General features: G+C 35.5%; 2 protein-coding genes across 6 annotated transcripts; both read left to right on the forward strand.

Moving 5' to 3' along the window:
• The first annotated feature begins 6,676 nt into the window (after nucleotides 1-6,676).
• Nucleotides 6,677-99,671, forward strand: Trappc8 (trafficking protein particle complex subunit 8). Of its 5 annotated transcripts, none has more exons than XM_027935682.3 (30): nucleotides 6,677-7,218; nucleotides 14,073-14,267; nucleotides 18,906-18,989; nucleotides 21,996-22,085; nucleotides 24,206-24,380; nucleotides 27,069-27,222; nucleotides 29,681-29,774; nucleotides 30,457-30,716; nucleotides 31,150-31,265; nucleotides 32,027-32,177; nucleotides 33,360-33,460; nucleotides 37,027-37,132; nucleotides 44,551-44,682; nucleotides 56,546-56,770; nucleotides 57,842-57,950; nucleotides 60,744-60,938; nucleotides 61,337-61,467; nucleotides 64,560-64,634; nucleotides 65,130-65,256; nucleotides 67,746-67,900; nucleotides 71,630-72,072; nucleotides 73,320-73,467; nucleotides 74,799-74,895; nucleotides 76,062-76,130; nucleotides 76,221-76,279; nucleotides 78,854-79,027; nucleotides 83,249-83,350; nucleotides 91,825-91,970; nucleotides 98,007-98,096; nucleotides 98,544-99,671. In XM_027935682.3, exons 1-30 carry the CDS (start codon nucleotides 7,062-7,064, stop codon nucleotides 98,776-98,778), a joined length of 4,395 nt encoding a protein of 1,464 aa, XP_027791483.1. In that variant the 5' UTR covers nucleotides 6,677-7,061; the 3' UTR covers nucleotides 98,779-99,671. The 5 variants fall into 5 exon arrangements, with proteins under 5 accessions (XP_027791483.1, XP_071458925.1, XP_027791484.1 ...); XM_071602824.1 differs by having other exon boundaries at nucleotides 6,678-7,218; nucleotides 30,460-30,716; XM_027935683.2 differs by lacking the exon at nucleotides 18,906-18,989 and having other exon boundaries at nucleotides 6,678-7,218.
• A 35,637-nt stretch (nucleotides 99,672-135,308) lies between these two features.
• LOC114092993 (cyclin-dependent kinase inhibitor 3-like) lies at nucleotides 135,309-136,099 on the forward strand. Its single transcript, XM_027935674.2, has one exon. It carries the CDS (start codon nucleotides 135,330-135,332, stop codon nucleotides 135,966-135,968), a length of 639 nt encoding a protein of 212 aa, XP_027791475.2. The 5' UTR covers nucleotides 135,309-135,329; the 3' UTR covers nucleotides 135,969-136,099.
• The last annotated feature ends 8,080 nt before the right edge of the window (nucleotides 136,100-144,179 follow it).

Here is a 144,179-nt window from a genome sequence, read left to right on the forward strand (position 1 = left end):
ATTCCAGCTACTTGGGAGTCTTAGGCAGGAGGATCACAAGTTTGAGGCCAGCTTGGCCAACTTAGTAAGATATTATCTCAAAATAAAAATAAATAAATACATAAAATTTTAAAAGGGCTGGGGATTTGGCTTAACAGTAGAGCTACCACTGGTATCACATATATACTCACTGCCCCCCAGAGTTTTCTGCTAAACATAGTATGCTATATTATGCTTATAGCCACCTCACATATCTTGTGTTTACCCTGTCTCTCTCTGAGCCATATCCCCAGCCCTATTTTGTATTTTATTTAGAGACAGGGTCTCACTAGCCTCCTGAGCCACTGGGATTACAGGTGTGAGCCACTGCACCTGGCTACCCTGTCTCTTGATTGCATCATATTTTGGATGTGCTTCATTTGATCTTGTTATTTTGTTCATCATGTCCCTGGGAGCAGAAGGCTATTGCATGTGTCTGTGTGTGTATATTTATTTCATGTATATGTATATAGATATATATACACACACATATATATATATATTTATATTTATATATATATATATATTTATATATTTATATTTATATATTTATATTTATATATATATATATATATTTCATATATCATATATCCTAGTAATCTAGCAGGCTGTAGCACTGAGGTTTGTTTAAGAACATTCCATCATGTTTACACATGATGAAGCTGCCCAATAATGCAGTTCTCAAAATGTGTCCCTATTAAGTATGACTATGTTTTGTCCATCAATCTTCCTCTCATTTAGTGACAGAACCTGTTCTCTTGACCTTGAATGCAGGCACATGACCAAGCTTGGGCAATAGTAGCACCTCAATTTTGTGGACACAGTGAATTGTCCAGAAGATATGTGATGTAAGTAGGGTCAAAGTCCAGAGGAGACCTAGAAACAGAGAAGTAGCTGTGATAAGCTACATCCCATGCAAATATGTCCTGCAGAGTCCTGCATTCCTAATAGAGTGTGGTGGAGACCTTTAATTGTTATCTCATATTCATTCTCTTCTTTCATTTGTTCTCTTCATTTACCAATAGAATCCTAGACTTAAATTTTCTGGCCTCCTTTGGAGATATGGGTGACCATGAGACTTCCTGGGGCTATTGGGATGTGAAATTGTTGAATGGCAGTTTTATGATTTGACTTTAAAACATTGGAAATGTGCTTTTCCATTCTCTTTTCCTAATTCCCCCACACTAGAAAGTAGATGTGGCAGTGACTTGGATTTAATACTGCAGATGAAGCTGTGTGAAATGGCATATGTAATCCCAGCAATTTGGGAGGCATAGGCAGGAGGATCACAAGTTCTAGGCCAGATTAAGCAAATTAGTGAGACCCTGTCTTAAATTAAGAGGATCATGAATTCAGAGCCAGCCTCAGCAATGGCAAGGCGCTAAATAACTCAGTGAGACCCTGTCTCTAAATAAAATACAGAATAGGGCTGGGGATGTGGTCAAGTGCCCCTGAGTTCAATCCCCAGTACCAAAAAGAAAAAGGGAAAAAGGGTTGGAGGTGTAGCTCAGTGGTAATGCAACCCTGGGGTCACTCCCTAGTACAAAAAAGGGGGGGGTGGTGGTGAGAGAGAGAGAGAGAGAGAAACTATAAATGAGTTATCTCAGATGATAGTATACAATCTGGAAAGGACATGTGTGTCCCTTACTGGTTTTGTGCCCTAGAAAACCTTCTGAGATAATCCCTAAATCTTAATTTTTAAAAATGAGAAGTGGGTACAGATTTCAAGGTATTATTTTTTCCCCTACTTTGCTCATTTCTCTCAGAAATGGCTGAGAGGGTATATATGGATGCTGAGAAGACAATATGTATTTTGTGGTGTATAATGGGTATTGTTTTTGTTTAGCAATAAATTTTCCCATCCCAATTTTTCTAGACATAGATCCTATCTCCTGACCTAAAAGAACAGAAATATGACCTATGCCCAGCTAGTGATACCCATCCCCCCTGAGAATTGCTAGGTTCAGGGAAAAGCATATGGTACAAGTGGAGCAGATCAGAAACTTTTTCTGGGATTGATATATGGATGCTGGGAATTAAAAAAAAAAAAAATCCATTTTTGCTTAATTTGTTAAGCTGAGAAGATATGATCTGGTAATGTAGGCAGACCCTTCCATGTGGAGAGATTCTTCCTGAAGAAGGAAACCAGAGAGAATTAGAGATGAGAGATAGCGTACACAGATGTTGAGTCCTGGGTTTTGTTTCCTAAAGCCAGTATTCTTGCAGCTTTTCTCTTTTTCCTGAGAGCTTTAGTCCACTTTTACTCAAAGTTACATGAGTCATAACATTCCCCACTTTGCTTAAATTAGTATAAATTTAATTTGTTTTGATGTTGAAAGCATCTTGACAAAAGGTTTGCCACTGTGACCACTGTAAATATCTGTTTTCAGGGGTATTCACAGTTCAAACAGTACCTGCCAAAAGTTAAAAACAATAAAAGAGACCAGGATATACTAGGATTATAGATTTTAATAAATTCTTACAGTGAAGTTTTTTTTTAACCAGAAACCAAGCAAGTTGTTGTTGTTATGTCCCTTTCATCTCCCATCCCCTTCCCCTGTGCTGGGGATTGAACCCAGGGCCAGTGAAATTACTCACTGGAAACACACCAGGTGTATGGATGTGATGTTAGATTGCAAAGTCAGCCTGTTAGACAAAACTTATTTAGGCTCCACAATGAAAAGGGATGATTTCTGCTACATGAATGAACGTTGGAAACATTTTATGAAAACTAAGAAGTCAGACACAATAGGCTTCATATTGTATGCTTTCATTTATATGAAATGTCCAGAATAGGGAAATTATAGAGACAGAAAATAGATTGGTATTGCCAGAGATTGGAGGTATGGGAGGGTGGAATAACTGGTAGTGCCAGGATTCTTTTGGAAATGATGAAATGTTCTGGAATTAGTAGTACTGATTGTGCACTTCAAAGGGTAAATTTTATGGTTTGTGAAATGTATCTCAAAAATCCACATAGGCTAAATTATCATTGAAAGTCCTTTTCCTAGAGTTCAACACAACACGCACATGGGCTGCACAACATCAGCCCAGCACCCCTGCACCTGGTCCCATGTGGCCACACCTTGACCAGCGAGGACCTGCGAGACTAACACTTACACACCAGAGACTCTGGAATGGTTAACAGCCCTCCAGGCAGTTGTTGTTCCTTCCACCAAAGTGAGGGAAGGATCTACTGGAATTTTGTTGTTGGAAAAGAAATAAGAAACAAACGACTATCACTATTAAGATGACCAACTTTAGAAGCACCTCTGCCATTCTTTTTTTCTTTTTTTTTTAAAGAGAGAGGAGAGAGAGAGAGAGAGAGAATTTTGATATTTATTTTTTAGTTATCGGCGGATACAACATCTTTGTTTTGTATGTGGTGCTGAGGATCGAACCCGGGCCGCACACGCATGCCAGGCGAGCGCGCTACCACTTGAGCCACATCCCCAGCCCCACCTCTGCCATTCTTTACAAAATAAAGCTATCCCCTGAATGAGAATGAAAAGCAGAAATCTCTTTTACTTCTAAAATGCATGAGAAATGATACTCTAGTTACCATTGCAATCCAAGAAGTGAGCTGTCACAAGCAGAATTCCTGACGAGGCTAACTCTGGGCATACTGGTCTTGTGGACATTTCTGGGACACCTTCAGCTTCCTCCAGCTTGTCACTCCTGGTGGGCTCCCCCCCCCCCCCCCCAATCATATAGACATTCCCTCCATCAACTCTTTCTCTTAGGGAAGGCTCTGGATGTCATCTTCAATGGGACAAAAGCTGGATCACAGTAACAGCCTTGTTTCATGCTGATTCTCGCCCCCCCCCCCCTCAACAAAAGCTGAAAGCCTTAAGCTAGGCGGGTGGGTGTTGGGTGTTGGCCGGGTGGGTATTGGCCAAAGGTCAGGCATTAGCCAGCAGGTAAAGGAGGAAAATATTTAGGTAGGAAAACACTCCCAGTGTCTCTGGAATTACAGAGACAGGTGTGCATGTACCTGTGAGTGTGCACCTGTCCGTGAGCAATGCCCCAAGTAAGAGAACTCCTGTGGAATACAAGCCTTGTCCACCCCATAAAATCTGCAGGTTTATGGCGGTGTTTAAGCCCCGCTAAACATCAGTAGTGCAAGGCCCAAAAGAATTCTCTTCCTTGTTTTCTTTGAGGGAGCAAATTTTACTTAAACAATAACACAAGAAGCAAACTCTTCAACACAAAGATGCCTTTTGAAACCTTGTTTTGGAAATAACCCAATCAATAAATGGGCAAGGGAACTGAATTGTTCACGCTAGAAATACAATCGGTCAATAAATATATAAAAAAAAGTTCAAATATATAAAAAATGTTCAACATCACAAGTAATTAGAAAAATGCAAATTAAAACTACATTGAGATATCATCTCATTCCAGTCAATATGGCAATTAACAAGAATACAAATAAATGTTGGTGAGGATGTGGGGAAGAAGGTACATTCATACATTGCTGGTGGGACTGCAAATTGGTGCAACCACTCTGGAAAGCAGTATGGAGATGCCTCAGAAAACTTGAAATGGTAACCACCACTTGACCCAGTTATCCCACTCCTCAGCATATACCCAAAGGACTTAAAATCAGTATACTACATTGATGCAGCCACATCAATGTTTATAGCAACTCAATTCACAATAGCTAAGCTATGGAACCAATCTAGGTGCCCTTCAACAAGAAAATGTGGTACATATACACAATGGAATGTTACTCAGCCATAAAGAAGAATGAAATTATAGCATTTGCCAGTGAATGGATGAAACTGGAAACTGTCATGCTAAGTGAAATAAGCCAATTCCAAAACACTAAAGGCCTAATGTTCTGATATGTGGATGTTGACTCACATTAGGTGTGGGGGGGTAGTGGAGGTTCACTGGTTTGGGGGAGAGAGGGTGTTGGGAATGGGAAAGACAGCAGAATGAATCAGGCATAAGTTTCCTAGGTTCATATATGAATACACGGCCAGTGTAACTCCATATCATACACAAGAATGGGAAGTTATACTCCATGTATGTATTATAAGTCAAAATATATTCTACTGTCATGTATAACTAAAAAGAACAAATAAAAAATAAAAAGAGTCCAACACAGCTAGTTTTATCTTCTACATAAAAGGAAATTGTCTTTTTAATTAAAAAAAAAAAAACAGCTAATAAAACTGCTTTTCTTCTTTTAGTGCTATGGATGGAATCCTGAGCCTTGTGCATGCTAGGCAAGTGCTCTACCACTGAGTTATACCCTATCATTTTAACTTTTCTTTCTTTCTTTTTATGTGGTGCTAAGGATCCCTTGCACATGCTAGGCAAGCGCTCTACTGCTGAGCCCCAACCCCAGCCCCCTTAACTTTTCTTTTTCATTGAGTATTACAGAAAGCAATATATTTGCATGTAGGAGTTCTGTTACAAAACTGTATCATAACTTGTCTCTCTCAGTTGTAGAAGATTCTCACATTATAAAATGCAAGGGATTGAAATTAGATACATTCAAAAGGGATTATGTATATATAAGACTTTCTAAATTGTACAGGTACAGGTAATTATAAGGAAATTAATTTTTAGACCTTAACTTGCAAGTGGTTTTCTTACTCTAAATTGATCTCTGACCAAGTTGTCATTTAATTTTAATCTATTGTTCTTCCTTACTTCCCGATTCTCAATTTATAGAAAAAATCCTTCACCTATCATAAATTTTTGCCATAGTAAAAACCTGAGTGTTCAAAAGTAGGGCAATTTAAGATACTAATGTTCGGGAAGCCTCATTTAATGAAGGCTCCACAAACCCAGAACACAACTTTGCATTTTTCCTTGCCTTATGTTTTTGGCACGTAATTCAGAGGGATTTCAAAAAACTCAGAGAGAAAATGGTAAAATTCATTTCATTCACTTCAGTTTATAGGAACACTATAAAAATGAAAATTAAGAATGGAAACCAGTTCAGGATTCTACACAGTAAACACTGGTTTCCTGCACTTCTACCACTACGAAGTAAACACACTAATAGAGGCTAAAGGAAGAGGCAGAAGAAGAAAAACTCGGCCGCTTGCAGACACACCCTTTTCCAGAGATTCACAAAAATGCAGTAAGTAGTTCAAGAGTTTCCCCTTACACTTGTGTTAATTGCAAGCACATTTTCTGTTCAGTGGCTGGGGCCACATACATGGCAGTCCATTTCTATAAGTATGGTTGTGTTCAAAGGATACACAGTCTGTCCTAAGCAGCACCAGACAAACTCCTCAAGCACCCCGTGGGCAGCGCACCCTCTGGCAAAGTGAGAGGGCAGGATGCAGCGCGAAGGACACATCAGTTGCTCACTGCAGCAGCCCTTTGGGAAGTCAAAGAGGATAAGCCTGAGAAGGTGAGCCGGGGTCTTCATCACTGTGACTGCACCCAATTAGGAGAGAACTTGATAGCTTGCCCGCAATACCTGGCTGGGCTCTGTCAAATACTAGCGCTAGGAACACCTCCTAAAGCCGCGTACCTGCCCCGCCCGGCTCCGCCCTTTTCGCTCGTAGCCCCGCCCACTGAGACTCATCCGTCACACCACTTCCGGTTCAACTTCCCTACCGGCCTCCGTCGCTTCTCAGTTCCTTTACCTCAGCTCTTTTCCCCGCCCCTACCGCCTTCTTTGACAGTCACGTGAGGGGCGACCGCAGGGATTGCCGGGAGTAGTACTGCCGGCGGGTCAGGGTTCGGCCTCAACATGGCGGTTCCGGTCGGGCAGTGACCAAGGTTTTGCTCTCGGGAGGACTGAGTGGCGATTGTTGGAATCTCCACCTATCAGGGTGGAATGTGAGGACGCCGGGGAGAGCGCTGAGGGGCGGCGGTGACGGGGAGGGGCTCTGTGGTGTTTGCCCTGAGAGCAGAGGCGGCGTCGTCTGTTCCTTCTACTTGTCTCCAGGCTCCAGTGTGGGGCCCCGCCCGGCCGGGCAGGCCGGCGGGCGGCGGCGGTAGCTGCTGCAGCCAGAGGATCTGCTCTGAGGGTGGGCCGGAGGGCGGGCGCCACCGCTGCGTCTGCCGCGGCTATGGCCCAGTGCGTACAGTCAGTGCAGGAGCTAATCCCGGACTCCTTCGTTCCTTGTGTCGCCGCACTGTGCAGCGACGAAGCAGAGCGGCTTACTCGTCTCAATCATCTCAGCTTCGCGGAGCTGCTTAAGCCTTTTTCTCGCCTCACTTCCGAGGGTATGTGGTGTCCTCCCTGTTTCTCTGGGAGAAGGAAGTTGGGGGCGGGTAGGGGAGAGAAGGGCGGTGTTTATGTCCCGGAGCCGGTAGAGTGGTGGCTGCGGCTGTGGTCCCGCGGTGCCCCGGGTGGCGGCCGGAGGAGGGGCCTTGCATGAGATTGTCAAGACAGAGCGCTCCTAACCTCCAGCTTTTCTAAGCATTTGCTTCCTCTAACAAGCCGCGTCGTTAAGTAATTAATATTAAACGAAAACCTGAGTTTCAAGAAGGGCACTGGGACTGTTCGCACGGGCTATAGGGAAGGAATCAGACACATTTGCAAGGCAGCAGTTTAGCAAGATGTTGCCTATTAAGTCGTCAAGGTGTAAAGAACAAGAAAGATTTGTCATCCTCCCCTGAGTGTTGAACTGGAGTTTTCAAAGTTATTTTGATTATTATCTAACGTTGAGGCTTATCTGTCTTAACTTCTGATTAGCTATTTTTTTTCTTTGAACATTTAAATATTAGGTATATAGTATAACCTCTCGAGAAAACACATGTGTTATATGAATAATAAAACTTGTAACAACTTTTTGCCTGAAAGATGAGGAAGTTAAGGACAATCGTGATTCATTTAGATATTTGAAGTTTTTTAGATTTGTAGCAATAGAAAAGTCCTAAGTTTTGGTTTTCCAATAGTCGTTTAATCATAGAAACATGTGTTTTCATTGAGGAGTTATCTATTTTCTCTAGCTTTAGATTCTTCATTAAGGTAAAAGATATTGGTTAAACCATTCATAATTTTATTTGATCGGGTAATAAGTGTGGTTTAAACCAGTATCTTGCAAACAGACCATTGCAAAAAGTACAAGTTCTTTGTTAAGGTTTATATAGATGAAGGGTTCTATAATAAACCTTTTGTCAAGTGAATGACTGATGTTGATTTGGTTAGGGTGACTTCTCCACCCAAAACAGTGCTTCACCATAAATTTCATGTATTTACATGCTACAGGTGTTCCTCAGAATGATAGCTCCAATTTTGCTCTGTATTTAAAGAGGGACCTGTCTCAAAAAAGAAAGAAAGAAACAATACAAAAGCCTCAAAGTTTGGAAACTCTTGGATTTTCTTCTGTTTCTACCTTAGCCATTAGTCTCAGCTCCTCTGATGTTGAACTAGGTCAACAAGAACAACAAAATGCCCTACATTTTTACAAATTCTTAAAAAACACACGAGTGTCAGTTTGACTTTGATGTGTGTACTCTTTCCTATGTTGTTAATAAAAACAATAATGCTAATACCTGATACCTGGTTTTTGTGGCTTTTCTCTCTTAATATTCATTGAATCCTTCATTATTATTGCCATTTAAAATTTGAGGACATTGAGGCACAGTGGTCTTGTCCACAGTCTTACATTTGGGAAAAATTTAAAAAAATATGCAGCATAACTCAAAACATTGTGTTTCCAATCATCACATCTCCTGTCAATGTCGAGAATTACTTATTTATATTGAAGTACAGTCCTGGCCAATAGAAATATAATCCCAGGAATTGGGGATGTAGCTCAGTGGTAGAGCACTTGCCTGGCATGCAGGAGGCACTGACTTTGATCCCTAGCACCAGCTCCCCTAAGATAATATGAGTCATGAATATAATTAAAATGTTTTAGTAACTACATTAAACAGCTAAAAGAGAAATGGTGAGGGTTTTTTTTTGTGTGTGTGTGTGTGTATGTATGTTTGTGTTGGTGATTGAATGCAAGGCTTCTTGAATACTGAACAACCTCTCTGCCACTTTAGCTACACCCCAGCCAGGTGAGATTAGTTTAAATAGTATATCTTATTTAAGCCTTACTTTACCATTTCAATAGACATTCAGTGTAAGATATTAATAGGATATTTTACATTCATTTTTATTGCTAGATCTTTGAACCTTGGCATGTTTTACACTTAAATTTCTACTTGGTGTAGAAGTATTTCAAGGGCTCAGTAAGCCACAGGTGCCTTCTGTATTAACTGTGCAGTGATATTCAGTATCAGTACACTTCTGGTTTTACAGACTGAAAAGATTTAGGGAGCGAACATAATGAAGTATATGTTAATGATAGTTGGAGAGGTGGTGGATAGGAAAGGGCAATCATTCCCTATGGGGGAGAGGATTTTGGGGTCAGAATGGTAAGGGCAAAAGGTATAAATAATGATTGAGAGGTTGAGGAACAGTGGGGAAACTGTTTCTGTTGGGGATAGTAAGGCAGAATGCCAAGATAAGGAGGACCTTGGATTCTAGGAAGAGGATTTTTAGATTTCATATCTAATGGTAAATGTGAGGCAAGGCAGTGAAATTTTGGGAGGTAAATGAGTGGTGTGGTTTACAAGGATGATAAGAGTTGATATAAATTTTAACATTTAACATGATTAAGATGTGGACTGTGGTGGTGGCATTAGAAATTTGGTGAAAAGTATTTAATTTTTCTGCGGTTTAGTTTTTTTTTTTTTCTGGTAAATATGTTTCGGGATTTTTTTTTGGCGGGGGGTACTAGGGAGTGAACTCAGGGGTGCTCAACCACTGATCCACATCCCCAGCCCTATTTCATATTTTTTACTTAGAGACAGGGTTTCACTGAGTTGCTAGGCTGGCTTTGAACTTTTGATCCTCCAGTCTAAACCTCTGTGCCACTGGGATTACAGGCATGCACCACCACGCCCAGCATGTTTTGGGATTTTTAACAATTGGAACAGGCACCTTTTATGTTACCGGTGGTGATTCCTCAAAGATAGCTTTTGTTTAGGCAGCAAGGCATGAAAATATCACTTCAGCAATATTATTTAAGAATATATCTATAATAAGTTAATACTTTCTTACAAAGAGAAAGGAATGTTAAAAAAAAAAAAAAAAAGATTCCGTTGCTGGCCTGCAGGTATGCTGTTACTTATGGTAAAAATTTGCTTTGAATGCCAACATCAGGTATTGTCAATCCAGTGCCAAGTATTTTTGTGAGACTTATTTTTAGGTTTCAGTGGGAAAATGTAGTTTAAAGTTATACTTGAGAGAGGGTTGTTAGAACAAATTTGAGTACCATTCATGTGTATGACCTTAATAATGTTTAGGCTTGAAGTCTTAGTCAATGGAGAGCCATTTTAGGTTTTTTATATACACTTTTAAAAACTGAAGTGTATTTCTTACATTATATTAAAAATGGTTCTTTGGGTTGGGGCTGTGGCTCAGCAGTAAAGTGCTCACCTAGCTCGTGTGAGGTGCTGGGTTTGATCCTCAACACCACATAAAAATAAATAAAGGTATTGGTATTATGTCTTGTGTCCAACTACAAATAAAAATATATTTAAAAAGTGGTTCTTTTTAAAAAGTTTTTTTTTGTTTTTGTTTTTTGGTACTGGGAATTGAACCCAGGGGCACTCAAGCACTGAGCCACATCACCAGCTCTTTTTTTGTATTTTATTTAGAGATAGGGTCTCAGAATTGTTTAGTGCCTTGCTAAGTTGCTGAGACTGGCTTTGAACTCATGATCCTCCTACTTCAGCCTACCGAGCCTCTGGGATTAGAGGTATGCACCACTGTACCCAGCTATTTTTTTATATTAAATGTTGGAGACTTACTGTTCAGTACAAATGTTGTGATCGTAATACCTTTTTTCCCCACCTGTGGTGTTAAGGATCAAGCTCAGGGCCTTGTGTATGCACTCCATCACTGAGCTGCATATCCCCTTAACATTTTTTGAAGAATCTCTACTGGCCATTTGTTTTGAAGAGTGGTAATGTTAGTATTAATTAGCCAAGCCTTGTTGTTTTTGCTTACCAATAGTTCTTTGATAATTCTAAGCAGTGGTTCAACATATCATTTAGAAAGTTTATAAGTTTTAAGAAACTTTCACTTAAACACTAGCTTTTGAAATATATGGCTTTCATTTTTTTTAATATTTATTTTTTAGTTTTAGGTGGACAAATATCTTTATTTTTATGTGGTGCTGAGGATTGAACCCAGCGCCTCATGCATGGTGGGTGAGCATGTACCACTGAGCCACAACCCCAGTCCCTGGCTTTCATTTTTGATAGGTGTTATTATTTCAAAATTGATTAGACTTATTTAAAGAATGAAAAAGATTGGAATGAATTTTTTTTCATAAATCTTGAGTAGTTTCTGTATGAACTAGGAAAACTGGCGATTAAAGTAGGAAATAATCTTTGCAAGATACTCTGTGCCTCTTGTTTTCTCAAATATTGTTAGGAACATTTCATCTTAACTATTAACTACCATGTTGTTGTAACTAGGTAATTAATCTCCAAGGTTTTCAAGTATCAAACTCGGTAAAATTCAAGTCAACTTCTGTGTGTGTGTGTGTGTGTGTGTGTATGTGTTTTGATGGTATAGGGGATTGAATTTAAGAATACAACTAAATTGAACAATTCTGAACCAATGTTTATAAATCTCATAGACTGAAGCAAGGACTATAGCAGGGTGGAGGTACTGGAGTGAGAAAAGGGATTTGGGCACTGATTATTTTAAAGAAGACATTTTATTTTTTATACCAGTGGAGTGCTAGGCAAGCATTCCACTGTAGAGCTACATCCCTATCCCCCAAAGGAAGGTTTAATACATACATGGCTACTTAGGTTGTTTGATAATTATGGTCCAAATTTAAGGAAAGTACTTTTTCAGTATGTTTCTAAAGATATCAGAAGTGTATCACAGTACTCTTAGGGTTGGTTGGTTTGTTTCTGTTACATAATTAGACCAGCTGGGAAGTTTAATTGGGGAGAGAGGCATGTATGTGTTTATTTAAACTAGGAAACGTAACAATTACAGAAGAATGTAGAGAATTCAAGAAGCATCCAGCTCTCCATTTAATAAATATTAACCCTCTGTCATATTTGCTTTTTATCTTTACTTTTCCTTTAAAAGGAAAGCAAATATCATTAGAGATGAGGGTGAAGTCCCCTTTCTGCATCACATTGGTCTCATTTCATCCTTCCATAACCATAGGTAACCACTCTGAATGGATTTGTGTGTATACTTGTGTGTACATATATTTACAGTATAGGTGCATATTCATGACTTATTTAGTATTTTAAAATTTTTAGTCTTGTTTTTGACTAAAAAGTTTTAGAAATCAGTGGAGAGATCACAGGATATTTATAAAGACTTGAAATACAGGTAAGTCTGACCTTTAAAAAGCTTGTTTGGTATAAAGCATTTTCTACTCAGGAAAAAGAAAATATTTTTGTGTGGGTAGGTACCCCAAACCAGTTATCCCAGTGTACTGCTGAGCTACATCTGCAACCCTTTCTACTTTTATTTTGAAGCAGGTCTTGCTAAATTGTCTCTTCGTATAGGATAATCCATGATGCAGTCAGAATAGATGATGATGGACCTCCTGCTGTTTATATGCTTTTGTCACTAGTCACTAGGCATGGTGCTCAGTGCTTTACACTTACTTTCTGAAATAAATCCTTAAAATAACCCCTTGAAGTAGATAGTAATCACTTGTAACAGATGAGGAAATTGAAACACAGAAAAGGAAGTTTTCAGTATAATCCAGATAATAAGTGATGTGTTGGGATTTAAATTAAGGTGTGGCTCCACAAGCTAGTTCTTTAATCTTTATAATGGACTGCTCCTAATATTACTCTGGAAACTAACCATCTTGTTTGATTATGTGAAAAAGATATGCTTATATTTTTCAACTGTGTACTTTGAGTACTGTGTTGCTACAATCATTTCAGAATCTATTTCTTGTCCTGCAACTCTGAACCACTGTTTATAAATCTTAGAGACTGAAGCAAGAATGTAGCAGAGTGGAGGTATTGGAGTGAGAGAAGGAATTTCAGTGTTGATTATTTTAAAGAAGATACTTTATTTATTTATTTTTTGCTGGGGATCGAACCAGCAAAAAAAAAAAATGTTATAAAATATGTACAAATGCATAATCTTTTATGAGTGCTTCTTAATCTGATTTAAATGGTAAACTTTTTCATAACAAGACTGATAAGTGAAATAATATATTGATTTGTATAATAAGTTAGCTGCATTTGTCATATAAGGTGAGCATTCTACCAACGGAGCTGTATCCTCAGCCACAGGAGATGTTTTATTTTTTCTGCCAGTTTTAGGGTTACAGCACAATTGTGCAGGAAGTAGAGTTCCCACATATACCTGTTACTATAGATGCCCAGTCTCCCTCACTATCAATCTTTTATGCCACAGTAAGAATTGATTTTTTTTTGTTTTTGTTTTGATACTGGAGATTGAATCCAGAGGCACTTTACCACTGAGCTACATTTGCAACCTTTTCTGTTTTTATTTTGAGGCAGGGTCTTGCTAAGTTGTCCAGCTTCCCTCCCGAGTCACTGGAATTATAGGTATGAACTACCTCATCAGGCTGGGCACTGACTTTTATGATAGTAAATTAAAATGAAGACGGAAGACTAGGAAAAGAATAGCGAAGTTCATTTACAGCATTTAACTTCCTTTTATTGATTACCTGTACTGCAATTTGCAATGAGACATAGAGACCACCATAGACCTTACTCTGCCTGGACCATTCTTAGGGTGAGGTCAAATTAGAGATTTGAATGGATGGTGGTTAGTTTCCAGCAACTCTAAATATAGAAGAAAGGAAAGTACCTACTGTAGGGAAATTATGAGCAGCAGCATAATGTGAGAGGAAGTAATCTTATGGTTAATAGACTGTCTATCTAGCTCTTTTGATATGGAATATTGTAAACCACTTGTATTTCTGAAAGTGTTCCACTTGGAATTCCTAGTTTCTGATTTGAGTAGGCTTTTTGTTTGAAAGCCATTAAACCAGTTTTGATTTATTGTGCATTATAGAATTAATTTTGCGTTTTTTTCCTCTCTTTTAAAGTTCATATGAGAGATCCTAATAATCAGCTTCACATAATTAAAAATTTGAAGATAGCAGTGAGCAACATTATTACCCAACCACCTCAGCCTGGAGCCATTCGGAAGCTTTTGAATGATGTTGTTTCTGGCAGTCAGCCTGCAGAAGGATTAGTAGCTAATGTGATTACAGCAGGAGATTATGACCTTAACATCAGCGGTATGTAATAAGGTTTATTATTATTTTTGAAATGAAAATCACTTTTGTTAGAAAAAGTAATTCTGTGAAATCATTGAAGATCATTCAATAAATATTTAAGTATATGAAGTGCTGGAGCCTGGTCCTATAGGACAATATTTAGAAACAATCCCAGGAATTTTGGCTCTTTATTTTATTCTGGTACCTAATACCCAGAACATGTATTTAATAAATATTTAATCAATGAAAAACAGTAGATAACATTTTTTTGGTGACATAGTAATATTATAATTAAATAAAAATATTGTTATTTTAATCTTGTTTGGTGATAAGTGGAGGAAATGTTTATAAAATATGAACAAATGCATAATCTTTTGTGAATGCTTCTTATCTGATTTAAATGGTAAACTTTTTCATAACAAGACTGATAAGTGAAATAATATTGATTTGTATAATAAGTTAGCTGCATTTGATGTGACTCTTTTCCATTATTAAAGTCTTAAGTTTACTGAAAGAGGATGGGACAGGTTTTTAGAGGAAAAGGATCAGAAGTACATCACCTAGTTACAATCTTTCAACAACCTTATAAAGTAATCTTTTTAGGCCAATATAATTTATCTAATACTTTAATGTCTCCTAATAACATATTAAAAATTTTTCTGCACCTGTAGAAAATTTACGTAGCATGTTTTAGGTCACAAAGTTAGTTGCGTTTGCATGGTTAGCAATATTTGTAAAATTATTTTGTTTAAATGTCCTGTAATTTCTTCTTTCTTTGCCATTAGTTTTAATTTCAGTAGCTTAGGTTAATTTGGTAATTTAATTTTCTTATATTTGGTGTGGGGGATAGACTCAGCGCCTTATACATGGTAAGGCCACACTCTACTACTGAGAGAGATTCAGTTTGATTTGGAATATTATGATTATCTTTACTAGTCAAAAAAATCTGAATTTCAGGGTACATATTTGATAAGTGCCCAGCATTTATTTTATTTTATTTTTTGTGCTTTTGAGTATTGAACCCAGTGTTGCTCTACCACTGAGCTACACACAAGCTCTTTTTAATTTTTATTTTGAGACAGGATCTCACTAAATTGCCCAAGTGGCCTTAAATTTGTGATTCTCCTCTCCTCAGCCTCTGGAATAGCTGGGGTTACAAGTGTGTAAGTGGGCCACTAGGCCCACCTGAATACTGTTTTAAACATGATGTGGAAACTTGAATATTTCCCAGAGAAAGTCGTGAAGTTTGAATTTTGTCTGCCATAGTTTGTAGTGTGAATGATAATGAATCAAATGCTAAAGTGTCTTTTAAGTTTTTATACTACAATATCCTTAGTTGGTTAGATGACTTGAATAAATCACTTAGTGTTTCTAGACTTTATTTCAATCTTTGAAAACAAAAGTTTCACTAATTGTTTCTTTAGACCTTTCTCAGACCTTTAATCTGGTGATTCCATTTTATGGGGTCTTAACATATTTGTTATTCATTCAGCAAATATTTATTGATTTCCTACTTTATGCTTTACATTGTGATATAGAGATTTTTTTTTTTTTTTTTTACATTGAGAGATATGACATGTTTTATCAGTTCTTAATCTAGTAGGGAGACAATCAGTAATCATAATACATCTATTTGATAATACATTATAATCACAATATGTTGTAAATACAGATATGGAATATCTGATATGCTAAAGTGCTGAGGGGACACAGTTATTACCTATCATATTAAAAATAAAAGTATCGATTTTATAATATAAATATTTCCCTGACCTCCAAAGCCCCTCTCCTCTTTTCTTTTAAAACATGTTTGTCAAAATGATGTATACACATAGGCATAATGCTAAAAAGACCTATATGGAAAAAATAGCAATGCTCTGCTTTCTGCTGTCTGTCATACAATTTCCCTTAGTGTTTTCCTCTAGTATTATATGTTCTAAGTAATATTTTTATAGTGTTATCTATGTCTTAATTTTAAATTTTATTTATTAACTTCTAATTATGTTTAAGGAGTTCTTAGCTTTATCACTTCTCTTCCTTTTTTCTTCATGTTCCATATACAGTTTCCATGATTTCTGCTTAATATTCACTGTGGTCTCTCAAAATTCCTCAGGAGAATTTTAAAATTTGATTAATTTGTAAAATAATCTGTTTATTCTCCTTGTAGAAGTCTTCCTATTTCATGTGTTTTTAGTAAGATGATATTATCTGCAAGTGAACTGAAACTTGCTTTTTGGAGGGGTCAGAAATTTTTGGATATTATAATAGTTTTGGTTCTCCAAAGGCTTATGTTCCATGTATTTTTTTAAAAAATTTGGGGGCTGCGTTTGGTGGTACAACATGTAATGCCAGCTACTCAGGGGACTGAGGAAGGAGGAATGCAAGTTTGAGGCTAATCTGGGTAATTTATTGAGACCCTATCTGAAAACCAAAGAAAAAGCTCAGTGATAGAGCGCTTGCCTGCCTGATAATTTGTAAGGCCCTAAGTCAATCTCAAGTAATGTTTTTTTTTAAAAAAAGTATATTGGCAGGTAGGGACTGGGATGTAGCTTAGTGGTAAAGCATGAGCTTAACATATTGAAGCCTGGTTTGGATCTTTAGCACTGCAAAAAAAAAAAGAAAGAAAAAAAGGAAAAAAATAGTTGGGGAGAGGGAGTGATTAGGAAAAACACTGAAAATCACTCATTGGGGAAAGATAATGAAAAAAAAGTTGATAAACACTGCTCTGCTCTCTTTGGGACTGTTTATTCTCCAAAGCTCACTCCATAGCTGTCATCCTGGGGATTTCTTTCCCTTTTTACGTCACTGTATTTCATTCATACCTTTGTGTGCATTTCATTGATTTGGTGAAGGGGATGTCTCCAATAACTGCCTGAGAAGAAAGGCAAATTTTTAAGACAGTTAAAAATTTTGAAGCCAGGCGTGGTGATGCACAATTGTAATCCCAGTGGTTTGGGAGGCTGAGACAGGAGGATTGTGAATTCAAAATTAGCCTTAGCAAAGTGAGGAACTAAGCTACTCAGTGAGACCATGTCTCTAAATAAAATACAAAATAGGGCTGGGGATGTGGCTCAGTCGTTGAGAGCCGCTGAGTTCAATCCCCAGTGCTCTGCCCCCCCTCCCAAAAAAAAAAATTGAGAATTGAATATCTGAGAAAATATTTTTATTTCATATAGTTTATTGATTGTTTGAATGTATACAGTATTAGTTAGAAATCTTTCCCTCAGAATTCATTCTCTTTTTTTCTAGCTTCTAGTTTTGCTCTTAAGAAGCTAGAACTATTATGGTACATATTCTCTCTATCCCTTCAACTTTTAGAAGATTTTAGAAATTTATTATCCCTGCCGTTTTGAAATTCCATGTTGGGCCTGTTATGACTCGTCCTTCACTTGTACTTTGAGCCCACTCCTTTTGGCAGTCTGGCTATTTACACTCTTTGGTCTAAAGAAATTGTGCTCTTAGAAATTCTTCATTGCTTGCTTCCTGGTTGTTTTGTGCTGTTCTTCCTGGAACCACTGTTAGTTGACTGTAGAACTTCTTTAAGGGTCTTATCTTTTTTTTTTTTTTTTAACATCTATTTTCTGAATTTTTCTTTTTTTGTGCCATCTTGTTCTTGGTATCTTAACCCTGAGGATGTTAATAAATTTTTATTATTTTTTTATTGTTAAGTTTTTTTTCCTATTTTTTTCCGTTCTCTTACTCTTGTTTTTCAAGTTTGTTTTGATCTCTTTCATTTTGGAGACTTTCCTCAAACATTTAGTAAAAGCCCTTAGTGTTATTTTCTATTTCAGATTGAAACATTAAAACCCTGACTGGGCATAAGAAAAGCTTTATCAGTTAGTGGACTTCCTTATTGGGTGATGAGGCTGGGAATAAGCTTGAGCATTGCCCAGTTTTTATTATTTATAGCTCTTTTCCTTGGGGCCATTTAGTTTCTCCAGGGAAGGATTCTCAGATCTGTCGTCTGGCTATCTGTGTACAAGGGGCCTTGTTTCTTTTAGTAGTTTATAAAGTGGGTTAGTAGTTGATAGGAAGAATGTAGTCATTATTTGATTGTGAGAAATTATTTTATCTAATTATGTTATCTGCATTCTCAGGGTCCTGCCAACATCTCTACACAAAGGATGATTGAGTATTATTTGCCTTTAAAAGCAGGTGGAGGCACTATTATAGCTGAACTCTTTAAGAAGATTTTTAAAAGAATTCCAAGTGTTGAGGATAAATAGCAAAAGAAAACTATTCTTTTTGCTTTTTCCCTGATACTTTATGGCACCTTCTTTCAGCTTTATTTATGTATTTATTTTCATACTGGGGATTGAACCTAGCATCCTGAGCATGCTAAGCACATGCCCTCTACTACTGAGCCACAAACCCAGCCCACAGATTTATTTTTGTGGCTTTGAAAACGGGGAATGAAATATGATACGGTATTTAATTCATTTGAATAAAATTCCATTATACAGAATAATGCTCTTTGGAGATTATTAAAAGGAATTTAGTCTATTTTAATAAGGTGTTAATTATATGTCCAGAAGTATGCTTCTGATTTTTACTTAATGTAAGTCAGCATCCTCTTCATCCATTCTGTTTAAGAAATAAATAGATGTTAGATATTTACCTCACAAGCCTAGCTTAACAGTGCCATATTTTCTTCATCAGATCGGTCAATTAAAGCTAGTGTTCCTTGGTACAGTAATTGGAAAGACACATTGATGGAATTGAAAGAATCCTCGTTATATACAGGTATTTCTTGTGGTGGTCTCAGTTTTCCAGATTGTTTTCTCTTTGCTCCTTGTCTATTGTCTCTTTTCCCACTCAGCTACTACTTTTCATGTTCATCCCAATTAAGGTCTAATTTTTCTAAAGTGAAGGAGGTCTGATGGTATCTGTTCATCTTTTGTTAAATATCCTATTACTTATTGTGTTTACTCTTGATTTACAACATATTTACTAAATCCAGGTTTTGTCCTTGAATAGTGATTTTGAACTGTGTCTTATTTTTGAAAAGGAAAAATATACTACCCTTCTTTACCAAGACAAAGTACTTTCTGCACAGAGAAACTTTAGTAGGATAACAGGGTTGCTCTTTCAGTTTCTAATAAAGAACATACAGAGATGGAAAGGGTATGCAAAATAGTGATTTTTATCTCCAAATAAATACTAGAGAATTTTTTTTTTTTTTAAGGAGAAGAAATTGGCACTAAGTATTACAGTCTCCTGTTAACATGAACAGTTTTTAAGGTATCACCCCCCCCCCCCACTTTCTGCAAAACAAACAGACAAACAAACAAACAAAAAAATAAAACGTCATTTGAACAATTATAAAAACAGAATGATGCCCTTGATTTATTAGCATTTAGCAAAATTAAAGGAGGACAAAAGAACCACAGTGTATACATCTTCACAGCCCTTTAGGGGGATATATGGCTGAAAGAAAAATTTGCCTTATTAACCTGACTGTGGCCTATCTTAAGGATGAAAGCTCATTTCTGCCGTATATAATTTTAAATTATTCCTTTGCTTCTCACATCCTTAGTTGAGTACCCAGTATCTTTTTGCATCAGTATATAGAAAATTATTGATTCAAGAACTTGTATCTGTGCTTGGTTTTTCTTTTTGATTTAACTTTAAATTCTATATACATTTCCATGGTTTCAAAGTCAAAGCTATAAAACAGTGTATAGGAGGTCTAGTCTATGTTCTTTTCCCTTTCTCATCTTCTCCTTTCTTTTTCTTCTTCCTGTCCTGTACAGATAATTAATTGTATTAGTTTTTTTTTGTTTGTTTGTTTTGTTTTGTTGGCTTTGGTGGTACTGAGGGTTGAACTCAGGGCTTCATGAATGCTAGGCAAGCACTCTACCACTGAGTTACAACCTTAGCACATATGTATTAGATTTATTCTTCTGTTATTTTTTAAATGTAAATAAATACATGTATTGCTCTTTGTTTTCTTCCTTTTCTTACACAAAAGTGCATACTTTTCTCTTATTTTTTTAATTTAAAACTTAATATATTTAAGTGAGCACTTAGTTGCAGCACAGAGAGACCTTCCACTTTTCCCACAGTTGCTTAAGTGTGCTTTTTAATGGTTGTACCATAGTTTATATAACCTCTCTCCTCCTGATGACATGAGGGTTTTCTAGTATTTTTGTTATTACAGGTAATGTTATGATGAATAGCTGTTTTGAAAGATCTATTTTGTTTATTTAGAACTCTCAATCCCCACTATAAAATGTATTCCTTCTCATGACAGTGTGTCTATAATTTAAGTTTAAGCAACAATGATGCAAGAAGGTAAAGAGAATGATAATTAAAATATATACAAATCTGTAGTCACTTAACCATATTTGTGGAGAAACCTTCTTATTTAACCAGTTTTATTGTCTCTTTTTCTTGCTATTGGTACTAAATGAAAATATAATGTTAATTTTGAGGCAGAAACTATTTTTGACTTATTGACAGGATATGTTATTAGTGAGAACATTGGTTTTCTATTGTGAATAGATACTAGTCTGTCACTCATTCTCCATTTTTTTGTCATTTTTTGGGTATAGATATACTATTTGTAGGGATATTTTTCCTCTTTTATAGTAGAGAACATGAAATTGTTATAATAATATGCCTCCTAATCAGACTACAATATATGTGTTGTTCTCACATTGTATTTGTTGGAATTAAATTTTTGTATATTTGGCACCAGGTACACTGTTTGGTCAAAATGTATGGCTTTTTTCTTCAACCCTCCAGTCATTTAACTTTTTTCTTTAACCCTCCAGTCATTGGTATTATAAGCTGAAAACATATTTGCTGTGTTTCAAAAGTTAAGATGAAAACAAAGAGAATGCGAGGTTTGTTATTCAGCACATGTAGTAAAAATAGAATTTCTTTTTAGTGAAACTGTGATTCAGGTAATCTGCTTTAGCCTCATAAAGCCAAATAAGTTCAAATGAAAAAAGACTAGATGTAATATAAAGTGATTAGAATGGAACAAGAAAGAGTTGGCACTCCAAGAATCATGTTATATACAATTATACAAAAAATGAAAATACTCAGCTTTGTATTTGATAAGGTAAGTATCCTTTGAAATTCCCTTTGAAGAAGCTTTATTGTAATCTTTCTCAAAGAATCAAATTCTAGAGTTTATCTACCACACCAATATTGACATTTTGAGCCAGATAATTCTTTGTCGGGGGATAACCTTGTCCTGTGCATTGTAAAATGTTTTCATTTTCCTTACTTCTTTCTGTAGAGGCCAGTAGGCACCACCCCGCCCCCCCCCCCTCCAGTTGTAACAACCAGAAATACCTCCAGACTCTGCCAGATGTTTTCTCAGGGGTTAAAATCAATTGAGAACCAGTGCTCTAAAGTATTGTTTATGAGTAGGATCTGCTTATGACAGTGTGATTAGTAACACTGAACTTTGGTTCTGAAATATTTTTATTCACATAAGTTATATTAGAGCATTAATAGGTAAGTGGGTAGTGGGAACATTGTGGAGGTTTGAGAATAACTCGATTTTATTTTTGCAAATACATATACTCTAATGTATGAATATATTAGGGTGAATGACTCAATATGTGTGTGTGTGTATATGTATACGTGATATGTATTTTAAGGGACAGATGAAAATGCTTGCTTAATGATAAAATTATCATTTTTAAATATCTTTTAAGAATATGGAATTGAAATTTCATTTGTTGTGAACTGATTTTACTGAGGAATTCTAACTTTATATATTGTTAATTTTAGCTACTACTCCATGGTTTGAGTCTTATAGAGAAACCTTTCTTCAGTCGATGCCAGCATCAGATCATGAATTTCTGAACCACTATTTAGCATGTATCCTTTACTTCAATTCTCTTAAAATCAAATATTATGGAAGTTATTACTCTCAGAAATAATTGAATGAAGGCAAAATTATTGAAAGGTTATATGGAGTACAGAAATTATTATTATTTTTGGCAGTACTGGGTACTGAACTCAGGGCCTGGAGCATGCTAGGCAGGCATTCTACTACTGCGGTGTATTCCCAGGCTGATAAATAGTAATTAGTATTAACATTTATAAAAATAATAATTATTATTTTTGGTACTGGGCCTCAAACCCAGGGATATTTACCACTGAGCTACATCTCTAGTTCTTTAAAATTTTTTTGTAACAGAGTCTCCTAAGTTGCTGAGGGTCTTACTAAGTTGTTCAGACTGGCCTTGAACTTGCAGTCCTTCTGCCTCAATCTTCCAAGTCGCTAGGATTATAGGTGTGTATCACTGTGTCCAGTGATAAATTATTTTTTATTGATGATATATCAAGTTTTTGTTATTGTTATTTTGTTAAATGGCATACTTGATGTATAATTGCTATAATAAATTAGTTTTTGATTTATTTTGATTATAAGACATATTGCTTATTATTTTTCTAACTTGTGTATATTGTGCTTAATTAAATTTTTTAAAAATTTTAATTTGTTATATAAGACAATAGCATGCATTACAATTCATATTACACATATAGAGCACAATTTTTTGTATCTCTGGTTTTACACAAAGTAGAGTCACATCCTTCGTGTCTTCATACATGTACTTAGGGTAATGATGACCATCGCATTCCACCATCTTTCCTACCCCTATGGCTCCTCCCTTCCCCTCCCGCCCATTTTCCCCTTTGCCCTATCTAGAGTTCATTTAATCCTCCCATCCCCCTCTATCTCCCCAGTGTATTATGAATCAGCATCCTTAAATCTGTGAAATCATTCAGGACTTGTTTTTTGGGGATTGGCTAATTTCACTTAGCATTATATTCTCCAGATCCATCCATTTACCTGCAAATGCCATGATTTCATTCTTTTATTGCTCAGTAACATTCCATTGTGTATATATACTACAATTTCTTTATCTTCATATACTGAAGGGCATCTAGGTTGGTTCCACAGTTTAGCTATTGTGAATTGTGCTGCTAAAAACATTGATGTGGCTGTGTCCCTGTAGTTTGCTGTTTTTAAGTCCTTTGGATATAGACCTAGGAGTGGGATAGCTGGGTCAAATGGTGGTTCCATTCCAGGTTTTCCAAGGATTCTCCATACTGCTTTCCATATTGGCTGCACCATCAATGTATGAGTGTGCCTTTTCCCCCACATCCTCGCCAACACTTATTGTTGTTTATATTCCTAATAGCTGCCATTTTGACTGGAGTGAGATGATTGGAGTATTTTTGATTTGCATTTCTCTAATTGCTAGAGATGTTGAACATGTTTTCATATATTTATTTATTGATTGTATATCATATTCTGAGAAGTGTCTGTTCAGTTCCATGGCCCATTTATTGATTGCGTTATTTGGTTTTTTCGTGTTAAGATTTTTGATTCTTTATGTATTCTAGAGATTAGTGCTCTGACGTGCATGTGGTAAGAATTTGTTCCCAATTAGTAGGCTCTCTGTTCACCTCACTGATTGTTTCTTTTGCTGAGAAGAAGCTTTTTAGTTTGAATCCATCTCATTTATTGATTCTTGATATTAATTCTTGTGCTATAGGATTCTTATTAAGGAAGTTGGGGCCTAATCCGACATGATGGAGATTTAGGCCTACTTTTTCTTCTAATAGACGCAGTATCTCTGGTTTAATTCCTAGGTCCTTGATCCACTTTGAGTGGATGAAATTGCACTGAGGCAGAATGGAGATAAGCATGATGTACAAGAATCTGTCATTATGTTGATAGTTACATAATTTTGATATTGTCTATTTTAGGAATTTCCTATTGAACATGTAAATAACCTAAAAACTCTGAACAAAAAATCTTTAAGATTTAGAACTTTGAAGACTTGGAGAAATTATTTTGTGCTTGCAGTGAAAATCTATGAAATCATATTTTTTTCTGGTTGGGAAATATCTCCTTAAAGTTTATCTTAATAAGATGATCATATTGTGCAATAAGTGATAATTACCTTAATAATATGGTTTACAAGGTATGTTGGTAGCATCATCTAATGAAGTTGAACCTATGGAACAGTTTTCAAAATTGTCACAAGAGCAGCATCGGATTCAGCACAACAATGATTATTCCTACCCTAAGTGGTTTATACCAAATACACTCAAATATTATGTACTTTTACATGATGTAAGCGCAGGAGATGAACAGAGGTAAGTTTTATTTTTAATTTTTTTCTTATTTAATGATTTAACATTAATTTGGACATGGCTTGTTTAAGTTTTGGATTTATTTTTTACATAAAAAGTAAAAATTTGTTGTAGTATAAATTTATTAATAATAGAATTAGTTTTATCTTTTTTCTGGAGTTAACATCCAACAACTGAATCATTTAATGTAGCTTTCATATATTTACCCAAACTCTCTTCAATAGCTATCTCTTACATAGTCTTTGTATATAAAACACTTGAGGTTCTATACCAGTAGACCGTAATTGTTATTTCTTACATTATGTAAAATTATTTCTCATTTCTTTTCCCTGTCCCAGTTTTGCCTTTAACTTTTCACTGCCTGCTATTATAGGCACCTCGGTTTTCACTGTTTCCTCTCTTGTCCAGCCTTGGTTTTCTTCACATTCTCAAAAACATCCAAACAGCCAGGTGTGGTGGCGCACGCCTGTAATCTCAGTGACTTGGGAGGGTGAGATAGGAGGATCACAAGTTCGAGGCCAGCCTCAGCAATTTAGTGAGACCCTCAACATCTTGTGGAGACTGTGTCTCAAAATAAAACATTAAAAGGACTGGGAATGTAGCTCATTGATAAAGTGCCTCTGGGTTCAGTCCTCAATACCAAAAAACAAAACAACAACAAAAATTCAAGCATTTTTTTTAAGTTTCCTTTAATATTCATTATTAGCGATTTGCAGTAATACTTCTACCTCTGGGATTCATGAATCAGTTGTATTAAAAAAATAAATTCTTGAAAAATAAATATTAAAAGCAGTTTATTTATTATTTTATTTGTAGTTTATTTTGGTCTTTTTTTCAAGGTGTGGATCAAATTAATCTGTTGTTTTATTATTCCAGTGTAAGTGCTGTACCACTAAGCCATGACCCCAGCCCCTGTTATTTTGATACTTCGGTACCATTTAGGATATCTAATTTTATAATAATTTCTTACCACAAACCATTATTCATTGAGTGTTGGGTATTGAACCTAGGATCTTTGGTATGCTAAGCACATGTTTTACACTGGGCTACATCCTTTGCCTCATTTTTAAAATAAATTAAACTCAATAGAACCACAGAATTACTTTGAGGATTGTCTTTAGAATTTTTGGAAATGTCTGTAGCCTTATTGGATAAAGAATATTATTTACATAGTAATAATTTGAACTTTCTATTAAAATTAGTTTCTATGAGTTCTGTAGGGTTTATATCTTATATATTAAATGGTGGTTATAAGGATATTTAAGTAGTCATTGAAGTAATTAGATCAGTGGTTTTATTTTTAGTGGTATCATTGGTACAGTGAGCTGGAGTTTGATTTATTGAACTTGAGTATGTATATACATATATTTATATAAATTTTAATTAATTTTATTAATTTAGACTTTATAGAGTATGATATGATTTAGTTGTTTGCTCGGCTTGTTTTGTGTAATATCAGCATTTGCAATTGAATAATTCAGGTTTTTTTTTTTTTTGGTTCCACTCCCAGGATAGCTGATTGACTGAAAAACACCCATTTTAACTGGTTTAGCCTTGTGGACCCAAAAGTTCATTTCCCATAGTTTGTACTATTTGCTGCTGCTTTTTTTTAGAGAGAGAGAGAGAGAGAGAGAGGGAGGAGAGAGAGAATTTTAATATTTATTTTTCAGTTTTTGGCAGACACAACATCATTGTTTGTATGTGGTGCTGAGGATCGAACCCGGGCCGCACGCGTGCCAGGCGAGCGCGCTACCGCTTGAGCCACATCCCCAGCCCTACTATTTGCTTCTTAGGCCATTTTATAATTTGACTTGAATTATCTTACCTGCGAGAGCAACCTAGTACACTAGTATATTTAGTTTTTTTAAGGTATGTAATCAGAATTTATTTTGTCGCATCTGAGAAACAGCTCATGGATTCATCAGCTATAAATTTTGTAAGAAAAATAGGTGGATTTTATGTAATAAATGCCTTGTTTTCTTCTACTTCTTCTGAACTGTGTCCTGTTTTGTAAGATTTTGGAGGTCGATCCCCCCCCATCGCTACTGCCCCTGCTGGATTGAACCCGGGCAGTTCACCTCTGAACTCCATCCCCAATCCTTTTAATTCTTTATTTTGAGGTAGGATCTTGCTAAATTGCTGAGGTTGGCCTCAAATTTGCGATCTTCCTGATGTAGCCTCCCTGAAGTAGTGGAGATTATAGGCATGTGCCACTGTGCCCAGCTAATTTTCTATGTTAGCACTTTGGTTTGTTGAAAAATGTTCTCAGAGAATTCCTTCAGGTTCTATTCCCTGAAGACTAGTCCCCTCATTGAAAGGAAGCACTGCTGGTTTATGAGTTTAAGCTGGGTTGGTAAATGATAGCGTGTATTGTCTCATAGAAAGCTCAGAGGTGGATTCTTGTAAGGAAATTCTTTTTTTTTTTTTTTTTTTTTTATAGTTTCCCCAAACTAGTTTGATCACCTAGATTTTCTTTTGAGTAACAGGAATATATTTCTTTTGAATAACAGACTTTTTACTCCATGGAACCTACTTTGGTAACTCCACTTTACTATTTAATCCTAATTTTGTTTTGCCTTTTTTTGAGTATTATTTTTATATTAAGATCTTTTATCTAAAGTCTGCTCCCTAGTTACTATGATGCTTTTTCTTTTTTCTTAAATTTTTTCTTTTTTTTTTTTTTAATTTCAGAGCTGAATCAATTTATGAAGAAATGAAACAGAAATATGGAACTCAGGGTTGCTATTTGCTTAAAATTAATTCTCGAACGTCAAATCGAGCATCAGATGAACAGATACCAGATCCTTGGAGTCAGTATCTCCAGAAAAGTAGTATTCAAAACCAGGTATATGTAAAACAACAACAACAACAATAATAATAATGAAGCAAACCACAAAAGTTGTATTTCAGTTTTATGACATAATAGTATAAATGTAGGATTTTTTATGTTTTTTTTTTAAACTGGTACAGTTACTAATATTTATTTCGTGGAATCTGGCTATCCGCTGTGAGCTTTTAAATCAGATTCAAAAGCTGTTTTTAACCAACTGCAACTCTTCTCAGGTGTATAATAGTGTTAATTGCTCTTTTTTCTTAAAAGATTAAAAATGAATTATACAATGAAAACTGAATTAGATTGGCTAGACATGAATATAATAGAATTTTTTACTTGTCCATTAAATTTATTGTAAATACTCACAGTTATCATCCACATGCTCTGGGGTTGCTGTCTACATTTTCAACATGATGTTCTTTTGGATTTCGGAGCTCATGCCTTTTAGTTGGGTGGGCTTTTCCTTCTGAGCTTTCCTTTGGTTTCATTTTCTTCTGAATTTTTAGGAAGTGTTATTTTTCTTCCCTCACTCCTTTCTTAATCTATAGTCCTGGACTTAATTAATTGTCTTTTGACCAAAGTGGATAGGAGTAAGGTTTTAAGTGTTTTCAAACATCTAAGTTTACAGTTGTATGCCCTTGGTAATAGGGAAATGCAAGTTCCTTTGCTTAGGTAGATAATAAAATTTTTTTTGTTGTTGTTTAGAAGGAAAATAAGCTGTATTTTGTGCTCTTTATGTGACATTATTTTAAAGACATCAATTATAAAATGAAGTATTGATCTTCTAATTGAGTATTGATCTTCTAATTGAATATTGTTTAAAGATTTATTTAAGTTGTTTATATAATATGAAATTTTTAGTCTAGACATTGTGCTATTCCAATATTTTACTCATTTAAATATTGAAATGATTGCTAACCTTCTTTGAGATATGTTGGGGAAAATTCTTTAGGCAAAAAAGAACCAGTTGTATGTTAACAAGTTTTGAGTTTTAAAAATAGCCTTTCAGGGCCATCCTCAGAATAGAAACAATACTGAAAGTTTTGATTTAGAGTTTAGCCATGTAAAGGGAAATGTAAATCAAGTTGTCCTGTTTGAGAACTTTTAATGGAAGACAGAGGTATCAATCTCCGATCCATGTTATAATTTCCTTTAAATCTATGAAGTACTGATAGCACTTCCTATCTCCTTAAGTAACCAGTTGTATTTCAGAACAGCTTGAAGTTGAGGGTCAACCTAACATTTTCACTGTTTGTTCACATTGGTCCTTTTGTGGGGGGCATATCAGTTTTTCATTGTAAGCTTTCAAAATGTAGAAGGATAGCTCTCTGTCCCCTTTTATATTTTTCTAGACTAACTATACCCAGTTTTTTGGTCTTTCTCAAGAGGTTGTTTCAGATAGTTTCCTTAAGAAATTATAGTTTACATATTTTCCTCAAAGTGTGGCACTCAGAATAATTTCATATTTACTGTTCTCATGGAGTAGCTTGTGTATTTTAATTTTTCTTTGTTGACTGAGAAAGCAGTGCCTTTGTACCAGTGAATTTTGTACCAGTGTACTTTGCATTTGATATTTTTTCAAAACACTTGAATATATTCATAATCCACTCAAACATGCTAGCATTGTGAACATGACTTAGGAGATTTTATACTCCTTTGTCTTTTTGCCCCCTGACTCTAGTAGTCCATTCCTTGCCATCATTCCTTTAGATTCATAGACATTCGTATATACCTATATAAATATCTGTGTATATTCAAATGTGTATATATGTATATATCACATATAAATAAATTGAGATAGAGGTCATTTAAATTCAGAAGAATTAGACTAGTAAATTGAGTGGTGAAGAATTTAAAACTTTATCAGAAATGCCTTTATGGCTATCACATCCCAACTACCTTTCTTTCAAATTCTACTCATCAGATATTCCAAGAAACCTCTCACCACTTCTGGGCTTGTTCATAATCTCCTTATAGGGGGTTAATTCTAATAGTACTGTGTATTCAAAATACTTTTTATCTCCACCATCCACCCCCACCCCATCCTGGACTGTTACTTAATTCTTAATTAAGGAGTTAAGTGGATTAGAGTGTTAGAATAAAATACATAAGGCTGGGTATGGTGGTGCATGCCTGTAATCACAGCTACTTGAGGGGATCACAAGTTCAAGGCCAGCCTGGGCAACTATTTCAAAATAAAATAAAAATAGAGTTGAGGAATGTAGCTCAGTCGTAAGATAGTTGTCCAGCTTGATTGAGGTCCTGGGATCAGTTCCCAGTCCTGCAAAAACAAACAAACAATAACAACAAAAGAACATGGAAGAAGGTAGAAATTTAGAGGACTAGAAGAAAAGACAAATAGTTCATATGAAGCCAGTGGTTAGCAGAGTAATCATACTTGTTGATGGATTTGGTGGTATCTTAAACATGATAAAATGATTGTTAATGCTGTTTTATTTTATTTTGCTAGGAATCATATGAAGATGGCCCTTGTACTATAACTTCAAATAAGAATTCTGATAGTAACTTGCTTTCATTGGATGGATTAGATAACGAAGTCAAAGGTCTTGATATACTTCTTGATATACTCTTTTGATAGAAAACATATTGTTGTCAAAGCATGCTAACCTTTATAGATAAAAGATGGGGAAATTTTTGTAAAACAAAAAGATAATGATCAGGTTAGCTTTTCTTCTGAAGTGTTTATTGAATCCTTTGAGTTTGATTTTTGACCTTTAAAGTTTGTTTTATAAGAATAATATATCAGTTTTTTTAAAAACAATATTCGTGGAAAGCAAGGGAAGATGTGATGTACGACATTAATTATTTCCCCAATTTAAATGATTTTGAGAGCTGTATTTCTGTATTTTTAATTACAGTTTTGGTAATAATAGCTCTAAATATTTTTTGTTGTAATTTTTCTTATGGCTTAGTTGTGATATTTTAAAATAATTCTTTATATTAATTTAAAACTATTTTTCTTTATTTCCCAATTTACCTGAATTCTTAAATTTCTATTACATGTAGCAAGTATAAGCTCAAACCCTTTAAATGTAGGGGTGAAAATGTTAACGATTAACCATTAAATGTTAATCTTAGACGTCTAAGGTGTATGGAGAGATTGTAGGGTTCCATTTTTCTGGTTTTTTTTTTTTCTTTTTTAAATTTAGCAGAGTGGGGTAGTAGTTTTCCCATTTTCTCTTGCATTCTGAGAGTAAAAGAAAGATTTTTTTTTTTTTTTTTCAGTAGATGGCTTACCAAATAACTTTAGAGCTCACCCACTTCAATTGGACCAATCCAGTGACCCTTCTAACAGCATTGATGGCCCAGATCATGTAAAATCTGCTTCATCATTACATGAAACAAAGAAAGCAAATACTGGAATAATTCATGGTGCATGTTTAACACTTACCGATCATGATAGAATTCGACAATTTATACAAGAGTTTACATTTCGGGGCCTTTTGCCACATATAGAGAAAACAATTCGGCAATTAAATGATCAGGTAACACTTAACTTTTTGGATTTTATTTTTCAAATTTAAGTAAATACTAAAGAATGTAATATAAATTATTTAAAGAATTTTAAGATTTTTGTTTTGCAGTAGGCCATTGTTAGTACTTACTGAAATTCCTATCAGTGATGAAACTCTATTCAGTCCTAGAAGAAACTTATTCATTTTCAGTTTTTTACCATCATATTAGTTTGTGTGTGTGGTCCTGAGAACTGGACCCAGGGCCTCATTTGTGCTAGGCAAATGCTCTACCACTGAGCTACATTCCTAGCTCTTTAGGTAGTTTAAAGAAAAAAATCAGTGTTATTATAATCATTATTTACCCACTACTAAAGCTTTTTAAAGGTTATTTAAAAATTTTTTTGTATGTAAACAAAAAAATATTAAATCCTTATTTGTCAACATATTTAATCTTTTTTCTTAGCTAATATCAAGAAAAGGTTTGAGTCGATCTCTATTTTCTGCAACTAAAAAATGGTTTAGTGGCAGTAAAGTTCCAGAAAAGAGCATTAATGAGCTGAAAAATACATCTGGGTTGCTGTGAGTAAAATATTGCTGTTTTAGTCTTTCCTGTTTTTTGTTTTAACTTTGTCTAGTGTTTGATTATGTGTTGTCATGCAAACAATAACTACCTTCATAGTTTCTTAGTTTCACAGTGTCAAACATTCAGGTAGATAAGAGCAGTGACTGTAAGTTAGTTATTTAATTTTAAAAAATATGTAATTTGGACATCTAAAAATAAACTCTAAAGATAACTGGGAAAGTCACTTTGTTTTGAGACTGTTTCCTTCCCTATTTGCATGAAGATGGAATTAGATTACATATTCATTAATAACCCTTTTGTATCTTAAAGGTTGTAGTCTATGATTCTAACACATGGCACATATTTAGCAAATTTTGTTTTATAAAAAATCTTGTTTTAAGGGAGAATAAAATTAATCCATTTGGATTTTAATTATTTTTCCTGATGTAATTCCTGGAATTAACCATTTTATTCACTTCATAACTTTATCATGGAGAAAATACTTGCCTGCTGTTAAGAAGTTCCCACAGTTATAAATTAAATAAAGTAACTTTTTGTTTCCAGGTAGTTCTGAAACTTGACACTCTTCTTTGGGAAAGAATTCTTGTTAAAGAGAATCAGTTTTCTTCATATTCTGGATAGTCGAATAGCTTGTTATACATTTTATATTTAATGGAGTTGAGCGTAATAAATAAATAATATAATAAATTATACATATATATATATATATATATATATATATATATATATACATTTTTTTTTTTTATTGTATATGCAGGTATCCACCTGAAGCACCAGAACTTCAAATCAGAAAAATGGCTGACTTATGTTTTTTGGTGCAACATTATGATTTGGCTTACAGTTGCTATCATACTGCAAAGAAGGATTTTCTTAATGATCAAGCAATGCTTTATGCAGCTGGTGCCTTGGTTGGTATTTATTTTTTTATTTTTGCTTTGTGGGGAATTTAACCCAGGGCCTCATACATTTTAGACAAGCGCTTTACCACTGAGCTACGTCCCCAGCCCTTGTTTGCATTTTAAGAAAATAAAAACTAAATGCCTATATTTTGATGTATACAGACTTCCTCTCCAGAGAAGTACACCTCTAGCCTTGCATAGCATTGGGCTCAGTGCAGACTACACTTTTTCCCATGTTCACCCTACATAGTAGTTTTGCCTGTTAGGAGGTCCTTTTCTTTGTCTCCATCTCTGCCAGGATTTACATGTTGGTATTTTTTATATTCCCCAAGATGACCTCCAGTCATGCTAAGCTGCCTTTCTAGATTATGTAGGTCACCCTCCAACATGCCATTAAACAATTTTGCTAGTGCTTTGATTACACAGATGAATAGGCCTCAGAAGGACTGTCCTAACCATATTTTTCTGAGGTTTATTACTCTTAGGGCCGCTTGTACAACCCCAGTTATTTTCAGGTATGCATATATCATGTTATAGTAGACATGCCTTTATTTTTTACTGCTAATCTATTTCTTTCATATAGCTGCTATCTCTATTTAAATAGCTTAGAGGTAATATTTATCAGATAATAGATAAAATTGGAAAAAAGATACAGTCATACGTTGCACAACAAGGTTTAAGTGTACTATGTTGGTGTCATATAAGCATATTGCTTTAAAAAATTATACCACCTAGTAGTATTGTAAACCCATTATGCTGCCCATAGTATAAGGAAACACGTGAGTGCAATTTCTCAAAACGTATCCTTGCCATTAAATGATGCATGACTATATTGTCTTTGTATAATTCCATCATTGGTCTGTTCTGTGCTCTTGGAAAAACTGGGAGGAGGTGTACCTGAAATCTTAAGCTAAGTTCACTTGTTGTTTTATTTACACCAAAAACCAAAGTTAACTAGGTCTTCTTGGAAATCTCATTTAAATATTTAATTAAAGACTTGAATTTGACTGGAGAATTTTAAGATGAAAGCATATAAATATATTTTTTGAGTCTGCTTTAAGCTATGCAATTTATTTATATGTACAATAAGAAATTCTAATAAATTTCATTCTAATTTTTGAGCTTCCTGAATGCTAAATTATAAGACTTTTTCTCCTTTTGAAATGGTATACATTTTGTCTTCTCCCTTAGGAAATGGCAGCAGTGTCAGCTTTTCTTCAACCAGGAGCGCCCAGGCCATACCCTGCTCATTACATGGATACAGCAATTCAAACATATAGGGATATCTGCAGGTAGGTGACTATAATATTTATATTTTGCCCATTTAGAGGTAAATGTAATAGTTTTTTAAAAAATTTATATTTTGACATTTATATTTTTAATTATAAATAGTTCTTTTTGTTTTTCATGCTTTAGACTCTCAAGTTAATGTAGTGAGACAAATTGAGGTGAAAAAAATTAATATTTTATTACTACGTCTTTCCTATTTGGTTTTGATTAAGAATGTTTAGCTTATGTTATATTGAGGGTGCATTATATTGTAGGGACATTTCTGAACATACCTATTTTGAATTTTCCTTATTAATTAAGAGTTAAGTAACAGTCCATGGTAGGGTAGAGGTGGGTGGTGGAGATGAAAAGTATTTTGAATGCACAGTACTATTTAAAGTATTTTGAATACACAGTATTATTAGAAGGAGATTATGAACAAGCCCAAAAGTGGTGAGAGGAGGTTTCTTGGGATATTTGATGAGTAGAATTTGAAAGAAAGGTAGTTGGGATGTGATAGCCATAAAGGCATGTCTGGAATTGTGATTTTTAGAAATAATGTTGTGGTTGCATCATTATTAGTGAAAGGATATAGAGCTCTGTCTAGGTCAAAGCAATTATATATTTGGAAAGTGTTGACTGATAAATTTGGAAAAAGGGTTTGATATAAATTAGTGTGAGGAGGGTTTATCATTTATTATGATTATTCTTAAGCTGTAATTAAGATGTATATAGTAGTAAATGGGAGATTATTGAGTAGAGCCTTGACATTATAAAAGTTATTTTTCAGAATGATCAATCTGACATTTCTTTTCCTTGTAGTGCTGGGGATCAAACCCAGGGCCTTGCTTGCTCATTTTAGGCAAACATTCTACAACTGAGCTACACCCTAGCTCCTTTATTTTTCTGTTGTAGAATGGATGCATTGGGGAAGAGAGAGATATGAAAGCCATTTTGAGTCCTATAATGTTTATCAAGTAGAAGTAGTAATTGTAATAGCAATATGTGTACAATATAGCAACATTCCTATTTTTTTAAAAGTTAATGTTTAATTGAGTGTTTGGTACCTCAACTCACTATGTCCAAGTAATTTACACTTCATTTAATCATTAAAACAAACCTATGGTGTTATTTCTGCTTTATAAACAAGGAAATGGAAACTTCAAAAATTTAATTTACCCAAGGGTATAAAGCTAATTAGTGGTAGAACCACTATCAAATCCTACCTTTTATACATTATAATCTATTCAATAACATATTTATAGATTTTAGCAGAAGATATTGTAGCCCTGTGAAAAAGGAACTACTAAAAGGGATTGAGAGGAGAGATTCTAAAGGCAGAACTAGTACAGTGAACTACCAGAGAAACCAGAATAGTGAAAGTTTCAAGAAGGTTGAATATTTGTTCTCTGAAAAGATCTTCCTTGTCTTTATGAAGTATAGAACTTGTGGAGATACGCATGTAGAATTCCGCAAAAGAAAAGACTGTGTAGTGACCTAGATAAATGTTGGCAATCCTTTCCACAGCAGTCTATATGTGTTTCTGAATCCCTATTTACTGTTATGCATTATTTACCTTATAATCCTCATTCTAAATTGTCATAATTGATAAGATTTGTCAGCAGTTTAGTAGTTGGGATAAATTAGAAACATTGTATCAATTACATGTAGCAATTTTAAGAAGCTCCCTGATCTTGGAAATATTAAAATGTAAATAAATTTTCTTCAAATACAGTCAGCACAATATTTAGCATTGCAGTGCCCTCTTAGAATTCTGTGTTCCACTTTTGAATTGATGAGATTCTATTTCTCTTATAAGACTTTTCTTGAATTTTTTTCTTTTGGCTACTGGGGATTAAACCCAGGGTAAAAGCATGTGCTGGTGCACACCTATAATCCCAGTGTTTCGGTATGTTGAGGCAGTAGGATTGCTAGTTCAAAGCCAGCCTCAGCAACAGCAAGGTGCTAAGCAACTAAAACCCTGTCTCTATAAATAAAATACAAAATAGGGCTGGGGACATGGGCTCAGTGGTCGAGTTCCCCTAGTTCAATCCTCAGTACCTTCCTCCCCCCAAAAAAGGCATGTGCTGTATTACTGAGGTATACCCCCTACCCTTAATTTTTTTCTTTCATGAAGCCATCCTTCTCTCTCCTCAAAACACAATAAAAATCAGTTATTGTCTGTTTATTCTCTTTTGTATCAGTTTCTACTTTTAATATAGAATTGTGTCCTAGAAATATTTGAATTCTCAGCACTTCACTCTGCTGATACAATGTTTTGTTTTGCTTTTTTTTGTGTGTGTGCAAATTAAAAAAAATTGCTTGAATTGACAGATTATTTTAATAAAGTCCTGGACTTGTAGCCATTGGCAAAATGGGTAAGAAATAAAAAATAAATAAAAATAATAGTGTTAAGACCTGAGAGATTTTATAAAATTTATTTAAGAAAACTAAGTATTATATATGAGCAATACTGGTAAATAGAAATTAAGTCTTTTTTTTTTTTTTTTTTTTAAAGAGAGAGGTGAGAGAGAGAGAATTTTTAATATTTATTTTTTAGTTTTTGGCGGACACAACATCTTTGTTTGTACATGGTGCTGAGGATCGAACCTGGGCCGCACGCATGCCAGGCGAGCGCGCTACCGCTTGAGCCACATCCCCAGCCCTAAGTCTTTTTTACTTATTAATAATCTTAGGTATTTATAAATTCTAACCCTATATATAAAAAATTATATTTTGTAGAAAGTTTGACAGATCACCACAAATAATTTGAGACTAGTAAATTTTATTCTAAAAATATTGTTCACAGTGGCATTCCATAGTGGGTTTGAGTTAATAATCTTTGGTTGTTATTTTAAAGTCAAGTAAAATTCTGATATAAGGAATAGAAGTTAAAAGAAAAATCTTTTGCTGTTATTTTCCAAAGAAGTACTCAGCCTTGTCATTTCACAGAAAAAATGTTTTCATTTAGTTTATTGTTTTTGAAAATGAATAATCTAATTCTAGATTTCTGATATAGAAGTCCACAAAGAAAAACCAACTGATGAGGTATTTTTACCAAAAAAAAAAAAAAAAAAAGTTTGACTCGGATCACTCAGGCAACTCTGGTCCTTCGCTGTCTCCAGTTTAAACACATTATGGTGGTACTACCATAAGGAAAATGTCTAAATAGTCCTATAAGTAGCCAGAAAATGAAACAGAAGTAACTAGAGTTTGCAGTGAGAACCAAAAAAACCAAAAACAACAACAACAACAAAAAATATTGTTGACATGCTTATATTCTTTTGTGTTCAAATCAGTTTTTGTTAACTGGCTATTCATTCATAGTTACCAAGTAAATTCTAGCTTTTTTACCCACAGGAATGGTAATTTTGCATTGTATTCTTACTACAAAAATTTGTGATTAATAAAAGTTAGATGAGTTATGGGAATTTTCTGTATTTTTTTTAACACTTTTTTGATATGTGGGTAATAAGGATGTAGACTGTTTTTACTCAAAGTTTATAATTGTAATATTTTGCTGAATATGTTAACTTTGATGTGCTAAGGTATTGTTATTGCTGATTATATTTTTCTCATTTTTCTTTAGGAATATGGTATTGGCTGAAAGATGTGTATTGCTTAGTGCCGAAATTCTAAAAAGCCAAAGCAAATATTCAGAAGCTGCAGCTCTCCTAATACGGTTGACTAGTGAGGTACTGAAACTGTGTAACATTTGATTTAATATACATTATTTTGTAAGCATGTATCTTTTTTCATGAGAAGGTGTACAAAACATAAAATTAGGAGCAGCATCCTTTTGGGATTTATAACATAGCTTTTTAAGTTATTTGTTGAATTAATTTTAAGTATAATTTTTATAAATTGAATTTATTTTATTTAGACATTTTAACTCCACACTATATTATTATTAACCACAAATATGTATTGGGCATCTCCTATGACTTAGGTTCTATCTTATATGTAATGGTTTTTAAAACAACATGTATGTGCATCATTCTTCAACTTTAAAACAATAGCCACTGAAGAATTTTCAATCTTGTTTACAATTAGTATGAATTTTTTTTTGGTTCTGGGGATTGAACCCAGGGGCGTTTCACTACGGAACCACATTCCCAGGCCTTTTTATTTTTTATTTTGAAACAGGGTCTCACTGAGTTGCTTAGGGCCTCACTAAGTTGCCGAGGCTGGCTTGGAACTTGTGATTCTCCTACCTCAGCCTCTTGAATCGCTGGGATTATAGGCATGTGCCACCGCACCCGGCTAGTATGAACTTTTAAAGAAAATCATCTTAATCGTTTATAAAATTTTATTATGAATATTTCAAAACTGAGAAATGTAACCCATTTATAGTTGCTATTGAAGGTTATACAATAGAATTATTGAATTGCTTTCACCATAGATGTGTAAAGAACGGTAGTATTCTTTTGTAGGTATGGTTAAAGACATTTTGTAGAATACTCAAGAACAAAGGAACATAATCAAATATGTATTTTACCCCTTAAATTATCACTGTTCTGTTTTCACTCTATACAGTTTTAGGACAATCTTATTCACAGTTGTGATTTTCACGCTCAACCTATTCCAAATCCTGACTTCTTGAATTTTAGATTATTTTGGCCACTTTAAAAATGACATATCTACTTAAATGTTTTCAAGACATCTTAAGTTAAAATATCAAGAAATTCAAAAATTTTTTTTGTGTGTTTGTGTGTGTGTGTGTGTTTCTGTGTGTGTGTTTTGATGCAGAACTGGGAACAGAACCCAGGGCCTCTTGTAGGCTTGCAGTCTAGGTCAATACTTTACCAGTGAACTGTCATCTCAGCCCTAAATTTGAAATTTCATATCTGATGTTATCACCAGCAAACTCTGTTTGTTCTAGCAGAAACTGCTTGAAGTACTCCTGTATTCATGCTTCCTGTTAGTAACACAGTGGTGTGTGTGGGTGGGTGGGGGGATGTTTCATTTTCTTAAATATATTTTTGATTTTATCTCAAAATGGTTTACTAATCTCCTACTCCTCCAAGTCCTAGTTCTCATCCTTAATATCTTTTATCTGGACTAGGACTTTTTTCCTTTTGCTTTACTAAATTTACTTGTTCTTCATTAGTCCTTTATTAGTCATGTCTTTCAGATAGTCTTTCCCACTACCATAGGTCTCCTTTCTGCTCTCTCACATAGTGCTATAAAACTTGGCTTGTTCTGTTGTATTATATTGGAAGTTATATCTAAGCTGTTAGCTGCTTGACGGCAGGGAATTGGGCTGCCCTCTATATTTTTATCCCTGGTAACTAACACTTGTCTTGGCACATGGTACTCTACAAATGTTTGCTCACCTGAATTAGTAAGTCCTTTCTAAGAAGAGGGGTTTGAATGTGTTGCTGTGTTTTTCACACTAGGGATATCAGTGAATATAAAAATTAATGGTCCAGGAGCTTGAATAGAATTTTTTTTCTTGCTTAAATGTTTTTAATTGCCTTTCTACCTGCATATGTAAATAAAATTTCTTTTTTTGGTACCGGGGGGTTGAACTCAGTCAGGGGTACTTGACCACTGAGCCATGCCCCCAGTCCTTTTTTGTATTTTATTTAGAGACAGAGTCTTACTGAGTTGCTTATTAATGCCTCTCCATTGCTGAAGCTGGCTTTGAACTCACGATTCTCCTATCTCAGCCTCTTGAGCCTCTGGGATTATAGGCGTGCTCCACTGTGCCCTGCTAAATAAAATTTCTTTAGAGTAAATTCTTCTGCCTGCATTTTAGCCTTGTTATTTTCTGTTGTTCTCTTCAACTCTTGTTTTCAATTTTTTTTCTCAACCATTTGATTTATTTTGTCATGAAAGTCTAGAAAATGTATCACTGTCATTTACTGCTGTAGGGTAGTGGGTGGGAGCAGGTACTTTGATGCATTTTGCCAGAAGTTGTGATTTACAGTGGCTTGTTCTGCTATAGTTCTCATATTTTTTTTGTGACAAAAATAAAGATTACTAGGCATAATGTGTATAAAATTAATATTAAATCTTAACTAGTAATTTATGTAATGGCACACTTTGCTATCTGTGTGTATTTTATTAACTAGAAAGGCTATATTATATCTTGAAAAACATACTTGTCTCAAGAATAGAGAATATAATCATATACTGTTGATATAATTGAATTGTGTTCCCTAAATTTTTGCCAGTACCAAATGACAGCTATAAGACTGGGTGAAAAAGTTATGCTTTGAGTTGATTTTTTTAGAACTGCAAATTTATGGACAGATTATTGTTTTATGCTTTGGGATTCTCAGAATGGCAGTGCACAGCCTAGTCTAATGGGGAAAAAAAAAATCACGTTTACCACCATGTAGCATAATATATCCAAATTTGGTATTTTGAGACATTCCTACTATTTGTCACTACATTTAAATATCTTACTTTTTTTGTGTTTGTGTGGCACTGGGGATTGAACCCAAGGCTTCACACGTGCCAGGGAAGTGCTTACTACTGAACTATATATTCCGAACTACATTTAAATATGATAAACCAGTTTTAGACATAGTAATGAAAGTTTTTTGGGAGGGTGCCGAGGATTGAACTCGGGGGTGCTTGGCCACTGAGTCACATTCCCAGCCCTATTTTGTATTTTATTTAGAGACTGGGTCTCACTGAGTTGCTTAGCACCCCACCATTGCTGAGGCTGGCTTTGAACTAGTGATTCTCATGTCTCAGCGTCAGGAGACATGGGATTACAGGCATGTGCCACCATGCCTGGCAGAAGTTTTTTTTAAATAAGTTTTTTTCATCTTGGAAGCAACTGTTCCTGTTGGAAATTGATCAGCTGATAGTACCTTCCCAGTAACTTCACAATTATGTGAAGAAAAAAAAACTTAAAATATTAGATCCATTATGTGTTTGAAATTTGATTCTATGCAGTAGCTGCAACAGATGCCTTTATCAACTTTTTTTTAATATATTTTTTAGTTGTAGTTGGACACAATACCTTTATTTTTTGTTTTTATTTTTATGTGGTGCTGAGGATTAAACCCCAGCACCCTCGCACGTGCTAGGTGAGCGCTCTACTACTGAGCCACAGCTTTAGCCCTCAACTGGTTTTATGGAAATATTTATTGAGGTCTTTTTTTTAGTCTCTTTTAAAGTTGCTATAATAATACCATAGACTAGGTAATTTATAAACAGTATGAGTTTATTTGGCTTATGGTTCTGGAAAAAGGGAAGTTTGTGGCACTGGTACCTGGTGAGGGTCTTCCTGCTGCCTCATTCCAAGGTGAAAAGCAGAAAGGCAAGGGAGTATGGGAGCAAGAGGAAAAGAGAGGGCTGAATTCACTTTTATGACGAATCTAATTTCCCAGTCACCCATACCTGTGATAATGACATTAATTCATTTATAGGGCCTCTTGTGACTGAATGACCATTTTTATTAGGTTCCACATCATATCACTGTTGTAGCAAGTATTAAATTTTCAACATGTGAACTTAAGGAGATGGGGGATACATTCCAACTATAATAAAGTCTATGCTTCAGATTTTTTTTTTCAATACATATCCTCATATTTTAAGTTACTGTTGCCTTTTCAGATTTTGTTAAAATTATCTCTTGACTGTGGCAAAATTTTCCTACGCTGAAATTCTTGCCAAAATGATATCACAGGTTTCTTTTTCTTAGTTCCTTATATTGCACATATGCTAGTCTTACAGATATGAACTATTTTAAAACTTTATTTTTCAATTCATTCAAAGCCTCCACTTTCTAGATAAAATCATCCTTTGTAAAAATCCTTTGATTTCTCATCCATCAATATCAACGACAGACTTTTTTTTAGGCCCATTTTATCTTTTCAGAACAATGTTTTTACTGTTTTGGGTGTCACTATAAGAGAAGCTAATGAAGACTAGAGCTAAAGTGAGATATGAAAGTAGGGTATTCAGCATTGCAAACTGATTCTTTCTTAGTCAATAGTCTGTTGAATGTAAGAGTCAAAATTTTGTTTCAGCTAAATTAATATCTGATGTGGACTTGCAGGTCTGTCTTGAATTGGTTAGTTTTTGAGTGTTAAATTTGAGAATTCTTGGGTTTATTATTGCTAGTTCTCAACTGGATTATATATTAGAATCATCTAAAAACCATCACGGACACCTAGGGCATATTCCTTATTTATTTATAATGAACAGGATTCTTGTCTGTCCTACTTTTGCAAATGAGGCTTTATAGGAAATTAAAAATAGGTATATATATTTATGCTTTCTGTGCACATATTCATATGTTAAGAATAAACATATAGAACTTAAAGAAAAACTGTGAAACTGTTGAAACCTAAACAAAGTTCTGAAATAAAAATGTTAATTAGAGGGAATTACATCTTCTAGATATTAGAATGTATTAATGAGGCTACAGAAGTTAAAACTGTTTACATTTGATAGGAATAGACACATTATGGTATAGGATTGGAATTTCGTACTGCATATGATTTAAGATATCATTTAAAAATCAGTGGAGAAAGCTAGGTTATTTATAAATGGTATTGTGACATCAGACAAGCTATTTTGGTTGGATTCCTATTTGTTTTTTATATGATAACATATAAAAAAGAAACCAGTATAATACAAAAGATACACAACACACATGTTATTTATCTTGAAGAAAATACTAAGAGAACATTTTTAAAAATCTGGTAGTGATAATATCCTTTCTTAGTTTGATGCAATATCTTGAAACTATAAAAAGCAGAAATAGTGCACTTTACTACAAAAGAGTAAACTCTTTCTTGTTAAAACTGGGAAATAATATTTGTAAAATGTATGATAAAAGACTAAAATTGATAAGTATCCAAAGGGCTGTGACAAATATGAAAATCCATTTACAAAAAGATATTAACAGGCAATGCACAGGAAAAATACCAAGGCTCCCTAAATGTATAAAATGATTAATAGCCTTACTATTATAGGAATATATGTTAAGGAGCAGAGGTGTCATTTTTCTTTTATTAGACAAAAATTTTTAGAAAGAGTTTTTGACTTAGTGAAGTGAAAATGTGAACTCTTGTTGATGAGAGTATATAATGGTACACTTTTTTTGGTAGCAGTTTGGCTGCATTGGTCCAAATTTGAAATATATGCATGGCTTTCATAAACTTAGTGGTTCTACTTCCAGAAATCGATCTAGTAAAAATGTTTGAATAATTAATCAAAATGTTTTTATAAAGATACTTATTAATTATTTTTTAGTAACAAAATGAAATAATAATTGGGGCTATATTAAGTTATGGCACATTTATATAATAGAATACAGTGTAGATTTAAAAGACATGAGAGATGTAGATGTTTTGGAAAGATGTCCATGATATTAAGTGAATGAACCCAAATATGTATTAAAAATGTGTAGTTTTAAAAATATATATATTAGGCATATACATATACATATACATATATGGAGAAAGATACACACACACTAAAGCTATGAATAGTTGTTATCTCTGGCAAATGAGATAAAGCATGGGATGGGAAAGAAAGACATTCACTGTTTTCTTTAAACATTCTTTAGCCGGGCATGGTGGTGCACGCCTGTAATCCCAGCTACTTGGGAGGCTGAGGCAGGAGGATCACAAGTTCCAGGCCAGCCTCAGCAACTTAGTGAGGCCTTAAGCAACTTAGCGAGGCCTTAAGCAACTTAGTGAGACCCTGTCTCAAAATAAAAATAAATAGATAGATAAATAAATAAATAAAAGGACTGGGCATATGGCTCAGTGGTTAAGTGCCACTGGGTTAAATCCCCAGTAGCACCCTCACCCCCCTAAAAAAAAAAAATCTTTGAAAAAATATATTTTAATAATTCTTTTAAAGTAATGATTTTCCTTAAAATAAAATTTATTCCCAAGATACCCCAAGTCATTCTGATGCAAATTTTTTGTTAAGAATCATTCCTGATTAAGAATCAATTTCTGATTTTTCTACTTAATAGATTGGATATTAATTTCTTAGAGAAAACATCTGATTGTTTAGTTTTTTTGATGAGGGGTTTGAAGTAATAATAGCTGCCAGTTATTGAATACAATCTAGGTGGATTCCTTAAATGTGTTTAAACTCTAATATTTTAGGATTGCTACAGAGCTAGTTTATAATAATGGTCTGTGAACACTTTTTGATGTAACTATAATTTGTTTAAATTATTGCATTTAAAGTCAATGTTTTCTGTTTTCAACTTTCCCTGGGGAAAATAATGGCAGCAGAACACATGGAAGGGCATGGTAAGTTCAGCTTGAGACTAGCTGAAAACCTAGAGAAAGTTTCGGTGAAAACGTTGTTGATACTGAATCAGCAACCTTCAGCACTTTCTCAATTCTTTATAAAGTGATGACTTATTTAAAAGGTTGTTTTTATATAGTGATTATGTTAATATAGTGTGCAGTTTTTGTAGTCATTGTGTTTGTAAGGGTCAGTTGAAGCAGAAACTGATTTGAGTTGTACTATTTGCTAATGTATGTTTGGTAGGTGAAGAGAGACTATTTGAAGATCTTCATGACTTTTTAATGAAAAGCAGTCATTTAACCCTCTCAAATTATAGCAAAAATTGAGGATTCCTTTAAATACAAGAAAACTACAGAGAATAAAATAGTAGATAAGATTATTTTGTAATCTGTGTACATTCATTTGTATCTTTTTTTATCTTGGATAGATAGAAATATGCCATGTCACAGACTAATTTCTGGAAGAAATTAGAGTGGTCTAAGTCCATTTTTTCTATGCTTTTGTTATTTTACTTTATATTTAACCAGTATAGCTGTATAAGATTCCCAGTTTCTGCCCCTTTTTTGGGGGCATTTGGGAAGAGATTACAGTTCTTCAGAGATTTGTTACATGGTACATATTATTATCAGGCATCTGCTTACGCAAAGCAAAATAATTCATGGTGAAAGTTTTGGGTTTTGGCTTTTTAAGTGAAATTTGTGCTTTTTGGAAGAAAACAAACAAAATTGATTTGCCCCTTTATCTCAGTCCTCATATATTCTTAAGTTAAACTTTGGATATGCTATTTGCTAAGAGCGTAAATGTTTGTTTTTTAACCAGTTATCTTTTAATTTTGTGAAACTAACCATTGTTTCTTCTAAACATTCAATAGGATTCTGATCTTCGAAGTGCACTTCTTTTGGAACAGGCAGCACATTGCTTTATAAACATGAAGAGTCCCATGGTTAGAAAATATGCATTTCATATGATATTGGCAGGCCATCGGTTTAGTAAAGCAGGACAGGTGAGTGTATTTTCTTTAAAACGAAAAGGTTCTATTTATTTATTTTAAAACATGTCATTTGTCAATTTTTTATGATTTAAAATTAATCATAAAAGCTGAAATAAAACTTTGTTCTGAATTACTCTGTTGGTAAAAGTATAGCATTTGGGGCTGGAGCTACAGTTCAGTGGTAGAACACTTGCCTCGAAGGTGTGAGGCCTGGGTTCGATCCTCAGCACCACATAAAAATAAACAAATAAATAAATAAAGATATCATGTCCATCTACAACTTAAAAAAAAAAGTATGGGTTTGGATTTAGACAAATATGGGCTTAGATCTTATTCTGTTCACAGTTTGACTTTGGCCAAGTTGCTTATCTTCTCTGAACCTGTTATTTTATTTATAAAATTTTGCAATTTTACCCAAATTTTTAATGAGGCTAAATGAAATTGTATATGTTAAGGGCCAGATACACTGTGCATTCAAGAAGGGCTGAATGTTCCCTACTTGAACCTCTGGTCTTCTTTTGTACTTGAGAATGCTTTATAATGGTTATTGACTAAATTTCTAATGTGTAGAGTTCTGTTTCTTGTCTCTCAAAGCATTTGAGTTGGAGGGATCTTTATTTATACTGAGAGATTTCTATATCCCTAGTTGGAGAGAGCTTTGCTGGAGGGTGAGTAGCATTGAGATAATGGTTTACTGTAAGTATAAATAGAGATGCGTATTGAATAATAATCTCTATATTACAGGAACCAGTAATTGAACATATACCCATAAAATCAACATGGTGTTGCCTTTTAAGGAGTTTTCTATCTAGTAGAGGGGAATAGGATTTTTAAAAATTTAGTTAATACTGTAAGTTTTTGGTGGTACTGGGGATTGCATTCAGGGACTCACATGTGTTAGGTAAATGCTCTACCACTGAGTTACATTCTCAGTCTTAATATGTTTTAATGAACATACTTAACATTTTTACAAGTCTTTGTTAACAAAACTTGCCAGTGCTGTAAATGTTATTTCAAAGGTACAAAGAGGGCTGGGATTGTGGCTCAGTGGTAGAATACTTGCCTAGCATATATGAGGCCCTGAGTTCAATCCTCAGCATCACATAAAAATAAACAAATAAAATAAAGGTATTTTGTCAATGTACAATTAAAAAAAAAAAAAAAAAATATATATATATATATATATATATATATATATATATATATTTTAAAAAGGTGCGAAGAAAGATATTTAAAAATTCCTCTCAATTTTATGTGAAAGTTTTCTCTCTCTTTTTTTTTTTTTTTACTTTGTACTAGGGATTGAACCAGGTCACTTCACCACTGACCTATATACTCAGTCCTTTTTATTTTAAGATGGTCTTACTAAGTTGCTGAGACTCTCACTATGTTGTGGAGGCTGGTCTTGAAATTGGAATCATCCCTCCTCAGCCTCCCAAGTTGCTAGAACTACAGGTGTACACAAAAAACTTGGCAAATTTTTCTAATTTTTAGTAAGCAACAGGTTTTTTTTTTTTTTTGGTACCAGGGATTGAACCAGAGATACTTAACCATTGAATCACATCCTCATCCCTGCTTTTTAAAAAATATTTATTTTTTAGTTGTAATTGGATACAATACCTTTATTTTATTTATTTATTTTTATGTGGTACTGAGGATCAAACCCAGGTCCTTGCACCTGCTATGCGAGTGCTCTACCATTGAGCCATCATCCTAGCACATCAGCCCTTTTTTATATTTATTTAGAGACGGATCTCACTGAGTTGCTTAGGCCCTCGCTGAATTGCTGAGGTTGGCTTTGAACTTGCATTGCTCCTGCCTCAGCTTCCTGAGGTGCTGGGATTACAGGCATGTGCTACCACGCCCAGCAATAAACAACATTTTTATATTGGGTTCCTCCTCTATTTTTGGAGCCTGTGAAAAAGTAGGAAATATGTGGACTTATTGTATTTAAATAAAAAAACCTTTAAAATGTTTGCATAAAATTAATTTTATAAAAATTGATATACTTCATCAATTAGAATTTCTCAGACTCTAAAGTGGGGAAAAAACATTAAAAACAAACTTATTTTTCATGATCCTACTTCTATAGTAAGTGAAAATGCCTCTGAAATACATAGTAAGTGAAAATGCTTCTGAAACACATTCTACTGTTTGTCTTTGAAAGTTTTGTATTTTAAAAATGATGAATTAATAATATTAAGCATGTAATCTTTGTTTAGGAAAAAATATGTCTTTTTCTATGTATGTGTCCACTTTTGTGAATATTTTTATTTGTGAGAATGGTAGTGTCATTGGAACAGTTGCTTGTTTTTATCTTCTCAAATTATAGGGTTTGTTGCTTCTAGGAAATGCCTAGCAAGTTAAAATGCTAGATTTGTGTAGGTTGAGATATTTTGCTATGTGACTTTATAATATCTAACTGTAGTTACCTTACCCTGTGGAGTTAATGATTCCAAGTTGTCTGGGTTTGTTGTTTTATGCCACACTGTATACTCCAAACCCAGAAAAACTCTTTCAAACACAGTCTGTGGAACCTGAGAGTATGACTAGGAATAAGGATCTGCTGGATTAGCCAATGTGTGCCCTATTGAAGTTAGTCAAGAACATTATTTTCCTTAGAAGACAGAGCACATGGATTACATAATTTTGACTAAGACCATCTTATTTCTGAGAAACACTAACTTTTCATATTTCCGCTGAAAACCCAGGGTGTGTAGGTAGGCATAAGTGAGGAGGAGAGAAGAGATTACCTAGTAATGCCATTTCTCTTAGTCCTGTCTCTGCTTGAATGTTCTTCCTGAATTCTTTGTCTTGCTCAAGGACTGTTTATTCTGAGTATTAGCAAGTCCGGGTGTTTAAAAAAAAGAACTGGCATTATGAAAGTTTAGTCAGTGAAAAATGTTTAGGAAAGTGCTGAGGAAGGTGGATATGATTTTTAAGTATAACCTGGACTATTTTACTTTCTGTTTTTACTTTAAAAGATAGATTTTAAGACCGGTGCTGTGGTGCACACCTGTAATCCCAGTGGCTTGCAAGGCTGAGGCAGGAGGATCCTGAGTTCAAAGCCAGCCTCAGCAAAAGTGAGGTGCTAATGAACTCAGTGAAACCCTGTCTCTAAATAAAATGCAAAATAGGGCTGGGGATATGGCTCAGTGGTTGAGTTCCCCTGAGTTCAATCCCCAGTAAACTCCCTGCCTCCTACCAAAAAATAAAGACAGATTTTAAATCTTTTTTTTTTTTTAATATTTATTCTTAAGTTTTAGGTGGACACAGTATCTTTATTTTACATTTATATGGTGCTAAGGATTGAGCCCAGTGCCTCCTGCATGCTAGGCGGGCACTCTACTACAACCCCAGCTCCAGATTTTAAATCTTTATTTAAAAATTTTAAATGTTTTTAGATACTTTTCCAAGAAATTTTAAAAAATGCACTTGAACTGGACACTTACGCATTTTCAGTTGTTTTCTATATCAGTGTTTACAATTGTGTTGCTTTACCAAATGCTCATGGAGATTAGCTTGTTTTTTTCTTCCAAGAAATATTATTTAAAAATTAGTTTGAAACAATTTCAAACTTAGAAAAAAATTGCAAGTTCAGTTCAGAAATTGTTTATCTGCACCAAATCAAGAAATTGGCAATGATACGGTGCTCATATCTAATCCTCAGACCCCATTTATGGTTTTTTTAAAATATGTTTTTTAGTTGTAGATGAACACAATACCTTTATTTTATTTATTTTTATGTGGTGCTGAGGATCAAACCCAGTGCCCCACTCATGCTAGGCAAACACTCTACCACTGAGCTACAGCCCTGGCTCCCCCATTCATGTTTTGATCATTGTACCCCAAGTATCCTTTACTAAAAGACACAGGATCTTTTGTCCTTTTTTACTCAAAGAATTCCTTAACTTCATGAACTTGTCACTTTTGAAGATCATAGGCCAATTTTGTAGCATGTCCATCAAATTAGGTTTTCCTGGTATTTTTTTTTCATTAGATTCATTTCAAGTGGGTATCTTTATGGAAATGTCACAAAAGAGACACTATTTTGAATGCTATCAGGTGGCAGGTGATTTGGCTTTTATTTCATTAACAATCCAGTCAGTATTTCTTAAAAAGCCCACAAAGACATCTCTGACTATAATTAGTACAAAGTTTATAATTCCAGTTTTGAAAAGCAGTAAATACAAGAGTGTGCTGTGAGCCAGATACAGTGGCACACACCTATAATCTCAACTTGGGAGGCTGAGGCAGGAGGATGGCAAGTTTGAGGCTAACCTTGGTGATGTCTCAAAATTTTAAAAGATGAAAAGGACTGGGGATGTAGCTCAGTGGTACAGTATCACTGGGGTTCAATCCTCAGTACCACCTCCCTCCCTCTTAAAAAAAAAAAAACTTATACACATACACACACTCTGAAACAAAGATTTAGTGGACAGAAAAGCCTCTTTTGTTACCAAATCTCATTTGATATGAAGTCTTGTTGTGTTGCCTAGGCTGGCCTCAAACTCATGATCCTTCTGTCTCAGCCTTCCAAGTAGGTGGGATCATATAGGTATGCACCACTGTGCCAGACTTCCATTGTTTTAAGCGAAGGTTCTCTCAATTCAAAGGGTAGCAGTAATGGATAATTAATACCAAATATTTTCTCTTGGTTGTTATGGGGTGCAGTGATAGGCCAAAGAAAAGAATACCAAAGTGTCACTACCAAACACTAAAACAATAGTGTAAAAGTGTGTGTGTGTGTGTGTGTATACACACACACACATTTACACTGTATACTTGTAGTTGTAGCACAGACTAGGTATTTCTACTAAGCCTAATGCAGTGATATGAAGAGGGATAGTCATAGTAGAATTAGATTTCATAGGTAATAGTTACAAGCTGGCAACCCTGACCCTAATCTATGATTCTATATGCTTCTGCTTTGGAGATTTCTGGAGTTTTCCACAAAGTTTGTATCATGCCTGACATCTTAGATTTCTTGTCTTCAGTCAGACAAAGCAGGTGCTTCCTTGCTTTAGGACTTCTGTGTTTTTAGGCTACACTTGTTTCCTTCTTCTCTCTCTCCTTTGCTTTGGTTCTGACAAAGTGGGCTGCTCTGGGCCGAGCAGGCTGGCACTCAGGTACCTTTCTCTTTGGTTGCTTCTTTTTCTGATCACTTTTCTTCATGTGTTTCAGGAAGCTATCTTGGCTTTAAGAGTGCTTAATATGCTCTCTATATACGTTTTCTTGGCAATAATCTTGCCTTTAGTTTACTTGTTTACAACAATTTCTGCTTCATGTTGGATGTCATTGTAGATGTTTCCAGTTTTGCCTTGGTATCATTTGTGGGACATTCAGTTTTGAATAGCTTTCATTCCCTTGGTGTCTACAATATCACCTTTCTTTTTTTAAAAAAAAAAAAAAACAACAAAACTTTTATTTATTTATTTATTTTTAGAATTTTAATATTTATTATTTTTTTTAGTTTTCGGCAGACACAACATCTTTGTTTGTATGTGGTGCTGAGGATCGAACCCGGGCTGCACGCATGCCAGGCGAGCGCGCTACCTACTGCTTGAGCCACATCCCCAGCCCAAAACTTTTCTTTTTTAAAAAAATTTGTTTTAGTTACACATGACAGTACAATGATCTTGACATATCATACATTTGAATCAGATGGGGTATAATTTCTCAATTTTCTGAGTGTACAGGTTGCAGAATTACATTGGTCATGAGGTCACGTATATACCCACAGCAATAATAATGTCTATTGTATTCTGCTGTCCTTCCCTTCCCTACTTCCCCTCCCCTCCCCCCCATCACTTCTCTCTACCCAACCTAATGTGACCCACTTCTTTTTTTTCCCCCTCACATCTTCATACCTGTATTCTGTGTAATGAAGGGGGTCTCCTTCCCTCTTCCATGCAATTCCCATTCTTCCTTCCTTTCCCTCCCACCTCTCTTCCCTACCTAGAGGTAATTTTCTTCTCATGCTCTTCCTCCTTACCCCATTTTGAGTCACCTCCCTTAAATCAGAGAAGACATTCGGCATTTGTTTTTTTTGGGATTGGCTAACTTCACTTAGCATAATCTGCTCTAATGCCATCCATTTCCCTGCAAATGCCATGATCTTGTTACTTTTTAGTGCTGAGTAATATTCCATTGTGTATAAACGCCACATTTTTTAATCCATTCATCCATTGAAGGGCCTCTAGGTTGGCTCCACAGTCTAGCTATTGTGAATTGTGCTGCTATAAAATTGATGTGGCTGTGTCCCTGTAGAATGCCGTTTTTAGGTCCGAGAAGAGGAATAGCTGGGTCAAATGGTGGTTCTATTCCCAGTTTTCCAAGGAATCTCCATACTGCTTTTCAAATTGGCTGCACCAATTTGCAGTCACAACAGCAATGTATGAGTGTACCTTTTCCCCCCATCCTCGCCAGCACTTGTTGTTTGACTTCATAATGGCTGCCATTCTTACTGGAGTGAGATGGTATCTTAGAGTAGTTTTAATTTGCATTTCTCTGATTGCTAGAGATGGTGAGCATTTTTTTGTGTATTTGTTGATTAATTGTATATCCTCTTCTGAGAAGTGTCTGTTAAGGTCCTTGGCCCATTTGTTGATTGGGTTATTTGTTTTTTTGTTGTTTAACTTTTTGAGTTCTTTGTATATCCTAGAGATTAGAGCTCTATCTGATGTGTGAGGGGTAAAAATATGTTCCCAGGATGTAGGCTCCCTATTCACTTCACATATTATTTCTCTTGCTGAGAAAAAACTTTTTCATTTGAATTTATCCCCTTTGTTGATTCTTGGTTTTAATTCTTGTGCTGTAGGTGTCTTATTAAGGAACTTGGGGCCTAACCCCACGTGATAGAGATTGGGGCATACTTTTTCTTCTGTTAGACGCAGAGTCTCTGATTTGATTCCTAGATCCTTGATCCATTTTGAATTAACTTTTGTGCATGGTGAGAGATAGGGATTCAATTTCATTTTGTTGCATATGGATTTCCAGTTCTCCCAGCACCATTTGTTGAAGATGCTATCCTTTCTCCAATGCATGCTTTTAGCATCTTTGTCTAATATAAGGTAATTGTAATTTTGTGGATTGGTCTCTGTGTCCTCTATTCTATACCGTTGGTCTACCAGCCTATTTAGGTGCCAGTACCATGCTGTTTTTGTTACTATTGCTCTGTAGTACAGTTTAAGATCTGGAATAGCGATACCACCTGTTTCACTCTTCCTGCTTAGAATTGCTTTAGCTATTCTGGGTCTCTTATTCCAGATGAATTTCATAATTGCTTTTTCTATTTCTGTGAGGAATGCTGTTGGGATTTTGATCGTAATCATGTTAAATCTGTAGAATGCTTTTGGTAATATGGCCATTTTAATAATATTCATTCTGCCTATCCATGAGCAAGGTATATCTTTCCATCTTCTAAGGTCTTCTTCTATTTCTCTCTTTAGGGTTTTATAATTTTCATTGTATAGATCTTTCACCTCTTTTGTTAAGTTGATTCCCAAGTATTTTATTATTTTTTTTGAGGATATTGTGAATGGGGTAGTTTTCCTCATTTCCATTTCAGAGGACTTGTCACTGAACAATATCACCTTTCTTGTAGATTCATATGTATGTGGCCAAAGAAATAAGTCCATGTTTTCTAAAAGGCCTAGAGAATGTATTTCAGGTACCTCTTTCTTTTTGTGTTTATCCTTTTGGTGAGTTACTGAAAGATGGTGGTTCTGGTTAAAAGGTTCTTTAGAGTTGTTCACACCCCCACCCCACCCCTTAATTTTGATTTTCATCTGAGATTCCTGATATTGAAAACCAGCCTTCAGCTTTGTAATCCCCTTTCCTTTTTCTAAAATCACAAGATTCTTTTGCTGAAGCATCTTTTTCAAAGTGGCCACTTTATTCATTCACTGGGTGGTGATGGCACGGTGGTTGGTACCTGATGAGTCCAGAGCCAGATCTGGAGAAAAGCTCTCCATTGTCACTGATGAAACTTGGGTTTTTTTTCTTTGAGATTTTATTTTTTATGTAAAGATATGGCAAGTCTTTTCTGATTTTCTGTTAAAATGACTGCTATACTCTATTAAAATCTTTTCTTGATGCTTTACCTGCTTTTCAAGCTTGCTTGCTTTTTTTTTTTTTTCCCCCCAGGTATTGAGGATTGAACCCAGGGGTGCTTTACTATTGAGACACATCCCCAGCTCTCATTAAGTTATTGGAGGGGGGGTCTCGATAAGTTGCTGAGGGTGTCCTTGAATTTGCTATCATCCTACTTCAACTCCCAAGTATCTGTGATTATAGGTGTGCACCATTGTGTCCAGTGCTTTCTAAAAGTTCTCTGTAGTATATATGGTCAATGCAAATTTTCACCTCCTGATTTTTTATTATCTTTTCTATGAAGCATACTGTTGTACTCCTGTAAGAATGTGGTGATATGTACCTCTCTTGTGTGTATGGTGACATTTATTGCCATAAATGTTGCAGTTTTACTGTAATACTTACAGATTTTGGCATTCTGCACTATTTCTGTTCTGAGCACATTTCTTGTGTAGCATATAGTCAGTTTTAATTCCTTGCTGTTCTCAGCATTGCAGTAGGTGTGCTGAACAGCAGGTTGTACACATTAATCCTTGTAGAGACCACCTTGAATAGGAACCTGTGCTGTCATCTGATGCTGGCAGAAAACCCTGCCATGTCATGCCTAGGCAGTGTTCACTGTGCTGCTGTCCTAGTCCACTATTTGGAAGGTACAGTGCACTACTTCATGGTTGTCAGGGCACTGGCCAGTGAGTTATGGTTGGCAGGCTGGTGAGGGTCAGCATGTCTGGGCTGATATGTGAATTTTAATATAAAAAAGTAAGGTTTACTTATATTTCATGTAAATCTCTATGTGACATGGCATATGTGGCCACATAAATTAAATGCATATTTTTGGTTTAGCCAAGGGGGGAAAGTTTAGCATTTTTCAGTTGATAGAAAAGAAAGTTCTTTGAAAATATAGTACACTATGAGAACTGATTTTCACATAATACTAACAAAATCTACCCATCTTAGATGTTGAAAACTGTTAGTTTGTATAGGCCCTGCCTTCCAGAAAGAATTTGAAATAAATAAAGCAAAATTGAGAACTGAGCATTTTCTTCTAAAGTTTACCTTTTTGTTTGTTTGTTTTTTTGTGGTGATGGGGATTAAACCTAGGGCCTTGTGCATGCAAGGCCCAATTGAGCTATATCCCCAACCCTAAAGTTGACCTTTTAAGATGCCGCTCAGAGAAGTAGTGAGTAGAGATCAGACTGGTCTTCCATTCTCTTTCTTCATCTCTACACCTCTGCACCATAAATATACCCACACACACACCCTTCGGATGACTGAGGAATCTTTATATTCCATATGTGATTGTGTAATTTTGAAGAGGTTATATAAATACTAGTTTTATTTTCTTTTTTTTTTTTTTAATTTTTTATTGTTGGTTGTTCAAAACATTACAAATTTCTTGATATATCATATTTCACACTTTGATTCAAGTGGGTTATGAACTCCCATTTTTACCCCATATACAGATTGAGAATTACATCAGTTACACATCCATTGATTTACATATTGCCATACTAGTGTCTGTTGTGTTCTGCTGCCTTTCCTATCCTCTACTATCCCCCCTCCCCTCCCCTCCCCTCCCCTCTTCTCTCTCTACCCCCTCTACTGTCATTCATTTCTCCCCCTTGTATTATTTTTCCCTTTCCCCTCACTTCCTCTTGTATGTACTTTTGTATAACCCTGAGGGTCTCCTTCCATTTCCATGCAATTTCCCCTTCTCTCTCCCTTTCCCTCCCACCTCTCATCCCTGTTTAATGTTAATCTTTTTCTCATGCTCTTCTTCCCTGCTCTGTTTTTAGTTGCTCTCCTTATATCAAAGAAGACATTTGGCATTTGTTTTTTAGGGATTGGCTAACTTCACTTAGCATAATCTGCTCTAATGCCATCCATTTCCCTGCAAATTCTATGATTTTGTCATTTTTTAATGCAGAGTAATACTCCATTGTGTATAAATGCCACATTTTTTTTTTATCCATTCGTCTATTGAAGGGCATCTAGGTTGGTTCCACAGTCTTGCTATTGTGAATTGTGCTGCTATGAACATCAATGTAGCAGTGTCCCTGTAGCATGCTCTTTTTAGGTCTTTAGGGAATAGACCGAGAAGGGGAATAGCTGGGTCAAATGGTGGCTCCATTCCCAGCTTTCCAAGAAATCTCCATACTGCTTTCCAAATTGGCTGCACCAATTTGCAGTCCCACCAGCAATGTACAAGTGTACCCTTTTCCCCACATCCTCGCCAGCACTTGTTGTTATTTGACATCATAATGGCTGCCAATCTTACTGGAGTGAGATGGTATCTTAGGGTGGTTTTGATTTGCATTTCTCTGACTGCTAGAGATGGTGAGCATTTTTTCATGTACTTGTTGATTGACTGTATGTCCTCCTCTGAGAAGTGTCTGTTCAGGTCCTTGGCCCATTTGTTGATTGGGTTATTTGTTTTCTTATTGTCTAATTTTTTGAGTTCTTTGTATACTCTGGATATTAGGGCTCTATCTGAAGTGTGAGGAGTAAAGATTTGTTCCCAGGGTGTAGGCTCCCTATTTACCTCTCTTATTGTTTCTTTTGCTGAGAAAAAACTTTTTAGTTTGAGTAAGTCCCATTTGTTGATTCTAGTTATTAACTTTTGTGCTATGGGTGTCCTATTGAGGAATTTGGAGCCCGACCCCACTGTATGTAGATCGTAGCCAACTTTTTCTTCTATCAGACGGCGTGTCTCTGATTTGATATCAAGCTCCTTGATCCATTTTGAATTAACTTTTGTGCATGGCGAGAGAAAGGGATTCAGTTTCATTTTGTTGCATATGGATTTCCAGTTTTCCCAGCACCATTTGTTGAAGATGCTATCCTTCCTCCATTGCATGCTTTTAGCCCCTTTATCAAATATAAGATAGTTGTAGTTTTGTGGATTGGTTTCTGTGTCCTCTATTCTGTACCATTGGTCCACCCGCCTGTTTTGGTACCAGTACCATGCTGTTTTTGTTACTATTGCTCTGTAGTATAGTTTGACGTCTGGTATCGCTATACCGCCTGATTCACACTTCCTGCTTAGCATTGTTTTTGCTATTCTGGGTCTTTTATTTTTCCATATGAATTTCATGATTGCTTTCTCTATTTCTACAAGAAATGCCGTTGGGATTTTGATTGGCATTGCATTAAACCTATAGAGAACTTTTGGTAATATCGCCATTTTGATGATGTTAGTTCTGCCTATCCATGAACAGGGTATATTTTTCCATCTTCTAAGATCTTCTTCTATTTCTCTCTTTAGGGTTCTGTAGTTTTCATTGTATAAGTCTTTCACCTCTTTTGTTAGGTTGATTCCCAAGTATTTTATTTTTTTTGAAGATATTGTGAATGGAGTGGTTGTCCTCATTTCCATTTCAGAGGATTTGTCGCTGATATACAGGAATGCCTTTGATTTATGCGTGTTGATTTTATATCCTGCCACTTTGCTGAATTCATTTATTAGCTCTAATAGTTTCTTTGTAGAGCCTTTTGGGTCTGCTAGGTATAGAATCATGTCATCTGCAAATAGTGATAATTTAAGTTCTTCTTTTCCTATTTTGATGCCTTTAATTTCTTTCGTCTGTCTAATTGCTCTGGCCAGTGTTTCGAGAACTATGTTGAACAGAAGTGGAGAGGTTATATAAATACTAGTTTTATTTTCTCTAACATCCTATTCTCGATTAGAGAAAGAACCACTTACTTAATTTTGTATATATGTGTGTGAGATTTATTTTATCCAGTCCAAGACAAATATGGATTGTACTTTGTTTTCTTACAGAAGAAGCATGCTTTACGCTGCTATTGTCAAGCCATGCAAGTTTACAAAGGAAAAGGCTGGTCTCTTGCAGAGGATCACATTAACTTCACTATTGGGCGCCAGTCATATACACTTAGGCAACTGGACAATGCTGTGTCTGCTTTCAGGCATATTTTAATCAATGAGAGTAAACAATCTGCTGCTCAACAAGGGGCCTTCCTTAGAGAATATCTTTATGTTTACAAGGTAAATACCGTTTCAGGAATAGATATTAAAATTATATTGAAGTTGTTTTCAGCAAAAAAGCACATTCAGCTGTCTTCTAGAAGTATAATACAATGGTCTTGTTAGAGTATATATAATTATCCATCTTAATAAAGTTATGGCAGGCTATGTTTCTTGTTCAGACATCAGTTCAGTGTCCCTTTCAGAGTTTTTAAGAGAGAATTTTATATTTCTGTAAATATTCGATTTGTGACTATTCTTGAAATATTTAAACAGAAAAGATGCCACAAGCCTTCTTGACTGTTTCTTCATCCTGTTTTTATAGAACCACAATCAATTTTACAAAAGTGGATTCTCTTAAAATCCTTTGAAAATACACTTTTCTTTCGTTTCCTTATGAAAGATGAGGAGGTATGGATCTGTGAGAAGTAAACTAGCTATTATGGCATAACCTAGAAAAATTAATAGGAAGAAAAAATATTTCACTGAGGCAAGAGCATAGAACATATAAATATAAAGCATTGTTTTATGGAAGAATACGAAGTTTTAATTTCCCCCCCTAAATAATTATTTATCCGATATAAAATGACTACTCTGTTAGACTTTATTAATTTGAAATCATTTATATTGGAATTTTGGCAGATAGAATGCTAAAATGAGTCATAAGAAGTAAAATACATACCAAAATAACATTTGAAAGTGTAATATCAAGAGGGAACTAGCTAGCTAAGTAACCTTAGGAAGATCTTTGAAGGCAGAATAAGTGATATTTGAAGTTATTCTCAGTTATAAAATGTATGACTCGGGGCTGGGGATGTGGCTCAAGTGGTAGCGCGCTCGCCTGGCATGCGTGCAGCCCGGGTTCCATCCTCAGCACCACATACAAACAAAGATGTTGTGTCTGCCAATAACTAAAAAAAAAATAAATAAATATTTAAAAAAAAGTATGACTCTTACATTAAAACTAGTAATTATATGTCTTAATATTTTGCTTACATGTTTTTAATATCTAACATATTAAAAAATGAAACGTGAAGAAAGTATAGTTTTATTAAAAACTATTCTTTTTGCCTTATTTTATATTTCTCCCAGAATGTAAGTCAACTATCACCAGATGGTCCTTTACCACAACTTCCTTTACCATATATTAACAGTTCAGCAACACGGGTTTTCTTTGGCCATGACAGACGACCAGCAGATGGTAAGTAAAATTTTATTTGGTCTAAGTTACCTAATGGATATTTTTCTAAAGTTTCCTTTCTTCTTTTAAAAAAATGTTATGTAGTTGAATATTTTAAAATAAATAACTTTATACAACTTCATCAGTTGTCCTGTCTTCTGACAATAACAACTACTTCATTGCTATTTTTTAACTTTAAAAACTAAAAACAATTAAAAAAATTATAATTACAACAATTTCTCTCACATGGAAAGTACTTATGTTATATAATCTTGGTAAGCATTTTTGGTGTGAGATATTTCATTCAGTGTATATAAAGATTTAAAGTACTTTAACATTGTCTAGTTATATAGATTATTTCCATCTTTTTGCTTATATAAAATTGTGTTGTGATGAGCATCTTTGTATAAAACTTGTTTAACTGTTCATTGTGAAAAATTTCAAATGTACACAGAAGTATGTAACATTTCTTGTTTTAAGACTTTAAAAAATATATAGGATTATATTATTTCCTAGGATTGAGCCTTGGAGTGGCACTCCTAGACCAAAAGTGTAAAACATTACTATTAAGGTTCTTGATGTACATTGACATAAACTTTGTAATAGTAATAGTAAACCTTACTATTAAGGTTCTTGATGTACATTGACATAAACTTTGTAATCCTAAATATTTTTATATTGAGCTTAATGTTTCTCCTTGAAATCTAATTTAGTGTTCTTAAAAAATATTTTTTGTGTTTATAGCCACTTTTTAAAATTTATTTATTTATTTATTTTTGGTACTAGGGATTGATCTTAGTAGTGCTTTACTATTGAGCTACATCCCCAGGCCTTTTTATTTTTAATTTTGAGACAAGGTCTTCCTAAATTGCTTAGAACCTCACTAAGTTGCTGAGACTGGCATTGAACTTGAAAGCCTCCTGCCTCAGCCTCCCAAGTCACTGGGATTATAGGTTTGTGCTACTGTGCCTGGCTTTATTGTTTTTATTTTTTATTTTAATTGGTTATATATGACAGCAGAATGCATTACAATTCATATTACACATATAGAGCACAATTTTTCATATCTCTGGTTGTATACAGACTATATTCACACCATCCATGTCTTCATACGTGTACTTAAGGTAATGATATCCATCTCATTCCACCGTCTTTTCTACCCCTCCCCTTTGCTCTATCTAGAGTTCATCTAATCCTCCCATGCTCCCCCTCCCAACCCCACTATGAATCAGCCTCCTTGTATCAGAGAAAACATTCAGCATTTGGTTTTTGGGATTGGCTAACTTCGCTCAGCATTATATTCTCCAACTGCAAATGCCATGATTTTATTCTCTTTTATTGCTGAGTAATATTCCATTGTGTATATATACCACTTTTTTTTTTTTTTAATCCATTCATCTACTAAAGAGTATCTAGGTTAGTTCCACAGTTTAGCTATTGTGAATTGTATTGCAATAAACATTCATGTGGCTGTGTCCCTATAGTGTGCTGTTTTTAAGTCCTTTGGGTATAGACCAAAGAGTGGGATAGCTGGTTCAAATGATGATTCCATTCCAAGTTTTCCAAGGAATCTCCATACTGCTTTCCAGATTGTCTGCACCATTTTGCAGTCCCACCCTCAATATATGTGTGTGTCTTTTCCCCCACATCCTTGCTAACACTTATTGTTGTTTGTCTTTATAATAGCTACTATTCTGACTGGAATGAGCTGAAATCTTGGTTTTGATTTGCATTTCTCTAATTGCTAGAGATGTTGAACGTGTTTTCATATATTTATTGATTGATTGTATATCATATTCTGAGAAGTGTCTGTTCAGTTCCTTGGCCCATTTATTGATTGGGTTGTTTTTTTTTTTTTTTTTTTTTTTGGTGTTTAGCTTTTTGAGTTCTTTATATACCCTAGAAGCTAGTTCTCTGTCTGTTGTGCAAGTGGTAAAAATTTGGTCCCATTCTGTAGGCTCTCTATTCACCTCACAGATTGTTTTTTTTTTTTTTTTTGCTTAGAAGAAGCTTGGCTTTATTGTTTTTAATAGCAAAAAAGTGAAACTAAAATTCCTAATAGCAGAGAACAAATCAATATATTTTGGTATTTTTACATAATGGATTTATGCTTCAGGACGAGAGTGAACTAATTGTATATGTTTCAATGTGGATATGAAAAGTTTATTTATAAATGTCAATATGTGTATGAAAAAATTTATAAATTTGGGTATGAAAAAATTCATTTACTGTAAATTTTAAATATGCAAACCAATTCTATTCATTGTTTATATTTAGCCTCATGTGAGAATAATAGATTTTAACTTCAGAATAGCTCTGGGAAGAAGTTATGCCAGTGGGAGTGAGGAAGAGTAATTGGATTTGGGGGGATTGCAGAAAGGACATCAGCTATATCTTCAATGTTCATTTTATAAAAAAATATTAGGATAATGTGACAAAAGTTGACATTTGTTACATTTCAGAATGTAAGTATTTGCCACATTATTTTTCATTCCTTTTCTATATTGTTTGAAATATTTCATAAAGAAATTGTTCATGGTAGACAAGGAAAATACTTTCAGAGTCAAGAGAAAAATAATGTTGTCAACAAAGTTCCAGTTAAGTTATAGTTAATAAGAGAATATTTTATTTGCTTAGAGAAATAGAAATAGGCAAGAGTGAATGCATACATATTTATTTGGATACCCTTGATTTTTATTTGAAGTGTTTTTTTGTTTGAGGACATTCACAAACATATACTTCATTAATTTGCATTTCATGAACATATTTAATGGTGACTTTTTTCTTTCTTTCTTTTTTTTTTTTTTTTTTTAGGTGAAAAGCAAGCAGCTACTCATGTAAGTCTTGATCAAGAATATGACTCTGAATCCTCTCAGCAGTGGCGAGAACTTGAAGAGCAAGTTGTGGCTGTGGTTAACAAAGGAATAATTCCATCCAGTTTCTATCCCACACAATATTGTTTGAACAGTTATTCGGATAACTCCAGATTTCCACTTGCAGTTGTGGAAGGTGATATGCTTCAATTTCATTTTTTGTTTGTTTGTTTTACTTAAAGCGGATTCAAGATAATTTGCTGTATGCCATACATTTCCAGAGGCTGAGGGTGCAAAGATAAATTAAAAACCAGTAATTTACTGAGTTGCATTTATAAAACCAGTGAGGGCTCTAATATAGGTATATGCAATGTGATGCTAGGATATAGAAGAGGAAATGACATCCTTTAGTAGAGAGAAATTGGAAAACTCTTTTAGAAGAGGTAATTTAAAAACTGAATCCTGAATAAATGGAGCTTTATAAACTAGAGGACAGTCTAGGCAGAAATGAAAGCAAGGTCTGTTTAGAACTTTAAAGCTTAGGGTGAGGGGCGAGATTTATCAAAGTTATTAATGTAGGTCTTTCTTTCATAGAACCAATTACAGTGGAAGTGGCTTTTAGAAACCCTTTGAAGGTTCCACTTTTGTTGACTGATTTGTCATTACTTTGGAAGTTTCAGCCTAAAGATTTCAGTGGAAAGGATAATGAAGAAGTTAAAGAACTAGTAAGTTATTAAAAGGTATTTGTAATAAGTACATTTCAGTTATAGTCTGACAGATGCCATAATAATATTTCTGCTTCTTCTGTTCTGTGAGCTATGCACAATCTTTTTTTGCTTATTTTTCCTTTGTTTTAAAAATTTGTATGTGCTAGTGTTGAAAACTGAGAATACAGAACTACATAAAATATAAAAGTAAAACTGTATATTCTTAATATTTAGAAATAACCAACTTTTAACATTTTGCTGTCATTTCAGTCATTTCCATTTGTATCTTTTTGGCTTGGATTTGGAATTTCCTTATGTGTTGCTTTTTTCATTCTATGTTGTTTAATATGCATTTTCTGATATTCAAACATCTGAATATTTTATTTTTACGTAATTATTCAATATGTGTATGAAAAAATTTATACTATAAATTTAAATATGGGTATGAAAAAATTCATTTACTGTAAATTTCAAATATACAAACCAATTCTATTCATTGTTTATATTTAGTCTCATGTGAGAATGATAGATTTTAACTTCAGAATAGCTCTGGGAAGAGCTGTACCTATGAATCATCCATCGTGTATGGATGATTCATAGTATCCTCCTGTTATCTGTAGTTGTTTTGGAGGTTTCTGTTTGTATATTATCACAATAGTTCAGTGGTTATTTTTTATTTTTTTAATGGGGTGCTGGGATTAAACCCAGGACCTCTTGTATGCTAGGCAAGCTATCACTGAACTACACCCCTACCCCCTGTGATGAATATTTTTGTGCATAACTTCTTAGCCTTCAGAATATTTCTGTAAAAAAGATTCCTAGGTGCAAAGTTATAAGAGTTTTAGGAAATAAATATTTTAATTCTCGATTTTGCAAAAGGTCATACCAACAAGCTTCTCATTTGCAGCATGTGGCGATGGGTGTCTCATTTTTGCAGCACTGATTATTATTATTTACAAAAAAAACTTGGTTGATCTGATAAAAATATCTTCTTACTAATTTATTATCCATTTCATTGCTTTCCAGTGAAGTCAGTTATTGTATTTGTATTTCCTATTTTGTGCATTGTCCATTTAATAAGCTTCATATATATATTTATCTTTTTATTTTTATATTCATGTCTATGATAAACCTTTTGTATATATTGTACTAATTATTAGACTCAGGGACGCTCGGCTACTGAGTCACATCCCTAGCCCTATTTTGTATTTCATTTAGAGACAGGGTCTTACTGAGAGTTTTAATTTCTGAGGCTGGCTTTGAATTCAGAATCCTCCTGTTTCGGCCTTCCAAGCCTTTTTAATGCAGGAATGATTTGAACAAATGATTTTTGTTACCAGCTGATTGTAACAAATAACTTAGACAAGTGTGTGTGTGTGTGTGTGTGTGTATTTTTCTTTTGAGACAGAGTCTCACTAAGTCATCTGAGGCTGACTTTTGATCCTCTGCCTTAGCCTCTCTAGTTTAAGCTGTGTTTATAGGCATGCACCCCCTGGGCCTGTTTCCAAATATATTTTTTTAGCTAATAATTTATTAGGTTATTCACTAATATCTTTTATACAAATTTTCACTGTTTTGTACTCCCCCCAACTCCCATATATGTATGTGTGTGTATATATTTTTTCAACATATAGACATTTATTTTTTATCCCCACAAAGTACCTTACAGGTGTAGGAACTTCAGAAGAGCTGGCCTCCATGCAGGGACTCGGCATTACTGATGGTTTTGATCTCGTGGCTCCTCTAACTATATATGTGGTTTCATGATTGAGGCAGGAAAGGAACACTAGAACACTAGAATCTTGCACCAGAAAATAAATGCTTTAACCCAGACTATATTTTGAGTCTGGGAAATATCCTAGCATTTTGGTTCTGATCTGTGAAGGGAGAACTAGAAAGATATCTATTTGAATTTTTAATTTGAATTTTAATTATTTAGACTGTTTTTGTTCTTGAACTATTTTGATTTTTTTTCTAAAGATTACATTATTTAAAATGGTTAAATAGTTAAATTCATTGATGCTATTTTGTGATTATGAGAGTATGAACTATTGAAATTTGGAAAGGTTTTAAGAAAGATCTATTAGTTTTATAAATATATTAATCTGTTTAGCATTTCTTATTTTAAAGGAAGTTTATTAAGTTATATTAAAATATACAGTACTCTTAAACAGTTGCACTTTTTCCTGTAAATTTCAAATAAGATTTCTTTTTGGGGGGTGGGGGTGGTGGGTAGTTTGCTAGTGATTGAACTCAGGACTTTCCATATGCTAAGTATGTGTTTTGCCATAGAGCTAAGGTCCACAAATCCCAAAATCTAGATTTATTTAATGGGCTTCTTCTGGTGATGGATACAGATGCTGAACTGGAATTTAGGGAGATGTAATTTTTATATTTTGTGTCAAATAATTAGTTTGATGGTAAAAGTAAAATAAGGTTTATGAGAATCAAATTTACCTTCAGTGTGAGCTAATTAGCTCTGCTTTGCCATCTGACCATAGATATTTTCTCTTACTAATGTCAGTGGTTTGGAGGAAGCAGGTCTGCCTTTCTCCCACTGCTTTTGTTGTCCACCTATCTTTTCTGCATCATGCCTATTCTAAGTATAATCTTCCTTTTCTAAATATAATTGGCCAATTTGGAAAAAGATGTGGTTGGACAAAAAATGGAGAGATTTGTTCTTATGACAATATTAAATACCATTGCGGCCATTATTGACTATGAGCAGTTCAACTTTTTCTCTTAGTGTTTTATCCTCTTGGTGGTTGTATCTTCTTCAGTTGAGTTGGTAGAACAAAATGAAATGTACATATCAAGTACCCACTACAGCATGACCCCACTTTAGGGGTGGAAATAAACACTTTTCATGGAGCTTAGGAAATAGTAAGTACCTGGAAATGGTGGCACAGTGTAAAGCACTTGCCTAGAAGGTGTGAGGACCTGGGTTTGATCCCCAGCACTACACGCACTTACAAAGAGTCTAGTAATTATAACTTTAATTAGTTATTATTTCTTAGTATTGGTATATAAGAATGTTAATAATTCATTAATATTAAGTATTAATAATATTTTATTAGAATGTATATTTAAAAAAATAACTTATTTTTTAGATTACAGGTGAACCTGAAATGATTGGAACTGAAGTTATTTCAGAATTCTTAATTAATAGTGAAGAATCTAAAGTGGTAATTGTTTTTATCATTTTTCTGTTTTTTGCTTTGCTAAATAAGTAAACTGAAAACATTTTAAAATAAATTTAATGTATCTCAATGAAATTGTTTTATATCCTAGTATTTTTAAGAACTAAAATTTAGATGATCAGGAAACTGAAATTACTCAGGAAGAAATTGGTGGGAAAGTAGGTTTCTAGTGGTTTTTGATTAATTTCCTAGGAAACCTGGTGAAAAGTTTTCACTTCCTTATTAGTTTCAGTGTGGTAATTTCACATGATATTTATTTGAACAGCATATTTAGATTTTTATTAAAAGTATTATTGACGCTCTTGTATAATTGTTGAACTTAGAGATTTCCTTTGAAAAAGTTGCTTTTCAATAAGAAATAATTGATATTTGAAAAGTTTAGGTCATGAGTTTTTATTTCTGCAACATTACAGAATTTAGGTATTGCACTATTTAAGATATTATGAAAACATAATAAGAGTGACTTAAATATCTCCACAGGCAAGACTAAAGCTCTTTCCCCATCACATAGGGGAGCTGCATATTTTGGGAGTTGTTTATAATCTTGGCACTATTCAGGGCTCCATGACAGTAGATGGCATTGGTGCTCTTCCTGGATGTCATACAGGTAAAGTTATAGCATTGCTAAACAATTAGAAACTAATACCTAAATCATTCCATAGAATAAAATGGACGAAAATGAGGTATTTTCTAAATAGGGCAAATGTACCTTTAGATAAAGCATTTAGGCAGATGTAAGAATGACTAATTTATTTTAACCTCTACCATAGCTTTAAAAAATAAACAATTTTTTTCCCTTCTATTTTCTTTTGATAATTCTTTTGTTATTATCCAAATGTAGTAAATTCTTAGCAAATAAATTCTAACCATTTATTAAGATGTCTGCTGCCAATACAAAAACCACTTTATTGTATTCCATTTTTGAATATATCCTTTTTAAAAAGCATTGAACAAATTAAAAACCTTTTTTTTTTTCACTTCATTGAATATTAAACCCTTGAAATTCTGTTTTCTGTCCTGATAAAGACTGGGGTTTTAGTGTTAAATTGATATTTTTGATGCCCTATAATAGAATGTTTTACAATTTTTTGAATATTATAATATATACAAACTTTATTATCTTTTTTTTTAAAATTCAGGAGTCTTTCAGGATCTAATATTACCTGATAATTCAGATATGTGATTACATGAGTTTAGGTTGAAAAGATGCTAGGAAGGGAGTTCACTATAAAACTCTCTATCCCAGCCCTTTATTTGAGTGGATCTATCTTATAACAAATTAAAGTGACTAGTTATTGATAGATGTGAATTTAGCACTTATAAAAGTTTTTATTTCTGCAACATTACAGAATTTAAGTATTGCCCTATTTAAGATATTATGAAAACATAATAAGAGTCACTTAAATATAAATATTGGGAAGTTCTTCTGGAACATTTGGAAAACTTGATCCTTTTAACCTCCTGTTGAATATTTCTGTTGCCTTAATATGTATGATAAATTCAATACAAAATTAGAAAATAAGTGGAATGAACTCATGACTAAAAAGCTATAAACAAAAAAAATACACTAAAATTGAGCATTTTTATACTATATTTATATTTATATTTCTTGTTTGACAAGTACCAGACAAATTGTTGTAAATAATTTTGCTGTTTTATTACATTCTTAAAGCAAGATAAGTGGGTGTTAAAACTTTTTTGGCGGCGGGGGTGGGTGACTTCCCAGGGATTGAATTCGGGGGCACTCAACCACTGAGCCACATCTCCAGCCCTTTTTTGTGTTTTGTTTAGAGAGAGGATCTCACTGAGTTACTTAGCACCTCACCATTGCTAAGGCTGGCTCTGAACTCTCGATCCTCCTGCCTCACCCTCCCAAGCTGCTGGAATTATAGGCATGCACCACTCTGCCCAGCAAGAACTTTTTGAAGCTCTTTTCCCACTTGTGCAATCTGACATCTTGACCCAGTACCACAGAGTTATGGTTGTCAGTAAAATATAGCTAATTGTTTCATTTAAAGGCCAAACATAGGCATTAATATAATTTATATGTAATTGTATGGCATTAGTAGGAGGAAATTATGAATTAACTATTAAAATAAGTCCTATCTTAAAAACTGAGTTTTCATGATGTGGTTTTTTTTTTTTTTTTTTTGGTACTGGGGATTAAACTCAGGGGTACTGGACCACTGAGCCACATCCCCAGACCTATTTTATATTTTATTTAGAGACAGGGTCTCACTGAGTTGCTTAGCGCTTTGCAGTTGCTGAGGCTCACGATTCTTCTGTCTCATCCTCTCAAGCTGCTGGGATTTCAGACATATGCCACTGCGCCCAGCTTCATGATGTTTTAGTGTAGTTTAGTATTATGTAAAATGCTAGTAGGGAACCAAGTCAAATGTAGTGTGGGAAATGCTACATTATACATCTGGCCTTGAACCCTTTAGAGTAACTTTCAGCACATTAAAGGCTTTGAGTAGTCCTGCAGGAAAGAGAGTTGTGTACCCTTTTTCTTTTCTTTTCTTGTTTTTTTGTTAAATACATACATGTACTGTATGGAAGTCTTTGGGGAAAATCTCACATGAATTATTAAGAAAGTTAAAGCTGTCTATGCTTATGCTATATTTAATTTTCTTTGTTCAGTCTCTTGGGAAGATATGTTTATTTATAGTCCTGAAATTATTCAGGTTACTATATATTCAAATATGAGGAAGTGAAAAATTGACCTGTTCTGTGTTTTCAATTTTTTTTCATTTGAATATCTATCTTGTGATAGGCCAATTAACTATTGGACCCAAGGTATTCTCAGAATTTTTTTGATTAATAAGCATTATGCTTTAGAAAATACAGGTTTTAAAGGACTTCTCTTCAGTGATTTGTAGTCTTTATGCAACATAAGTAAATCCAAAAGAAATGAGAAATTCAGCAGCATAATATAGGTGGTATAAAACATGGAATTAAAATATACTTAATTCTTTGATTAATCATGTTAATCAGTAATTGAATTATCTGAAATTTAAGTATTCATATATTCAAGTTAAATTCTTGTCAGTTAACATATCAGATTATTTTAGGGCATTTGGTTGTTTTTTATTTCAGGAAAACATTCCTTGAGTATGTCAGTCCGAGGGAGACAGGATTTAGAAATTCAAGGTCCTCGACTTAACAACACAAAAGAAGAAAAAACATCTATTAAATATGGTCCTGATCGACGTTTAGACCCTATAATCACTGAAGAAATGCCACTATTGGAGGTATTTCACTTCTTAAAATGTAATGGACTCAGTAATTGACATAGCTGGAAGATACTTTAAATAAATTAATTTTAGACTTTGAAGTTGTTAATATTACATTGAACTATACTTTTAAAGTCTTGTTAGGCAAATTTTAAAGAAATTTAATTTACAAAATAAGGTAATTATATAAATTCATATTAAGTCACAGCCAGGTTATAAATTTATAAACTTTAAAATAATAGAAATTGGGAATACATTTCTAGCAAACATTTTGGTTATTAAACTCATTGGCTTTTTTGTAATTTGTCAAAATATTATGTGAATTAATGCTTGTAAAGTATTTAAGCAAAATAGAAGTATTTTGGGAAAAAAAGCAGTATTTCCTTCACCCTCTTATCTCACCCTATCTTATTTTCATATAGTATCAAAGGAATTTTAGTTACAAAATATGTCAGAGTAACAAGAGAAGGAAAAACATATTATTTAGTTGAAAGACATTTTAATATCAGGGAAATTAAAGTATTATGGGACAGGAAGTCTCAAAGAAGGGGGATTCAACTGCTCCAGAGAATTTAGGAGCAAACATTTTAAGCATCTAGAAGGATTTGCTTTTGGAGGTGGAGTGTAATGGGGATTGAACCCAGGGGCACTTAATCACTTGGACATTCCCTAGCCCCTTTTAAGTTTTTATTTTGAGACAAGCCTTGCTAAGTTGCTTAGGGCCTCACAAGTGCTGAGGCTGACCTTGAACTTGAGATCCTTCTGCCTCAGCCTCCCAAGTCACTGGGATTACAGGTGTGTGCTACCACACCTGGCAGAGAATTGCTTTTGATATGACTGTAGTTCATCAACTTCTAGTCTTTATGCCATTTTAATATTTCAAGTTTCTGGAAGAGAAAAACAGCCCACCTTGGATCAAATTTCTTACCTGAGTGCAGATCAAAAGTAGGGTTGTGTCATAGAAGTGTATAAATGTGAACACTGGAAGGAGACCCTTCTTCCTGCATCTTCAGGTTTCCCTAGTGGAGGTGTTTTTTATCTTTTTATGCCTTTCTTGTGCACTTAATTATAGTTTTAATAATTATAAGTAGAGTCATACTACACATGAAAATGGTGATGAGTGATATGTGTGTTTGTGTGTGTACATGTGTGCATATATGCAGTGTATGTATTCTACCCAGATTTGACACTTACTCAATTATGTTGCATTTAAATGTAAATAAAAGGCATATGGAGTAGAGCATCATTTTCTGGTTGAAAAATATTTTGTACATGTTTAATCTTTGATCTGCTGTCTTTGACCATGTTGAGGTTTTTAACTTACATGAAATCATATTGGATAGTTTTTTACTTTGTTGGATATAAGCTTTATATTTAACAATAGGCTTCCTTAGTCAAATTACAGATTAATTTATTTTTTTTTTCACCCTGCTGGGGGGTCAAACCCAGGGCCTCTTTTATGATAGGCAAGTGCTCTATCATTGAGTTATATCCCCATCCCCAGTTTTATTTATTTATTTTTAATATCTGCGAGTTTTAAATCTGGAGAGTGTATTTCTTTTCTTCTTTTTTTTTTTTTTTGTACCAGAGTTGAACTCAGGAGCACTCGAGTACAGTGCCACATCCCCAGCCCTACTTTGTATTTTATTTAGAGACAAGGTCTCACTGAGTTGCTTAGTGCCTTGTTTTTGCTGAGGCTGGCTTTGAATTCACGTTTCTCCTGTCTCAGCCTCCTGAGCCACTGAGATTACGGGTATGGACCACCATACCTGGCAAGAATGTATTCTGGATAGCAAGGGGACAGAGATCAAACTTTGTTTCTAGTCCCAATACCATTAATAGGGTATGGGCAACCCATTGTGTTATCTTTTTATTTACCAATATCCCTAAAGTACCCTTTCCTGTTGGATTGTTTTTGTATGCCTCCTATTCTGTTTAGTAATTATTACCTCATTTCTTTCTGTGTCAGTACTATACTGTTTAATAATTTTTTTTAATCTGACAAGACAAATTTATTTCATAATCTTTAATTTTTTTTCATGCATTTTGTCCAAGCTTGTTAAGTTTCCACAGTAATAATTTTGATTAGTATTGCATGGCTATAACTAGAAGTTAAGAGACTGAAGAATAATTTAAATGACTTAGAATTTAAATGCTGCTTTAGGGCTATTCAGCATTATAGTTGTAAACATTTGTTTGGGATTGTATAGGTAAGAATTTTTGAGATCTTTACTTTTGGAAGAGAATATTCTGATCAGTGTAGTTGAAGTTGTCAAAATAAATTATTCCTTTTTAAGTGAGTCTTCTAGTTTGTAATTTTCATTAAGCTAGATCACTTAAATGTTCTTCAGTTATTAAGACTGTTAATGTACAAGTAGTTTTTAAAAGCAGTGCTTCTCTGATAACATTGGCATGGATAGAGCTTTACTTTTTTAAATATGTGGCCTTACTGTGTCGCCCAGGCTGGTTTCATATTCTTGGGTTTAAGCAATCCTTTGACCATAAGCTCTTGAGTAGCTGAGACTACAGGAGCACACCACCATGCCTGGGTTTACTTTTAGACTTAGTTTTGTCCCTAATTATCTGTCCTTTGAAAGTTTCTTTAATTATAAAATGATGAAAGTTGAACCAGATGAAATGATTTTAACCTCTGTTGAGCCTGGCACTGTGGCATATGCCTGTAATCCCCACATGACTCCAGAGGCTGAGGAAGGAGGCCATCCTCATCAATTTCAAGGCCAGAATCAATTTAGTGAGACCTTCAGCAACTTTGTAAGACCCTGTCTTAATAAACAAGTAGAGGGCTGAGGTATAGCTCAGTGATAGGTACCTCTGGGTTTAGTCCTCAGTACACAACTTTCTTAATTTACATTCATCTTGTTTTTGACAACACTTGTTCTTTATTTAATCTTGCATATGATAGTTTAAAAAAATTGTTACAAAAATGGTGTTAAAAATGCAGATCTTTCAGTAGATCAACTTTCTACACATTGTTCCTTAAATTTAAAACATACATTTATATACCATTTTTGGAGGTGTGGAATTAGGATGAGTGACCTTTTCTGGGAGTACTGGGATGGATTTTCCAGTCTAAGTTTGATTCGGTCTTTCATGTATTAAACTGCATTCAGAAGTTGTTACCTTAAGTTTTCAGTTTTGGTTTCTTCCAAGTGAGAACCTAATGATAATTGTCATGTAATCTAAGAACAGTATATATCTAGTTTTTAGCAGCAGATAAAAAAAACGTTATTAGTGATGCCACGTTTTGGCCCCATGTCAGTTATTAATTAAAAGCCTGAGGTTGTTTGGAGTACTGTGGGTTTTATAATTATGTATATGTTATCAGATGCTCTTCATTAAGATCCATGGTATATGGTTTTATTTTAAGGATGTATATTTAAGCTTTTTAATCTGACAGTGATAAGGATTATAAGAATGATTGTTATTTTATAGTCATGTTAAATTATTTATAGTTTTTCTTGTTCATAAGCTACAAAGTTGTAGAATTTTTATAGCTTTGTTTTGTATTTTACCTTTAATAGCTCAAAATCGTGGCTGAGTAATATTGGTCTCTTTGTCTTCCTGTGTTTTCTAAAATGGAGCTGTTTATTTTTAAACAGCTATCAGAGAATTAATGAAATAGTTGTAAACCTTTAGTAAAGACATACAGCATCTTAAAAACATTACTCATTAGAAGTTCAAAATTTTTAACAGAAAATATAATAATGTTTTTTCCCTCCAATGCAGGTGTTCTTTATACATTTTCCTACAGGACTTCTCTGTGGAGAAATTCGAAAAGCATATGTAGAATTTGTCAATGTCAGCAAATGTCCTCTTACTGCATTGAAGGTTGTTTCTAAACGTCCAGAGTTCTTTACTTTTGGTGGTAATACTGCTGTTTTAACACCACTGAGCCCTTCAGCTTCTGAAAATTGTAGTGCTTACAAGACTGTTGTGACAGACTCTACCTCTGTGTGTACAGCACTCATATCATCAGCTTCTTCTGTAGACTTTGGAATTGGCATAGGGAGTCAGCCAGAAGTGATTCCTGTTCCCCTTCCTGACACTGTTCTTCTGCCTGGAGCTTCGGTCCAGCTACCAATGTGGTTACGTGGGCCAGATGAAGAAGGTGTCCATGAAATTAACTTTTTGTTTTACTATGAAAGTGTTAAAAAGCAGCCTAAAATACGGTAAGTATGATAAAATTTTAAAAATTTTACCACTATGTTTAATATAGGTATACATATTTGAATCAGTGTTTGATATTTGTTTAATATGTATTTTTTATTGAGAAATATTCTCTTCAAAAATGCATATTTTTATATGAAGTCATCCCAAATATATCTTAATTCTAGATAACCAAAAGTAGAAACTATTTAATTACATTGATCTTTTGTCCATAAACTGCATGATTCTTCTAAGTGTGACTAAGTTGTCACAATAATGAAACTAACAAATAACAATGTATTAAAATATCATGTCATTTGTATATGAAGCAACCTAACTACAGTCATTTGTTTTTAAGAAAATTACTTTGTTTTCCTTAGTGCCTCCCTCCAATGTATGAACAAAATGTCATTATGGTGTATTCAGAACAGATGATTAGAGTGGAATTAAAGTGGGTAATCACTGAAGAAATCATACCTAACTGACTTACCAGAACCTGTCGCCTGTATATTGCACAGCAGAACATTTTATATGTGATAATTCCCTTCTCATTTTTACAAAATTAACTAGGAATAATTATGCTACATTTATTTTATTCAATGGAATGTCTAAATATCTTGTAAAACTTTGAGGGTAAAAATGAGGTATTTATAAGTATGGGTACATTTTAAGTCCTCAGTAAATGGTAATTTTCCACAAGATAATGGAAGGGGAGTATTCTGGGCAAGGCAATCAAGGAAGGCTTTCTGGAATGTGGTAGTGGTGAAAAGAGCTTCCAAGGACAGTAAAGATGTCAGGATTTGCATATCAAGGGGGTAGGCAAGAGAGTAGTGGGATGTTCCAGGGAGTGACCATATCTATGAAAAAAAGATTTGTAACTTAGAAAATATAAATTGAATATAGTTTGTTCAGCCACAGTCTGAACTTAGTGTGAAAGAAGTAAAGGGAACAGTCTTTGAAATGTAAAACTGTATGGTGAAGAGCTCAGTAGTTGTACAGTAACATTGGAAACACTATCAGAGAAGAGGCATAATTGAGATATTACTATATGAAGCAAGTTAATAAGCCTAGAGTCAGGGAGGTTAATAGTTTCCTTCCAAATTGAGTAGAATTAAACTAAAGATGGGCTAACTAGTAATTTTAATTTATTGTATCGTCTTTGTTTTTCTCAAATATGAATGGTCCTGAATTATCAAGTTTTAAAATCTTTATTTGTAATTAGAGAATGATTTTTAATTTTTAATTAATTTGCATGTATTTACTTCTTCAGACACAGAATCTTAAGGCACACTGCAGTTATTTGTACCAGCCGATCTTTGAACGTGCGAGCTACTGTCTGCAGAAGTAATTCTCTAGAAGATGAAGAAGGCAGAGGAGGGAATATGCTAGTTTTTGTGGATGTGGAAAATACCAATACTGTAAGTTAGTTTAGAGCTGAATTTTGTTTGTAACAAAACATTTGAATTGTTTGCCCTTTTTAAAGTATAAGTTCTTTTTTTACTTCACAGGACAATATAAGCTAGGAATTTGGGAATGTTCATATAGAATATTGGGAAAACATCTTAATTATCTATTAACTCTATAATCTTATCCCTTAGAGTCTCTTCAAATGAAAGGGTCTGCTGATATTAATATAATACATATTTACATGATATATAGACCCTTATGCTAGTGATGTAATCTAAAAGAAATCTCTTAAAGTGCTTTCTAGTCTCATCATTGAGGTATATTCCATTGACATAATTAAATTAATGAAATTCTATAAGATTTCATACACAGTATTAACTTAGTAATCCTTTAGTTATATATTTCTAATAGTACTGTTCCTTTAATATAAGGCATTTCCAAAGTTTCACCATTTTTATGCACTCTAAATAACTGAATGAATGTTCTTGAAGAAGGAAATGTGATCTCATACAACTTTAGACTCAGATTAATTCGGTAGTACAGATACTACTTGAATTGTTAGTATTCTCTTGCTTTTAGCATTCATAAATTTGCAAGGTCGCTTTTTTTTAGAATATTTAATGTTAATATGCTAGTACTTTGATCTTCAAAAATATTAGTATGTTTATTAGTTGAACAAGAAAGTTTTTAGGGGCTGGGGCTCTAGCTCAGTGACAGAGTGCTTGCCTCGCATGTGAAGGGCACTGGGTTCGATCCTTAGCAGCACATGAAAAAAATGAAAACATAAAATAAAGGCATGCTGTCTATATTCAACTACAAAAAAAAATTAAAAAGTTTTAATCATTTCAAATATTAAAATAGCTCTTATTTAGGAGAATAAAAAAATTATGTACTGTTTAAATTGCTTCATGTACACATAGGCTACGTATTAAGGCTGTATTTTGTTTTTGTTGCTTATTTTTTTCCTTGCCTTAATTGAATGAGATCTCAGAAATATTAAAAGAAATAAAAAGTCCATGTTTTAATTAAAAATTGACAACAAATAATTTTTGACCTATTAAATATTGTCAGTACACTTATTGTGCTAGATTTTAATAATGCAGTGCCTTTCAGTATTTTTAAATTTACCACTGGATGTGCATTCTAGTTAAAAATACTCAGATAAAATGTTTATTTTTCTGTTTAAGAAAAGAATTTAAATAACTTCAACTTTCTGAAATGTGCACAATTACTTTAAGATTAGAAAAATCTCATCTGGTGTTAATTGGTATGGACTTGGGTAACGTCTGAATTTTGTTCTTATTGGAATAGTTTAATTTAGTGCTCCTTCTCTTTTTCATAGAGTGAAGCAGGTGTTAAGGAATTCCACATAGTACAAGTATCAAGCAGTAGCAAGCTCTGGAAGTTACAGAACTCTGTAAATCTCGCTGAAAATAAAGGTTTGTGCCTTTATCCCTCTTCAAAATAAATTCTGACAACATTGCTTGATTTTTCAAAGTAGTACCATAATATCATAAGGTTATTGGTGCCATCCTTAAAATTATCTTTTTTAAGCATTAAATTGTGCTTTCCTTCATTGATGTGATTGTAAACCAAATTACCCGTTTTGATCCAGTCTTTTCCATCTTTTTATTTCTTTCCACATTTTTCTACTTTTATTTTTCTTTCTGTTCCATTTTTCCCCCATTTGTAAAATCAGTACCTGAGTATGTAATCACTATGAAAAATTTAAGAGTTTAGTAATGTATGTACTAGAATATGGATATTTCTGTTTTCTTCATTGCTGATAGACTGGTGAATAGCTATACCTATATTTCTACTACTTTTTGTGTATTTTCATATCTGTAACATTCAAACAAAAGAATATGCATACTGTGTCATATGCATTGACAGTTGCCCAGAATATTCCTATCAACTTGTCATCTTATGAATAATATAAGAGTGTCTTATGGTTGTAAGATTGATATGAAGCTGAAAATGATATTGACTTTTACTGGAAAAGAACTGAATGATGTATTTCAAAAGACATAAAAATGTTCATATCCTTAGCCTCACATTAATTCTCATATAATCCTTATAATCTTTATATAAAAGAATTAATTTAAAATCTGGAAAAATTCATGTGTTCAGAGTAGTTTATTATGTTATTATGTTTAATGGGGAAAATTTTTTTGTGGCTTCAATGCAAATTATGCTACATTTCTAACTTTGGTCATTAAAACGTACTCATTGGCATTTTAAAAGTGTCTGCAATAGTGGGAAAACACACCCACATAGCAAAGTATGTGCATTAGATTAGTGTCATATATATGAGAAAATACTGAAAGGAAATGAAGAAATAATAGAGTGGTGGGATTGCCACCTTCCAGTTATGATCTTTTAAACTTGTTTATTTGGAACATCTCTCACATACATGTATTTTGAGAAAACTGAATTTTATCCTAAGAAGTTAATGAAGAGTGACTTCATTGAAACGAAAACAAAAATGTTTCTAAAGTATTAATTATAATTACAAATTGTTTGACTGAAAAAGTCTGAATAATTAATTAGATTTTACCTTGTCATAATCTGAGGAATATAGTAAACTTTTCCCTTTTCTTCCTAGAGGCCAAACTTGCCAGTAGGGAGAAGGGAAAGTTTTGCTTCAAGGCAGTAAGATGTAAGGAAAAAGAAGGTAAATGCATTTTACTTTTATACTTTCTTAAATGTTCATTTTATATTTTGTGGCAATGATATGATTAGTTTGTTTCCCCCTCTTTTTTAGCTGCTATGCAGTCCTCAGAAAGGTATACCTTTGCAGATATCATCTTTGGAAATGAACAGGTATGCATATGAACACAATGGTATTTGATTTAAAAATTAAAAAAATTCTGGGATATTTGACTATTTTAGCAAAACTGTTGCTTTAGTAGTCCCCACACTCTGTGGAAGGTGAACATTTCAACTGTTGAGTTTTACAACCTGTGCTCAGTCCCTAAACAAACCAAAACTATAATATAAACCATACCATTTTAGTTATTTAGAATTATTTCTCTTTTGAAAATTTTATATGAGGTAAACATAATTCTTGGAATTTAAAAAAAGCCGAATTATATAAGGGAACTTCTTTGTTAGGAGAAATGGTTCCAGTACAATATATAGATATTAACCCCAGGATATTGGGATATCATTTTATGGTTCTGATATTCAAATAATAAGCTAGACACATTAAGGCTATCTTGTAATTTTAAAGGTATTACTGTTGAGGGCAATAATACTCCATTATAATTGTGTATAAGAATCATCTTCAGGGTCTGGAGTTGTAGCTCAGTGGTAGAGTGCTTGCCCCTCATGTGTGAAGCCTTGGGTTTGATCCTCAGTACCACATAAAAAAAGAAATAAACAAAAATATTAAAAAATATTTAAAAAGTATTGAATATTATTATCTATCTATCTATCTATCTATCTATCTATCTATCTATATATAAAAGAATCATCTTGAGCTGTAGTTTTTAAGCTTTCAAAAAATGTTCACTGTAGATCTTATTAGATGCAGATTCTGATTCAGTAGAATGGGGGTAAGAACCTAAGGTTCTAAATAGTTATACTAGGTAATGTTGAGGTTATTAGTTTATAGACCCTAGTTTTGAATGTCAAGATTCTAGATGATTTTGTTAAAGTATAGGCTTTGCCTCCTCACCTCTAAAGCTATGGTTCATTGCATCTTGAGTAGTGGTTGGGAATTTCCATTTTTAACCAACCCTGCAGATAATGTGAACAGATTATTTGGGGACCTACTTTGAAAAACACTGGACACACATTATACAATTTTGTGTAATTGTATATTATTAATGGGATGATTTTTTGCTTTGTGTTCTCTTTGATAATTCCAAATAACTTTATAATTTTGTACTTCTTATCCTTGGCTTTCATTTGATACACCTCTGTGACAATCTTTGACAATTTAAGGAAGCAGCTGGAAATATTTCATGGCTATAAAAGCCCAATGGAGATAATATGCTTTGAATGGTTGAGTTTAGTTTTGGGGTCTTCAGTTGTTTGTTTTGTTCATTTCTTTAAAAAATCTAAAAATTCCAGGGCTGGGGCTGGGGCTGAGCGGTAGAGTGCACACCTGGTGTGTGCCGGATGCCCGGTTCGATCCTCAGTACTACATAAAAATGAATAAATAAAGTAAAGGTATTGTGTCCAACTACAACTAAAAAAAATATTTAAAGAAAAATCTCTAGAAACATCAGTATGGCTCTTAAATTATATTAAGGTTGTAATTGTTTATTGTATTTATAGTTAAATAACTTTGTATAAGACTACTGTAGAAGGCAGAAACAAAGACACCTCCCTTTTTTTCTTTTTAAAAAATTTGTTTGTTTAGGGGCTGGGATTGTGGCTCAGTGGTAGAGTGCTCACCTAGCATGCTCAGGGCCCTGAGTTCAATCCTTAGCACCGCATAAAAATAAATGAATGAAATAAAGGTATTGGGTCCAACTACAACTAAAAAAAAAAAAAAATTGTTTGTTTAGATATACATGACAGTAGAATGTATTTTGACATACATACAGGGAGTATAACTTCCCATTTTTGTGGTCGTACACGATGTGGAGTTACACTGGTTGTGTATTCATATATGAACATAGGAAAGTTTTATGTGATAACATTTCCCCTTTTGACACATCTGGTTGAATAAGTAAAACTTATCAAGTACTACAGATTCAGGAGAAAACTGTGGGACAGTGTTTTATCAGAAAGTTTCACTCATAAGGGAAAAATATATTTATTTATTAATATTTATTTATTTATTCTAATCAGTCAAATATTTATTTTCTATCTTATAGCTTAAGTCTACATGATATATACATAGCCTGTAATTCATGAAACCATAAGTGCAGAGATTTTACTGTGAAGCATAGTATTCTATTAAGGGAAGTACTATAGTTCTGAGTTCATTTAAAATTCTTTTCTCATGTTCTTTCATGTCAAGTGTAAAAGCCAAGTTAATGCCAACAACTGTTTGTATTCTGTTTCACTGGATATTGTCTTATGTTCTATGTATTCGAATGAGAAACACTTTGCTATTTTAACAGTAAAATATTTATTTTCAACATTTTATTGTTTTATTCATCCTCCCTAGATATTTGGAAGTCCCTGAGAGTATAGATTGATTATTTTGGAGTGACATCTTTTAAGGTGTTGAGTAATTTGTACCATATCTTTTAAGTGATCCAATAACCATCCTGTATTGAACCAAATTGATAGGAAGTTACTGAATAAGCCTTTTGGGTATATGTAAATTATAAAATTGTAAATTTTGGCAGGGTATCTTTAAATGAATGATATAGAATAAGTTCTGACAAGACATTTAATTAAAAGAATTTACATACAGATATGATTTTCTTTTAACAGATAATAAGTTCAGCAAGTCCATGTGCAGATTTCTTTTATCGAAGTTTATCTTCTGAATTGAAAAAACCCCAAGCTCAGTTGTCTCTGCATACAGAAAAACATTCCATAGAGGATGCTGTGAGATTGATTCAGAAATGCAGTGAGGTGGATTTGAATATTATCATATTATGGAAGGTATGTGCTACTAAATTATTTCAGCAAGCCTCAGTTTTTTCCCCAATGTGAAGTACAGTTTTATTTAAGACATTGCATTTCCCATTTATAATACAGAGCTTACAAAGTGTCATGTTATTTCCTTTCCCTATGTGCATGTTCCATATTCAAGTATTGAGAATGTCCAGTAATTTAATACAGCAACTCTACTTAAAAACTGCCACAGAAAGATGGTGTATGATGGCCTCACAGATATTTGGTTCTCAAGCTGAAGAATAAATGTGTACTACTGTTCATATATTTTCTGCTTAAATTTTTCAGATTCAATATTCCAGTTGTTTTATAACTTACTTTTTTTTAACAGTTCTATAAAACTTTTAAAACTTTTTGCCTAAAGAATTAATTCAAATTAGATGACTCTTTTCCTGTGTTATTCTTATCTCTGTGACTGAGAATATTGTGGATATGGTAAGCATGTTAAGAGCAGGGGTTATTAAACTTTTGATATTCTTTATTCTGGAAATTTCCATATACTTTTATAACAAAGGAAACATAACATCATGAGCCCTTGGGTACCATTATTACGGTTTCAAGAGCCATTAATTTCTTGTTATTCGTGTCATCCATTTCCTTTGCCCCCTCCCTCCTTTTTTTCATATTTACCTTTATTTTTTTGTTTTTTATTTTTGTTACTAGGGATCGAACCCAAGGCCTCACACCACTTGTTCTACCACTAAGCTATACTCCTAGCCGTGTTGTATTTTTTGGTTTGATTTGGTTTTTTCAGTGCTGAGGATGGAACCCAGAGCCTTTCACATGCTAGGCATGTATTTTTTATGTATTTTTAAAATGATGTATTTCATCTATAAATATTTCTGTATGTACTTCTAATAGATTTAAGACGTTTTTAGCAGATGAAGACTTTTCTTTTCATTGCTAGGGATTGAACCTTGGGTCTTGTACTTGTTAGGTAAACACTTTACCTCTGAGCTGTACCTCAAGTCCAACATTTTTGTTTTAATATAATTTTTGTTTAATATGATATATTTTTGTTTAATCCCATAATATTGTTATCTCTCCCAACCAAATCATTTATAATTCCTTAATAATTTTCTAATTGTTCCTCTGTTTAGTTTCCTCAGGTTATTTGAAAATACTATTGAATTTTAAAATACCGGTGTTTTAAAAATTCAGATTCAAGTAGAGTCCACATGTGGTCAACCAGAATTAGTATTTAGGCAGTAGTTTCCCTTAAAATGAACAGCAGTAATATAAAATCATTTTTTTTAATAGCACACCCTTTTGTATCATGCATATATTATTTTATTTAAAAAAAATAATACTATTGTGAAATTAAGGATGTTCTTGGACAACATCCTTACCTCAATTCTGTGACAAAGCTGTGATTTTGTGTCACCTACTACAAGAACTAGCGTAGATAGTCCCATTGTAGGTCATTAAATTGATTAAAATTTTGTAGATTGTTATTTTTATTAAACCAGGTGTTTTTAAATGGACCATTTTTGTTGTTGTTGTTGGGAGTATAGCTTTGTGGTAGAGTATTTGCCTAGCATGTTCCAGTCCCTGGGTTTGATGCCTAGCACTGCACAAATTCTTTAGGTATTTATTCTAAAGAATAAAAATCAGAGCATTCTAAAGAAATTTTTGCATATCCATGTAGCACAGTTCACAATAGCCAAACTATGGAACTAGCCTAAATGTCCATCAGTGGATGAATGAATAAAGAACATGTGATATATATATACACCATTGAGTTTTATTCAGCCATAAAGAATGAAACTATGTCATTTATAGTTGATTATGTTGAGCAAAGTAAGCCAGTCTAAGGGAGTCAAGGATCATATTTTTTCTCTCATATAGAAGCCAGAGAGGATAATGGAAAATAAAGGTATGGGGGGATGGTGAAGGGAGACCAGTAAAGAGACTGGGAGGTGGTGGGGAGGAAGACAGGGAAAGGGAAAACACTGCAAAATGATCTTGACCAAATTATATTGTTAATATGTGCATGTACAAATATGCAAAAACAAATTCCATTGTTATGTATAATTATATGCATCAATAAAAATTTGAAAACAGCAAAGAGAAGGTTTATAATGGGGGAGATTTTTTATTAATAAAAATAAACTGTTTTTGAAACCAAGCTTCATAAGAGTGAACAACAGGTGAACTGTTGCTTAAGTAATCTGATAACTGTCATTGATTATAAAAAGTGTTTTATGTTAAAAAGATTAGTTACATCCTATTAGCTTGAAATTAAATGCTTTTAAAGCTGAAAATCAAGATTATCCTGTTTTTAGGTTCAACAGTATTGCCCCTTAAAGTAAACCACCATTCATTAAGTAAATGTATAACAGACCCTTGGCATTCATGGCTGTCACTCCATAGGCTCATGCCATGTAACAATCTGTAATATTTTTGAGACAGGATTTTGAGTAATGTATGCTATATTCTGTTCTCATTTTGAAATCCACAATAACTTTGGCTGGGAGGAAAGTTTGACTTTTTTGAAAAATGGCCCTGAACAAAAGCCCACTACTAGTGTCACTGACAACATGAGGAAGAAAGCTACCTAAAAGTGTGATTATCCTCTATTGGAAAGTGGAAGTTTGAATGGGATATGAAGTTTGATAGTAGCTGGTACTTATAAATGTATTGCTACTCAGTTGACAAGTGGCTGGTAGATTGTTTTTTGAGTGAGAACTCTAGAGAATGCAGAAATGACACATTAAATTAAAGAAGTCTTGAAAAGTCATTTTAAATGTGGAATAAGATACACAGAAAGAATAGGACTCTTGAAGAAAATATGATTCAAGAGAAAACTAAGAACTTAAAAAGTTTTATGAAAAAGGAAGTTGGAAAAAGAAGATAAAACTCTTAACCAGTCTTTGCCAGAAATAAGTTTGTTTAAAAAATTTAAGCTTTTATGCAGAGAGGAGAATGCATGATGGGTGATTGTTGTTCAATTTCATGGGACTGTTAGAAAACATGTCTGACATTGTTTCAAAACCTTATTCATCAACCATTCACTCTTGAATTAAAGGTCACCTCCCTATATAACTCCTGGGTTTCTGGGTTCTGCACATAAGGATGCTGAAAAGGTTCTGGGATATTCTATGCCTTAATGCAATACAATTCAAAAAGTATATACCGTTGGGAGATTGGGTTTTAGCTCAGTGGTAGAGTGCTAGCCTAGCATGTATGAAGCCCTGGGTTTTATCCCTAGTAAGATAAGTTCAGAAATTGGAAGTAAACACACATTTAGAAACTTTTTTTTGATGTTGGGGGGGTACTAGGGATTGAACTCAGGGGCACTTGACCACTGAGCCACACCCCCAGCCCTATTTTGTATTTTATTTAGAGACAGCGTCTCGCTGAGTTGCTTCGCAGTTGCTGAGTTGCTTAACAGTTGCTGAGGCTGGCTTTGAACTCAGGATCCTCCTGCCTCAACTTCCCGAGCCACTGGAATTCAGGCGTGCACCACTGTGCCTGGCTGGAAACTTTTTATAGCATTTTGACTGAGTAAATTTTTGTTTATTGAATCTAATAGGCTTAATTTTTTAAAGCCAGTTTTTTTTAACTATGTTTACATGATGTGACAATAACAGTATATCAGAGCCATTTAAAGATATGTTCTTTGAAACAAGCAGTTAAAGAGGGAGATTTATAAACTGGAACAATTACTTAATATAGATGAAATCGGCTTACTGTCTTTAGAAGGAAAAAAAAGCCTATTAAAGCAAATGTATTTATATTTAAGGTGTTCCAAGGACATCAAATTTCCACTGATAGGATTTATGATTACACTCACTAATTTTTCTCTGCTATGAGATGAACCCTGGGGCATTTTTATAAGCAAGAATGTAAAAGGAAACCTTTTCCCTATATATTGGCAGTTCAGTAAGGATAGAGGGGCAAAACCATGTGTTATGACATAATTCTTTTGAAGAAGTTTCTTAAGTAGAAAATTAGGAACGATTTCAAGATTTATCTCTTTAAAACACCCAGGCCAGATAAATTATATTGAATCAAAAGAGGTTTTGGGGGCACAGTCTTTATTGATTGAATGAATAAATAAAAGTTGAAATACTGACACAGCCATCCAAGGTTATTGATAATTTATACATATTAGCCAAAGTATTTCTGCCTTCCATCAAATGTTTAGTTACTTACTTTTGCAGTTATTGCCAAAGAGGGTAACATTTTTTGCTTTGTATTTTTAAGGCATATGTTGTGGAAGACAGTAAGCAGCTTATTTTGGAAGGTCAGCATCATGTTATTCTTCGCACTATAGGAAAAGAAGCCTTTTCTTATCCTCAGAAACAGGTAATAATGTAGTTTGCTCTGGGGTTTTCCTGTGAACTTGTGGGAGTTTTTAGTTTGATTGGTTTTTGTATTTTGAAGAGATCTGATTTGTTCAGGATTTTATATTGGGATTTGGGTTGGTTTGGTAGCAGACAACTTACTAAAATTAGAATTGATGGCTGGTGATGTGGATCAGTGGTAGAGCACTTCCCTAGAGTGCTGAGGCCTTGGGTTCATTCCTCAGTACCTCAAGAAAATAAAATTTAAAATGAACAGATATTAATTTTAAAGTTGATAAGCACCTATAAGAATATTAAAATGCATTTATAAACTTGAGTTTTCCTAAGATATATTCTATATTAAATCTAGAATTCCTAACTATGTAAAGAAGTGATTTGCTTGAGAGGAAGGGAAGCGTATTCTCTATATTTTATTTGTTATAACAGCACCACACCATTGTAGAACTCTAGAGGACATTATAACATGTAAAGGGTGGCCTCTGGAGTTGTGCAGCAATAGTGTTTAATATGATTTCTTTCTTTTTCTAAAATACCATTTAATCATGCTAAAAATTTCTTTTAGAAAATTTAGTCACTAATAAATAATTTTGTCCAGTTATTTAAGTGGTGGTTCTAATGTTGTGTTCATAAATAATTTGCATGGTGTGCCCCTATTATTTTTTATTATTTTTATTTTAAAATAGTTCCCAAATTTACAGAAAAAGTTGCAAGAATAATATATAGATCTCTCTCACACTTTTCACTCAGAATCACCAGTGGTTAACATATGTCTTACTTGCTTTATCCTTTTTTAAAATTTACATGTATATTAATTGTTTTCTTAATCCTTCTCAAGTAGTTATTGTAAACTGCAGACCTATAGCTCTCTGTCCCTAAATGCTACATTGTATATTCCTAAGAATAAAGACAGTAACATAATCAGAAATGACTGTCAAGATAGTCAGGAAGTTCAAAATTGATGCATAACTTGTCCGTGTTCAGGTATCACCAGAGATTTTGGTTATTATATCCTTGTAACTATTTGGTTTTTCCTATCCAGGATCACACATTGCATTTAGTTGTCCTGTCTCTTTAGTCTGTTTTAATCTGGAATAGTTTCTTACCCTTTTGTTGTTGTTGTTGTTGATTTTTACTTTGACATTTTTGAAGAGCCTGGGCAGGTAATTTTGTAGCATAGTATCTTGTTTGGGTTCTTCTCATGTTTCCTTATGATTTCCTTATGGTAGTGTCTACCATATTTCTCCACAAGTTGTTTTTTTACTTTTCCTAATAGTAAATAATGTATGTGGAGTTCATTTGAAAATGTAAATGTCTGGTTTCTTTACTAATTTTAGCATCTGTTGGTAAGTCTATAACTTGAATCAGTTTTTACTCTGTTGATATTATATAATAGTAATTTTCCATTAGTTTTCTTTTAAGATTTTTTTTTTTTTTAAAGAGAGAGAGAGAATTTTAATATTTATTTTTTAGTTTTTGGCAGACACAACATCTTTGTTTGTATGTGGTGCTGAGGATCGAACCTGGGCCGCTCGCATGCCAGGCTGGCGCGCTACCGCTTGAGCCACATCCCCAGCCCTCCATTTGTTTTAATGGAGATACTAAATTTAATCTCAAATCTGTTGCTTATTTTAAGGAAATTGGTTTTCTTACTTCAGTTAATATAAAAATTCCAAGTTTTAGTTCTAAATGTCATAAACTTTTGATATTTTGGAGTGTCTAAGACAACATCAAGACAGCATTTAGAAAATGAAGTTGTATGTTTCTATAAACTTTACTCTAGTTTTATTCTCATTTTACATAGTATATATTGGCATAGCCCTTTTATTTCTCTGTATATCACCATTTCACATATTATTAAAATAGTTTATATTTCCCCTCCTCTCTTTCTCTCATATATATGTAAAAAAAAAACTTGGTAATGATAGTAAATGTTATATATATTTTATACATATATATATACATTATATGTTTATATATATATCATATATATATATAAAGAAAATTTAAACTTGGAAGACAAGGCAATTTCTTTTTTTCATAGCTTTATTGAGGTAAAAATTGAAGTACAATAAAATGCACATATTTAAAGTATGCAGTTTGATCAGTTTTGACATGTATGAAAACAATCAATATAAAAAGCACTTCCATTACTTTTTTTAAAAATTGAAATCATGCAGACTATGGTTGATGCTGAGTAATGTTCCATTGTGTGTATGTATATCAAAGTTTCCCTATCCATTCATCTACTGAAGGGCATCTGGGTTGGTTCCACAATTTAGCTATTGTGAATTGTGCTGCTATAAACATTGGTATGGCTGTGTCCCGGTAATATTCTGTTTTTAAGTCTTTTGGTTATAAACTGAGGAGTGGGATAGCTGGGTCAAATGGTGATTCCATTCCAAGTTTTCCAAGGAATCTCCATACTGCTTTCCAGATTGTCTGCACCATTTTGCAGTCCCACCATCAATGTATGCGTCTGCCTTTTTCCCCACATCCTTGGCAATACTTATTATTGTTTGTATTCTTGATAGCTGCCATCCTGACTGGAATGAGATGAAATCTTAGAGTAGTTTTGATTTGCATTTCTTGAATTGCTAGATAGAGATGTTGAACATTTTTTCATGTTTGTTGATTGATTGTATATCCTCTTCTGAGAAGTGTCTGTTCAGTTCCTTGGCCCATTTATTGATTGGGTAATTTGGTGTTTTGGTATTAAGGTTTTTGAGTGCTTTATATATTCTAGAGATATTGCTCTGTCTGATGTACTTGAGGTAAACATTTGCTCCCATCTGTAGGCTCTCTATTCACCTTACAGATTGTTTCTTTTGCTGAGAAGAAGCTTTTGAGTTTGAATCCATCCCATTTATTGATTGTTGGTTTTAATTCTTGCGCTATAGGAGTCTTATTAAGAAAGTTGAGGCCTGATCCGACATGATGGAGATTTGGGCCTACTTTTTCTTCTGTTAGGTGCAAGTAAATGGATGGAGTTGGAGAATATAATGCTGAGTGAAGTAAGCCAATCCCATAAAAACAAAGACCAAATGTTTTCTTTGATATGAGAATGCTAACTCATAATGGTGATGGGAGCAATCAAGGAACTTTAGATAGGGCAAAGGGGAGTAGGGGCAATGGGGTAGAAGTGATGGTGGAATGAGTTAGACATCATTACCCTAAATACATGTATGAAGACATGAATGGTGTGAAAATACTTTCTATACAATCAGTAACTTGAAAAATTGTGCTCTATATGTGTAAAATGAAATGAATTGCATTCAGCCATTATATATAACAAATTAGAATAAATAAATAATTTAAAAAATCAAAGAAGCCTAATCAAGAAAAAAGCAAGAACACAAAAAATTAATATCAATGGAAAGGGAGCTATCAAAATAGCCTTTCAGATGCTAAAAATATATTATGGTAATATTGCAATTGTATGTCAACATATTTGGTCTATATTAGAGAAGGATCTGTGTGCTACTGAGTAGAAAGTGTATTCAGTCATTGATGGATGAAATATTCTATATATGTCTGTTAAGTCTAAGTTTTTGATTATATTATGTAGTTGTAGAGTTTCTTTGTTTAGTTTTTATTTGGAAGATCTATCCTGTAGTGAGAGAGGTGTGTTAAAGTCACCCAGTACTATTGTGTTGTGGTCTGTTTGAGTATTGAAGTTGAGAAGGGTTGGTTTAATATACACAAATACTCCATTGTTCGGGACATAAATATTTATGATTGTTATATTCCACTTCTCTTAAGCAGTATGAAGTGTCCTTCTTTGTCCCTTCTGATTAACTTTGGCTTGAAGTCCACTTTATCTGATACAAGGATAGAAACCCGTTTGTTTATCTGATCCATATGAGTGATGCTTTTTTTCCCCATCCTTTCACCTTCAGTCTGTGGATGTCTTTGCCTATGAGGTGAGTCTGTTGGAGACAGCATAGTATTGTGTCTTGTTTTTTAATCCAGTCTGCCAGACTATGTCTTTTGATTGATGTGTTTAGGCCATTAATGTTCAATATTGAGATGAGATTTGTGTTTCTGGTCATTTTCGTTTATCTCTAGTTTTTAATTTGAATTAGTTTCTACTTTGATTGACTGTTCCTTTAGTGTAGTTCCTCCCTTCAATTTTTTTTTTAAAATTTCATCTTCATGGAATATTTTGTTGAATATTCTGAAGTACAGGCTTTCTGGTTGTAAGTTCTTTTTAAATTTTTGTTCAACATGAAAGGTTTTTATTTCATCTTCAAATCTGAAGCTTAATTTTGCTGGATATAGGATTCTTGGTTGGCATCCATTTTATTTCAGAGCTTGGTATATGTTATTCTAGGACCTCCTAGCTTTGAGGGTCTGGGTTGAGAAATCAGCTCAGATCCTTAATGGTTTCCTCCTATTCGTAATCTGGTATGTTTTCTCTCTCAGCCTTTAAAATTCTATCCTTATTCTGTATGCTAGGCATTTTCATCATGATGTGCCTTGATGTGGGTCTGTTGTAATTTTGCACATTTGGGATCCTGTAAGCCTCTTATATTTGATTTTCCCATTAATTCTTTAGATTTGGGAAATTATCTGATATTTCAGTGAAAAGATTGTGCATACCTTTGGTTTGTATCTCTGTACCTTCATCTATCCTGATAAATCTTTAATTTGGTCTTTTCATGTTATTCCCATAATTCTGGGAAATTCTGTTCATGGTTTCTTAGCATCTTCTCTCTGGGGGCCATTTTATTTTCAAGATTACATATTTTGTCTTCATTGCCTAAGGTTCTGTCTTCCAAGTGGTCTAATCTGTTGGCACTGCTTTCTATTGAATTTTTAATTTGGCTTATTTTTTCCTTTATAAGGATTTCTGTTTGTTTGTTTTCAGAATCTCTCTTTATTGAAATGATCTTTTGCTACTTGTGTTTGCTCTCTTTTATCATCCTTTACTTTGCAGATCAGTTTAATTGTGTACATTCTAAACTCTTTCTCTGACATTCTTCCACTGTGGTGCTGATGGATTCTATTATTGGAATATCTTGGTTTGCTTGGGGTGATTTGTTCCCTTGGCTTTTTCATGTTGATTGTGTGTCTTCCCATCTGACAGTATGGATCTAAGGCAGTAGATTTTCTACCCTGTGGACTTATTAGTGTTCCCGAAGGTATCCAGTACCTTTCTTGCTGAGAAGCTGCCTTTCAGTTTTCTTGGTATCACTCCATGGAGCAGCCAGCAACATGACCTTCTTTATTCTACCATCTTGCTAATCTCCAACAAGGCAGTTTCATCACATTGTGATTAAAGACTAATATTGATGACCTACTGAGAATTGCTTAACTTGATGAAGCTTAGCTTATTACTCATTTATAAAACAATGATTAACAGTACTTTATATATTTTCCTTCTTGTGGTGTTCACAAAATAGAATCAAACTCTTACTGGGAAATTATTTTACAAATTGTCTAGCATTGATTGTGAAGATACTTGTTGCTTTAAAGCCAGAAGAGAGAAACATTTTTAAATATTTTCTCAGGAAATGAGCTTCTGGCTATAGGTATCCTTTATTGGCTGTTGTTCATATGTTTTTCTCCTGGCAAATGACATATAGAATTTACTCAGTATAATTTATTTATTCAGTGCTGTGGATTGAACTCTCAGGGCCTAATGCATGCTAAGCTTATACTATCACTTAGGTCATCTACCTTAATTCAGTATAATTTAGAAGTTTCAATTTTTTGGATGACTGGAATATATCCCATCTATGTGAACTCAGTTATAGTGATTTAGCATCTCTCTGTAGTGCAACTTCCAAGAAGATGATAATATAAAGGACTTGAGTCTGTAAGCCTGAATGACAGACTCTGGAAAAAGGTGAAATCACCAAGGTTAATATCAGTTTTCAAGTCTTCTGAAAGGTAGGCAACTAACCCATCCAAAGTAGGCATATGTTAACATAGTTAGTGCATCACTCCTGTGTTTTGAGTCTTTCATTGTAAATTTAAATTTGTTTAAAGTCTGAAATAGTGTATTTTATACAAGTGCTTTTTAAAAAATATTATATTTAGCTACAGGAAATTCTCTTATTTGGTACCAGGGAATAATGCAATCACATAGGTAAATAATATATATCATTTATTGTGTGTTTGTCATTTATCAAGCATTGATTCAAATCGGTACTTCTCTTAACAATCCTGGAGGTGTAGGGGGATGTCCTCATAATCTGGATCCTCTTGTTTAAGCAACAAAAGATACACAAAATTTTAATTTTAAATCATATGGTTAGAAGAAAGAAGATAACACAGTTATTAAATGCATGGGCTTTAGGGGTCAAATAGAACTGTGTTACTTAAGATCTTGTGCAACCTTTAATCTTTCTGAAGAATTCTCCTCCTGTTTATTTAATTATTTTTAAATTTTCTTAGTTGTTGAGAGATCTTTATTTTATTCATTTATTTATATGCCTTGCTGAGAATCGAACTCAGTGTCTCACACATGCGAGGCAAGTGTTCTACCATTGAGCCACAATCCCATTCCCTTCTCCTGTTTGTTTTATCTTATTTTTTCCATTGTTTTTTTTTAAATTGGTGCATTATACTTACTTACACATCATGTTGGGAAGTCATTGTTAAATATTTGTACATGAACACAATATAACGATGTAATTTGGCCAATATCACTCCCCAGTATTTTCTCCCCTCCCTCCTTTCCCCTAGTCCCTTTCCTTTACTCTACTGTTCTCCTTTTGATTTTCATAAGATTTTATTTGATCATTAGATGGTATTTTTTTAGTCAATTTCCATATATTTGTGTATTACACGAGTTTCAAGTGTTTTGCTTTTTACATTTTTTTTATGGAATAAATTTCTAGACATTAAATTGTTGGCCCATATGGTTATATACTTATCTGTTAACACTTACTAGAATATATACTCTTTGGTTTTTTTATTTATTAATTTAAAATTTTTTTAAAAATATTTATTTTTTAGTTGTAGTTGGACACAATACCTCTATTTCATTTATTTATTTTTGTGTGGTGCTGAGGATCGAACCCAGGGCCCTGCACCGATAGCATCAGCATGTTATTGGGGAAAAAATAAAATAAAATAAAATATATATATATATATATATATATATATATATATATATATATATATTAAAAAGCACTATATATGTGTGTGTGTGTGTGTGTATGACATATTTATTTATATAATTTATTTTTATTATATATATAAAAGCACTATATATATATGTGTGTGTGAATGATTATTTATATAATTTATTTTTATTATAAATTTTTATAACACACACATACACACACTGGTGATTTTTTAGTTTCAGTAGTCAGTGGGTTGACTCTGGACCTCATTATTAGAATCAGTACTGCAGTGTTCATTTTTTAACAAATTTAATGCTGGCTTTTTATAACCACATAGATTTAGAGATCAGCAAACTTTTTCTGAAAAAGGCCAGAAAATAGATATTCAGGTCTTTGCTGGATAGGCAGTCTCTATAAGTGGAATCCAAAAGCAGCTGTAAAGACTTGTGAATAAATGGATGTGGCTCTATTTTGATAAACCTTTCTTTACAAAAACTGGAAGCAAACTGGATTTAGACCATTGGCTGTAATTTGCCAGTCTTTGGGTATAGGTCAGAATCATACTAGGCTAGCAGGAAACTAAAAATCAAAATTCTTGTGTGTGGGAGGGTAAATACAATGAAAATAATTAAAAAAGAAATAATATAGGATACTTCTATTTTCATTTAGATAATAATAATTAATATTTAAAAAATATTTATAATATGTCTAATGCTGGCTGTATTGATTTTTTACATGCTGTTAACCTTCAACCAATATAGCTAAAGCACTATAATCTATAGCAATATTCTTTCAAAATTGAATTTTAAGTCAACCTTAGATTTTCAACTATTTTTTAAAAAAATATTTTATTAGTTGTTGATGGACCTTTACTTATTTATATGTGGTGCTGAGAATTGAACCCAGTGCCTCATACATGCTAGGCAAGCACTCTACCACTGAGCCATGACCCCAGCCCCAGATTTTCAACTATTAAAACAGGTGCTATGCAATTGAATGTTTACACCCAAAGTTCTAAGCAATTTTACTGAATGAGAATCACATCAAACTTTGATAAAAATCTAACACTGTTTGAACCCACTTTTTTATGAAATCAGTCATAAAATATTAAGTAACTTATTCAAGATCACAGAGCTAATTTGTGAAATTGTTGGAATTGAACCTTAACTCCAGCACTAAATGAATAAGTGAATTTATAATTTCAGATCCTGATAACTTTATTCTGGATTACAGTGCAGATGATAACAACTGTTAGTTAATAGTAGAAAACTGTTTATCCTTTATATTCTCTTTACTGGTTTTAACTTCTTTTGTTTGTTTACACTGTACTCCCCCCCCCCCCCCCATCTTTTTAACAAAGCAGTGTTTTTATTGTCATAAATCTTTTCTTGTCTTTTCCCAGGAATTACCAGAAATGGAACTGTTAAAATTTTTCAGGCCAGAAAACACTGCAGTTTCCTCAAGACCATCAGTAGACCAGCTTTCTAATCTCATTAAAACGAGTCTTCACTACCCAGAATCATTTAATCATCCATTTCATCAAAAAAGGTTTGAGGTTCATTTTATTAGAATATTCCTATAATATATGCACACACACAAAGTTACACACTTTGTGTATTATTATTTTCTTATTTACTCAGGCAATGGTATTAACCCAAATACCTAAGAAATTTAGAATAATATCAAGTCCATAGAAATTACTTTTTAATAATTTACACTTTACCACAATTACTATATGATGCAGTTGTGCATGGACATTGCCTGGCCATTTCTGAGTTGCTAGAAGTTTCCTTTCTAGGAACAAGGAGAAGAAATAACATTCTTAAATTGTTTCAGTCACAACATGACTCTAGTATAAACTCCTAACAATTCAAATTTAGATGGTGTCTTTTCTGAAGATTTATTAAGTGCTAAATTTCATTGGGCAAGATGTATTTGTAATTTTGGTAAATAGACTGAACATATGAAGTTCTAAAATAAAATGTCTTAAATATGGTGACACTTCAAAAGGCTTCCAATTTGCAAATATAAGATAGAGGCTTATTAGAATAATGTGATAATTAAAGTTATGAGTTTTGGTGGAGTCACAGGGGATAGAGCTGGGGATGGGTAAGACAAAAAGAAAATGAACAATGATACCTGGGAGATGAGCTTAGGAAAAAGGAGCCCACAAAGAAGACTGACTGAAATGGAGCAATTACAGAAAGAAAGGACCTACTAGAAGAAAGTGGAATTTCAAAGGTCAAGTAGCAACTGTTGAAGATAGAGAAGTAGTGAACAGTTAAACATAGTCTGGAAATATCAAATAATATATGGACCAAACTGTTTGTTCACTGGGCCTGACAATAAAGTTGTCATTCATGACTTTTGAGAAGATTATCAGTATTTAGTGGGGTAGAAATGTGGTAATAGTAGGTTGAGGAGAGAATGGGTGGTAAGGAATTGAATTTACTGTATTGACCACTCTTTCATGTGGTCAGGGATGTCCTTGAATGGGGATCAGGGAATATCTGCTAATATCTGTGTACTAGATAAGATATGTGTATGTTTATAGTATTGGAAAAAATGATGTGATACAAGGAGAGTATTGGAATTCTTAATACCTAGAAAAATATACACACTGATAAATGACAGGATTAGCTTTGGACTAAATTTATGTTGAAACAGAAAGAAGAAAGCAGGAAGAAATTTTAGCAAGTCTATGCATTATAGAGCACTTCCATCTTAGGGAGTGTTTATAGGAGCAAGGTGAACTACTTAGAGTAATCTTAGATAAGAGAGTCAAAGGTAGAGAATTTGGAAAAGGAGAAGTTGTATCTATTGAGAGGATTGACAAGCTGCCTGAGGACACACTGGAGTTCTGGGCAAAAAGAAGACCTTGACAAATGTTTAAGATAAACAATATTTATAAATTAACTTAAATGGTTCAACCCTCACCCTTTTTTGCATGTTTTTTTGAACTTTGTTATGTTAAGCTGTATTACACAGAGTATATTTATTTTATATCCATTTTTTAAATTTAATATGTCAGTAAGAGTCAACCACTGCCGAAACTGTGGAATTATAAGTTTGAATGTAGGAGAATTCATTTATTTACCTTACTTTTGATGGGCTTTTGGATTATTTTCAAATTTGAAGTGCTTTGATTTCTGCCACTGAATATTTTTGTGTACCTGTCCTGGTTCATGTGCTTGTTCCCCCACCCTCGCCCCCTTTTCAGATTTGCCCAGGGACTTTCCCAAAGTGATTTTACCAATTTGCAAGTCCTACTAGGAGTATATAGTGGGAGCTCCTTCTGTTCCATACCTTTATCCATACTTACTCTTGTCAGATTTTTAAAATTAGCCATTTAAGTTAATTTAAAAATAATTTTGATCTTCAATCTTTATTGAGGTATTACTATGCAAAACTCCATTTTGTATGCTTTTGTCTGAAATAGATGCACCACTAGGATCGCCTAGGGAAATTTAAGAAATACAGATACTTAATGCTTCAGTTCTACTGCAGAGATTTCAGTTTGATGGGCCCAGGTTAGATGCTGGGCATCTGGATTTTTTAAAGTGCTCTAGGTGATTCTAATGTATGGCCAAAGCTGAGGGGGTGGGAGGGCTTTCATATTTATTCTTATTGAACCTGTCTTGGCTTCACATAGCTCCATGCACAGTTTTGTTTCCTTAATTTTTGTTTTTGAGGGTGGGTTATTGTTGTTGTTTTTAGTACTAGGGATTGAACCCAGGGGCACTCTTATCATTAAGCTACATACACAGAGTCTCACTAAGTTGCTTAGGGCCTTGCGAAGTTGCTGAGGCTGGCCTTGAATTTGCGATCCTCCTGTCTCATCTTCCCTTGTTGCTGGGATTAATGCATGTGCCACCACACCTGGCATGATACTCCATTTAATCCTGTTCTACTTTATCCATATTTATTAATCCTGTCTTACTTCATGTATTTTCTAAAAAATCTTAGATTCCATGATGATTTTTCTCAACCTTAGTGGGCTTTACCTTAGAGGTTAGGATATTTAGGAATTTGCCACAACGTCTAGTCTATTGGAATTAGAAGACACCATACGATCTAGGCATTGTAGGGAAGTATGTAAAGCAGGATAGATCAAACCAGAAGAGTGGTTACATGAAGCATCACAGAATCAAAACTGTGCTTAGAAGTATGTGAGAAAAGTGCAGGCCAGCTCAAGGATAAAATAAATATAAAATGTGACAGTTTTTTCCAACCTTGGCTGCATATTAGAATCACTGAGAATTTTAGAAACTCCCAAAACTCATGGTAATTAAATCAGATTCTCTGAGAGTAGGAATCAGGCATCTGTATTTTTTGTTTTGTTTTGAGTGCTACTGGGGATTGAACCCAATTTTCAGGCCTCTGTGCCACATACATTTGGGGCTTAATCCAGAGGAGCAGCAGCCACCCTCTTGACATTGCATATTTCTAGGGTACAAAAAGTGAATCAAATTACAGGTATACATTTAACGCTTCTGATTGCATAGAAGACTATTTTCCATAGGGAAAATAGTCTCACCTCCATAGTCAACATGGATGATTCACAATCCCTCAGGGAAGGTAAAGGGAATAAATAACTGCTGAACAATTATCACAGTAACGAATATTGGGAACAATTTTGAAATAGAGACCTGAGTGATTACTCATCCTTGTGAAACTAGAGAGGGTAATTGAGAGAGCAAGAGAAATAGCTGGGAAATAGTGGTCAGAGAATGGGTGACTGAAAATTATTTCAGAGATAGCTTTTTTGGGTGATTAAAAAAAGTTTGTGATATGGTCATGAAAATTGGGTGGCTGAGTTTTGAATAGTACTACAGATTATGGAGATGGCAAGTCAGGAATTTGAGAAGTTGTTGAATGTGAGTCATGTATCTAGACAGTGAAGTTATCCAAATTAACGACAAGACTTGAGATTGAAAGGGAGAAAGCAAACACATGGCAAAGCTTTTAAAATGAAGCCAGTAGATAATGTGGGAGGGGAGAACTACGGCAGTGTCCTAACTTAGGTGCTATGTATCTGCTTGATGGCTAGAACAGGTGCATTTGTATGTTTCACCCTACACATGCCTCACCTGTACCTAAAATATTTCAAAATACCCATTGCTTTCTCTCTTCCCAAAGAATCCCTGCTACTATGTTACTATCACTGCTGTGAGTTTGTCAGCATAAGGACAGAAGAAAATATAAAAGCTCTGGCATAGCATATGACAAAAGAATGAAGGTTTCCTTACAGGAGAGGTAGGAGGAGAAAATCGTCAAGGATTGGTGTTGAGAACTACATCAATAACCCCAAGATGTGGAAGATGTTGGGAAAATATAGCATATATCAAGGTGTGATGGCATACCAAATACCAAATACCTATAAGACCAGCTATTGGGAAAACTGAGGCAGATTTCCATTCAAACTGCAGGTTAAAGGTCAGCCTGGGATACTTAGCCAAGACCTTGTCTCAAAATACAAAATAAAAAGAGCTGGGGATGTAGCTCAATGGTAGAGCAAACCTGGGCTCAGTCTCTATACCACAAAAGAAAAGAAATGCAGTACGTATTACTATAAGGAAGGGCTATCCAGCAAGTTGTATACCTAGCCAACTTTTAGATGAAGTTAGATGTAGAAACATAGAAGAGATTGAGGATATAGGGTTTTGGTATTCCAGAAAAGAAAAGAAGAAATGTGGGAAGGAATGAGGCAGTAGGAGGTTTGGTCATGGCAGTAGAACATTGAAGCAGTAGAGAAATGAGAATATAAGAAAGAATAAGTGAGATAACAAAGAAATGAATTATGCTAGGTTAGGTGCCATAAGCTTTTCAAAAGTCAAAACATATATTGGATGGTGTGTATGAAGGTTTAGAAAGTGTATTTACTGGTCATTCTCAGTACTTAATGTGTTTTATTTTACCCAGTCATCACAAAAAACCCAGAAGAGTTAGGCATTATTATTATTATTCCCAGTTTACAGTTGAGCAAAGTAAGATACAGGGTTGCTGTTGATCTAATATTTGAACTCTAATAAACTGACTCTAAAGCCAAGGCCTTTAATAATAATCAAATAATTAAATGCAGAGTTTATGGAATCATTGTCAGCAGTTTGGTTTCTGGGCAGTATTTGTGACTTGTCAGTTTAGTAGTTCAGAAAGACTACTTTATAAAGCAGTGGTTTTCAAAATGTTGTTCCAGACCAGCAGCAGTAGCATCTGGGAATTTGACATACTGAATCAGATAATTCTAGGAGTGGAACTTTTTTTAATGTGCCCCACCAGATGGTATTTGTGCATGCTCAAGTGTAAAAAACACTCATTTGGAAAGATTGAATTGCATCAGCATGGAATCCCAGCTACTTGGGAGGCTTAGGCAAGAAGATCACAAGTTTGAGACCAACCTGGGCAATGTAGTGAGACCCTGTCTCAACATAAAATAAATAGGGGTAGAGATGTAGCTCAGTGGTAGAGCACTTTTCTATCATTTGCAAGGTGCTGGGTTTGATTCCCAGAACTGCAAACAAAAGGCTCCTGCATACGTCAAGACACATGGTAACTTGAACTTGTAAGGAAAATGAGGTAGAGTGAATTAATTAATTTTCCAGAAATGCCTGAGAGACAGACTTGACAGGAATTTGTGAAGAAGATTGGAAAGGGGGACTATTGAGGCAGTAGGAGGAGTCAGTCTGATGCCTAAATTTTGCTAGGATAAACGTGGGTGCTCTTTACAGAGGTAGTTAATGGAGGAAGAGAATAAGGAATGGAGAGACCAGGAAATATCTATTTGGATATTTGTTCACATTTGTTCACATTTCTTCTTCTAGTAGCATTTAAATAAGGCATAAAGAATTTGACATTTGAGGATCAAATGGGAACAGAATAGCATAAATTCCTGGGTTTTTGCTTTGGTCTACATTATGCAGTTGAGGTTTAACTTAATGAGATGCTATAGACTGGAAACCTACACATCAGTCTTTGTTACCCTCCCCACCATGTGAGAAATTTGTGGGGGAGCTTAGGGCACAGCACCAACACACCTAGGGTAGTTTTTTGTTTAGGGATACTGATACTTAGTATTGAGGCATTGTATTAATATATTATTATTTACAAAGTAAATTATCTTAAATCATTTTGGAACTTGATTTTTCCCTTACTTGAACATGTATATATTTGGTCCCAGGGATTGAACTCAGGAACACTCAACTCCTAAGCCACATCCCCAGCCCGATTTTTTATTTTATTTAGAGACATTGTCTCCCTGAGTTGCTTAGCACCTCACCGTTGCTGAGGCTGACTTTGAACTCGAGATCCTCCTGTCTCAGCCTCCTGAACCACCGGGATTATAGGCGTGTGCCTCCGCACCCAGCTCTTGAATAAATTTTTAAAGTGCATGTGTTCTGTTAAGATATTCAAATGTGTGTGTTGGTTTTGTTTTGTGGTGCTAGGAATAGAACCCAAGTCTAGGCCAGTTCTGTAGTCTGAGCTACATCCCCAGCCCTGTTAGATATTCATAAGTGTTATTTTTAAGAAAGCTGCTTTTAAGAAAAAGTACACAGCTGACTTTTTGTGTTTATTTTTCTTCTATAGCCTTTGTTTAGTACCAGTCACCCTTTTACTTTCTAACTGCTCTAAGGCTGATGTAGATGTGATTGTTGATCTCCGGCATAAAACAACAAGGTAAAGATTTATTTAGTGAAAGTTTATTTTGTAGCTTAAGATTTAATGTAATTTTAGAAGATTTTACTTTTTTTAAAAATTATTCAGATAATTGCCTTAACATTGATAGAGAAAGTTACTCAATCATGCCCTAATTTGTGGTGTGGTATTACAGAAGAGTTTCAGAGGCATTAAAGTTTTCCCTCGCTAATTTTCAAATCAAATTCCATCATTTACTAGCTGCTTTTGTGGGCATTAAATGAGATAATCTTCTCAGAGTATTGTGCTTAGAAAGTAGTAACTGTTAAAACATGGTAAGCATTATAGTAATGTGTTGTTATTATTAATAAACAGTTGTCTTCATGAAATAATTTCTAGAAATAAAAGTATTAGATGAAAGACATCATGGTAATGGGACTGTGGGGGGGAGAAAAACCCCTGCAACTTACCATTTTCCTTCTCCTTTAGTCCAGAAGCATTGGAAATCCATGGATCATTCACATGGCTTGGACAGACACAATATAAACTTCAGCTTAAAAGCCAGGAAATTCACAGTTTGCAGCTGAAAGCTTGCTTTGTTCATACAGGTGTTTATAACCTTGGAACTCCTAGGGTGTTTGCCAAGTTATCGGACCAAGTTACAGTGTTTGAAACCAGTCAGCAGAACTCCATGCCTGCCCTGATCATCATCAATAATATGTGACAACTTGCAAATTTATACTGAAATCCACAAGAATCAGTTTAATTTTGCTGAATGGTTTTTACAGCAGTATTTGAAATACCTAACTTTTTGGAGGTTGGTGTCTGATTGCTGCAAAATACTTCAACCTGTCACCTTGTTGATGATGTAAAGCACGTTGGACTGAGAATACTTAAATTCTTTCTTTTTTTTTTTTTTCTTTAAACCTGGTAATAATTTACATGCTCATGATACAGATTTCAACATATCCATGCACCTTATTATGCCCCGTCTTAAAAAACAATGTCTAAGTCTGCTGTTACAACTTGTCAGTGGTATGAATATTAAGAGATGATTTTGAGGAAGGAAAGGCCTTATTGGCAATACTCCTGTTAAGCCATTAGTCTATAAATTCCAGCTTTACTGTGAAGTTCTATAGAGCGTTAAGTACAGTTTTTCCTTGTCTTGCTTCACACAACTCTCCAAAATCAGTTTTGGACTTTGGTTATAGAGTCTTCATATTTCAGTATCTGGTGGTCCCTATGGCTTATATATAACTTTGTAAAGAAAAATCATTTTTTTTCCTGATGATTTGAAAAATAGTTTTGAAGGGAGTTTGACTTTTTTTCCTCATTCATCTCAGTATAGAGTGCACTATTTCGCAATATGAGATTTTTGTCATTAAAATCATTTTATTATATTACTTTAAAATTGAGTTGATCTGTTTAAATATAAATCTACTCAAGTTAATTAAAATAAGCTTTTCAAAAATGTATTATATTTATAACAAATGTACTGTAAATAGAATAAAGACATGCTATTCACTGTATAGATTTATTAGATGCCTTTTTTAAAATCTGGTTTTCTGAAGACCTAATATATTCTTTATTTAAAATAAATGCCAACCATATACAGCAGGTACCAGCACAATTTCCTGTGAAAGCTTTATCGTCATTGTTTCTGAAAGTGAAATATGGTCTTTGTTCTTAAATTTCTTAAAGTCCTTGATGGCCTTATTATATATGAACAAATGAATGTTGTCTTTAAATGTTTTGTGTTTGATGCCTATTTACAAATTTGAATAATCCCCTTTTTCTAGTGGAAAGGAAGATCAAAGTTTATTGAACCTATTGTAAATAACTACCCTGCTGACTCTGATGCTGGTTGTGACAGACTAGATAGTTTTATCTTCCTGCTGAGGAGAAGTAAAAAGTTAACAAAAGAAAACCTCTTCCTGAAGTGTTGCCATTATAATCAGTCATTGGTGGATCAAAATCCAGAGGAGGAAATGCCAGAGAGGTGAGGCCAACATATTTAGGACTGTTTGCTTTGGGAGTTTTTATAATTCAGGAAGCAGTAGCCTAGAGACGCAGTCATATATTTCACATATTTTGAAGGTAAGAACTGTATATATCAGGAGAAATAATATAAATTGAAGTAAGGAGAGAAAAAAAATGGAAAATAGGGAAAAAGTTAAGAGAATACTGGACTCAGTAAAAATGTCTTGTAATGTTTGAGTACCTAGGAAGAAAGGAGGGAGAGGGATAGGGTAGCAGCAGCATTGAGAGAATCTCTGATAATTGTCCAAAAATTTGCACGTTCAAGATGTTCAGTAAATCCCAAAAAACATAAATTTAAAAGAAACCTATATTCAGATGCATCCAAGTGAAACTTCTGGAAATGAAAGACAAAGATAGAGATAATCTTAAATCCAGAAGATAAAGTCTACTACTTTTTCCTCTCCTGCCTACAAACTGGAGATTGAACCCAGGGCCTTGCACATGCCAGGTAAACACTCTACCACTGAGCTACATTTCTAAATTTTATTTTGCAACAGGGTCTTGCTAAATTATATAGGCTAGCCTCAAGTTTGTAATCCTGCTTCAGCCTTCCACGTAGTTGGGACAGGTTTGTGTTGCCACTGTGCCTGGTTTGTTTGTTTTGAGGGGGAGATAGATATGACCCCCTGACTCACATTTGACAAGTATCCTACCACTGGGCTACAGCCCCAGCCCCAAAACTTCCTTTAACAGTAGCAATAATTAAATTGATAGATGACTTAACAAAAATGATGGAAGCCAAAAGACAGTGGAAAATCTTCAAAGGGTTGAAAGGAAATAATTACTAAGGCACAGTTCTACACAGATTATCCTTCAAGAATAGGCGTGAAAAATAAAAAAGAATGGGAGTGTAACATTTTCAGACAAAGAATAAAAAAACAGCATTCACTTCCAGGTAGCCCTAGGATAGCTGTCCAAATCTAAATCTTTCTATTCATTCTCCAAATGATTATACAAATAATAAGTGCAAATGAAACCAGACATAATCCATCCTTTCAGCATAACTAGAGAAAGAATACTACAAACTTCAAATTTTCCATAAGTGAAAATTTTATTGCTAAATTGCAAGAAGCTATCTCAAGTTTCTACTGCAAGCCTTTGTAGAGAATGGAGGCCAGAAAGGCAGGAATCCAGAAAGATGGTGCAGAAAAGAGAGACAAGAGCAAAGGGAAGAGGGTAAGCTAAAATTACTCTAGAGAAAGCCTACTGTTGTATTTTTGGGGTTTGGACAATGTGAGAATAAGGGAGGAGAGAGTACAGTGACAGAGCATTCCTTTCTGAATTTTGGAAGGTTACTCTGAAACCTAACAAGTGATTCCTGAAACCAACTATGTCCACTAGAGGGCACTTGGAATGCAATTTGGCATCCATGCTGTAATTACCATTTGCCTTCAAAATTAGCAGTACGTGACACTTTGTAGTTAGTAATTCAAGAAAAATGTGACTAGTTTTTGTTTTTGAATGACATTTTGGGGGGTCAGTTCCCCCTAATAACAAGTAATTGGAATATTCTCACAGAGAATCTTGTAGTTATTTTACATCATTCCTATTGGACTCCTGGACCAAGCATTTCCCATTCCTTGTTTTACTCTGTTAAGTACCAGTGATCCACTCTGTATTTAACAAAATCTTTAAGATCTGTGGTGATGGAAGTTTGCTGCCTCAAAGCACCGCACAAAGCTTCTGAAACTAATACCAGACATCCAGGTTTTCCAAGTCCTTGGGTGACCTTTATCATTAGTCATCATTTCCTGACCTACTTTCTCACAGTCTCTGTCTCATCATCTGATTCCTACACCTCACTCTCTCTCTTGATCTGCTTTGTGAAACAGAAAATTCATATCTTAATGTAATGTAACACAGGTCTCCACAGAATACATACAGCAGGAAAAAAAAAATTCTATTATTTTGTGTCTTCCCTCCCCAGTATACTCATCCAAATTCTCCAGGCCCTTTCATGAAATATTGAGTACCATAACTCTTTTGGCCAGTGTCTTCCAGTCAATTTAAGAAAAGCTTTAATTTTAATGATTAATCTTTTCAAGCAGTTAAATAGCATTCTGAATTTTGTAAAGTTTTTATCTCTATTGAGAAGCTTCAACTGGGGAGGAAGGTGGCCAGCTTCTCCCTTTTTCTATTGTGCTTCTCCTTCCTGTCTCAATACATCTGGCTACTTCTGAATTTTCCAGAACTAAGGGGAAAAGAGTAAGTAGGAGAAGCAAAGGTGAAGGAGGGTCTTACCTCACTGGTACTATGATGATCCATCACAGATGGCCTCTGAGCACTCTTCCCCCCCTCCGCATTTTTTATTGGTGTATTATAATTGTATATAATGATGGGGTTTTTTTGTTATATATTACAAAATATAACTATAATGGCCAGTATCATTCCCCAGCACTTCCTCCCTTCCCTTTTCCCACTTCCTGGTCCCTTTCCTCTACTGGTGTCCCTTTGATTTTTTTTTTTTTTTATTTTATATTTATTTTTAGTTGTAGTTGGACACAATACTTTTATTTATTTATTTTTATGTGGTGCTGAGGATCAAATCCAGCACTTGCAAGGCAAGTGCTCTACTGCTGAGCCACAACCCTAGCCTGGTATCCCTTTGATTTTATTTTAGTTTTTTAAAAATATTTTGTAGTGTTGATGGACCTTTATTTTACTCATTTATTTATATGCGGTGCTGAGAATTGAACCCAGTGCCTCACACATGTGAAGCAAGCACTCTACCACTGAGCCACAACCTCAGCCCCTCCCTTTGATTTTAATGAGCTCCCCTGCTCCCCCACCTTTCTTTTCCTTTTTCCTCTTTAGTACCCATACATGAGAGAAACTTTAGTTACCACACATGAGAGAAAACATACAACACTTGATCTTCTCAGTTTGGCTTATATTGCTTAACATAATGCTCTTTAAGTTCCATCCATTTTCCTGCAAACGTTATAATTTCATTTTTCTTTATTACTGAAGAAAACTTCATTGTGTATATATACCACATTTTATTTATTCATTCATCTGTTGATGAACACTTAAGCTGGTTCCATAGTTTGGCTGTTGTGTGAATTGTGCTGCTATAAACATGGGTATACATGTATCACTGTAATATGACTTTTAATTCTGAGAAATACCGAGGATCAGTATAACTGGGTCCTATGCTGGTTCCATGCCTGGTCTTTTTTTGGGGAGGGGGGGTTTCCAGGAATTGAACTCACTGAGTCACATCCCCAGCTCTATTTTGTATTTTATTTAGAGACAGGGTCTCACTAAATTGTTTAGTGCCTCGCTAAATTGTTAAGGCTGGCTTTGAATTTACGATCCTCCTACTTCCGCCTCCTAAGCTGCTGGGATTACAGGTGTGCACTACCACGCCTGGTCCCATGCTCAGTCTTTTGAGGAATATCCATACTGATTTCCATAATTTACCCACCAACCTTGAGCGCTCTGGTCTTGACAATTGTTTAATGCTGACTATCAGGGGATGTTTTCTGTGTTCTTGGGAGACCCCTGTCACTGGACATCTCTCATCTGAAGTTCACCAAGTGTGGGCAATACCTCCTTGCTAGAATGGCTGTTTATGGCTGTCTCTGTCTCTTTAGAGTTCCAGTTTCCTTTTAAATCCAACTGCAGGGTGGCTTTCTCTTGTAGCCCACCCTCATCAGTACAAAGTCCCAGCAACTACAAATGCAGACTATTCCAAATGTACCCACTTCTCTTTGTTCAGAGGAACGAGCTGGTTTCTTGAGGCTTTCCAACCGAATGCCTGGTGTTAACACTGTTCTCTATAGTCTCCATGGGCTCCAGGTCAAACTGTTGGTGAAGTCCCTTTGGAGCCCTCTAAGCCTTCATCCTTTTTATACCCTTGAGATGAATGTTGAGTCACCTGGATGCTGGATGCTAACTCTTTGCAATTCCTTCATCAGCTGTATAGTACATCATTTTTGGAATGTGGGAGTATTCTCTGTCTTTTCTTGGACTTTAGGACATTAGTGAAAATTAAGATGGAGTCCAATTTTTTTTTAGTCCAATTTTAACTATCCATTTATTTTATAAAACAGGTAAGGTTTATTCGTGTCATTATTACTGCATTTTGGCCATTTCTAAAAAGTAATAAAACCAATTGACCCATCGAGGTCTTTGTTGGGTTGCTTGCAATATAGATTTCGTTAATACACTAGTTATATTTTTATTTTCCACTTTTTTTTCAGGTCCATCTCATCATCTGCCCCTGTGATGTCTATCTTGTGCTCTTGTTACATAGATGGGATTGCTTCTCTAAGTTTTTTGAAGTTTTTATGAATGTATCTTTTGTTATATTCTCTCTGCTCTGTGACCACACCATTCATATAATTTCCCTACAGAATATCAGAGAAAAGTGGAATGGAAATGGATACTTTGAAAAAGAAAACAACATGGCCAAGGGTTTTATACAAGAACCCTCGAGTAATTTTAACTTTTGCTGTTTTTAAACCAAGGTTAACAGCTGTAGAGGTTGCTGCTGAATATTTGCCTTCGCCCAAACTCACTGAGATTTTTTTTCTTAGAAAAATGGCTGGTCAGTACAATTTCTTGTCCCACCTACCTTCTCTGTTTTTCTTCTGATTCAAACTCCAATAAGGGACACTTTCATCTTGATTTTCATGATAGAAATGAAAAGGGAGGAAAGTGGCTTTTTTATTTTTCTCCAAAACTTCTTTTTAAAACATATTCATTTACTACAGTGCTGAGCATTGAACCCAGGGCCTTTATGTTTGCCAGGCAAGCACTTTGTCACTGAGCTCCCTTCAACATCTTTGGTGCTCTCGGTTTCCTTTTTAAACTCAGTTTTCTTTAATGACCCATGAATAGGTCTGATTATTTGGGCACAACATGAGGTTCCCCATGGGGGGAAAAAAGGAAGACTAGTTGTTGTTGTTTTTAATTATACTACCTTGATACTGAGGATTGAACTCAGGGCCTTGCTCATGCTAGGCTAAAGCTCTAACACTAAGATACATCCACAGCCCTTTTTGTTTTATCTTGAGACAGGGTTTTGCTATAGTAGCCAAGGCTGGCCTTACATTTGTAATCCTCCTGCTTCAGCCTTCCACGTAGCTGGGATACAGTTGTACACCAAAAGCCTGCTCCTATTCTTTTATTCCTTTTTTATTTCTATCCTTTCATGGACTCTTGGGTTAATGATCATAGAAAATCATAGGGAAAGTGCCTTTTCTCCTGAATTTTTAGGATATATAATTAAACATTTAAGAATCAAAACAACAACAAAAGAATGGAGCTTTAAGACTAGTTGAAAAACAACAAAGAAATGGCAATATAATAGAAGGTTCCAGAGTAACAAGATAAAGTGAATTTTTAAAATAATCGTGTAATAAATGAAAGCTAACCCTAATGTTATTCTTTAGAAAGCTATTCTTATTATGAAAAACAGAATCATAGGAGGTTAATTAACATCTAGGAAATCTCTCTTAGTCTAAACTGAATTGCAGTTTGGGAAGATTTAAAACTCTTAAGTTTAATGTTTGAAAAATTGAGATTGCCTAGCAGCTAAATTTTTATGCTGCGTATGTCACATGAATATATCAAGTCAAATGAAATGGACAACTAAAACTCTGATTTGCAAAATAATTATTGCCAATGTAATATAAGTAATATACATAGGAATTTGGAAGTAGATGCTTTATACATTCATTTACCTATTATAATTATTTTAAAATGTAAGTTTAGATCTACAATATAGGTAGTTAGAATTGGACAACATGCGTACCACACATTTGCCAGTTATAATTATTTTTAATATATAAGCTTAGATCCACCATTTTGAACAAGATTATCAATCACAGGTACCCAACCAAGATTGATCGATTCATCTCTCTCTCTCTCTCTCTCTCTCTCTCCTCCCTCCCTCCCTCCCTCTCTCTCTCTCTCTCTCTCTCTCTCTCTCTCTCTCTCTCTCTCTCTCTCTCTCTCTCCCTCCCCCCTCCCTCCTCTCTTCTTTAGCCCTAGGCATCACCACTTAAAGGTCCTATAGACATTTGTATTTTTAATGTTCTGAGCTACCCTTTCCTCCCCAAGCCCTATTACTCCTACAGGCTTCTCTATCTCAGTACCTAGTGCTACCATTCAGCCTTTCACCAAAGCCAGGATACTGAGAGTGGTCTTAACTTCTTCCTCTCTCTCATTTTCTACATCTAATCTAATTAACCACCATGTCCGGTTGATACTACCTCCTGTCACATGAATTCATCAACTTTTCTTCTTTTCCATTGCCACTATAAGAGTGCAGGTTTCTTTGAATCACCAATCAGGCTTACTATGAATATTACTTAATGGGGACACACTTTCAGGATACTTCATCTCCAATCTAGTTTCCAAATTATCCTTCCAAAGAGCAAATCTGATCAAGTTAATTCCCTTGTTTGAACCCTCCTTTTCTTAAAGCAGAGTCCCAAACTCTTGCCAGATGGATTTAGTTTAGATTCATCTTTTATCACAACTCAACCTGGTGTTCAGTGCTTGGGCTTTTAAAAATGTCAGCTTCTTCAAAGCATCATGCTTTCTCTTACTTTTGGGTCATTGTATAAACTCTTCCCCCTCCCTGGAATGTACCTTTCCTACACAGCTCAAGCCAATCCTAGTTGCCTTTCAGGATTCCAGCTCTGCCTCTTCCTGAAGCCTCCCCAAATCCTCAGAAGTAGCTTCTCTAGCCCAGGATGTTGCCTGAAACATCATGCCTGGCTGAGACTTGCTGGCCCTCTTACAATTCCCATTTGCTTCTTTACCTTGGGAGAAGAACCCCATATATTTAGTTGGCACGTGGTTTGTTACAGTAAAGTACTCTATTGATGTGAAGCCATGTGTCTAGATTCCAGCCTATGGCATATAATTGGAAGTGACTTCTGAAAAGTGTCTTAAAAGGGAAAGAGTATGCTTTCTTTTTTTACTTTTGCTATTGGCCAGAAAGCACAGTCTGGGATGGCTGAGAGCCATCTCTAGGCACAAAGAAGTAGTAGTGTTGAGAATGGAGCAACAAGGTAGCGAAACCCATAGTCTTGATGATTATAAAGTCTACATAGTAGCCTGGAGCTATCTACCTGTTCTCTTGTGTAAAAGAAAGAAACTTTAATCTTATTAGACTTTAATCTTATTAAAGCCACGGAGTACTTTTGATGAACATAACCTGACTAATGAAACTCTGTTGCCATTATCAGTTGTGTATATTCTTCCCTGTGTTAAGATCCTTGAAGGCAGGTGTCTTATTCAAGGATAAGACATTCTGGCCAAAGATTTTATGTTCAAAAATATTTGTTCAATGAATAGATCAATAGACTGATTTGGTGTGCCATATTTTATTCTTTAGCAGCCCCCCACTCCCTCCATTTTGCAGTGTTGGAGCTGGAACCCAGGCCTTACACATAGGTGAATGTGGTATCACTGAGTTAAATCCCCAGTTTAACCCCCATTTTTTTCTCTCTTAAAATTTTTATTGTATATATTTATTGGGTATAATAAATACCCAATAAATATTCCAATATATGAATACAATGTGGAATGATCAAATTAGGCTAATCAACATTTCTACATTTTCATCACCTCAAAAGTTTGTCATTCCTTTTTTAAATGCTTTTATTAGTGCATTATAGTTATACATAATAATAAGGTTCATTTTGACAAAGTCCTACATGCATGAAATATAATTTGCTCCCTTTCATTCTCCAGTGTTTCCTTTTTCTTTTCCCTTCATTCATATCTACCTCCACCCCAATTCTTCTTCCTCTACGTGTCTTCCTTCTATTTATTCATTGTTTAATTGGTGCTTTATAGATATACAAAAAGTGGAATTCACTTTGGTATCATATCTGTACATAGTGTAATTTTGTCAAATTCATTCTGCATGTTCTCCTTTTCCCTGTCCCTCTTTCCTCCCTCTCAATATTCCACTACTCCACTGATCTTCCCTCTATTTTTCTGGGATCAACCCTGCACCCCTCCTATCCCCAGCCTATGTCCTCCTGCTCTCCCTGCCCACCCACTTTGCTCGGGCTTCCACATATGAGAGAAAACATCCCACCCTTGTCTTTCTGAGTTTGGCTTATTTCAGTTAGAATGATGTTCTCTATTTCCATCTATTTAACAGCAAATAACATCATTTTATTCTTCATAACTGGGTAGAACCCCACTGTGTATATATACAACAATTTATCCATTCATTCATTGATGGTCATCTAGGCTGGTTGCATAACTTAGCTATTGTGAATTGTGCTGCTAAAACATTGGTATACATGTATCACTCATTTTAGATCAATACCAAGGATAAATACCAAGGAGTAAGATACCTGGATCATTTGGTGATTGAGAAATCTCCTCACTGCTTTCCAAAATGGTTATACTAATTTGCAGTCCCACTGACAATGTATGTTATACCTTTTCCCCAACATTCTAGCCAGCATTTATTATTACTTGTATTCTTGATGATTGTCATTCTAACTGGAGTGAGATGGAATCTCAGTGTAGTTTTGATTTGTATTTCCCTGATTGTCAGAGATGTTGAATATTTTTTCATATATATATCCACTTCAATTTTTAATACAGCAGTTAATTTGGTTGAGGGGAGAGCGCTGTTATTGTAGACAGTTAACCTCTGAATTCTCCATCTCCCAGAGTCAGCTTTTTAAAATCTTATCTTTGATGGGGTTCCCCTCACCACGTCCAAGAATACCCCACCATAAGCCCACCCTGGCTGTGCTTGTCTGGACAGTTGCTGCTCTGGCCTTCAAGGCCACCTCTAGCCACTGGGCAGGTAAGTTTTCTGCTGCAGTTTTTCCCATGATGCTTTTCCCATGATGGACCAACCCAGCCCCTTTCATAAGGCCTAAAGCACAGTCAGTACTATTAGCTTTAGCAATAAACAAGAACTAAGTAAAGTCTTGCTGATGTTGACAAAATCCCAAACCAGTCTGTTTTTAATAATAAAATGAAATCACTCAGAATGATGAAATTTTCAAATTTAAACAAAAGTTTTAAAGTCTAATTTTTATCCATTTGTCTCAATAGTCTTATGGGTTGATTGTGGGGCAACATAGAGTCCAACTGCAGTTTATAATATATTTATAAAATAGTTTCTATAGTGGACCACAAGCAAATCTGCCTAAATTTCACTGCAGAGGGAGATGTGAGTTTTGTTACTCTGGATAGGAAGCAACCAGCTCTTAGTTCCAGAAGACAGATATCTTATTTTCCAAGGCTGTTCACTCACTATATGAACATCCAGGAAAAGGTAGTCTGAAACAAAAAGATGAGTAAGCTTCCTGCTTGCATGGCCTGCAGAATTGCAAGAGACTGTGGAGAACTGTTTCCCTATGGAAGGCCCAAGGCCGCAGCTATCGTGTCCCTTAAGAACACCCTTGAACATTTAAGAAGCTGTCTTGAGCCCAGTGTGGTGTCAGTGTTGCATTCCTGTAAAACCTGCCACTCCAGAGGCTGAGATAGATCAAGGCCACTTGGGCAACTCAGACCTCTATCAAAACAAAAAATAGAAAGGATTTGGGATGGAGATCAGTGGTAGAATGCCTGTGAGTTCAGTACTGAGAGAGAGGGAGGGAGGGAGGGAGGGAGGGAGAAAAAAAAAAAGAAGAAAGAGAAAAAGCAGCAGCTGTCTTGACTAATGAATGTTAGGCGTAGCAAATAGTGGGGTTTGGTGGTGTGCACTATTCCTTTAGACCTAGCAGCACTTGGGAAGCTAAGGCAGAAGAATCCGTTGAATCCAGGAATTCAAGATCAACCTGGGCAATGTAGTGAAAGCCTGTTTCAAATAGAAACAGAGTAGCAAGAACACTTTTAGAATGTACTCCTGGAAAACTACCATAAAAGTATTATCTTCAAGGAAGAAGGAAGTGTTTCATCAGGAAATTGTTAGATTGCTAACCAAGGACCAAGGACTATGAGTAGCTTTGGGAACCACATTTATGCCCTGTAGTGTAATATCATAAACTGAAAGTCTGCATTGGGCATTTATTTGTTGGTACCACAACCACAATTGATGATAACCAGAAATTCTTTGCAGATAAAGAAAATCATTCTGTAATCTGTGTCCTCAAATGACCGAGAAAGCAATTCTGGGGTTCCAAATATTCACAGAAACTTTTCTATTTGGAGAAGCTGACACCTGTTTCACAGCTTGTTATTTCCTTTTTCTTACTTACCATTTTGGCTTTGCATGCATTCAAAATGTTCTATATTTAGTGTAAATTTCCCCATTTGAGACTGGATTATATTATTGAGGATTTTTAACTCTTGCCAAGTAAAGTAGCTTTACCTTCAGCACCTTATTTAGGACAGGAATATCAAAACACTCATATTTTGTAGTTGTTTATTGGCTTTTTTTTTTTTTTTTTTTTTTTTGGTGGTGGTGGTGGTTTTTCTGTTGTTTTTAAATGTGTGCTGAGGATTGAACCCAGTGTCTTGTACATGCCAAGCACACACTCTGCCACTGAGCTACACCCCTAGACCATTTTACAGTATTTTTCATTTTTTTCTGGGACGGAATGATATAACATAGGACACATATTTTAAAAGAAAGAGAAAAGCTGACCTGAATTGAAGAAATTAAGTTCTGAATTTTAGACAATTTTTAGGTGATGGGAATTAAAATTATATGTTCTTCCATTTGCCAATTAGAAAATGTCATATACAGGTATGTATATGTGTGTGATATGCATTTACTATTTTGTAATGTTAAAATATATGACCCACAGTAGCTATTTTGAAAATGAAAATTCATTTCAGTGATCAAAACAAGGTCCCTATTTAGTTGCAACTGATTATGCAGTTTTATACAAATGAAGTTCTCTAATTTATTGACTTAAATTTAAGTTTTCATGTGTTAAATTTTCTTAGAACGTGGAATCTTCTTCTATGGCCATTTTGAATGTGAAGCCAGGTGTTGCAGGGATTGCTGTCTGGTGCCAGAGCAAGACTGGCTGCCACTGCCAAGAGCGTTCATAAAGTAGCGTTTCCCTTGGTCACGTTCACTGTCTTGTTTCTTTTTTTTTTTTTTTCTACATTTTTTATTGGTGCATTATAGTTGTACGTTATGATAGGATTTGTTGTTACATATCTGTACATGCATACTATAACAATATAATTTGGCCAATATTACTCCCCAGCACTCCCCCCTCCCTCCCCTCCACCCACTCCTTGGTCCCTCTCCTTTGCTCTGCTGACATCCCTTTAATTTTCATGAGATTCCCCACCACCACCTTTCTTTTAAGTTCACTGTTTTAATTCCTTGAATTCTCAGAAAGCTCTTTCACCAAACACTGAGCTCTATCACCCGTATAGACTGAGGTGTGTATGCACATGCATATGCATTTCGATGAATGTGTAATGTTTACCTCTTTATTAATTTACAGAAAGCAATGCCCCTGTGTAGATCAGAATGCTGGGGTCAGCAGATCAGTCCTTTGCCTTCTTGCAGGCAAACTACAAAGGAAGCCAAATGCTAATCCAAATGTTTAAAAAATGTAAAGGAGGATTTCTGACTTGAATCTTTAATGGTACTGACCTATCTCAGTTCATGGAAGAAGACACAGAGAGAATAAACAATTTGTGGGTAAACTAACGATTGAAAATGTGTCTGAAAAGTTTACAGATATCTAATCCTACAATCTAGAGTTGTCTGAACAAGAAACCGGAAAGTGATCTTAATTTAGAAAGGAAAAATCAAAATATGTGAAGCCTGGTTTTTGAGAGAGCCTGATTAAACACAAGGAGACTTAATTTTAAACCTGTACAACTTGTTTCCAAGGAACTGGAGCTTGGTAGCACTGTTTAAGAAGAGGAGTTCCTAAATCCAGACTGAGGCCAAATGGGCACGTGGAGTCTGCATCCTTGTGTCCTGATACCATCCCATTGATATCAACCTTGATATGAAATTCAGACCTCTCTGAAGCTTCCTCACTAAAAAAATAAAAAATAACCATACCTAGCATTTTTGACAATTTCATGATTTGAGATTCTGGTGCCAGATGTTAAAATCATAAATATTTCTCTAAGTTACCCACCCCCCTCAACAAAAAATCCCTTTTATATTAAAGAGTATTCTTTCCTAAAAAGGGATCTCTTGGTACAGATCTTGAGGACAGCTTTATTCCTCTAATTTACAATGATTTAAATAAACATGACTGAAATATATCTTGAAAGTCAATAAGGTTCAGCTCAGGAATTTCTGTATAAAATATTTTGATCAATACTCTAGACAACTAAAACCAAGTCATTTTTCTGGCTGGATAGAAAATAACAATCCCTAAGTTTTCCTTAATCAGAAACATGTATAAAAATTAATATAAATCACATTTTTAGGAAAAAAGCAAAATTGATTGGGCCAGGTGTGGGCCTATAATGCTAGCTACTTGGGTAGCTGAGCCAGGAGAATCTTGAGTTCAAGGTCAGCATGGGCAATTTAGCAAGATCCTGTCTCAAACTAAAAAGGCCTGGGTATGCAACTCAGTGCAGAGCACTTGCCTAGCATGCACAAGGTCCTGGGTTCAAAAATAAATGAATGAATGAAGAAAAAAAGAAAGGAAGAGAGAGAAAGAAAATTAAATAAGAAATTTAACTGCACCATTAAACTGGTTATGATCCAGACTGCATTATCATATCTAAATACATTTACAAAAAGATACTATACATTTTGAACTTTCTTTTGAAAAAGGGTAAAAAGTTTATTATATAAAAAACATAAAGGACATTCAACTTCCCAGGATGTTAGAAGAGGATGGTGACCGAAATCATGCCACAGAAGCCTAAGCTTTGGTCCTTGAAAGGATATGTTTCTCTTTTGTCCTTTTATCTTTTCTGTCTTTAAAGAAATGAAACGAAGGATTGAATCAAGCGTTTCAGGGCATCTCAGGTGATGAGGGTTTATCCCAGGAAACTCAAGAATGTCAAGAAGCAGACAACACCATGCCACTTACTAACCCCTGTAGACCCATGGACCTAGAATGTCCTTGCATTTGGGGTCCAAGGAAGCAGCTCATCCCTTAGTAGCCCCACCCATCCCTCCTGTTCTCAGGTATATACTCAGTTTCTGCTTCCAGCACCTGCGGCAACTCCAGCTGCTTCTACCCTTGCCTAAACTTCTCTCTATCCTTCCGTGGCTTCTGCTTATGGATTTACAGGCATCTCCCCGAGAAGTTTTCAAATCTTGCTGTTGACAACTGCCTTTTCTCTGCGTGGATCTATTTCTTCACAGCGCTGCTGGAAAGGAGTCTTAGTCCAGGACACCTCATAAATGAATCCCCTCTGCTTCTATATGAGGGAAACTCATTTGGCTACTGTTTCAAGAAGAGGGGGGTGTAACTGGCAGAACTAGCTTTGTCTTAGTGCCATGTCAGAAATAGATGGGCCATCAGAGGCACCCTGCAGGAGTGGAATTTTAGTTGAACATGACATTTTGCTTTTCTTGTGCTTTTTGTGCTTCTTATGAGATGAATTGTTCTCTTTTCTATTAAAGTTAAACCTGTAGTCTCGAGTTTCCCAATATGTAACAAAAACCTGTTTACTGTAAACTAAAACTTAAATTTCACAATATGTGATCAGATGTAGCCACTTTTTTCCTTGCTATCATTTTTTTAAAAAAAAAAAATATTTGTTCTAATTAGTTATACATGACAGCACAATGAATTTCAACTCATTGTATACAAATGGAGCACAACTTTTCACTTCTCTGGTTGTACACGATGCAGAGTTGCACCATTTGTGCAATCATACATGTACCTAGAGTAATGATGTCTGTCTCATTTCACCATCTTACCTACCCCCATACCCCCTCCCCATTATGGATCAGCATCCACTTATCAGAGAGAACATTTTTGGGGATTCACTTACTTCACTTAGCATGATATTCCCCAACTCCATCCATTTACCTGCAAATACCATAATTTTACTCTCTTTTAATGCTGAGTAATATTCCATTGTGTATATATACTACAGTGTCTTTATCCATTCGTCTATCGAAGAGCATCTAGTTTCGTTATAGTGAATTGAGCTTCTATGAACATTGATGTAGCTGCATCACTATAGTATTTTGATTTTAAGTCCTTTGGGCATAAACAGAGGAGTGGGATAACTGGGTGGTTCCATTCCAAGTTTTCTAAGGAATCTCCATACTGCTTTCCAGAGTGGTTGTACCAGTTTGCAGTCCCACCAGCAAAGAATGAGTGTGCCTTTCCCCCCACATTCTCACCAACACTTATTGTTGCTTGTATTCTTGATAATTGCCATCATGACTGGAGTGAAATGAAATTGCCATTTTCAGTTACAAAATCATATGACTAAAATATAGCCATTTTGAGCTCCTCTACACGTATAACATATGTCCATATTGGGAGCAGGAATGCAGACTTTGATATCTATGCCACAACCCCCATTTAGACACTCCCTTTGTCCTACATCTTCCAGTCACAATGTGGATAGTGTCCTCAACAAGCCAATCATAACTATAGCCCTTCCCTTTCCCTTCCCCAATTTTAAAATAGTCAATCACCTAGATTGTAAGCCTTTTGTGAGAAGATGCCTCAAATGGGACCAAAAGAAGAAAATGCAGATCATTCCACAACACTGGTATCAGGATCTGGGCTGGAAGAGAAACAGATAGAAAGGGTCTGGAAGTTTCTGTTCATCATAATCTATCTGTTCCCTGTGTAGGAACAACAGTCCTAAGCTCATGCGTGGAGATGAGAAGACAATTGGTATGCTTTGAAGTTCTATCGTAAAACAACTAGGAATCTGTGACCAAAGAAATGGAAACAGCAAGTTAAAATACTGAAAGAGGTTGATAGAAATTGGGTATATTTTCAGACTTTAGTTGGCATGAGTGTAGGTGATAGGGAGAGGAGGGTATTCAGATGAGCAGGGGTTAGAATATGATTTTGACACACATTTCTGAGTTCTGATTCCATTTTTTTAAAAAAAATCTTCAGTTCAATTTTCCAAGTAGATTTTCCACTAAAAGAAATTTTGGGATGGTGGGGGGCAGGGGTGCTGGGAAGTGAATGTAGGACCTATACATATGAAGCATGTGCTCTACTACTGAGCTGTACACCTTTACTCTCAAACAGATATTTCTAATTGTAAAAGTTAAAATCAGCTTTCTGTATCAAATTAGTCTTGTTTGAGCCAGAATATTGTGACATGCTATTCCCTTCTGGGTCTAACCACCTCTGGCTGAACAGAAAATTGGGGTTTCAGAAGTGTACAGTGGAGGTCCAAAGCCTGGAGTAGTTCTGAGAAACTCTGAGGCCTTTCTTGACCTCCCTACTTCCCCACAATTTCAAGAACTTGAAAATACTGAACAAAAATCTTTTCAAAATGGACATAACAAATAGAGTAAGATTTGGTGTTATAGTCTTTTTTGCTGCTTACAATAAATGGGTAGTTCCATTTAAATTAAAGTTTTGTTAATTTATTGGGCAAACATTTCAAAGATGATTAGGATTTTATTTGGGAGTGATTGGCAGCTTTCCACATTTTTCTGTCTCAGTCTTTGTTTTCAAGCAGTAGTTAGCCATAACACATACCCATTTGGGGATGGGATTTCATATAGAGGATTATAAAACCATACAAAACTATTTAATGCTGAGTAATACGCCATTATGTATAAATGCCACATTTTTTAAATCCATTCATCTATTGAAGGGCATCTAAGTTGGTTCCACAGTCTAGCTATTGTGAATTGTGCTGCTATGAACATCGATGTAGCAGTATCCCTATAGTACGCTCTTTTAAGGTCTTCAGGGAATAGTCCAAGAAGGGCAATAGCTAGGTCAAATGGTGGAGTATTACTCAGCACTAAAAAATGACAAAATCATGGAATTTGCAGGGAAATTGATGGCATTAGAGCAGATTATGCTAAGTGAAGCTAGCCAATCCCTAAAAAACAAATGCCAAATGTCTTCTTTGATATAAGGAGAGCAACTAAAAACAGAGCAGGGAAGAAGAGCATGAGAAAAAGATTAACATTAAACAGGGACGAGAGGTGGGAGGGAAAGGGAGAGAGAAGGGAAATTGCATGGAAATGGAAGGAGACCCTCATTATATAAAATTACATATAAGAGGATGTGAGGGGAAAGGGAAAAAAATCAAGGGAGAGAAATGAATTACAGTAGATGGGGTAGAGAGAGAAGATGGGAGGGGAGGGGAGGGGGGATAGTAGAGGATAGGAAAGATAGCAGAATACAACAGTCACTAGTATGGCAATATGTAAAAACGTGGATGTGTAACCGATGTGATTCTGCAATCTGTAAACGGGGTAAAAATGGGAGTTCATAACCCACTTGAATCAAATGTATGAAATATGATATGTCAAGAGCTTTGTAATGTTTTGAACAACCAATAAAAAAAAACAAAACTATTTAAACAAGAGGACTTTAAAAAAATAGACCAAACTATAAATTTAATTTGTGGCCCCAGTTTTTTTTTTTTTTTTTTTTTTGTACTGGGAATTGAACCCAGGGACACTTAACTGAGTCACATCCCCAACCATTTAAATTTTTTGAGACAGTATCTCACTAAGTTGCCTAGAGCCTTGCTAAATTTGCTGAGGCTGGCTGTGAACTTGCGATCCTCCTGCCTCAGCCTCCTGAGTTGCTGGGCTTACAGGTGTGCACCACAGCACCAGCCTCCATCTGGCTATTTTTGAGGAAACTTTTGTAGTTTTAGTGTGATAATAGATGACACTGGGTTTTCAAGGTGCTACAACCTCCATGTGATCATCACAATCCAGTATCATTTTTCATCTTTATAGAACCAGCAACTTGATTATAAATGCTCCAGAGATATTTAGTCTCCAGTAGAAAAGACTCTTGTTCAAATTCAATTAGCGTTGTAAAATTGATTCATTTTTAGGGCAGGAACTTCTTTCCAGTGTTAATAATATTCAAGACTAATATGCAGTAAGAAGTTATCCCAGTTTGGGGGATAATAATGAGATACTATTGTTCATAGTTTCCGTGGGTCAGAGATTCAGGTAGAGTGGAGGAGATGCCTAGTCTCTGCTTCCCAGTGGCTGGTGTCTCACCTGGGGGATTTGAAGGGTGAGGGCTAGAATTGCTGAAAGTTCATTCTCTCTTATATCTGGTAGTTGATGCTATGCATTGTCTGAGACCTCAGATGGGCCCTTGGTTGGAACATTGATAAATGACCTTTTGATGTGCGTGGGCTTCTTCACATCATCATCATATCATTTTAAAACTACCACTCTGGGCAACTGAATTATTTATCAGATCATTTAATTTTTATGTCTCAACAAATAAAGTCGATTTTTTTTATAGCTTTCACAGATAAAATAGGTCCATAATTTGCCATCTGGAAGATAAATACAATCATCCCTTGGTATCCTCAGGGGATTGATTCCAGTACCTCTTGTGAATACCAAACTACTCAAAGATTCATGATGGTATAGTATGTGCATATATCATTTAATTTAAAGGACTTGAACCTTTATATTAAAGCCTTTATATCAACCTACAGACATCCTTAAAAATAGTTTAAATTATCTCCACATTACCTATAACACCTAATATAGTGTAAGTGCTATGTAAATAAATAGAAGTTGTACTATTTTTTAGGACATAAAGAACCCCCATCCTAGCCCAACTCTACTCTCTTCTTGCTTTTCAAACCTGCAGCCCTATTTCTCCTAAAACGATCCCCCCGCAAAAGTACTTTTTGGTGACTGAGTTTCCCAGATGCAATGTTTCTTCTTCCTGAGTGAACCCACTTAGTACAGACACAAATTATTTTTCCTGAGTATTTTTGATCCACAGTGGGTTGAATCCATGGATGTCAAACCCACAGATACAGAGGGCTTGTTGTACAGGATCTAAGTGCCAATGCTACACCTCCTCTCCATGTTGGGTATGGTGCATGTCATAAAAGTCAGTCATAACCTCAGTTTTTTCAAAGTGGAGTTTTGGGTAACTGTTATCAATTATCAGGGTTTAGCATACAACCTGAAACTTATTGGGCTGGGGATAGCTCATCAGTGGTACAGCACTTGCATGAGGCTGTGGAATCAGTCAACATCATTTCAAAAAAAAGAAAAAAGGAAGAAGAAGAAAATAAAAAAGAATCTGTCTGCTTTTCCTGTTAAGGAGAATTAATTTTGTTAGGCTTGATTCTAAATCACATGAATTTCCCGGCTTAAGAAGACAGTACTTCATGAACCTAGATCCTGTCTGTTTCTCTCTTCTGGATACATCCACATGAGCTTCCTTAGCTTGCTTTATAAAGTATCTTGATATATATTATTGAACTATCACCCATGTTAGTTTACTGAAATTTTATCATTAAGTTAGCTGAATTCATTTATTATAGCTAATTATTCAGCAAAATTTCTACATTAAATTCCCAAATGTATTGGTAAAATAATATTTTCCAGAAAATGTACCCTGGTGCTCTTGAAGGACATTAATTTGCTGCATATCCTTGTTGGGGCTTAGAATACAATTCCAGAAGTATGGTACCCTGGAGTGCTGAGTTCTTTGGACTGAGGGAGATTGGAATGGCTACAGAAGCAAGGTCTTCCCAAATTTCTGGCCTCCTGTCTCCTGTCCTTTCTCCTCCAAATTGATTCATTGAAAAACAAAACCCCTCTCTTCTAAGGCAGATCATAGAAACTAGAACTCCTCTTCCTTGAAGTAAGCCATAAAATCTAGAAAGTTCCCTCTCTGACCCTCTCCACCTCCCTTCAAAACCCTCCTGTGTCTTGTCTCATTGCCATGAGGAAGGAATACTATACAAAAATGCCAAGAAGAATATGAATGAACAGACCTGGCTAGATTTCCCTCTCTGCCCATCACTGTTAGATCATGCCCTTTTATCCAATCACATCTCTAACATGGGTTCCATCCTTCATCAAAACTAAACATAAAAAAGATTTTCCCTGGATCTTTAGGTCTGCATTTTTTAAGGTTCCCATGTCACATAAAACTTTGATGAATAAATGTGTTATGCTTTTTTCTTGCTAACCTGTCCTTTGTTATAGGAGTATGAGCTGGGACCCTTAGGTTGGGTGAGAAAAGGAAACACCTCTCTGTGCCTATGTCCTCAACCACTCAGTTTTAGAAAAGCTTTTTGTAGGTTAGCCATTTTCTTTTCAGCAGTCTGAACTTATATGTTGTGATGAATTTTAAGACTTTAATTTTTAAAGGTTAACATTATTTCTCTATTCCAGGGAGCTAGACAACGTTGATTGCTGGAAAAATGCACACCCACACCCACACTTTATTTTAGAGACAATGTTCTGTTATTCCTTGGTCTGAGCATGACACACTTCTGATTGCTCCACTACATTTTCAAATTGATGTCTTTTTTCTTCTAGTGAAATAAATCTGAACTGTATTCTGTCCTAGGTAAAACCCTATTCAGCTTTTTTTTTTTAGTTGTAGTTGGATACAATATCTTTAATTAATTTATTTATTTTGATGTGATGCTGAGGATCGAACCCAGGTCCTCACCTGCGCTAGGAGAGCGCTCTACCACTGAGCCACAACCCCAGCACCCCCATCCTACTTTATAAGATGCTGTTCTCCTATTGTACTTACTGGAGTTCATCTGTAACAATAAGTAAGGCATTGATTTATGTAAGGAAATCTTTGTAATTCTGAGAAGTTTCCAGTTATGACAGTAACTATGTTTTATATTCTATTGCTTAAAATGAAATCCTTGAAGATTTTAAGTTTTTCTAAGCATTTTTATAAACCAGATATAGCTAAATGCATTCATTTGTTCTACAAAAAAAAAAAAAAAAGAAGAAGAAGAAGAAGAAAAAGAGAGAGAATAAGAATTGATGTTTTAAACTTCATTGGAGTTGTTATAAGAATTATTTTTATTTTTATTATATTACACTTTATTATTATACATATAGTTAAATTAAAATATGCAAGGTGTTTAATATAGGCCCTGACACATATTAAGCTCTTCCGGTAGCTATTTCTTACTGTTCTGTCATTATTATGAAATGACCCCGAGAGCCAAATGTCCAAGTTTGCACACGTTGTCATAGCCAGCTAGGTTTGGAGTCCAGATCAACTGATTACTGTTCTCACGCTTTCCACCTTATCACAATCATTTATATCAGCTTCTGGGACAAGTCCCAGCTCTACCTAATAGGGCAAATTATAAGTCATGGAACAGGAGCACCAATCCTGTCTAAGCAGAGCAGAGGGCTCCCGGCTTGCTCTGCCACAGGGACAGAGGAAAGCCACAAGTGGAAAAGACCAGAATTAGTCCCGAATTTGAATCGTATGGCTTATGGGTACCAGAACCCTTTCTCCCAGTAGTCTGGGACAGCTCTCAGGGTTACTTGGAGGGGTGACTTACAGAATTGCAGATTCTACCCAGAGGAAGACCCAGGGAGCACAATGTGGAGTAATAATGCTTTGTTCAAAGTTCATTCCAGCGAGTACAGAGGACCCAGAAACCAGGAGTCTTTTGACAAAGATTTGTCCTTTCTAGGTTACCACCTTCTTCCTGATAGCACATCCTCTAGTTCACCAGGCAAATCCTGTGAATTCTGGTTTTTACCACCCATGTTTCAAAATTTCATAGAGATGACCTGGGACATGGATGGAATTGAAGATTTTGATTTGATTAGAAAGTGGTAAAACCCAACAGATGTAGCACAAGTATTCTAAAGCAATTAGCTGGGACAGCCAGAGCTATGAATGGAAAGTCATTATGCAAATATAGGACATTAAATGTTTGTCTTGCTTGCATGGGTAATGTCAGGTCCTGTTTTAGACCCAAAGGAAAGGAGGATAGATGCAAAATGTTTTCTTTCAGCACAATTTACCCCATTTTGACCCAGCTGTCCCCCATTAAATCAGCCAGATTTTGCTTAACAATGAAGACCTGCCTGTGATTTCTGATGTGAAGGATGTTCATCTTGTATTCTGGTCTGGCTTCCTTTCAGAGTCTCCTTTCTCAACATGGCAGGTTCCCCCCACCCCCCCCCAGTAAGTTTTCAGGGTTAAGAAGACTCAAGAAAATAAGCAAGGAAAATAATGTTTCAAAAGTTTGGTCCTTTTCCCACACGGTTCCCTTCTCATCAGGTGTGACACCTGTTTGTAGAGACAAAGGGTGTCCATTCTGGCTCGTCACCTCACAATTCAGGTTGTGATAAATGATGCTTATTCCTCCTTCTTCTCAAGTCTTTTCTCCCCAGAACCCTTGGATACATAGTGTTACCTTGCCAGAGAACTGCCTTGCCGGATGGGGAAAGAAATAGGAACTGTAACTCTTTAGTCCAGCAATTACCTAAATGAAAAATCCCAAGGGAAATAAGTAGTGCTTGTTTTCCAGAAGGTTCAGGGTAGAAAAATGCTGTTGTGATGTTTCTGAATATTCCCCATAAAATCCATGAAGAACAGCACCAAGTTGGGAGGCATATAGAGGGGAAGGCTTTGGAAGGAAAGAGAAAAGAGGAATGTCAAGAGGAAGCCGAGCAAGAAAGTGCAAATCTGCTTTATACAGGATCAGGGTTTGGGATGTTAGTCTTGCCACTTATTTGCAATGTGAACTTGCCTCAGTTTCCTCTCAGGAGCGGGAGATAACACCATCTGTGTTCTCTTCAAGTTTGATTACAACAAATGGAACCCCCCACCCCCCAAAAAAAGTACTTTCTGGTGACTGAGTTTCCCAGATGCAATGTTTCTTCTTCCTGAGTGAACCCCGGTGAATCCCTTCTCATTATCCAGTACCCATTTATTACCCTCCACGCTGACAGCATCTTCTGGTCACTTGTTCTGTTCTCAGAGATGTTTATAGCCCTTTGTGTCCAATCCTCAGTTGCATTTAGAAAACCTGAAAAAAAGTTTTAGGGTAAACACTATATTAGTGCCACTTAGATTCTACTATTGACATTTTACTTTATCACACCTTTCTATTTAGTCATCCTCTATTGGTTCATCAAGTCACCTTATATTCTAGACACAGTTCAAAACAAATTGAAAGCACCAGAACACTTACCCTTTCAGCATACAGATAATTATTTTCATTATCTTTCACTTTTCCTTTAGGTAAAAGTGAAATGTACAAATATTAAGTGTACGTTTGCTGTTTTTTTGACAAATACATACAACCATGTAGTTCAAATTCCTGTTGAACTATTATTGTGGATTGGATATGAAATGTCCACCAAAGACTCATGTGCTGAAGGTTTGGTCCTCAATGCAGCAGTGTTCAAGGTAATTGGAAGTAATTGGAAATATGAGGCTCTGACTTCATCTATGGATTAATGCATTGATGGATCAATCATTTGATGGCATTATTGGGAGGTGGTAGAGCCTGCAGGAGGGGGTGCCTAGTTGGCTGTGGGTCTTCCTTGGGATCCATCTAAGTCGTATTATATTCAGAGTTTTTGAAAACCCCAGGCTGGGCCACAACTATGCTAGCCTCTGTAGATGATCAGAGGAGATGCAGGATTAGAAACTTTCCCCTCTTTTCTTTCCTTTTTAAATATCCCTGTAAGCATAGTGAGTAACCAAAGTGGCCATTTGATTTACAGAAAGGTCTGGATATTTCCTAGTTTAATTTGTTCCCTTTCAGAGCAATATTCCAAGAACAGATAGAAGCTGTTGGAGAGTGGGTGGAAGCGGAAGGTACTTAGAAATGTTCTGTTACATTTTTCAAACAAAGTCATTGACGACAATACAGAGAAAATGAGATTCATAGAAATGTATTGGAGAAGAATTACATTAAGTGTCTCATAAATTTAATGGCTATTGTTTTGAACTACCTGATAGATTTTCTGGTATAGAGATTGCCGTGAGGCTGAATTTCTTGTTTCAATGAGAGTCGTGATTAGCATTCAGATAGCTCCCAGGCACCTCTGAGAGTGAAATAAAAACATTGCTCTGGAAAGTCAGTTATGGTGAAGCTCTCCACTTATGCATTTATTATCCTCACCCATGTTGAATTTTTATTATTTTAACTATTTCAAGTGATTATCTTATGAGCAAAATTGATGAAATCATGGGTGTATATGCTATGTTTGCAATTTGTGATTTTTTTGTATTGTTCCTCTTACTTTTGTTGGGTTATAAACATAATACAATCTGATTTTTGACAATCATTTGTTTTCTCTCTTTTTTCGTTTTTGTGGTGCTGGATATTGAACCTAGGGTTTCAACATGGTAAGTACCAGCTTTACCACCGAGCTACATCCCCAGCCCTGTTAGTTTTCAATTACAGGGTTTTAAAAATTATAATATCTTAAATAATTTATTTATAAATAAATATGCTATAGTTTGAATGTATCCCCCAAAAGTTCATTTGTTGAAAACTTAATCTCTAAATGCATATATTAACAAATTTTGACATGGGCCTTTGAGAGGTAATTAGGATTAGATGAGTTCATGAAGGTGGGGATCTCCATGATGGCATTACTGACTTTATAAGAAGAAGAAGAAGAGAGAACCTGGGCTAGAATTACTGTTCTGTCTTGCTGTGTGTCATTCACCATTTTATGATGCAGCAAGAAGGCCCTCACCAGATGCCAGCATTATGTTCTTGGACTTTACAGTCTCCAGAACACTGAGCTAAATAAAATTCTAATCTTTATAAAGTATCCAGTCTGTGGTATTCAGTCATAGCAACATTAGATGGACTAAGACAAAATAATATAATGATATCTGAACTATATAGGGAAATATATCACATTAAATTTCTTATCTAGTGTCATTTACTAGCTAATATTTATGTTCCCATTTTAAAGAAATGACTTCAGGTGTTTTTTGTTTTTTTTGTGTGTGTGTGTGTTGGGGGGTTGAACACAGGGCCTTGTGCATGCAAGGCAAGCACTCTACCAACTGAGCTATATCCCCAGCCCCTGATAGCCTTTCAAAAGAAACTTTTAACAGGAACTAGAGGATCAGCTATTTTTCATTGGTATACTTCTCTTTATAGTTTAATTGAGGAATTATAAATCTTCATAAGCCAAATACAGTGATTTTTGCCATAATTAGCTTCTTACTCTGAATGGTCCAAGTGATAGTTTACTCAGAGTCTTTAAAAAATACCATGATGAGTCAGTCATAATTTCCTGATGAACACACTATTTCTTTGCTATAGAATAGTGTCTGTAGCACTAGAGTGTCTAATAGTGTCTATAGTGCTATAGAATATTAGTTTGAGAGGGCTTCTATAACAAAGTGTCCCAGGCTGAGCGGCTTAAATAACAATATGAATTGCCTCATAGTTCTGTCTGGAGACTGGAACTCCAAGGTCAAAGTATCAGCTCTGGTGACTCCTTCTGAAGGCTCTGAGAGAGTTTCTATTCCATGCTTCCCTCTTGAGTTGTCTTTGTGTTCATGTGCTTTCCCCTTATACATGTCTCCAACATCTCCCTTTTATAATGACACCAGTCATATTAGGCTAGTTCCCAACCCCATGACCTCATTTAACTCAATCACCTTTGCAAAGGCCCACTTTTCAAATCAGATCACATTCTGAGGTACTGGAATTAAGATTTTATCATATGTATTATGGAAGGACACAATCTAAATGGTCATGAGTGTCATTTTTTAAACTTTCTACAAACTCTCACAGAGCCCAGTGTCTAGGAGTACAGTTGGTAAATGATATGGTAGGTATAAGCTTAACCGTTTAAGAATTTGCTGAAGTGTTTTCGGGAGGGCTGTACCCACTTGTATTGCCACAAATAGCATATGAGGGTACCCGTTCCTCTATATTGTCACCAACATTTGGCAGGGTCAGTCTTTTTTTTTTTTTTTTTCCTGGTACTGGGGGCTGAACCAAGGGGCACTCTATCATTTAGCTATATCCACAGGCCTTTCTATTATTTTATTTTTCAGACAGATATCACTAATTGCCATGGCTGGCCTCTAACTTGTGATTCCTCTGCCTCAGCTTCTTGGAATATAGGCGAGGGCTATCATGTTCATGTGGCCCCTTTTTTAGATTGTTGCCATTTGAACAGGTATGGAATAGTAACTTCTAGTGGATTTAGTTTACATTCCATGAGTGATGAAGTTGAGCATCTTTTCGTGTGCTTTTTGGTCATTCGTTTAGAAGAGTTTATTTTTCTTAGACAAAGATCCTGAGTTTGTGTCAAAATTTATTAATTTGCTAGGGTCAAAGGAACGGAGAAGGGGGGATTAAGTGGTTAAGTAGGAAAGAGAACGATTGTATAAATAACTAATCTCTTTAAAGTTAAAAGAATTTGCAGTTTTATTTCCCATCATGACTCTATCTGTGGTTATAAAAAGGCTGGCAGGGTGGCTAGGCTTGTTGATGACCAGTCAAGAAAGCAAAACCATCTTTAAGCAAATGTCGAACTGATCAGTGGAACAATACTTTCCTCTGCGAAGGGAGGTGTTGATTAGGTCACTTGACAGGAAAGAGTGAAAAGTGGTAAAGCCAGAGCAGAGGCACAGCACCAAGGAAGGCAGAATTTTAAAGAGGTTATTATTGCCTGTTGCTATTTTAGTCTAAGAAAGCAGGTCTTCCATTTCTTTATTTAGGAGAGGTGGGTGGTGCTGGCAAATGAACTCAGGGGCACTTAGCGACTCCACATCTTCAGCCCTATTTTGTATTTTATTTTAGAGACAGGGTCTCACTGAGTTGCTTAGTACCTCACTCTTGCTGAGGCTGGCTTTGAATTTGCCATCCTCCTGCCTCAGCCTTCCAAGCTGCTGGGATTACAGGTGTGAGCCACCACGCCTTGCCCAGTTCTTCCATTTATTGAGGGGCTACTCTTTCCCTTTATAACATTATAGAGCACAAGTCAGTTGAATTGTTTTTGTTTTGTTTTGGGTACTGGGGATTGAACCCAGGGCCCCGTAACCACTGAGCCACATCTCCAGCATCCCCCCACCCTTTTAAAATATATTTTATTTGGAGACAGAGTCTCTCTGAGTTGCTTAGGGCCTTACTAAGTTACGGAGGTTGGCTTTGAACTCTTGATCCTCCTGCCCCAGTCTTCTGAGCTGCTGGGATTACAGGTGTAGGCCACTGAGCCTGTCCAGTTGGACTGTTTTGCATAATAAAGTGAAGGCAGAGGGAGTTTCTATGGACTGTCTGAGGAAGACTACCTCCAAAATCAGAATGGCCTGGAGGAAGGAGGGTGGCTGAACCCCTGAAGAGGCAGCCAAAGGAGATTTAAGAACAAACTAGACGAAATTCTGAAGTTTTTAGAAATGCTGCCTGTGATTACCCTTGTTGACTCCAAATTTCAGTAAATTCTGCTATGCTGGACATAAAACTTTATATGAGTGTGGGTCTGTTTGTGTTTGTGTGTGTAAACCAAGGACAAGGAGCTGAATTTGACATTTAGGCTGATACACAAGAGGTAATAGGTAGCTGATGAGTACAACCAGAGCAGGACCAGTGAGCCCATGAGAAGATAAGTCCAGGGAGTGTGCAGACAGCTTTATAGAACATTAGACCTACAAGTTGTGGGCAGGAGGGTTTCAGGTAATTTTGTTTAAATCAACAGAGTGACACTTGTTGACATTGGAATTTTATGATTATTGTGCCCTTATAGTTTTTTTTTGTTTTGTTTTGTTTTTTGTTTTTGTACCAGGGATTGAACTCAGGGGCACTCAATCACTGAGCCACATCCCCAGCCCTATTTTATATTTTATTTAGAGACAGGGTCTCCCTGAGTTGCTTAGCTCCTTGCTTTTGCTGAGGTTGGCTTTGAACTTGCCATCCTCCTGCCTCAGCCTCCCAAGCCCCTGGGATTATAGTATTCACCATTGTGCCTGGTGGCCCTCATAGATTTATGTTGAAATCAATTATTAATGAAACAAATATTTCAATGGAAAACATTAAGATTCATATTAGTGAATAAGATGGACATCATTACCCTAAGTACATGAATAAAGACACAAATGGTGTGAATATTTTTTGTATAAAACCAGAAATATGAAAAAGATGTGCTCTATATGTGTAATATGAATTGTATTGCATTCTGCTGTCATATATAACAAATTAGAATTAAAAAATACAATTAAAAAGAAAAAAAGATTCATATTAGTGAAGGTATAGTTCTCCTGGGATCTATTCCCAGTACAGAGAGAGGGAGAGAGAGAGAAAGAGGAAGAGAGATAGGCAGACAAAGGGGAAGAAAGGAAGGAAGGCAGGAAGGAAAGAAGGCAGGAAGGAAGTTAGTTCAGTCTATTCAAGTTTTTAATTCATTTTAAAATTAGAATATTTGTTGTTTGCTAGTGAGTTATAGGCATTTCTTATATATTTGGAAAATTAATAGCTTATCTGATACATGGTTGGCAAATATTTTCTCCCATTCCATTGGTTGCCTTTGTACTTTTTGTTGTGCAAAAGCTTTTTAGTTTGATGTTATCTGGCTTGACTATTTTTGCTTTTGCTATTTGAGTTTTTGCTGTCCTACCTATGAGGCTCACTAGAGAGTCCTGTTATATATTTGAGTTTGTGGCAAAATTACTGCAAATTGAACCATGCTGACAGACATTGGAATTCAGTTGCAGCCAGAGTAGAGTAACCTCATTAATATTCCAGGCATTCATAAAGGACATACTTAGGAGTGAGGGTCATATAATAAAGCAAGTCCTATTCTATCTAGTGTACTCCGAAAACTCAAAAAGCAAGCCTTATCAAAAATCTACTGGGTACACTGAAGTTGAAATTTGAATCCTGCAGGTAATGTCTCAAGCTTTCCACAGATCTCTTCAAAAAAGCCTATGTAACTTCAAAGTGATCAGTTATAATAAACAGCCAAATAGAACAACTTAACATTATTTAGAATGAGATATTCAGAATCTAAAAATGTATTTCCAACAAGTCCATTGAAGAATAAAAAATTACTGGACATATAAAAAATAGGAAAATGTGAATGATAGTTAAAAGTAGGTAATTAAATAGATACTGAAAAAGTCTAGACATTAGATTTGACAAACACCTTAAAATCTGTTTGAATATATTCAGGGACTTGAAAATATGGTCTTAATGAATAAACAGAGAAATGGAAACTATAATAAAGACTAAATGAAAATTCTAGAATGGGAAGGCACAATAACTGAAATAAAAAATTCACTCAATAGGCTTAATAGATTAAACTTGGAGGAAAGAAGGGCAACAAATATATAGTTTTCTGGGTTGGGGGTTGGGGTTGTGACTCAGCGGTAGAGTACTTGCCTAGCACGTGGGAGGTCCTGGGTTCACTCCTCAGCACCACATAAAAATAAATAAGTAAAATAAAGATATTGTGTCCATCTACAACTAAATACACACACACACACACACACACACATATTCTACTGCTGCATAGAGTTGCTGGGCAACAAATTACCACACATTTAGTGGCTATAACGGTCACTTTGAATTTTCAACTTGACTGGATTAAGAGACAGTAAGGATTAAGAGGATTATGGGTGTATCAGTGAGGGTGTGTCTAGGAATGATTGGCACATGGGATAGCCAATTGAAATGAAGATCCTCCTAAGTGTTGGCAGCACGGATAAATAGGATGATGGCTGGGATGAAATGAAAGTTGGAAGAACAAGGAAGCAGCAGATGTAAACTCAATTTTTCTTGCACAGGTTCTTGTTTGCTACTGCGATCATCTGAGGATATAGGACTCTCACTTCTTCAGTCTTCCAAAATGGACTCTGTCAGTGATTCTCCAGGAGCCTTTGGTCTCCAACTAGGGTAGCACCTTTGATCCCTCTTGTTCTGGGGCTTCAGCCTCTTGGACTGCACAGTTGCTGGTTCTTCCAGCTCTCCAGCCTGCAGGTGGCCACTGTAGACTCTCCAGCTTCTGGTCTTGTCAGCCAACCTAATAAGTCCCCTTTTTATAATTATATTTCCTGTTGATTCTGTTCCTCTAGAGAACCCTGACTAATACAGAGGCTTAGAGGAATACCTATTTCGTTTTTTAAAAATATTTTTTTTTACTTGTGTATGAACTTAATGTTTTACTTGTTTTTATGTGGTGCTCGGATGGAACTCAGTGCCTCACACTTGTGAGGCAAGTGCTCTACCACTGAGCCACAACTCAAGCCCTCCCATTGCATTATTTCATAGTCACTGTAGAGCAGAAGTCCCTGCATAATGTAGCTGAATTCTCTACTCATGATTTCAAAAGACTACAATCAAGTGATGGACTCTCTTAATATAACAGTACTGTGATGAGAACCTTTGCTAATGATGCTTGATAATTCTTTTTTTTTTAAGAGAGAGAGAGAGAGAAGAGAGAGAGAGAATTTTTTAATATTTATTTTTCAGTTTTTGGTGGACACAACATCTTTATTTTTATGTGGTGCTGAGAATCGAACCCAGTGCCCCGTGCATGCCAGGCAAGCGTGCTACCACTTGAGCCACATCCCCAGCCCTTGATAATTCCTTATAACTTGGAATTTCATATATAAACTTGGTTTACCTTAGAAAATGTAGGCCTTTCTGTAGTTTTTCTTTTCTTTTTCTTTTAAGGTACTGGGGATTTAACCCAGGCTTAGGGCATACTAGGTAAGCATTCAACCACTGAGTTATAGCCTCAGCTGTCCCTGTAATTTTTATTAGGAATTATAATTATCCAGTAAAATTTCAAATCATTGTTACCTCTGTTGATGTGATGAATAGCAAACACTACCAGCAACAATCTGAAAAAAATTTTGTCTACTCTGAAAGCTGAATTTCAAAGAAAATAGTCAGATGGAACTCTTGCTCCAGATAGCAATCTACAATAATATCTGGAGACATTTTAAATTTAGCTTTTACAAAGAGGATGACATTATTATTATTGTTATTACTTTGCAGTGATGGGGATTGAACCTAGGGCCTCACACATGTTAATTGACAGGATTTTTGAGATTGAAGAACCATAATTGCCTCATCATGCATTAGTATGTAATCATATATTATATATCCCAATATGCATTAATATATAATCACCATGCCTCAATATGTAATCATATGTCATATATCCAAACATGTGCCTCTTCCACCGGTATCCAAGAGTTTGTTGTCCTCCTGCCTCCTGTGGTCAGTATCTGCTTATCTTCAAAGTATGGTTGGAGGAGCAGCAGCTCTGTTGTCCCCTACATGTAACTCATGCACATGTTTCAGTTTGGGAAGTCCTGCTCGTAATTCTGGGGAAGGAAGAAATTGGATTCATGCACATGCCTGAGTCATCCACTTGATTTCTGCTGTCTAACTGCTTCCACTTCTGCCATGGGCCACTGTTCACTTTTCTACTGGTAATCCCCTAGAATTCCTGAACCACAGTCTTCTGTTTCTTCCATATCAGTAATATCTTCCTTTAATTTCCATGAAGTCTAATATGAAAAGTACCAAAATGTAAAACCATCAAAGGAGGTTTGCAAACCACTTTGGAAAACCCCTTAAATCTTAATCCCCTCTCCAAGGAGGGTCTTCCTGAAATCTCTCCTTGCTTCAGGAAGCCCTGACAGAGCAGTCATTTGACTCCAGGTTGCCTGCCCTGCTTAGCCATTTCTACCTTGTATTATAACGTTTCTTACTCATCACAAAGTTCATGGCCAAGCCATCCGTATTAAAATATTAACAAGAAAAAAGCATACAACTTTATTTAATTTATGTGTGTGTGACACAGGAGCCTTCAGAAATGAAGAGACAAAGAAACAGAGAAATAAGGATTTTTCATGATAACTTTGAAGAAGAAGTAGACAGTTGTGGAGAGATATGATCAAAGGGAAAAGGGAATAATTTAATGGCAATAAATTGGGTAGCATAGGAAGACCTGGTTGTTCAGATTATTCTGTGTCCCTGGATAACATTTCTTCCCTCTAGGTGTATGGCACACGAGGGGCTTGTCACCTACTTCAGAGGAGGGCAGGGAATTCTTGCATGGCCTGTTTCAGGGAAGAACAACAAGAGCAGGTCAGAGTGTCCCTCATGCTTCTGTTCTTCCCTCACATGCCAAGGTGCCCTGTTTTGGAATGGTGCATCCTGAATCCCATCGCCATCTTGAGCAACTTGTGAGATGTGGTATTATTCCTCAGCAGATGTCCCAAGTCTGACTTATTTAGTCTTCAGCAACACCAGCACTGAGTAAAACTGGAAGGTTGGAATTTGAGCAGCTCAAACTAAGGTGTCTGTGTACCCCTGACCCCACAGAACTGTTCACTGTGGGCTTTGCCACTTTAAGTCTGTGGTTTCCAGGCCAGTGTTGGACAGACATGGCTCTTCAGCCTTCCTGAACTTCAGTGGAAATCAATGCATCTCCTCCTGGCTTCTCTCTCTCTCACACACACACACATACACACAGAGTATGCTCCCAAGGACATAGATTTTCACAGATGTGACAGTATTAATCCACATAACTTTTCCTACGTGCCAAGCTCTCAGCTTGCTTGCTCCAGCCTACAACAGAGACGTGAAGACAGTAAACAGTGCAGACAGTTGCCCTTTGGTCCACGAGCTCTCTTCAACTCTGCCTTGGAAAATATAAAAGAGCAAAACACCTAATAATAATACTCATTCCTAAACCAATTGTAGGTCCAGAGAGTATCTAAAATGAAAGGTTTTTTCTTTTTTGGGTCATGTAAAATTCTCAGTCAAGTTTTTGGGGAAACTCTCTAAAAGGAAGAGCGCTAGCTAGCATCTATCACCCCAGGACCCCGCCAACATGTGGAGCTATCTTGGCTTTCATCTTCCTGTAGCAAAGCAATTGTAAAGACACAAGTTGTTCCTGAAACCAGCTTCTGGTTTGATATTATGAAAACCCTCAGCCACTGTGGCCAGGAAAATGGTCAGTTTTCCTGTCTGGTCAGATCTTATTTCAGAGTCTACTGATATTAAACATTATCTATTTCCCACGTCACCATTCCCTGTCATTAACTAAGATAAATCACTCTTTACTACAGTGGTAAACTGCCCATTTCCCGTACAAAGTCCCCAAACTCTGATAATAAAACCCATTTGGCAGCAAAACTGCCCTGTTCTGGTCTAATTTGACTACACCACCATGCCTGTGGACAGGGGTCTACGCATGCTCTCCTGTGCAGTGCCGGTATTGGTGATCATTTGAAGTGCAAGTTTTAATGTGTTTGATCACTGCATTATGATACTACACATCCTGCTAGGAATGCTCTGCATTGGGTATGTTGGCTTCTCACTGTATTCCTTTCTTAAAAAAATCTAGAAGATTCTGAATTCTGAAACACACCTGCCCCTAGGGTTTCAAATGAGAGGCTATGGATTTCCATTTGCAGAGGGTTCTTAGTCTCCTTAGTCTTGACATCTGCAAATACCAACATTTACTTTAGGAACTGAATCTTTATCTCAGTTTTACCAAGAAGAACATTCTCTCTTACATGCCTTTCAAAATTCTGCTTATCTGATGCTACAAGCACACAGGAGTGGCTAGATAGGGCCATCGCTCCTCCTCTGCCTCTCCTCTTTGTTTTGTTTCAAAGTCTAACTATGTCTTTGTGAGGAAGAGTCACTTCTGTTGGGATCTCAGGCGTAAATAAATTATCCCATTATACAGGACCTGGACTAGTCCCTGTAATGCCATTAACTCATCTTCTAGGAGTGGGAGCTCAGAGGTTTTCCAAATTCACATTTATAGTGTTGTCAATTTCCCAAATTCCCAAATACAATGTTGTATTGCAAGCATAACCGTGTGCTGCATAGCAATGTTTCAGTCAAGGATGGATCACATATGTGATTACGATATTGTCTGGGGACTTCACAGCCATCTCAGTTTGTGTAAGTACACTCCATGATGTTCACACAACAGTGAAATCACCTACAGATGCATTTCTCAGTATGTATCCTTTGTTGTTAAATAATACATGACTTTATTGATAGTCCAATAGGAGGGACCTGCAAGTCTGGTTTGGGATAGAGTATTGGTGCTTCAAAAAAACCATTACATCATGAGACTTTGATTAGCATTGGTATTAATCAATTGAAAAGATGTTTTTAATGTAAGAGATGCCAAGCTGAAGCCACACAGGGTAATGCTACTTGCTTAATTTTGCACATTAATTTAGCTGCTTTGATTATAAAAATTTCCTAATTTTTGGCAGGCTATTATGTTGTTTTCTGTAATTAAAATGTCATGCAATATTGATTAAAAATATCATGCATGTTAGCTCTGTAAATTCTCCTCTGTTTGGAAATTCAGAAAGGGAACTTTGATCCAAATGCCTACCCAATAAATACTATTAAGGTTTTATTACATAACAGATCCTCCTTCTGAGGGTAACAGATCTCAGGCATAAATAAGATACACATAATTTGTATTTTTAAGATACACATAATCTGGTCAGAGAAAGATATGTTAGAAACTAATAAGATTAACACTAAAAATGGAGTATGTTAAAGTGTGTAAGATACAAAAACTTAGTCTTATAGGGCATGGAAGGCAGTACTTGCCTTTGGACCATTGCTTTAGACTGAAACAAAGCTAAATCTTAGTTTCAGAATCTAAATAAGTATATGTTTTGCTTATATTTACATTTAACATTTTCCATTAGAATACAGTGAAAATCTGGAAAGATCTCTAAAGATTCTAGTCCCATCTCTGCAACAAATTTTCTAATAAACATTTTTCATCAGTCAACAGGGGAAACTTGTGACAAAAACGTATTCCCAGACCCCCCAACACTGAGTCAGAACTTGATGGTAGGGCCTGGGATCTGTATTTTATTTAACAAACATAGCAGGTGTTTATTAAGCAGGATAAAGGTTAAGCAAACCTGGACTTTATTGTTTTGTGAATACTTTTCCAAATCTGCAAATTCAAAGCAAGATCTGCTTCACAGTGGATAGAATCCTATCCAGGTTTTCTCCTTGTGCGAGTTATGATTTTGATAATCTTTTCTTGAAGGCATTGTACCTTTTTAAGTCATCTGATTTATGTTTAGAACATTCTTTTGTTATTGCTGTTGTTAATAGACTATTTTTGGTGCCGTTTGAGGTTCATAGGTGTTTTAGGCAGCTTTTTTGCTGCTGTGACTTAAAGACCTACCAGAACAATTGTAGAGGAGGAAAGTTTATTTAGGGGCTCGAAGTTTCAGAAGTCTCAATCCAAAGATAGCAGGCTCCATTCCTCAGGGCTCAAGATGAGGCAGGATATCATGGCAGAAGAGTGTGGCAGAGGGAAACAGCTCACATGATGATCAGAAACAGAGAGAAAGGTCTCCACTTGCCTGATACAAAGCCACGTCCCTAATTCCCACCTCCTCCAGCCACACCCTAGGACTTCAGTTATCACTCAATTAATCCCTACCAGGGGATTAATTCACTGGTAGGGTTAAGACTCTCACAACCCAATAATTTCTCCTCTGAATCTTCTTGCATTGTCTCATATGTGAGCTTTTGGGGACACCTCACATCCAAACTATAATAAGAAAAGCTGACAAAAAGTTAAAAAAAAAAAAAAAAAACTCCCATAAACCTCCTCACTCTCTCTCCTGAGTTTCCTTTATCATTACATTAGTGTGGTACATTAGTACATTTGATCAGCCAATATTGATACATTTATTAGCTAACATCCCTACCTTACATTAGGGTTCACTCTAATGTAAGAGTGAATCTGTACATTCAGTGGGTTTTGGCAAATTTATAATTATGTTTCCACCATGGTATCATATAGAATAGTTTCACTGCCCTAAAAATTGCCTGTGCTCTACCTATTCATCTCTCTCACTAAGCCCTGGTAGCCATTGATCATTTTATCGTCTTCTTAGTTTTGCCTTTTCCAGAATGTCGTATAGTTGGAAGCATAGTGAGTGGCCTTTTTTTCAGGTGAAGTGCTTAACCTGGTCACTGTCACACAGAGTGTTTAATAATAAATGTTAGAACTGTGTTCTACCAAAAAAAAAAAAAAAAAAAAAGAAGGCCTTTTCACATTGCTTGTTTCATTTAGCAGCATACATTTAAAGCTCCTCCACGATTTTTGTGGCCTGACAGCTCATTTCTTTTTCTTGATAAATAATGTTCCATTGTATGGATATAACCACGGTTCCTTTGTCCATGCACCTATTGAAGGACATCTTGATTACTTCCAAGTTTGGGCAATTATGAATAAAGCTATTATTAGAATTTGTGTGCTGTTTTCTTATGGACATAAGTTTTCAACTCATCTGGGTAAATACCATGGAGTGTGTTGGTTGGATGATATGTTAAGAGTGTGTTTTATTTTGTTAGAAATTACAAAACTAGACTGGTCAAGGCGTGCGGCGGCCAGCGATGAAGCCGCCTATTTCAATACAAGCAAGTGAGTTTGACTCCTCAGATGAAGAGCCTATTGAAGATGAACAGACTCCAATTCAGATATCATGGCTACCTCTGTCACAAGTGAATTGTTCTCAGTTTCTTGGTTTTTGTGCTCTGCCAGGTTGTAAATTTAAAGATATTAGAAGAAATATTCAAAAAGATACAGAAGAACTAAAGAGCTATGGTATACAAGACATATTTGTTTTCTGCACCAGAGGGGAACTGTCAAAATATAGAGTCCCAAACCTCCTGGACCTCTACCAGCAGTATGGAATTACAACTCATCACCATCCAATCCCAGATGGAGGGACTCCTGACATAGCCAGCTGCTGTGATATAATGGAGGAGCTTGCAATCTGTCTCAAGAATAACCGAAAAACCTTAATACACTGTTATGGAGGACTTGGGAGATCTTGTCTTGTAGCTGCTTGTCTCCTTCTATACCTATCTGACACTGTGTCACCTCAGCAAGCCATAGACAGCCTGAGAGATGTAAGAGGATCTGGGGCAATACAGACCATAAAGCAATATAATTATCTTCATGACTTCCGGGATAAACTAGCTGCATATCTATCATCAAGAGATTCACTATCAAGATCTGTGTCAAGATAAAGAGTTTCAAATAGCATATATGTATATGTGACCATGTCTGAAATTTGAGTTCTCTAGCATCATTTGTGTTGAAACCAAACTACCAGTGTTATCCACTTCAATGTAAATGTATATATGCAGATATCCCTAAAGCCTTTATTGACAAAATTGTCTCTTTCACTCATAACACACAGACAGAAAATTTGGTATAGTTTTCCTTTTAGAAATATACTGGCTGCTCTGGTATATTTTACCTATGCTGGGAAAAAAATACATGCAAATTTGTATTAAAAAAAAAAAAAAAAGAAATTACAAAACTACCTTTCAGAGCTCGGTACCATTTTGCATTCCCATTAGCTACAACCAAGTCTTGGTTACTCTACATCTTCACCAGGATTTGGTATTGTCAGTATTTTGGATTTCAGCCATTCTAATAAGCTTATGGTGTTAGCTTATTGTTGTTTTAATTTGTAATTTCTTGTTGACATATGATGTTCAGCATCTTTAATATGCTCACTTGCCATATGTATGTCTTCTTTGGTGAGGTATCTCTTTAGATTTTTGCCTCTTAAAAAATGATTTGTTTTCCTATTGTTGTGTTTTACAAGTTCTTTATGTATTCTGAATACCCATTCTCTAGTATGTGTTTTGCACAGATATACTTCTAGTCTGTGGGGTTTTATTTGTTTGGTTTTCATTTTTGTAACAGTGTTTCCTGCAAAGCAGAAGTTTGTAATTTTAATGAAATCCAACTTAACAATTTATTTCTATAAAAAATCATGCTTTTGGTGTGGTAGCTAAGAAGGCATTGCCAAACCCCAAACCACTTTTTATCCTATCTTCTAGTTTTATGGTTTTTGAAGGCATAATGTCTGCATCTAGCCTCACTATTTTTCAGTGTGGATGTCTACTTGTTCTAGAATCGTTTGTAGAAAGAATATCATTTCTCGATTGAATTGTCTTTGCTTTTTTGCCAAAGATCATTTGACTGCATTTGTGTGAATGTAAATTTCTAGACTCTCTATTCTGTTCTGTTGAGCCATTTGCTCATCTTTGTGCTGATACCACACAATCCTAGAACATCCTTTCACTTAGAGAATTTTTGATTCTGATTTCCAAGGATTCCTTCAAAGCCCTGGCTGCACCTCACAAAATCCCTAAGCTCAATTTTCCCCTTCTTCCTTCCCTCTTTTTGTCTGTATCTATTCTAAGCCAAAGAGCTTCATTTGTTAAGACTTATAACTCTGGAAGAATAGGTTTTGATGCTATCGATGCAGTATTAACTCTAATGTAAATATCTTGAAACCTGAATTTGTGTTTGCCATGTTCAAATATTCAGTCAATTTGCCTGGCTGAAAAGTAGGATTATAATATTATGAATGAAATCTCTAAATCAGAAGACCTTTGAAGCATGTCTTATATATGATTTTATCCTTCACAGTGCCTGAATGCGGATCATGGATGAATAAAGGAAGGAAGGAAGGAAGACAGGTAGGCAGGCTCCTTATCTTTGTTCAAGCAGAGATAAGGTAGTGTGCAAGAATGAGCAATTTAGAAACAATGGACCTTTCTTAGGAAAGAACAGGACTGGGAGCATCAGACTGGAGGTAGTCAAGGGGTTAAATTTGAGTCCTTTCAAAATCTGAAGAATGCCAAGTGACCTACGGTGAACTGAAATGGGAGCTACTTGTGATGGTGTAACATATACCCACAAATTTGTTGACATGTTAAAATTCCTCCCTTACAGAGGCTTTTCCCTCTCCTTTGAATGGGAGCTGGATTTACTGCCTTGTTTCTAACAAATGAAATGTGGTAGAAGTGGAGCTGTATAATTTCCAAGTCATAAAAGCCATCATTACTTCTCCCTTTCTCTCTGGTATTATTTGGTTTTAGGGAGTCACTACCCATGCTCCAAGAAATCTTGGGTGGACCTCTGCAGAGGCCCATGTGGATAGGGCCCGAGGTCTCCTGCCAAAAGGCAAAACTGACTTGCTGGCTGTGTGAATGGATGAGGCATCTGGGAAAAAGGGACCTCTAGATGGTGACAGTCTAGATGAACATCTGTCTGAGCATCATGAGAAATATTAAACTAGAGCAGCCCAGCCCAAGCCACCCCTGAACTCCTGATCCACATAAACAGTGAGAGATCCTAAATGCTTATTGTTGTTTTAAACCACAGGATTATTTTGGAGTATTTTTGTTATGCAGCAGTAGATAGCTAATACACCAGGCCAAGGCTGTATCTGCTGCACTGTGTTGTGCTGCCTTTGGTTTGGTCACAGTTGTCCTCAGTCCTGCTGAGGAATTGATGACCAATGATAAGGACAAGTGCGGGGAGAGGATGCTATCCCTCTTCCACGGTGTGGTTCCTGAAGCATTTGTGGTCTCATCCTCCTGCCTTTATATATCTTTATTTTTTCTTTTTCTATTGTTTCTCCCTCTCTATTCCTTTCTTTTCTTCTTCTGTTGTATTAGCAGGCACCATCGGTCACATCTCCAGCTGCTACTCTCGTTTTCTCTTAACAGAACACCTGTGGAGAGTCATATACCCAGCTTAGTCTCAGCTAATATGGCAATGACATTCTCCTTATCAGTGGTGGCTCTAGAGGGGACATGAGGCCAAGGAGAGGGAAGGGAAAGTCTGGCAGAGATGTTAAGTCATAGCTCTGGCCTTGCTGGACTCCATTTGAGTCTGGTAGGGCCCTCCTCTGCACTTCTTGGTAAGTGAGACATCATTATTTTTATTGTGATTCTACCTTAGCAGGTATTCTGTTACTTGTTGCTAAAAACATTCCAACCAATATAATTTTTCTTCTCTCTCTTTCTTTCTCCTCTCCTGGCAGTAATGTCAAAGAGACTCCAAGTTTATTGTTATTTTTTTAATTAAGGATATTCTCTGTAAAAATGATTTCTGACTTTCGGTCAAGAAGAAGAGAAAATAAGATGTTGTTGTTACCTTGTATAGTAAGAAACACAGCAGTGGGTTCTAATAGGTGTACGTTTCCTATTATCCCCAGTTAATAAAATTGAGATTAGGTAACTTGACAAGGTCACATGGTTAATCAGTATGGATTTGAACTCAGGAGTCAAATATCAGAGTCTATGATGTTAACCTGCACTCGGGGCTGCCTTTTTGTCTGAAGATATCTGCTTTGGATGGGGCTGATGTGGCTCTGCCAGCCACACTCTCCTTTTAAGGGTAGTTTAATATTCAATGCTGAACCTATGACACAAATTAGGCCAATGAGTCCATCCCCAAAACTTTTTTTCTGGAATTATTTAACAAGAGAATCTGTGTCAAGTGATGTCTCCAAAGCAACAGATTGTACCTGTGGTGGATGTGATTATCATCACACCATGAGGTTAAAGTCACCGTGGGGAGACGTGGTCAAAGGAAGGAGACCGGTGGCTCTTGCTGCTATTAGTTGAGTCCGCATCCCCCACCAAGCCCTATCTGTATTGACTCTTCAGTTATGAGACATCATATTCTTTCTTTTTGCTTCAGCAAAAAGAAATTTGAGTGTTGTTTTATCACTGACAGGCTTGCTATGCACTGAATTGTACCCTCGCCCTACGTTGAAGTCCTAACCTCCAGAACTTCTAAAGTAGTTGTATTTGAAGACAGGGCCTCTAGAGACATAATTAAGATAAAGTCAGTAGAGTGGGATCTAATCCAAAATGGCCCCTGGAGGGGAGTTCTTCCAAATTCCTCCCAGATGTTGGTTGTTTGGGCTGGCCTTACCTCCCCCTACCTGCTGCACCTGACAGGGCCAGGAGGAAGCAAGTAACTCAGGTTGGATTAACATCCTGTTTCATGTGCTTGACTCCAGTGATGGGTTCCTATATGGACCCAAGGCCCAAGCAATGCCATAAGACAGCCCTAGGGCTATTTAGCATGCATTCCTGGAAAGTGAATCACCTCACCTTGGTTTCCTAAACTAGGAGAACAGACACTTCAAGTCCTAAGGTGGTGCTGTATGGGAAGAGCTGTTGGAAAATGAAGTCAGAATTGAGGCATGTGGAGCTGGGAAATATGCACATGGAGGGAGACACTAGTGCTAATGCCTGAAGTGATTTCTGCTCCTGTACTTTTCAACTTTTCAATTGTGTGAACCAATATGTTCTGTGCTCCTCACTTTCTTCCTCTTATTTTCTTCTCTTAGAAAGGAAGGTCATTTGTTTCATCCTGGACTGGTCAGGTACAGAGGATGCTAGAAGACAAGCCCTGGCCCAAACTACTAGAACCTAGAAGAACATCAGGAATTGTTTTTTTCTGCACAGCCTACTCTTTTTGGTGCAGATGCATTGGAGAATTGCTTTGAAAGTTGACCAGTTACAATTTTTTTTCCTCCTTTTTCCCCTTTCCTTCTTATTTCCCATTCCTTCTGCTAGAGTTGCTTATATCAGTTGGAATCATATTTGTGACTCTTACCATTTTGACTCTTGTTTAGCAACACAGAAGCCATGGACATTATTCAGCAGATGAAGACATAACCATGTGACGCGACACTGGGGATTCAAAGTTGAATGAGAAGCAAACTGAACTTGTCTTCAGGAAGCCTTAAACAATCTGTGAGCAGTGGTGCACATCTGTAATCCTCAGACTTGGGAACCTGAGGCAGGGGGATTGCAAATTGGAGGCCTCAGCAACTTAGTGAGGCCCTGCGCAACTTACCAAAACCCTGTCTCAAAATAAAAAAAAAATAATAATAATTTTAAAAGGAACCTTAAACATAGTGAACTGTGGACACAATCCTGTGTGACATGTGCCACATTTGGATATAGAGTGAGATGAAGAGATGGGTCGGGTTCTCATTTGCACTAAGGAGTTAGGAAAAGCTTCCAGGAACTATAAAAGACATTCTGTTTTTCATGACACTGTGATTGCTTGACAGGAGGGCTCTGGCAACACTGAAAAAACACTATCAATATTAGAGAAAAAAGTAAATCAAAGAAAACAAAATAGATCCTTCTAGCCCCCAAGGTGCTCTCTTTTCAACATTCAGCAATTAAATTTCTAATCAAGGTCATTGCTAATGAAATCAATTAGGTGAATGTTCCAAACTCTTTTCCCCTTCCATGAAAAGTTATTATCATTTCTTTTCACTAAGCTTAAAGAGAACTAGGAGTTTATATGATTTGTGCAGAAGGAATGCCCTATAGCCTTTCTTTAGAATGATGGACAGGAAAGCTGTTATTTGACTCTTCGAGAGTAGACAGTGCACATCAGCAGGTGAGGTGGCCCCTATTCCTGGGAGGTAGCCTGTTTTGGTTTCCTTTTCTGTTGTTTACATATACATGAAATATACACATCTTTCACTACTGAAAACACCCACAGCCCTAGAGTAAAACGGGCCTCGGGGTCATTTAATGTGTACTGTTTCCCCCACTGAAATTCCACGTAGTGTATAGATTTTTTTTTTTTACTTTTTATTCATATTCTCCTTGCCACACCTATTTTTTTAATTAAAAAAAAATTATGCCAAGGCCTGAGCAGTTGAGTATGCGCTCCCAGCTTTTATGCACTTATGGTCCTAGATATCATGTTTGTTTTGTTCTCCTGAAACATTACACTAAAAGCCACTTTTTTAAAAAAAAAAAAAAAGGAAAATTTATTTGGGGGCTCACAGTTTCAGAGTCTTAGTTCATGCATGGCTCACTCCATTCCTTGGGCCCTGAGGTGAGGCAGAACATCCTAGTGGAATTGGGTGGCAGAGGAAAGCAGCTGGGAACATGGCACCCAGGAAGCAGAGAAAGAGCTCTTCTCAGCAAGGACAAGATATATACCCCAAAGGTATGTCCCCAGGGACCCACCTCCTCGAGCCATGCCTTAGCTGCCTGCATTTACCACCAATTTAATTCCTACCAGGGGATTAATTCACTGATTGGGTTAAGGCTCTCACAACCCAATCATTTTACTTCCAAACCTTCTCGCATCGTTTCACACGTGAGCTTTTGGGCGACACCTCACATCTAAACCATAACATTCCACCTGTGGCCTCAAAGGCTCATGCCCATTTCTCAATGCAAAATTCATTGAGTCCGTTTCCAAGACTTCCCATGGAATCAACAGTTCCAAGATTGCCCAGAATTCCAAGTCCAAAGTCTCCTTTAAGACTCAAGGCAAACTCTCAGCTCCTGTAAAAATCAAAAGCAAGTTGCATATATTCAATATATAAAGGTACAGAGTTAAATGTTTCCGTCCCACAAGGGAGAAATAGGAGCATGGAAAGAAGGGATGACACCAAAACAAGATCAAAATCTAGTTGGACAAACAAGTCCTGTAGTTCCATGTCTGGCATCTGGAACGCAAGGCAGCATGTTCCCTCGAAAGGGTTTGTGTATCTCTACCCCTGTGGCTTTGCTGGTTGCAGTCCACATGGCTTCTCTCTTGGTCTCTGATTAATTTGGGCAGCTTTTCTCTGCAGACATTCCACCGTACTGGCATTTCTTAATCTTGTGGATCTCCCACTGTAGTTTTGGCTTCCTTCTCATATCTCCATGTATCACCCACCCAGAGGGTGCCCGCAGGGACTCTGAACTGTTACACTTTGCCTGGTCTCCCAGGCCTTCCTTTAAAATTTTAGTGGAAGCTTCCATGACCCCCTAACTCCAACACTCTGCATTCCTGCAGAATCAGCACCGTGTGATCTGCTGCCATCTTTTTTGGGGGTGGTGTACAATGGATTGATTTTTTTTTGGGGGGGGCGGGGATCCAGGGATTGATCTCAGGGGCACTCTACCACTGAGCCACACCCTCATCCCTTTTTTGCATTTTATTTAAAGACAGGGTCTCACTGAGTTGCTTAGTGCTTTTGCTGAGGCTGGCTTTGAACTAGAGATCCTCCTTCCTCAGCCTCCCAAACTACTGGGATTACAGGCATGCATCACTGTGCCCAGCTGTACCATGGATTGGACCCAGGGGTGTTTAACCACTGAACCACATCCCCGGCCCTTTTAATTTTTATTTTGAGACAGGGTCTCACTGAGTTGCTAAGTCTGGTTTTGAACTTGTGATCTTGCTGCCTCAGCCTCCTGAGCCGCTGGGATTACAGGTGTGCACCACTTCACTCAGCTGCTGCCATCTTGAACAGTAGCCAAACCTCAAGGACTCTGGCTACAGAAGCCTCGGAGCATCCTGAAACAACTTCCTAGGTCACCCTATGCAAGCAGCATGCCCCAGGATCTCCTCTCACAGGAATTTTTACTTTTACTCCCTTGAGCTTGGGATGGGTGTGATCTTGCCAATTCTTGATATGCCCTCAAGCCGTCTTTTCTATTGTCTCCAGGTGAAGTCTTTAGCTTTAGTGACTAATTCTTTAGCAATCACAGTTTCCTTAGCTCCAGTTTTACTCAGTTTTCTGGCCAAACTACAAGTTTTTCAAATCTTTCATCTCTGCTTTCTGCTCCTGATTATTGCAATATACTTTGCTAAAAGCTGCCAGCAATATCCACACCACTGTCTGCAGGCTGTACTGCTTTGAAAGTTTCCTCCACCAGATTAATTAATCCATCACACAAAGTCTCGGGACATGGGAAAAATGCAGACAACTTCTTAGCCAGAATGTAACATAATAGCCTCTAATCCAATTTCCAATAGAGTCTTCTTTCTCCTCTGAAACTTCATAAGCCCTGTCTGTACTGTACATAGTCCTATTTGCATTCTATCTTATGAATTCCTACCAGAATCACCCATTAATCTTGATTTACCATAATCTAAAGCATTTCCAGCTTGCATCTCTAAACTTTGTAAAATTCCTCCCACAAATTCCAAAAAACTCCAAAAACTTTTGATCCACATGGTCCTGTTAGTCACAGCAATGACCCTACTTCTTGGTACCAATGTCTGTTTTAGTCAGCTTTTTCACTGCTGTGGCCAAAAGACACCATGAGAACAATTTTAGAGGAGGAACAGTTCATTTTGGGGCTCACAGTTTCAGCAGTCTCAGTACATAGATGGCTGACTCCATTCCTCGGGGCCTGAGGTGAGGCAAAAAATTATGGTGGAATTGTGGTGTGGCAAGGAAGCATCTGGGAACATGGCACCAGGAAGCACACTGTGTATGCTAACTTTTCAAAAAAACTGTAATTTGAAAAATTTCTGGTAGCATTTCCTTAGGAAAATGACTAAAAACATTGTCATGGTTTTCTTGGAGAAGATTATATGAATGTCTATGCTTTAAATGGCTAAGGATTTATTGACTTTGGGGATATTTGGATGACCTTGGTTTT

Source organism: Marmota flaviventris, chromosome 16 (assembly GCF_047511675.1).
Source record: "Marmota flaviventris isolate mMarFla1 chromosome 16, mMarFla1.hap1, whole genome shotgun sequence".
In the NCBI taxonomy this organism is placed as follows: domain Eukaryota; kingdom Metazoa; phylum Chordata; class Mammalia; order Rodentia; family Sciuridae; genus Marmota; species Marmota flaviventris.

Bases quoted from the DNA above. Each gene is read 5' to 3' on its own strand.
- LOC114092993 (XM_027935674.2), top strand. From the start codon at position 135,330: ATGAAGCCGCCTATTTCAATACAAGCAAGTGAGTTTGACTCCTCAGAT.
- Trappc8 (XM_027935682.3), top strand. From the start codon at position 7,062: ATGGCCCAGTGCGTACAGTCAGTGCAGGAGCTAATCCCGGACTCCTTC. The intron at 29,775-30,456 runs GTCTTGATATAC...TTTTTTTTTCAG, and splicing joins ATTAGATAACGAAGTCAAAG to TAGATGGCTTACCAAATAAC. The intron at 98,097-98,543 runs GTAAAGATTTAT...CTTCTCCTTTAG, and splicing joins CTCCGGCATAAAACAACAAG to TCCAGAAGCATTGGAAATCC.